Source organism: Phascolarctos cinereus, unplaced genomic scaffold (assembly GCF_003287225.1).
Source record: "Phascolarctos cinereus isolate Bilbo 61053 unplaced genomic scaffold, phaCin_HiC Scaffold_726;HRSCAF=1367, whole genome shotgun sequence".
Taxonomy (NCBI): domain Eukaryota; kingdom Metazoa; phylum Chordata; class Mammalia; order Diprotodontia; family Phascolarctidae; genus Phascolarctos; species Phascolarctos cinereus.
In genome coordinates, this window is record NW_027556098.1 from 417,523,516 (window position 1) to 417,659,535 (window position 136,020).

At 40.1% G+C, this 136,020-nt stretch overlaps 3 protein-coding genes and 2 pseudogenes across 3 annotated transcripts; 2 read left to right on the top strand and 3 right to left on the bottom strand.

The window, feature by feature from the left end:
- Positions 1-9,099: 9,099 nt before the first annotated feature.
- Positions 9,100-23,016, bottom strand: LOC110219753 (uncharacterized). The gene is made up of 4 exons (XM_021003386.2): positions 22,701-23,016; positions 18,335-18,461; positions 17,088-17,174; positions 9,100-14,508 (listed from the first exon to the last, which is right to left on the bottom strand). Exons 1-4 carry the CDS (start codon positions 22,746-22,748, stop codon positions 13,103-13,105), a joined length of 1,668 nt encoding a protein of 555 aa, XP_020859045.1. The 5' UTR covers positions 22,749-23,016; the 3' UTR covers positions 9,100-13,102.
- A 9,788-nt stretch (positions 23,017-32,804) lies between these two features.
- LOC110219886 (parafibromin pseudogene) lies at positions 32,805-34,270 on the top strand (annotated as a pseudogene).
- Positions 34,271-45,830: 11,560 nt separating this feature from the next.
- On the bottom strand, positions 45,831-58,920 carry LOC110219750 (uncharacterized). The gene is given in 7 exon segments (XM_021003380.2): positions 45,831-45,973; positions 45,975-47,734; positions 51,122-51,217; positions 51,944-52,070; positions 56,364-56,452; positions 57,274-57,517; positions 58,694-58,920. Coding segments are annotated over 6 exon segments (2,220 nt in total). The 5' UTR covers positions 57,290-57,517; positions 58,694-58,920; the 3' UTR covers positions 45,831-45,841.
- Positions 58,921-102,624: 43,704 nt separating this feature from the next.
- Positions 102,625-121,502, top strand: LOC110219751 (uncharacterized). Its single transcript, XM_078145950.1, is given in 6 exon segments — positions 102,625-102,948; positions 107,935-108,061; positions 108,608-108,649; positions 108,652-108,705; positions 116,484-116,534; positions 116,537-121,502. Coding segments are annotated over 6 exon segments (2,034 nt in total). The 5' UTR covers positions 102,625-102,744; the 3' UTR covers positions 118,093-121,502.
- Positions 121,503-127,244: 5,742 nt separating this feature from the next.
- Positions 127,245-128,768, bottom strand: LOC110219885 (cyclin-A2 pseudogene; annotated as a pseudogene).
- Between the last annotated feature and the right edge of the window lie 7,252 nt (positions 128,769-136,020).

Below are 136,020 nucleotides of genomic sequence, written 5' to 3' on the forward strand. Positions count from 1 at the left end.
CCTTTTCCTTTTTGATCATTTGGGTTTTATCTAGGTCAAAGGTCACAATAGCAGATAGAACACTTCCTGGAAATGGAGGTATGACTAAAAATCGGAGGAATTCGTTAAGAGCTCTGATTGTTCAGCCTGAAGTGTAGTACTCTGCTGAAGACAGCTTTGGGAGGTCAGTTTAAGAGGGCTTGATGTACCTGAGGGAAGCTGAGAGTACTGGGTAAAACTTGGGAACACATTTTCAGACAGCTCAATCTAAGTGCAGGAACACAGGTAAGTACAAGAGCAGAAGGGGGCCGGTAGGTGGCAAGGTAGATAGAGCACCCGTCCTGGAGTCAGGAGGACCTGAATTCAAATCAGGCCTCAGACACATAACACTTACTAGCTGTGTGACCCTGGGCAAGTCACTTAGCCCCATTGCCTAACAAAAACCAAAACCTAAAAAAGAGTAGAAGGCACTTCCAAGCAAGGAAGCAGCTTTTATATCTCAACCTTGATTTCTGTATGTTTTTTGTCTGTGTCTGTTGAAATCATTAAGATTATGGCCTGCATTTGCTAGATGGGGAAGGAATGGAAAAAGCAGGGTGAGATTCCCTCAGGCTATGTTTTAAAACATTAAAAAGGGTAATTTCAATTTTCAAGAATTTTCTCTCTGTCTTTTGATTGTTAGGAGACAGGCAGGGAAAGGAGAACTTTTCCCAATATATAAGAATTTGTCAGATTTGGAGGTGGCATCAGAGAAGGGATTTTTCTGGGAAATAAAAGCCTTGGTTTTCTTTGGCTGGTGCATTAGCCCTGGTTGTAAGCTGATAAAAATCTCATACCATGGCCTGGCTATAGCCTGAAAATGCTGATTCCTAAGAGTTAACTCAAGTGAGGTTAATTAATGAACCACTTAAGGCTACTTGTATTATGTTTAAAGTAAATCTAGGGAACTGTGTATTCATCCAATATATCTGACATCACAGCAATGTGTTTAAACTGCAAAAGTAAGTTTTTTGTCATTTAAGACACTTTGATCAAGGTTTTTCTATCATAGCCTTAAATGCAGCTAGTTTAGGATTTCAGCAATTAATTTTAAAGTGTATATTACCATTGTAAAACTTTTTATAAATAATTTTGGTGAAAAATGTAAGAGAAATACAGCTGTCTTGATTTGTAACTTGTGTTAACAATTCCCAGATTTTGAAAAGTGAAGAAAAGAAAGAAAGCAGGAAAGAAAGGAATACTATTGTGCTATAAGAAATGATGAACAGACCGACTTGAGTATGGCTTTTAGTTTGGAAAACCATTTTTTATGCAACATAACACATCTCTATTGTTAAGCAGGAAGTCAGGCCTTTTGTCAGCTGTTAACAGGCTTGGGAATAAAAATGGAGGACACGGGCAGTAGTAAAGCCATATTCTCCAAGTCCCTCTGGTCCCTGGACAGCTCCTCTGGGTGGCTATGTGACAGTTTCGGATGGTCTAAGCGTGTTGAGAAGGTGTAGGCAAGTTTGATTTTTCTGTAAGTAGATAGAGAATGAAAATTTTGTAATTTGATTTGAAAGCCAATACACACTGTTATAGGGAGGCAGGGAAATTTGATGAGCAGCATGTTCCTAAGTGTGATAATTAAAATTTCTTGTATACTGTTGCATTTAAAATCTTTGACAGTGGATCAACCAGAAACAGTGAATCCAATCACATGAAATGCTTGGAATTAACAGCCCCTGTGTAAAATACATTACTAATTGAAATTAGAAATTGAGGTTCTATATGATGTTATTTGGAAAATAGATCTAGGTATGATAGAATTTATTCTGCTGTCATTTTAAGTGAAATATTATTATTATTTATACTATATAGATCAGGAAACATGTCCTCTATGTGGTTTTAAGCCAAGTTACCTCAGTTACATGATTTGTAATGCGTTAAAAAAAGTGCTTAATATGAATTTGATAATTCATTGCTTTAAAAATAACGTTAAAAATGTTTCCTCTTTAATTTAAAACATTTTTTAAATTTATTGTTAGTTTTTAACATTCACTTTCATAAGATTTTGAGTTCCAAATTTTCTCCCCATCTCTCCCCTTCTCCTACTCCAAGGTGTGCAATTTGATATAAGCTCTACATATACATTCATATTAAACCTATATTCACATTAGTAGTCTTGTAAAGAAGACTTAGAACCAATAGGTGAAACCATGAGAAAGAAAAAGCAAACAAAAAAGAAAAAAATAGAGAAAGCAAATGTGATTTAATCTGCATTCAGACTGCATAGTTCTATTTCTGGATGTGGACAACATTTCCCATCATGAGTCCTTTGGAGTTGTCTTGGATCCTTACATTGCTAAGAAGAGATTAATCTATCAAAGTTAGTCATTACATATTGTGGCTGTTACTGTGTGCAATGTTCTCCTGGTTCTGCTCACTTCATTCAGCATCAGTTCATTCAAGTCTTTCCAAGTTTTTCTGAAGTTGGCCTGTTCATCATTTCTTATACCACAATAGTATTCCATTACATTCATATACCATAACTTGTTCAGCCATTCCCCAACTGAGGGGCATCCCCTCAATTTCCAATTCTTGGCCACCACAAAAAGAGCTGCTATAAATATTTTTGTACATGTGGGTCCTTTTCCCATTTTTATCATCTCTTTGGGATACAGCCCTAGAAGTGGTATTGCTGGGTAAATGGGTATGCATAGTTTTATAGCGCTTTGGGCATAGTTCCAAATTGCTCTCCAGAATGTTTGGATCAGTTCACAACTCCACCAACAATGCATTAGTGTTCCAATTTTCCTACATCTTCATCAGCATTTATAATTTTCCTGTTATGTCATGTTAGCCAATCCTATGGATGTGATGTGATACCTCAGAGTTATTTTGATTTGCATTTCTCTAATCAATAGTGATTTAGAGCATTTTTTTCATATGACTATAGGTAGCTTTAATTTCTTCATCTGAGGGGGCAGCTAGGTGGCGCAGTGGATAGAGCACTGGTCCTGAAGTCAGGAGGACCTGAGTTCAAATCCGGCCTTAGACCAAACACTTGACACTTACTAGCTGTGTGACCCTGGGCAAATCACTTAACCCCAATTGCCTAAAAAAAAAATTCTTCATCTGAAAACTTCCTGTTCATATCCTTTGACCATTTATCAATTGGGGAATGACTTGTACTCTTATAAATTTGACTCAGTTATCTATATATTTTAGAAATGAGGCCTTTTTCAGAGAGATGTTGTAAAAATTCTTTCCCAGTTTTCTGCTTCTCTTCTAATCTTGGTTGCATTGCCCTTGTTTGTCCAAAAACTTTTCAATTTAATGTAATCAAAATTATCCATTTTGCATTTCATAATGTTCTATATCTCTTGTTTGGTTATAAATTCTTCCCTTCTCTATAGATCAGACAGGTAAACTATTCCTTGCTCTCCCAGTTTGCTTATAGTATCAGCCTTTATATCTAAATCCTCTACCTATTTCATCATTATTTTGGTATACAGTGTAAGATGTTGGTCTGGGAGCAGCAGGGTGGCGCAGTGGATAGAGCTCTGGCTTTGGAGTCAGGAGGACCTGAGTTCGAATCTGGTCTTGGACACTTGACACTTACAATCTGTGCGACCCTGGGTAAGTCACTTAACCCTGATTGCCTCACCAAAAAGAAAGAAAAAAAAGATGTTGGTCTATGCCTATTTTCTGCCATACTATTTTTTTTTTAGCTTTCCCAGCAGTTTTTATCAAACAGTGAGTTCTTATCACAGAAGGGGTCTTTGGGTTTATCAAACAGTAGATTATTATAGTCATTGACTACCATGTCTTGTGTACCTAACCTATTCCACTGATCCACCACTCTATTTCTTAGCCAGTACCAAGTAGTTTTGATAATTGCTGCTTTATAATATAAGATCTGGTGTGGCTAGGCCACCTTCTCTAGAATTCCCTTGATAGTCTGGTATTTCTGATTCTGATATTCTTATGTTTTTCCACATGAATTTTGTTATTATTTTTTCTAACTCGTATATCATCATCTGCAAAGAGTGATAGCTTTGTTTCTTCTTTGCCTATTCTAATTCCTTCCATTATTTTTCTTCTTTTATTGCTAAAGCTAAATTTTCTAGTACTATATTGAATAACAGCAGTGATAGTGGATATCCTTATTTTACCCGTGATTTTATTGGAAATGCTTCTAGCTTATCCCCATTACATATAATGCTTGCTGATGGTTTTAGGTAGATGCTACTTATCATTTTAAGGAAAACTCTATTTATTCCTATGCTCTCTGGTGTTTTTAATAGGAATAGGTGTTGTATTTTGTCAAAAGCTTTTTCTGCATCATTGAGATAATCATATGGTTTCTGTTAATTTTGTTGTTGATATGGTCAATTATGCTGACAGTTTTCCTACTATTGAACCAACCCTGCATTCCTTGTATAAATCCTACCTGGTCATACTGTATTATTCGCATGATAAATTGCTGTAATCTTTTTGCTAATATTTTATTTAAAATTTTTGCATCTATATTCATTAGGGAAATTGGTCTATAATTTTCTTTCTGTTTTGACTCTTCCTGGTTTATGTATCAGCACCATATTTGTATTACAAAAAGAATTTGGTAAGACTCCTTTGCCTGTTTTCCCCAAAAGTCTATATAGTATTGGAATTAATTGTTCTTTAAGTTTTTGATAGGATTCACTTGTAAATTCATCTGGCCCTGGAGATTTTTTCCTAGGGAGTTCATCAATGGTGTCTTCAATTTCTTTTCCTGACACAGGGTTATTTTCATCTTGAAGAACAAAAGATCAAGAATATCAAGGGAATTAATGGGGAAAAATATGTGAAGGAAGGTAGCCTAGCCATACAAGGTCTCAAACTGTATTTCAAAGTGGTAATCATCAAAACAATCTGGTACTGGCTAACAAATAAAGTGGTGGATCAGTGGAATAATTTAGGTACACAATACACAGTAGTAAATGACCATAGTAATCTTGTGTTTGATAAACAGAAAGATCCATATTTTGGGGATAAGAACTCATTATTTAACAAAAATTGCTGGGAAAACTGGAAAGCAGTTTGACAAAAACTAGGTAAGGACCAACACCTCACACAATTATGCTGAGATCAGGTCAAAATGGAAACATGATTTACATGTTTGTGATACATGTAGTATCACAAGGGTGATACTACAAACAAATTAGGGGAGTTTAGAATAGTTATCTGTCAGATCTATTGATAAAGGAAAAATTTATTACCAAACAAGAGATAGATTGTATTACAGGACATAAAATGGGCAATTTTGATTACATTAAATTAACAAGATTTTGCACAAACAAAATCAATGAAACCAGAAGGAAAGTAGAAAATAGGGTGCAAGAGGGGAAGATTTTTATAATAAGCTTATCTGATAAAGGCTTCATTTCTCAAATATATAGAGAACTGAGTCATATTTATAATAATACAAGTTAGTTCCCAATTCAAAAATGGTCAAAGGATATGAATAGGCAATTTTCAAATGAAGAAATCAAAGCTATCTATAGTCATATAAAAATGCTCTAAATCCCTATCAATTGGAGAAATACAAATTAAAACAATCCTGAGGTACCACTATCAGATTGGTCAATATGACAAAAAGGGAAATGACAAATATTGGAGGGGATGTGAAAATATAGGAACACTAATGCAGTGTTGATGGAGTTGTAAATGGATTCAACCTCTCTGCAATTTGGAACTATGCCCAAAGGGCTATAAAACTGTGCATACCCTTTAACCCAACAATACCACTACTAAGTCTGTGATCCAAAGAGATTTTTTTAAAAGGACCTATATGCATAAAAATATTTATAGCAGCTCTTTTTTGTGGTGTCAAAGAATTGGAAATTGAGAGGATGTGCATCAATTGGGGAATGGCTGAACAAGTTGTGGCATATGATTGAGATGGAATACTACTGTATTACTGTTCAATTGTTCAATGATCAACTGTGAATGACTTAGCTATTCTTTGCAATACAAAGATCTAAGACAATTCTGAAGGACTTGTGATGAAAAATACTATCCACCTCTAGAGAAAGAACTGATATAATATGAATGCAGATGAATGAATACTGTTTTTTTTTTAAACTTTATTTTTCTTGGGGGTTTTGTCTGTTTTCTTTCACAATATGACTAATATGGAAATGTTTTGTATGAGTACATATGTATAACTTTTATCAAATTGCTTGCCTTCTCAGTGATGGGAGAAGGGAGAGAGGAAAGGATAGAATTTTAAACTGAAACTTGTAAAAAAAAAGGTTAAATTAATAATTGAAATAATTAATAAAAATTAATAATTGAAAAAAAATTTAAAAGAGAAAATAAGACAGCCTAAGTTGCACTTCCTCCAAGAGGCCTTTCCCAGTCTCCTTCAATGCTTGCATTTTCCCTCTGAGATTACTTCTCATTTATAATGCCTATACATCACATATATAGAGAGAGAGTCATTTGCATCTTGCCTCCTCATTAGAATGTGAGCCCTTTGAGGATAGGGACTGTTTTTTACCTTCTTTGTGTCCCCAAACATTTGTCACAGTGCCTGATCATAGTAAAATGCATAATGAATGGATGTTGACAGATTGAAAGGCCATTCTACTTGGCTAGGAAAACAGAATTGCCTCCATCCAATACACTGTATTCTGTAGCTATTGTCCCCCCAAATCTTTGTGAGGAGGATGGTGTATCATTTTACTGTCCCTTCTCCTAGACAAGGGTTTGTCAATAGGATTACACTGAATTTGGCTATTGTTTAGCACTGATTTAATTACTTTGCTCTCTTTTTTATGTGGCATGATAAAAGATGAAAATGGTAGGGAGTTAACAGAAGTAGAAGAGATTAAGAGGTGGCAAGAATACACAAAAGAACTATACAAGACAGATCTTAACATCAAGATGGCGTAGTTACTGATTAAGAGCCAGACATCCTGGAGAATGAAGTTGAGTGAGCCATAGAAAGTATTGCTATTGAGGCCTTGGCCCCTCCATCCCAAGCACATCTTGGTGTTAATTGTTCAAATAAATATTCCCAGTGACAAAAATAGTATTGCTAACAATAAGGCTAGTGGAGGAGATGCAGCTGAGCTATTTAAAATCCTAAAAGATGATGCTGTGAAAATGTTGCATTCAATATGCCAGCAAACTTTGAAAACTCAACATTGTCCACTGGATGGGAAAAGATCAATTTATGTCCCCATCCTTAAGGAGGGCAATGTCAAAGAATGTTCAAATTACTAAACAATTGTGCTCATTTCTTATGTCAACAAGGTTATGTTTAAAATTCTGCAAACTAGGCTTCAACAATATGTGAACCAAGAATTACCAGAAAAACAGTATCATTTTCAAAGAGGCAGAAGAAACTAGAGATCTGATTGCCAACAGTGCATGGAGAAAGCAAGGGAGTTCTAGAAAAACATCTGCTTCTGCTTCATTGGCTACACTAAAGACTTTGTGCGTATCACAACGAAATGTGGCAAGTCCTCAAAGAGATGAGAGTACCAGATTATCTTGTTATCTGAAGAACCTGTATGCAGGCCAAGAAACAAAAGTTAGAATGGAACAACTGATTGATTTAAGATTGGAAAAGGACTACAACAAGGTTGTATATTGACAACTCATTTATTTAATTTATATGCAGAGCACATCATGTGAAATGCCAGACTGGCTGAACCAAAAGCTGGAATTAAGGTTGCTGGGAGAAATATCAATAATCTCAGATATGTGGACAATACCACTCTGTTGGCAGAAAGTGAAGAGGAATTAAGAAACCTCTTGATGAGGGTGAAAAAGAAGAGCGTAAAAGCTGGCTTGAAACTTAACATTAAAACAAAACAAAACAAAACAAAGCTCTTGGCAACTGGTGCCATCACTTCCTGGCAAAAAGAGGGAGAAGAAATGGAAGGAGTGTCAGATTTTATATTCTTAGGTTCAAAGATCACTGCAGATAGTAACTGCAGCCATGAAATTAAAAGATGCTTGTTCCTTGGAAGGAAAGTGATAGCAAATCTGGACGGCATATTAAAACACAGATGACCTTACTGACAACAGTTTGTATGGTCAAAACTTTGATTTTCTGTTAGCAAAGTATGGCTGTGAGAGTTAGATTATTAGGAAAGCTGAGCACTGGAGAATCAATGCTTTAGAACTGTGGTGCTGGGAAAGACTTTTGGGAGTCCCTTGGACAGCAAGGAAATCAAATGAGTCAATACTTAAAGAAATGAATTCTGACTATTAATTGAAAGGTCAAATACTGAAGCTGAAATACTTTGGCCATGCAGTGAGAAGACGGGACTCATTGGAAAAGAGTCTGATGTTGGGAAAGATTGAAGACAAAGGATAAAGTGATGGCAGAAGATCAGATGGATAGTGTCATGGGAACAATGAACTTGAACTTGGACAGACTTTGAGAGATCAGTGGAGCACAGAAGGGCTTGGTGTGCTATGGTCCATGGGATAAAGAAGAGTTGGACACAACTGAAGTATGTGTGTTGTTCTGCTGTCTTTGCTTACTTTGTCAAATCCAGACAAATCTCCTGTTTCTTTGAATTTTTACTACTTGTCATTTCTTATGACATGATAGTGTACATTCATGTGCATAATTTATATAGGCATTTTCCAATTAATGTTAATCCAGTTTCATTTTTCTGCTACAAAAGTGCTGTTGTAAATATACATGTGTATATGTACGTTTGAGGCAGCTAGGTGGTGCAGTGGATAGAGCATTCATTGGGCCTGGAGGCAGGAAGATCTGGATTCGAATGCAGGATCAGACACTAGCCATGTGACCCTGGGCAAGTTCCTCATCTGTAAAATTGAGGTTGTGGTTGTGATTTGTTCTTCATCCTCGAAGAGGACCATGGCATCAGGGAGATGATGACATGCCTTGCAATTGGGTTTGATTTGAGTGAGGGAGGGCTGTGCAAAGTCACCAGCCTCACCTTCTTCCTTATCTGTAAAATGGAGACACACTGGAGAAGGAAATGGTAAAGCACTGCAGAATCTTTGCCAAGAAAATCCCATAGATGTAGTCTATGGGGTCACAGAGTAGGATACAACTGAACAACCGAACAATATGTATGAATGCAGATATGTACACAACACATATTTGTGTTTATCACCTTTCCTTGTTTATTACATACTTAGGGCACATGTTGAGCAGCAGGATTGCTGGGACAAAAGGTATAAGCCACTGAACCATATTGTGACTTTTCTCACATAATTCCAAATTATTTTCCAGAATAATTGGAAGACTTCTGAGCTCCTGAGTATCTATCTTCTCACAACTCCTCTAAAAATGGAAAATTTCCTTTTTATCACTTTTTGATAGGCCAAAGATAAAATCTTAAAATTGTTTTAATTTGAAGTTCTTATTCTGACTTTTTCATAAGGTTGTTGATATTTGAATTCTTTTGAAAACTATTTGTGTCCTTTGACCCTACTGAAGAATGACTCTCAATTTTGTCAGTTTGGTACATATCTTTATCAGGCTTTTATCTGAGATATTTTTTTTTGCCCATTCTGGCTTATTATTCCAACTGCATTTGTTTTTCTTCAGGAAAAATGTTCATGTCTTATGTGAATGAACTTTAACTTTTTCATTACTGATATATGAATTTCCTTTGTCTACAAAGATTCCCAAAGATTCTGATTTAGTAGCTATGACCTAGCAAATAAAAATAATAATAAAACCAACAAACATGAGGCTACGTAACTTTCCCAGAGTCATACATCATTCACTGTGAGGTAGAGTATGAATCCAGTCTTCCTGACCAGCCCATTTCTATCTACTCTGCCTTGCTACTTCTACTTGCTTGTATTTTACAATCTTTTCTATCCCATTTAGCTGAGTTCTCCTATCCATAGTTGTGAAATGTAACACCTGTTCTTTAAATTTTTAATGATAGACTCTTTTATGTTTAGGTTGCATATCTATTTAGAGTTCATTGTGGCATGTGGTTTAAGACACGGATCCGAAGGTAATGTTCAGTCAAATTGCTTTCCAGTTTTTTCTGGCAATTCTTGTCAAATAAAGTAGTGCTCTTCAAGAAGCAGAGAAATGTCATTCATCGACACTGATGGTAGCACAGGACCTGATGCATAGTAGACACTTCAAAACTGCATGTTGACGGACAGTAAAATTTTAATAAAATGTTACCAAACAATATAGCAATACATTTTTTAAAAATATGGACTATGACAAAATTGAACTCATATCACTGACGGTTCAAGATTAGAAAAACAACATAATTTATCAAATAAAGAGAAAAAAACCTGTTGATATTAATAGACACATAAAAGGCTTTAACAAAATATGGTTACATATTTATATTAAAAACACAGATAAGGGCCCTTCTTAAATGTGATTGATAGTATTTATTTAAAACCAAGAGCTAGCTTTGTTTGCAATGGAAAATACTGGACAATTTTTGAGTAATAACCATGATAAAGCAAGGGTGAACACTTTCCTTAATTTTATCTGATTATGCTGAAAATGCTAGTTATTGAAATAAGACAAGAGAAATAAGTAAAGAGGAGTCAAAACCATCACTGTTTACATGCATGATGGTTTATTTAGAAAACCAGACATGATTAATAAGGAAACTGAGACTAAATAGTTAGATATAAAATAAATCCAGAAAATTATCAGCATTTCTATATAGTATTAACAACAACAAAAAAGGAAATGATAGAAAAAATGAATTCCATTAAATATATCTACAAAATGCAGAAAACATCTAGGTTTTAACCTACCAAGACAGGCTTGGCTTAATTTATAGATTTAGTGCTAAAACAATTAAATGTTCAAAAGCGGGCTGCACATATAATAAAAATAATGGCACTAATCAAATTAGTCTATAAATTTGATGCTATACCAATCAAATTACTATATAGACAATATAGAACTTTATTATACAAAATAAAGTTCACATGGCAGAAAAAGTTTTTAAAAACCAAAGGAAATTATTTATCAAGCACCCATCGGTGCAAGGCACTGTGCCAAGTGCTGGGAATACTAAAACAAAAGTCTCTACCCTCATAGAGCTTACATTCTACCAAGAGACAAAATGTACAGAGATAAATAAATACGATTGGAGGGAGAACATACTAACAGCCAGGAGGTTCAGGAAAGGCTTGCCCTAGGAGGTAGTACCTGAGCTGATCTTTGAAGCAAAGTAAGGATTTCTAGAGTCAGAGGAGGAGAATATTCATTCCAGGCATGGGGGACAGTCTGTGCAACTCTGAGCTATCATCTCATGTACATCATATTGGCAGGGGGCAAAGAGTGAAAAAATTCAATTTTTTATTGTTGATTCTACTTACTTATTTCCTGCTGGTGTAGCTGTGAATAGGTACTATTCTGAGAAACAATTTGAAATTACACAAGAAGTTATTACTTTTTCCTAATCCTTAATCCAGCAATATTTTTTTGGAGGCAGTTGGGGTTGTGATTTGCCCAGGTTCACACAGTAGTGTCTGAGGGTGAATTTGAACTCACATCCTCCTGACTCCAGGGCGATGCTCTACCCACTGTGCCACCCAGCTGCCATCAATCTTTTTACTGCATTTACGCCCCACAGGTCAACAGCAGTAAGAAAGGACACATATGTACAAAAAATGTTCTTAGCAGTACTACTGTAACAGCAAAAATTGGGGGGAAAATGAAATGTAGTTAGTGCCCAATGATTGGGAAATGGTTAAAGAAATGATGTTATCCAAATGTAATATAATAGCATGAATATAAGTTCAGAGGAACATGGGAAGACTTATAGGAAATGATGCAGACAGGAAGGCACAGCCTAAAGAATAAAATACATACTGACTGCAATTTGAATGAAGACAATATTAAATGGCAACATAACTCTGGTCATGTACACAAAATGTTGGTACTAAATTATAAAAGTTAAAGCACAACTCATTTATGTTAATCAATGAGAGGAAAAGTTAACAAAAAGAGGAAAGTGGCATGTACTATCAGTAAAGATTTCTATCAGTTGAATTTGCTTAACTGTTTGGGGGACTGAATTTTGTCAATGAGAGTGTTTATTAGGAAATGTTTGCTTTGTCAAAATAAAATGAAACAGTAGGAAAAAGAGAAATCAATGAAAAATAGCTCCCCCAAGTGATTTTGAAAAGGAAAGATAAAAAAGAGTCAAGGTTCGGTTAATGGGCACCACATTGGATTAAGATCTTCAGCTACTCTGAGAGACAGTTTTAAGGAACAAAGGGGTGATAGTCTTGTACTCTGCCCTGGTCAACTGACATCTGGAATACTGTGTTCCATTCTGAGCATTAAATTTTAGGAAGGAAATGGAGAGAGAAGGGCAATGAAGATAGTGAAAAAGGCCAAGTTCATGCCATATGCAACCAGATTAAGGAACTGGGTGATGTTTATGAAAAAGAAAATTCGGGGGAACATGGTGGCTTCCTAATAATTAGAGCTCTCCCATTGTCAAATGAGCTGCCTTACAAGATAGTGGGATTTGACCTTAATGGAGATCTTCAAGTAAAAGCTGAATGGTTATTTGTGGGGTGTGCTGTTTTGGGACATGCTTTGTCCAGTATGGGTTGGATTAAATGGTTCTGAGTCCCTTGTGATTCTGAGATTCTGTGATTTTTGCGAAAATCAGTGACATGTTTATAAGGCTTCTGTCAAATGTGAATTCAGTGGTGCTCGGCAGGTTCACAATTAAAATTAATTCTGTGCTACAGTTCTTACATTTATAGTTGCCCCGTTAACATGAAATTCTAAAATTATTGAAAGAGCATTTTCCAGCTAAAGGTTCTCTCACATTCACTTCATTAATGTGGTTTATCTCCAGAATTCTGATAATTAGGCAGAGACATTTTATGGCTGATGGCCCCTCCTATAAAGAAGTTCTCTCCAATAGGAATCGTTTGATATTCAACAATACAATATGAATGATGTGGTTCTGTCTAAAGACCTTTTTACCATAGTTTGTTTTTGTTACAATACTGATTCTTCAATGTTATGTTTTGAGTCTCAGCTAAAAGCCTTTCAAAAGACTACAGGTTTCTCTCCAGTATGATTTTTTTTTGTTGACATTTAAGGTGTGTTTCATCCTAGGGCTTGACCACAGTCATTATACTAATAAGGTTTTTCTCCAGTATGACTCCTCTTATGGTAAATTAGGGATGAGTTGTGCCTGAAAACTTTCCCACATTCGTTACATAGATAAGGTTTTTCTCCAGTATGAATTCTCTGATGGTAAGTAAGTTGTGTGCTCTGAATAAAGGCCTTCCCACATTCATTACATTCATAAGGTTTCTCTCCAGTGTGAATTCGCTGGTGGAAAGTAAGCTGTGTGCTCTGGTTAAAGGCTTTCCCACATTCATTACACTCATAAGGTCTCTCTCCAGTGTGAATTCTCTGATGGGAAATAAGCTGTGTATTTGACCTGAAGGCCTGTCCACATTCATGACATTCATAAGGTTTCTCTCCGGTATGAATTCTCTGATGGGAAGTAAGGTGTGAATTTGACCTGAAGGCTTGCCCACATTCATGACATTCAAAAGGCTTTTCTCCAGTATGAATTCTCTGATGGTAAGTAAGGGATGAACTAGAGCTAAAAGCTTTCCCACATTCATTACATTCATAAGGTTTTTCTCCAGTATGGATCCTCTGGTGGTAAGTAAGATGTGTGCTCTGAATAAAGGCCTTGCCACATTCATTACATTCATAAGGTTTCTCGCCAGTGTGAATTCTCTGGTGGAAAGTAAGCTGTGTGCTCTGGATGAAAGTCTTCCCACATTCATTACACTGATAAGGTTTTTCTCCAGTGTGAATTCTCTGATGAGAATTAAGTTGTGTATTTGACCTGAAGGCCTGACCACATTCGTTACATTCAAAAGGTTTTTCTCCAGTATGAATTCTCTGATGATAAGTAAGGGACGAGCTATATCTAAAAGCCTTCCCACATTCATTACATTCATATGGCTTTCCTCCAGTATGAATTCTCTGATGGGACGTGAGCTGTGTTCTCTGGATAAAAGTCTTCCCACATTCATTACACTGATAAGGTTTTTCTCCAGTGTGAATTCTCTGGTGGTAAGTAAGTTGTGAGCTCCATCTAAAGGCCTCTCCACATTCGTTACATTCATGAGGTTTCTCCCCAGTATGAATTCTTTGGTGGAAAGTAAGGGATGAGCTATAGCTAAAAGCTTTCCCACACTCATTACATTTATGAAGTTTCTCTAGTGTATGAACTCTCTGGTGCTCATTAAGATGTTTTCCCTGGAGGAATGCTTTCTCACATTCACTGTATCCACAAGTTCTCTCTTCAAAATCTATTCTATGATGCTGAATGTTTGAATCACAGCTGAAAAGTTCCTCACATTCATTATCCTGGGAAAGTGTCTCAACATCACAATTCCAGGCTTCTTTCAATATGGAATCCTGATAACCATCACTTGGATTTCTTTCCTGGACTGATTTATCCACAGTAAAGCCCAGTTCTGAAGCTGATTCATCTGTTTTGGACCTGGTCTTCCAATCTGTAACAAGCAAATAAACACATTACTAGTATGTCTTTTCTCCATCTGAAGAAAGAGAACTTCAATGTATTTACTCTTGTACTATCTTCCCTTCTACTGCTAACTCCACCAGGGCCTTCAAGAAGGATATAACAACAACAACAACAAAATAACACCACCTTATATGTGTTGAATGATTCTAGTCTATAAAGAAATTTTGTACATTTATGGGAAATCATGGAGAACAAGAAGTGCTAGAAAAGTGGTGAAAGTTAGATGTCTAAAAGCTCCAGAAGGAAGAAAAGGTGGATTCTGCATACTATACTTAAACTACACTTAACCGAATTGGCAGTCAGTGTTGACATGGAAGAGTAGTGCTACATATGGGGCTAGAAGAGACATAGGTTCAAAACAAGTCTGTGAAACTTAGGAGTGATGGTCCACCATCGGCAAGACTCACTTAAGAGTTTTATCATCCATAAAATGGGGATATTAATAAATAGAGCTCACAGGGTTGCTTTTAGGATCAAGAAAGATAATGTATTATTCATTATTGTTATTATTATATTCAAAGGAATCTGTGATTAGAAGACACTGGACCATTAGAAGGCACCTAATAACATCACAAAAAACCAAAACTGATTACCTTGTAAAGGTCAAGAAATGTCTTACTGCCAATGCTGAAGCCATTCCTGAAGTGGGGGTCGGGGATCGGAGGGGATAGATGGCTAAGCGCTGTGCTATGTGCTTTACAAGTATTATCTTATTTGATCCTCACAACAACCCTTCGAGGTAGGATCAGCTGCTTATGTACTCAGACCACCAGTTATTAAGAGCATGACTCCAGCCTGGTCAATCGCAACAAGTTATTTATGATGAAAAATAAGATCGAGATGAAAGAAATGATAAGACCAAACTATAACAATATCACACGAAAGTTTAACTAGCAGAAACCAAATGCCATAAGAAGGCAAACAAGAGTACAAAGTGATTCAGCAAATATCTGACATCCTTTGTAGTATCACTTAGGGCTGTCTGGTACAGAGTGTAAGCACTTATGAAAATACTTTGTTGACCGACTGAGTTCCTTACACGCAGATGGACGACAGCCAAGAGTAATGTTAAAATATAAATTCCTTCGAAAAGTATTACAGAGAAGGCGAGTGGGAGGTTACGACCAGTATCATCTCACAAAAGAGACATAAGCAGTGAGCTAAAACTAGTTTAAAGAAATCTCAGTAAGACTCAATTAAGTGAAGCCATTTAAAGATGAAAATGGATGGACAACAAACAAAAGAAAAATTGAAAAAACCTACAGAGATTTTTATAACAAACTTTTTCACCATCAAGGGCAAAGGACTTCATAGTCACCGTTATTAAATATCACCTAAGTAGGTGTGATCTATCACTCTGGCCTGCAGAGACTTAGATCTTTTCATGTCCTCATCTTATAAGGAGAAGTTGGCTATCTTTTCAAGGTTTGTGTCATGCAATAATTTGGTAAGAGCATTTGTGCTTCTACCCAAGTCAAAGATGGAAAGGAGAAAGACCAGCACAGAAAATATGAATCCATCTAGGACCGAGAAGGAAGGTTACTAAATTAAAACAGATGAAGAAAAAAGAAAAAAAATAAGAATAAAGAAAAAACTAGTCAGAGATAATTGGTGGAAATAGCCTAAGGTCAAAATCTAAACTCTCTGAGAAATAACTGAAATAAATAGGCTCCTAACGCCTATCTCTCCCTCCTGTTTCTCCCCATTCCAATTCATTCTTCTCCCAGTTTTCATATTAACCTTACTGTATCCATCACCTGATTCCAACACTATCTCAGTGCCTCCCTAGCTTACTTACAGGATCGGGGAAACACATCTTAACGAGGCATTCAGAGACCTCCAAAAGCGTCTCCCAGTTCAGCCACCTAGCCTTCTGTTCCACCCCCCTCCAACAAGTACCTGATGCTCCAGAAAGACTCTCATTGTCCCATCATTCTGAACTCTATCCCCTTTCTCACGTTGGTTCCTCTTGTTAGGGAGCTTATTCAAAGGCCAAAAGTACTTTGTTCATTTTCTATTTTACCTATCTAGCCTTGCAACATCTTCCCTCTGTAGTAATTACTCGCTTCTCTCGAGGCCCTAGATTGAGCAGCTCTCCAATTCATTTTGACCAAATGACAGGAAGCCCCTGTTATGTGCCCTTTCCCAGATCAAGCACTAGATAGCGCCTCTTTCTCTCATGACGCCTAGGACAGCCTCCTGCTCCATCCCTCACAGGCATCCAAACAGATGAGTGTAAGGAACGGTCAGTGCAGACAAGGGAAAGGCTGCTTCAGGAAGCTGACCTGGAGGAAATGGGAGACAGAAAGCTCTGTGTCCTGCTGGGGCTACGCTTCCCTTCTCTGACAATTGAGGCAAATGTGAGAGAAAAGATGTAGGAAAGTGATTTGTTCAGAACAGCTCGAGGCAGCTTCTGCAGGAAGCTCCATTGCTGGTGTCCCTCTCCCCTGGGTGGAGAGCGGAGGACAGTTTCCCATGCAAACTTTCAAAGGCCTCCTCCATCCCTGACTAAAGAGTACTCAAGTACCCAAATATTCGCTCACTTACCTCTTAACTCTTCGCTCTCCATGATCCACGGTCTTTCCCCTTGCTCCAACTGGGAGATCACTTCTGGTTTGGAAACAGGAAGCCCTACTTGGGGAAAATGAACAGTCCTGAGGATAGAGAGCCACCTTCAGATTCAACGACACCCATTCATCTCCAGGGACGAGTAAGCTCCCCAGAATAACCAAAGGGCAAGACAAAGAACCTCTGAAAGATGTTTGATACAGAGTTCCTGGGAAGCAGGGACTTTTTTTTCTTTTGAGGGGAATGAGAGTACATAGTTCAAAGACAGGGGGTTGGAAAAAGAAAGAAAATCAGACCATTTGTTCTCCTCATGGGATCACCGATTTAGAGCTGGAAGTGGCCTTATAAGCCATGGAGCCCAATCGTCTCATTTTGCAGATGAGGAAATCGGGCACAGAGAGGTTGTGACTTGCCTAGAGTCACATAGTGAGTAAGGCAGTATGTGAACCTGAATCTTCCTGACTCCCGCTGTACCACTCAGCCACCTACTAGAAAGCTGAGATTCTTTCTCGTCTTCAGTTATTTGTACAAGGGGAAAGTATCTTTGACTTGAGGCAACAGAAGATGCAGAAGGTATGGCCTCAGTGGCAGCCAAGTGAAGACGTCCCTTCCCAGTTTTACTGAGTAAAGGCAGCTAAATGGCACAGTGGATAATAGGAAGATCTGAATTCAGATCCAGTCTCAGATATTTACTAGCTGTGTGACCCTGGGCAAATCACTAAACCTCTGGCTGACTCAGTTTCCTCATCTATGAAACAGCAATGATAACAGCACCTACCTCCCAGGGCTCTTGTGAGGCTCAGATGAGTTAACAATCACAAAGCACTTAGCACATAAAGGCTGGGATATGGCAGGCGCTACATAAATGCTTATTCTATTCTCTTCCCTACAAAGTGTAAAAGTACCCTGACTCACAGAAACAGAGGGATTAGGAGCCGCAGGCCTCTCCAAAACCAAAAACACTGCTAGGAAAACAGTCCACAGCATTTATCAGGTGCAGAAACACAGGGGCAGCTAGATGGCGCAGTGGATAGAGTGCCGGCCCTGGAGTCAGGAGGACTTGAGTTCAAATCCAGCCTCAGACACACAACGCTTACTAGCAATGTGACCTTGGGCAAGTCCCTTAACCCCACTGACTGGCAAAAAAAATAACAACAGAAAAAAACCCAGAAACATATCAGCAGACTCCCAGGCACAAAGCGTAAGCCACAGGAAGTCTCTCTTACCCAGAGAGACCAGGTTCCTATAGTTCTCCAGCATCACATCTCTGTACAGCTCTTTCTGAGAAGGATCCAAATGTCTCCACTCAGCTTGGGTGAAGTCCACGGCCACGTCATTAAATGTCACTGCCTCCTGAAACACAACACGCATTCTTGCTTATTCAAAGACTGCCCCTCATCTGGAACTCAAGCAGAGAGGAGGTGGCTGGGAAGTTGAGGGCACGATTACAGGAGTTAAGCGACTGTAAGGGGTTTGAACTCAGGTTTTCAGATTCCCAGTTTACTGTTATTTTCCTACACAATGACAAGGAGTGTTCTGTGGCTCCTTCTAACTTGTGTGTGCCCCCTCTCCCACAGTGCCAAAAATGGAGCACTTCACTCTTAAAGCCTCTGACAGTTGATAAAATCCACAGGTCCCTTATAATTAGGTACATAGCACTAACACTGTCAACCTGGGGGGAAAAAACCTCAAACTGAGACCAACTAGGTGATCAATAAATAAAATGAGGCATTGATTCAGGGTCGAGAAATTGTAATTTGGGGCAGCATGCTGCCTTATTCAGATAGGGCTGTCCATGGAGGAAGGGGGGAAGGGGATTCTTATAGGGCATGGTTGTGGGAACCAGCAAGAGAGCGTATGGTCCAGATACACAGAGCAGCTTAACTGCTGGAAGGAAGTGTTGAAGGTGTTGTGGGATTACAAGAGCAAGGCTGCAGAAATGTCCTTGGAACTCTCTCTGTCCAGGAACAGGGACAGTTAGAAACCGCTCGGTTATGCAGGGGTCTTCTTAGGGGCAGTTTCTCACGGGTCAGAGAAGGGTAGGGGTCCAGATTTTCCCAGGGGTCGACAACACCGTTAAACATTCTCCAGAAAGTTTCCATTAATAATCAAGTACCATTTCTATCAGATAAGAGACACTGCCCCTAGCAATTTCCTCCTGATTACACAACTTCCCACTGATGAATTAAAACTTGTTTACAAGAGAGAGCAGGCCCTCCTTGGCACCAGCCACTTTATGGAAACAGCCTTACCTCATATATTCCTACTAGGAATGCTACTCCCCATTACAGTCTTCTTCCACCCAGCTGTCAAAGTAAAATTCCTTAAGTGAAGGTCTGACCATGTCATCCAACTGTTCAATAAACTCTACTCACTCCCTATTACCTGCAGGATCAAATATAAAATCCTGACTTTTAACCTCTCATAACCTCGCCCCTTCCTACCTTTTAAGTCTTTTTGCACTCTACCCGCCTCTACACATGATTCAGAGGCACTGGCCGCCTTGCTCTTCCTCAGACATGGCCCTCCATCTCCTGACTCTGTGAATTTTCCCTGGCGGTCCCCTGACCCGATCTCTTTCCTTATCTCTATATCCTGGCTTCCTTCAAGTCTCAGCTAAAAATATCACCTTCTGCAAAAAGCCTTTCCCGGTCCCCCAGTGCTAACGGTACTGCTTTTCTTCTACCCTGTAAACATCTTCTGTGTGTCTGTCTATTTATCTGTTATCCATCTGCGCGTTATCTATCTATTGGCATGTTGTCTATCGCCATATTATCTCTGTGTGTCAGCTACATATCTATCTCGTGTGATCTGCTTATCTCTGTGTTAACTCTCTCACAAGAACATGAGGTCCTTTAGGATAGAGACTGGTTTTGTATCCCCCAAAGCTTAGCATAGTCCCTGGGATATAATAAATGCATATTGAATGACTGGAAAAAAATAGCAAACTCTTGTAACTAATACACTCAGTCAAGCAAAACAACTTCTTACACTGGCCAGGTCTGAAAATCTGTACCTCCTTCAGAAATGAGTCCATCACCTTTCTTTCGGGAAGTGGGTAACATGGCTCATCATTGGTCCTCTGGAATGGTGGTTGATCATTGCTTTGATTAGGGGAGGGGGAGGGAAGATAATCGTTAATAATTAGTTATTACTACGGGAATTTATTAAGCAACTACTGTGTACCAGGCATCATGCTAAGCTGTTTACCAATATTGTTTGATCCTCACAACAGCCCCGTGAGGTAAGTGCTCTTATTATCTCCTTTTTCAGTTGAGAAATTGACACAAGAGATTAAATGACTTGCCCAGATTCACAGAGCTCATCAGTGTCTGAGGAAGGACTGGCTTTTCTGACTCCAGACCAAGCCACCTAGTGGCAGTGACAAGAATCTTTAAGTCTTTCAAAGTTTTTTGTCTTTATAAACAACTTTTGTTGTCATTATTGTAAAAATTCTTCTCCTGGTTCTGTTTACTTCACAGTCTGAACCAGTTCGTACTTATTTTCTCAGGTTTCTCTCAAACTATCCCTTTTGTCCCTTCCTAAAGCACAACCGTAATCCATTAGGTTAATATTCCATGATTTGTCCAGCCATTGTTCAATTGATGGTCACCCCTTTAATTTCTAGTTTGTTGTTGTTTTGGTTTTTTTGTTTTTGTTTTTGGTTTTTTTTTGGTCACCACATGGGTCCTTTTCCTCTTTTGTTGATCTCTTTGGAATATAAGCCTAGTACAGTTAAGTCACCTTTTCAGTGTAGTTCCAAATTGCTTTCCAGAATGGGCCAACCAGTTCAAAGCTCCACCATCAGAGCAATACTGTTGATACTGGCATGGCATACCCTCATCAGAGAAGGTGCTGTGCTTTACGAGTAAAACCAGAACTGAAGTAGCCCAAGAGAAACTCTAGAACCTCAAATGTAGAGAACCCACACCAAATATTCACGTCGACTATTTGTGCCTGACCAACTCCAAGCTCCTGCTGGTCTGATCAGCCAGTCAGACACACTGAACTTGAATCTAGCATAGTGACATCATTTCGGAGCTCTTTGAAACCGAAGAATAACAACCAGTCCTCAGCGAAACAAACCAACAAAGCTGACAGAAGAGGAAAATGGCTGGTTGGAGGGGCTATGGGAAAACAGGTACATTCAGGTGTTAGTGGCAAAACCGTGAACTGGTCCTGCTCTTGTGAAAAGCAACCTGGAACTATGTCCCAAAGCTATTAAATTGTGCATACCCTTTGATAATAATGATACCACTACGAGGTCAAAACCCCCAAAGAAATTACAAAAGAAGGGGAAGGATCCATAAGTACCAAAATATTTACTGTAGCTCCTTTTGCAGTGGCAGAAAATTGGAAACTGAGGTGAGGTCCATCAATTAGGGAAGGACTGAACAAGTTATGATATATGAATGTGGTAGGATACTATTGTCCAGTAAGTGACATAAGAAATGACAAAGGTTTTAGAGGAAAATGTATGAACTGACACAGAATAAAGAGAATAATTTTATAATAACAACAACATTGTAAAAACAAAGACAAAGACATAGGAGTTCTGATTACTGCAATGACCAATCATGACTCCAGAGGACTAACACTGTGCTGTTGATCTCTTGATAGAGAAGTGATGGCCTCAGAGTACAGTCAGATACTTCTTTTTGGACACGGATAATCCAGTAATTCGTTTTGTGTGATTACACACGTTTGTAAGAGTTTTTGTTTTGCTTGCTTTTTCAACGGGGTGGGCAGGGAGTTGGGAAGTAGAGAAGGCAGATTTTTGTGCAGATTTTGTCCCTTCCAACTCTAAATCTTTGATCTTAAAAAATTTTCTTCTGATGACCTGATATACTACTTAATGCTCTTCCCTCTCGTTTTGCTTCTTATAAACCAAAACAAGTGCATGATTATTAATAGGAGAGTCTAGGTGGGTGTCTGGACGACGATACTAAAACTTTCAAGACCTCTCTCATTCATCTTTTGTGTTCTTATCTCCTAGCTCAGGACTGAGCAATCAGTATACCTGAATGCCTTGATAAATGAATAACAACTTCGGGGAAGGAAAAAGGCATTAAGGTGGGCAGGGGGCAGATCTTTTATAGAGCACATCCCAGGCCTTTTGGGTTCCAGCACATAGGTAAATATTTTGCGCATACTCCAGAATCTTGGGTGCCACCGAGGAAAATCCAATAGAGGCTGCGAAGCAGGAAGGGTCAGGCCACAAGCCAGCCCCGAGACGCCTTGGGTCATCACGAATGCTACCTGCAGACGTGAGGTTGGACGACGCTCTGCGTACATCATCCCTGACACCCCCCTAAGGTTTCAGCAGCGAGTCAGGAACGTGCCCACCCCGGGGCAGGAGTCAGAGTCCGGCTCGTCCCCCACCTACCCCCCATGACTGCGGGTGATCCCTACGCGGAGGCCGGAGGGAGGTGCGCAGAGCGCTTGGCAGACCCCAGGCGGGGGCTCCCCGGCTCCAGCACCTAGCCCGGGAGGCATCTACACTCGGGGTCACTCCAGCGGATGGGGAAGAGGAGGCTCTACACCGCAGGCCGCTCCTGCCCGTTTCTCCCCCTCCCTCCCCAGGCAGCTCACCTGTGGGGCCCGCGCCGCCCCGCACACCCGGATCTGCCCTGGCTCCATCCCTCCCTCCCTGGCTCCTCCTCAGCGGGCAGGCCCGGGGGCAGGCAGGGCCCGCGAGCGGCCCGGCCCGGAGGTGGGACGGCACATCCCGCGCCGGGCCGGGCCGGGCCGGGGCTGAGGCTCAGGGTGCTTCTGGAGGGGGCCGCTCGGCCTGGGATCGGAGCCCCGCCATCCCCAGCCTTAGCCCAGAGCACTCTCAGGCCCGGAGCCAGCCAGGAGCTCCCGCATCTGAATGCAACCTGAAAGCTAGGGGGCGGGGCGGAAAGGGACGCCGGGAGACGCTGCTGATTGGCTGGAGAGCCGCATCACGTGATCGCGGAGAAGCCCAGGGAGATCCACGGGGCGGAGCCGAAGAACAAAGAGGAAACGGCCGCGGAAGTTGACTTCCAAGACCCTCGGGACTTGGGGAACAGGAAACTACCTTGTCCGCAAGGAATTTTGGGAATCGTAGTCTGGCGGCTAGAGGAATCTGTTCTGCGCATGCGCAAGAAAGGTTGCCGCTTCTTTTCTTCCAACTTTGGTCCAGTGCTCCAAGAGCAAGACGCTAGCAAGAGGCACCGTGAAGAGAAGAACCTGCGATGGTGGGAAAGAAAAGGAAAAGGAGGGACAGGACGTCGGGGGAATGGGTCTGAAGGCTGCATGGGGAAGCACCCTGGAGAGGCTACTGTGAAGGGCTGCGTGTCCCCTTCTAACCAGAGTTCCCGGAGTCTCTAGGCATGGACCCATTTGGCCATAAGGTTTTGGACAACCAATGGGCCACTGAAATAAAAACCTTTACGTTTGTTTTCTTTTAATATGATAATTTCTGTGCGCCTTATCTTCCTCCCTCCCCGTTCCTTCTTTCCTTCCTTCCTTTCTTCCTTCCTCATATAACACTTATCGCTGGGACCTCTTGACCAAACATGCAAAGTAACTCACAGGTTGAGACTCCAAAAGGACACCTGACTTCTCTTTCAGTGGTCTTGGGGTAATCAGGAATCGGGTTTCTCATTGCTGCTCAGGAGCCCTCACCAGTGTGCTTCCCATTGTTAATTAGCCATAACTAGATGCTTTTTTTTTTTTAAACTACTGAGATGGCATAGTAAGAACATTCCTTCAAACGAAGCAAGAATCATCCCCTGCACTCTCAAGATCTTTGGGAAGAGTGAGCTCAAATTTAAATTACAAAGGCAGTGAGTTAGTTGTCTTCCATTTGTTTTCTCAGAGAGGACCGAAATAGCATCACTATGTTGGAGTCAAGTTACAGTGTGTTCAACTGTGGCTGAGCAGACCAATACAGCTTGGAATGCTCTACTACACATTGGGCACAAATAGTCCATGTGAACGTTTGGGGTGGATTGTCTAAATTTGTGCATCTCGTGTTTCTTTTCAGCTACTTCAATTCTGGTTTGCTTAAAGAACACAGCACCTTCTTTGATGAGAGTAGGCTGGGCGCTGGTACTTTGCCAGTATCTCTCTTGTCACATATAAATTTCAGAGTTCTTCAGAGAGACCTTGAGAGTATCCTTGCACCACTTCTTCTGACCACCATGTGAGTGCTTGCCTTGTGTCTCCATACAATAGTTTCTTAGGCAAGCATATTTTTGGCATTCTAACAATGTGGCAAGCCCATCAGAATTGTGTTCTCTGCAATAGAGTTTGAATGTGTGGCAGTTCAGCTTGAGAAAGGACCTCAGTGTCCAGTACCTTATCTTGCTAGGTGAACTTCAGAATCTTCCTAAGACAATTCAAATGGAAGCAATTCAGTTTTCTGGCATGGCACTGATATACTGTCCACGTTTCACAGACATACAACAATGAAGTCAGCACAACAGCTCTGTAGACCTTCAGTATGGTATTCAATCTTGCCTCCCACACTTTCCTTTGGAGCCTCCCAAACACTGAGCTAGCTCTAGCAATGCCTGTCAACTTCATTATCAATGTATACATCCCTGGAAAATATGATGCCAAGGTAAATGAACTTACCCACAGTATTCAAAACTTCTCCAATGGTTTCCACATATGGATGGTGTGGTGCTGGCTGCTGGAGCACCTGTGTTTTCTTGGTGGTGTTAGGCCAAAATTAGCCCACGCAGCAGGGAATCAATCCATACTTTGGTACATCTCACCTTCAGAGTTACTTATCTTCAGTATGCCATAGTTTCTTCAACTGTAAAATGAAGATTGTAATAGCACCTACCTCCCAAGGTTGTTGTGAGGATCAAATGAGAACTGTAAAGCACCTTAGCATAGTGCCTGGCACCTGTCCTCTTCCCCCCCAGAAGTAGTTGCCTGTTGACTGGGAAATGTCAAAACAAATTGTGGCAAATTAATTTAATAGAATATTACTGTGCTATAAGAAATGGTGTATATGATAAATACAAAGATGCATGGAAAGAAATACATGAGACGATAAAGAGTGAAGTAGACCCCACCCCCAAAAAATACACAATGACTACAACAATGCAAATGAAAAGGAGAACCACACACACACAAATCAAAAGTGAATGTAACAAAATTACGAAGTGCATGAATGACTAACAAAGATATGAGAAGATATATCCAACTCACTCCTTCACAGAGCAGGAGGCCCACAGGCTTAGCACATTGCACACATCTTTGAACTTTTTCAATACTGATTAGTTTGCTGATCTTTCCTCTTTTTCTTTAAAATATACTATTTGTTATGTGGGATGGCTCTCTAGGAGTGGGAGTGGAAGGAATAATAGGGGAAACTATGATGATGTACAAAATAGGAAACTCAATAAAAATTTTTGTAAAAAATGTAAGTTGTGTGATCTGGATAAAAATCTTTCTGCATTCAGTATATATATATCTTGGTTACTAAGCCCATATCAAAGAAATTTGATACAATGATTATTTCCCATTTGACCACTTCCCTTCTCCTAGGGTCCATTAATTTGTCTTTGCAGAAGCTTTTCAATCAATTGACATTTATTAAGCAACTACCATGTTCCAGGAGTTATCTATTTTATCTTTTGTAATTCCCTCTAGCTTGTTTGGTTAAGAACACATCTCCTAGGACCTGAGTTCAAATATGACCTCAGACACTTAACACTTACTAGCTGTGTGACCTTGGGCAAGTCACTTAACCCCATTGCCTAGCCAAAAAAACAAAAAAAATAAGAATACATCTCCTACCCATAACTGTGAGAAGTATATAATCTATTTTTGTTTGAAAAAAAATTTTAAAGTATGATCTTTAATATTAAGTCATGTATCCATTTAGAATACATTGTAAAATATGATATAAAATGTTGGCCTAAACCTAATTCTGCCAGATTGCTTTCCATTTTTCCCATAAGTTTTTATAAGTTTTTTCCCCCCTAGGTAAACACACAGCTTACTTTCTGTGAGAATTCACACTAGAGAAAAACCTTATAAATGTTCAGAGACTTTTATCCAGATCACATATCTTATTTCCACCAGAGAATTCACACTGAAGAGAAAGCTTATGGATACAATAAATGTGGAAAAGCTTTTAGCTCCACTTTATCTCTTACTTGCACCACAGAATTAATACTGGAGAGAATCATGTCAGTATACTGAATGTGGGCAGACCTTCAGATCAAACATACAGCTTATTTCCCATTAAAGAATTTATATAGAGTATTATAAATGTAATGAACCTGACTTTCATCCCAATTATACATCTTACTTCCACCAAAGAATTAATTCTAGAGAGAAGCTAATTTTTCAGTGTCACCAGGCAATTCTTTTAATCCATATTACATATGAATTGCCCATCTGAATTTGGTGGAGGGTATTTCTTACACTAAGAGTTCCCTAAGCCAGTCTGCGCAGATCTATACAAGTACGTGAATGTGTTTTCCATGCGGAGGTTGCATGGCATAGAGCAGAGCTAATTTCACAGACTGAAACACCAGGGTTCAGATCCCATCTTTGACACATCCTGGCCTCATGAACCTGGGAAAGTCACTTCACTTCTTAGTGGCAGAGTTAACTCTAAGATTTTGATTTACAGAGAAGGTGCTGATAGGCACAGGAAGTTCCTGACCATGAGCTCCCTTTTTGTTATTGTTAAGTTGTTTCAATCATATCTGACTCTTCGTGACTCCGTTTGGGCTTTACTCTGATGGAATTACAGGTGTAGTGAAAAAAAAAAGCCAAGTTGTATAGGTCACAACTTATTTAAACATTCCTTGATGTTTAGACACTCTGCTTATTTCTAACTTTTACTATTACAATTTTTTTTTGTACACATGGATTTTTTCTTGGCTTTTATGGGGTATAAACTCAATAGTGAGTAATGCTGGATCAAATTAATAACACAAAATTCCAATTTTTTTTTCCAGAATAGTTAGACTAATTCACAGCTCCACCAGCAGTGAATTAGCATGCTTATTTTCCCACAGACATTTCAATGCTGAATTATTCCAATTTTGCCATCTTTATCAGTTTGATGGTAAAAGACACTATCTTAGAGTTATTTTAAGTTTCATTGTTTTGATTAATAATTTAATTTTGAATGTTTTTCAAGTATATGAATTTATTATTTTGAGCACTTCATAATCTTTGGTGTTTATTGAGGAATGAGTTTTAATCACACTGATTCCCTTGGTGATTATGAATGTCCTATTTTTAGCAATGATTTTTTTATGCCAAGATATAACCCAATCCACATCTTTTCTTTTTCCAGCTGCAATGATTTTGTGTCAAAGATTTTTTGAGATTTCTATCACAATTCTGTCTCTTATAAAAGACTGCTACAATTAGTTTATCACATTTGTGAAAGCTATAATATACCATTCTCTAACAATTTTATACCACGACTTTAGATTAACATTTGAAATGTATTATTGTATATACTGTAATTAACTAGTTTAAAACAATTTCTCAATAAACTGCTATCCAATTGCCCCTAGCAGTTCTTGTTGAATAAAGAATTTTTTCCATTGTATATTATGTTCTTACATTTATTAAAAATTAACCTGTCATATGTTTCCTTCTAAGCTTTACTTATCTGATGCAGACCACTAATCACCTTTCCTATTTTTAACCATTGTGGTATATGCATGTAATGGAATACTATTATTCTATAAGAAATGATAAGCAGGCAGATTTCAAAAAAACCTGAAATGACTGAAATGAACTGATGCTGAGTGAAGGAGAAGAAATCAGGAGAACAGCAACATTGTGCAATGATCAACATTGATAGACTTAGCTCTTCTCAGCAATGCAATGATCTAAGACAATTCCAAAAGACTCATGATGGAAAATGCTATCCACATCCAGAGAAAGAACTATGGAATCTCAATGCAGACTGAAGAATACTATTTGCTCTTTTTTGTTTCTTATGTTTTTTCCCTTTTGTTCTGATTCTTCTTTCACGATATGGCTAATGTGGAAATACATTTACTATGATTGTACATGTGTAGCTTATATCAGATGGCATGCCATCTTGGGGAGGGGGAAAAAAATTTGGAACTCAAAATCTTATAAAAGTGAATGTTGTAAACTATCTTTACATGTAATTGGAAAAAATAAAATACTGTTAAGTGGAAAATTTGAAGACAAAGAATTCCTCAGATTTTTTAAGGCACACCTCCATTCATCTTAAGGTGTTTTAATCTCTACTGTGATCTTTGGCATAGATTACACCCAAAGGACCAAAAGGGAAAGGAAAAACATAGAAAATTCTTGGTCTCAGGGTTCTTCTAGTTTTTCTTCCAGGACCATTAAGTTGAGGCTGATTCAAATGGTCCAAATGTTGTGATTGCCAAAGATACCAAATTAATTGGATTTTATTACAATTTTTTGGTACCTTGTTTTGAAAATTTTCACATCATTCAATTGAGACTGGGGGACCTAAAAAGTACCATTTTGAAAACAGAGTCCAAAAACTTAGAGAAATCCATTTCCTTGTAAAATATTAGTTTAGCTCCCTAAGAAATGTACATGAAACAATTTATTGATTGAGGAAAATAAATAAAATTTGTTCATTTAAACCCAGAATTCAAGGCATCAGTTTAGTGGATCAACAAAAAGAGTGAGAAAAGCTGAGGATCCTCAAGAATCTGGTGCTTTGAGCACTTTGATGTCTAGACACAGAGATACCAGAAGAATACCAAGCAATTCCTCAGATGTTTTAAGTCACACCTAGATTGATCTTAAGATATTCTAACCTGGGGGGGGGCGGTGGAGCCAAGATGGCGGAGTGAAAGCAGTGACTTGCTTGAGCTCTCCCCCCAAACCCCTCCAAATACTCATAAAAAATGGCTCTAAACAAATTCTGAAGCAGCAGAACCCACAAAAAGATGGAGTGAAACAAATTTCCAGCCCAAGACAACCTGGATGATTGATCAGAAAGGTGTATCGTGCCGGGCTGGGAGCGCAGCACAGCGTGTGGCGGCATGGGCGGGCAGGCCACAGTGAACCTGGAGCAGGCCTCAGAGGACTGAATCTCAGGCAGCTGTGGCAATTTCCAGACTCCTCAATCCACGAATGCCAAAGACAACTTAGAAGGTCAGTGGGAAAAGTCTGTTTCTGTCGGTGCTGAGACAGGAAGGTGGGGTTTCAGCTCCATTCCCCAAGAGCATGGCCGGGGGCGGGGGCAGCTGCTTCCCAAGCTTCCGGCCCACAGACTGAGGGGGAATCCAGTGGCTGATCAGAGTGGGATTTCAGGGATCTCTTTGCCAGTGCAGAGGCAGGAATCTCTTGCTTTGTCCGTATTTGGATCTGGGCCACAGTTTTGGGCAGCGGTGTTGGGGTGAGGAGGAGCTCTGGTGTGGTGAAGCTTATAGTGGCTGTGCAGAGAAAGCCCTCCTCACAGTTACAGGACAGAAAGAAGTACTTGTGGTCACAGGCCAGGAAAGGAGTAAACACTTCACCCCCTTATCATACCACCTTGGAAGAAGTGAAAATTTACAGGTCCCTACAAGTATCTCTGAAAACAGCTATCACAAACCCCTGAAGCTTGCAGTAATACTCTCCACATTGGAAGCAGACTCTTACCTTAACAAAGAGTTTAAAACTCAAGTAATTGGCCGGGATCATGAGCAAGCAGTGCAAAAAGAGTCAGACTATATCATCTTACTTTGGTGAAAAATAAGATCAAAACATACAACCAGAAGAAGACAACAAAGTCAAAGCTCCTACATCCAAAGCCTCCAAGAAAAATATGAATCAGTCCCAGGCCTTGGAAGAGCTCAAAAGGGATTTTGAGAAGCAAGTAAGGGAAGTAGAGGAAAAACTGAGAGTGATGCAAGAAAATCACGAAAAACAAGTCAACAGCTTGCTAAAGGAGACCCAAAAAAATACTGAAGAAAATAACACCTTAAAAAATAGCCTAACCCAAATGGCAAAAGAGGTCCAAAAAGCCAATGAGGAGAAGAATGCCCTAAAAAGAAAAATTGGCCAAATGGAAAAGGAAGTCCAAAAGCTTACTGAAGAAAATACTTCCTTAAAAATTAGAATAGAGCAATTGGAAGACTAGTGACTTTATGAGAAATCAGACACAGTAAACAAATCCAAAAGAATGAAAAATTAGAAAACAATGTGAAATATCTCATTGGAAAAACAACTGACCTGGAAAATAGATCCAGGAGAGAGAATTTAAAAATTATTGGACTATCTGAAAGCCATGATCAAAAAAAGAGCCTAGACATCATCTTTCAAGAAATTATCAAGGAAAACTGCCCTGATATATTAGAACCAGAGGCAAAATAGAAATTGAAAGAATCCACAGATCTCCTCCTGAAAGAGATCCCCAAAGGAAAACTCCTAGGAATATTGTAGCCAAATTCCAGAGTTCCCAGGTCAAGGAGAAAATATTACAAGCTGCCAGAAGGAAACATTCAAGTACTGTGGAAACACAATCAGGATAACACAAGATTTAGCAGCTTCTACATTAAAGGACCAGGGCATGGAATATAATATTCGGAGGGCAAAGGAGATAGGATTACAACCTAGAATCACCTACCCAGCAAAACTGAGTATAATCCTTCAGGGGAAAAAATGGTCATTCAGTGAAATAGAGGACTTTCAAGCATTCTTGATGAAAAGACCAGAGCTGAATAGAAAATTTGACTTTCAAATACAGGACTCAAGTGGAACATGAAGAGGTAAACAGGAAAGAGAAATCATAAGAGACTTATTAAGATTGAACTGTTTACATTCCTGCATGGAAAGATGATATTTATAACTCATGAGACCTTTGTCAGTATCAGGGTAGTCAGAGGAAAAAAATTATATGTATGTATATGTAGATAGAAAGATAGAGGACACCGGGTGAGTTGAAAATTAAGGGGTCATATCTGGAGAATAAAATTAAGGGATGAGAGAGGATTATACTCAGAGAAGGAGAAAAGGAGAGGTAGAACGGGGTAAATTATCTCACACACAAAAAAAAGAAAACCAGAAAAGAAAAGTCTCTTACAGTGGAGGGGAAACAGGGGAAGGTGAGAGGGAATAAGTGAATCTTATTCTCATAGGATTTGGCTTAAGGAGGGAATAACATACACATTCAATTGGGTATGGAAATCTGTCTTACCCTACAGGAAAACAGGGGGAGAAGGGGACAACAGATCAGGGGGATGATAGAGAGGAGGGCAGATTGGGAAAGGGGGTAATCAGAAGTAAATACTTCTGAGGAGGGACAGGGTCAAAAGAAAGAATAGAATAAATGGGAGGGCAGGATAGGATTAAGGGAAATAGAGTTAGTTTTTCACATGTCTACTATGGGCGTGTTTTGCATAACTGCACACGTACAACCTATATTGAGTTGCTTGTCTTTTCAATGAGTGTGGGTGGGGAGGGAGGAAGAGAGAAAATTTGAAACCTAAAGTTTTAAAAACATATGTTTAAAAAAATGTTTTCACATGCTACTGGAAATAAGAAATACAGGAAATGGGTACAAAGTGTATCCTGCCTACAGGAAAATAGAAGGGAAGATAAAGAAGGTAGAGAGATAGAAGAGAGACAGACTAGGAAGGGATATTCAGAATGCATGCCATCTTGGGTGGGGGGGGGAGATGGGTAAAATTTGGAATTCAAAAACTTGTGGGAGTGAATGTTGAGAAGTAAAAATAAATAAATTTATATTAAGATGTTCTAACCTCTACTGTGACCTTTGGCATAGATTAAACCCAAAGGGCCACAAGTAAAAGGAAAACATGGAAAATTCTTGGTCTCAGCGTTTTTACAATATTTCTTCAAGGAACATTGAAGTTGAGTCTGGTGAAAATGATCCAGATTTTTTTAATTGCTAAAGATACCCAAGAAATTAAATGTTTTTGAAATTTTGCTCTGCCTTGTTTTGAAATTTTTCCCCACTATTCAAATGGGGCTCAGTTCTGGAAAGCATCACGCAGATAAACGTTTTACTAAAAATTAGACAAATCCATTTTCTTGTCCCACTAAAGGATTTTTTTTTCATTGAAAAAATACATGAATATTTATAGAGCTATTAAAACATAATGCTAAATTTGTTCATTTAAACCCAGAATTGAAAGCACCAGCCCCATCTCAGGGCCCATGGGTTTAGGGTCACTGGGACAGCCAAGGCTTTAGGTGTGAACCTGACCACAGAGCGTAGTCAATCAGTTCCCAACCCAGAAGGAACGTGTTCTGTTTAAAAGGGCAAGTCAGGGTGGTGAACACAGTCTGTCCTATGCTATAGGAGAAGCTGCTTCACTCCTTCCAACCCTCATTTCTTCTCTATCTCTCTGTCTCCTTGTCTCTCTCACTGACTGGCTTGCTTCCTTGTTTCCTGACTGCCTCCTGAACTCCTAACACTCCCTTGATGGTCCTCAGTCTCCCTTCCAGGTGGAAGCCAGAGGATTGCATTGCCTTGGAACTCTGTGTCCCAGAGGCTCTAAAGCAACCTGCTTAGCTTAGCTTTCTCTTCCTACCTGCTGGCAAGTCAGCAAGTTTTCAGTTTTGTTCTCTGCTGCATAGGTGTCTACAGACATCCTCATCATCTTCACCACTTTCTTCGAGCATCAGTATTAGTGCAGCTCCCACTGGTGCATGGTGGTGGTGGCTGCTGGCCAGAAGGAGCAGAGACTGGAGCAAAGAGGCAATGGTGGTGGCAAGATGGCGGATGTGCTGAACGTCCTTCCCCAGCATAGCATCGAGAAGGAGATTGTGGTAAAGGGAGACAAGGTCACCTTTGGTGACTTCTCCTGGCCCAAGAACATCAAAACCAACTATTTAATTTGAGGCACAAACAAGGGAGGCCAACCGAGAGGCCAACTACACTGTGGATTCCATCTGGTTCCTGCTTAATTATGGACATCTTTCTCATGCTCAATTTGTCTGGTGTGCAGCAAGTGAAAACATTCCTGTAGTTCAAAGACAGAAAAGATTTGCTTGCATGCCTAAATGGTGAAAAGTCCACATCTACAAGGACTGACAGAAATGAACCTCTTAAAATAGGTCTTCAATGACCTGCACAAATAAAAAGAACAGCAGGCCAAATATTAGCAGAGGCAAAGAAACCACAGATCAAGGAAGAAGACCGTGGACATCTTGGTAAGGAGTCACTGGCTGCTGTCTTGGAAGGTCCCAAAGAATGAAGTGTACAGACAGATAAGATTAGATCATTATCAGAAGCTATGACTGTGGAGAAAATTGTTGCAATCAAAGCTAAAATTATGGCCAAGAGAAGGGCTACTACCAAAACTGATCTGGAGAATGACGTATCTGCACTTAGACAAATAACATTTGTTGATGCAGATTTCTTAATGACTAGAGATGTGGTGAGTTGGGAAAGGATTTTGCTGTGCATATTTTTGCAATTCTCCAATCTGTAAAAGCCAGAGAGGAAGGATGTGCACCACAGCAGAGGTCTGCACTTAATATGACACCTCTGGATCCCACACTACAGAATAAGTCACCACCTCCTCTGGCTGCCTACAACAAATACAATCAGGAAAGATTCAAAGAAAAAGAAGAAATGGAAGGCTTCAAAACTGATGCAATAGGCATCTACCCTGGAATGACTGTGAAGTCTGTCATGGAGGCTGCACCAGCCCATAAGACTCAAACTCCAGCTGCACAGCCAATACCAAGACCACTTTCCCAAGCAAAACCTTCTCCAGGCCAGAAAAAAGGATCTCGATCACCCATTAACATTCCAGCAGCAAACACCTCTTTAATAAATATGCTTAATGCAAAGTACCTTCTCCAGGATTTAAAATTTGTCTCTTTGGGCAAGAAGGGAAAATAAGGTTGCCAAGGAGAGCATGAAATGATCATCTTGAGGCAAAAAGGTCAGATGCAACCAGGAGGCACTGCCATAAGTGTAACAGTACCCTATTAAGTAGTAGATCAGCCCCTCAAACTTATGTCTCGACTAGGATTGTGTTGTGGCAGTTTTTGTACAGGGTCTCACATGACAATTCAAACGTTGGCCAGGCCTATTACCTGAAGGATCACCACTTGAACTATTTGCTACAATTAAAGCCTTTCATCTAAAGTATGATGAACTATGCCTAGATCCAAATGTAGCATAGTGGGATATAACAGTATTAAAATTAGCTATTACAAGTGTCATGTAGACAGACTAAGTGTTTTTATGTTTTGGGGGAACACTGGACAGTGTTTTGTTTCTTTGTTTTTGTTTTTTATTAATTTATTTTTAATGTTCAATATTCACTTCCACAAGATTTTGAGTTCCAAATTTTCTCCCCATCTTGTCCCTCCCCTCACCCCAAGATGGCATGCATTCTGACTATCCCTTCCCCTAATCTGCCCTCCCTTCTATCTCCCCCCCCTTCTTTTATCTCTTTCCCCTTCAGTTTTCCTGTAGGGCAGGATGGATTTCTATACCCTATTGCCTGTATTTCTTATTTCCCAGTTGCATGTGAAAACAATTTTTTAACATGTGTTTTTAAAACTTTGGGTTCCAAATTTCCTCCCTCCCTCCCTCCTCACCCATCCTCATTGAGAAGGCAAGAAACTTGATACAGGTTATATATGTGTAGTCATGCAAAACATTTCCATAGTAGTCATGTTGTGAAAAACTAAGTATATTTCCCTTAATCCTATCCCCCCCATTTATTCTATTTTCTTTTGACCCTGTCCCTCCTTAGAAGTGTTTGCTTCTGATTATCCCCTCCCCCAATCTGCCCTCCCCTCTATCATCCCCCTGCTCTCTTGTCCCCTTCTCCCATTTTCCTGTAGGGTAAGATAGATTTCCATACCCAATTGAGGGTGTATGTTATTCCCTCCTTAAACCAAATCTGATGAGAATAAGCTAATGCTACCCATTTGGGCTGGTGGAAACTTAATGAAGATGGGGCTAAGTGTTCTTAGCCCCTCTTGAATACTTTATTGTCAAGATGTGGGAGAGGTCGGATGAGGAAGAGTTACCTGAGGAATGAGGCTTGCTCATGACTTTTGAGCATCCTCTAGCAATCTGGGTACCCCCATCAGGTTTTCTCTTGCTTTATTTCTCCTTTGTGAGCCAGACCACCCCAAACTCTAATAAAGTGAACAAGGACACAAACTCATTCCCCTTGTAGGAAGGGATCTAATGCAAACGGTCCAGTTTGCAGAGTAAAAAGAATTCAGATTCCCAGTTGAATGGGGCCTAGCCCAACCTAGTTAAGGAGCAGATGCCTTGAGAAAACACATAATGCACTGATATTTCTTAGACAGAATGGATCAGGGGAGGGGCTTCTCTTGAAGCTAGTGTTAAGAGATGGCCTTTTGACAAGAGAAAGGAATATGACAAATTGATATCAAGTGACACAGCATAAAAATGAGTTTTGCTCAGCCACCAACCACTACTCAAGAGGCTCATTTCTCGGAGCAGGAGCCTGAGCCTGAGCCTGGCCATAAAGGATGAGAGCCTGATAAAGTATATGATCTGTCTGTCTAGTTCTCTTTCACAGGACTGGTAGGAAGCAGCCTTCAAAAATTGTGCTCCTTGGGGCTGCTAGGTGGCACAGTGGATAGAGCACCGGCCCTGAATTCCGAAGGACTTGAGTTCAAATCCGGCCTCAGACACATAACACTTGCTAGCTGTGTGACCCTGGGCAAGTCACTTATAACCCCATTGCCTAGCCAAAAAAACAAGAGAAAACAAAAAAAACCCAACAAAAATTGTGATCCATTTTTATCAAGACTTGCAATATTTGTTGACACTTGATTACTACAAAGGTAGAAATTACAAAAGATGGGAAGTCCTCTACTCATGTGTTACATGCTAAATATGCATTTATTTCTATATTGTGTTTCCCCAAAATGGTTTTTTTTTCTTTTTTGGAAACTGGAACTGTGCAGTGTTTTCAACTGTTAAGATTCTTAATATAGAAAGCCACCATCTTTGATTATTTTGCTACATACATAAGATTTTGGGAAGCAAATCAGTTCCCCTTGCTTATCCTCATTTTGTTAAAGCAATGATTTCTGTTTTATATTGACTTAAATTTTCCCTAATGTGAACAAGACATATTTTACTACTGCAGAAGAATTTCATTTTATTTCACATCCTGAGGATATATCTGGTATGATGTTCCAAATATATGTGAAAATGCATGATATGGAAAAAGTTTTTTGTTCCTACAAGAATGTAAAGCTGAATGTAATGTATCTTTAAAAGATTTGAATGCTATGAATGAAAAAAATACACTTTAATTTTGACATCAGAATGTGTGCAGTCTTAATGCTCCATCAAAACAAGAGGATAGGAGAATCGAGGATCTTGGCACTGTAGTAGAAAGTCTTCCAAATATAGGCTCTAACTGCAGAAAGCAAATCCACCAAGCTTCGAAGAGATATCGTTTTCAGCTTTGAGGATACAGCCTTGTGATAGGGTGTTTTCAGTAGATTGGGGTAATCATTATTATGAGCATTTTCTTAGTTCCCCCTTATCTAAAAGTCTGTTTCCTTCATTAGGATCTATATTGAAGATAGAGGCAATAGTAAACATTCAGGGTTCCTAGGTGTCACAATATTGGCCATCCCTTTACTGTTTATAAAACTTTAGTTACACAATATTATCTGTGACAAAATGACCAAATTTCTGTGAGAGAAAAATAACATTTGCTGAGAATTAAGTGGGAATTATGAATGCTACTCTGCTTACCCCAAAACTTTGACCCACTAAAACATATTTAGAATCAGTTCCCCTTGCTTATCTTCATTTGGTTAAAGCAATGATTTTTGTGCTCTGGTTTTTAAAATCAAATTTAAAAGCTGAATCAAATTTGTAAATTTAAGAAAAATGTCCATTTTAATGGATAAGCCAACTATTGGTTGGCTTGCCAAAAGTGACAGGATCTGGGATTTAGAATAAAATTATTTCTGAAGAGGTTGCTTACAACATAGATCATAATTTGATGATTTGTCCCCTAGAAATCTGACCACCACCACTCTGGCCAATTCAAACAATGTTCTTTTGTGGCGAACTGGGTTTCCTTTTCTCCCTCTTCCTTCCTCTCACTCCCTTCCTCTAGTCCCCACTCCCATGGCAACCATGATATATCTGATTTTCAGCAGAATTTAAGACAAAAATTCTGATACATAATCACTGGGTTATATCTACTATTAAGAATTTGAAATTTACGTGCTGAAATGTGAGAATAGTGTATTGTATAAATTACCACACACAGAGCTATCAGAATATTAATTGAAAATCTTGTAGCTTCTCAAGGGAATATAAGTATTGCATTGTCCTGTGTTATTAAAAAAGCACAATCCCTAGCTGTGTGACCCTGGAAAGTCATTTAACCCCATTGCCTAGCCAACCCCCCCCCCCAAAACAAAGCACAATCCATGAAATAAAACCATGACTTCTCACTGATGAAGTAAACTTCCTGAGATACAGTGGTAGGTGGTAACTTGTAAATTTTATTTGTTTAATAAACTACCGTGAACTTTAAAGAAACACATGAGGCCCACAATAATAAGATGTAATAATATGTTGAATGTCCAAAAACCTCTCAATTTGTGGGTTTGGGAAGTTGTCTATCTTTTTAAAGAAACACTGCTCAGTTCAATTACACATGGCATGATATAATGATATAGAGAACGTGTTCCCTTAATGAAGCTGTTTCTCTGTCTCTGATCTAGAACAATACGTAATTTTAAAAAGGATACTAAGAAGGAAAAAAAATAAACACATTAGGAAGATACTGAAAGTCTCTTTATGCTACTATATGAGAAATAACCAATCATGCTTTTGCGGATGTGACAAACATCCTGTCCTTTTTAAACAATAAAAACCACAAGAGATGGGGATAAAAGACAAAGCACAGAATGGAAGAGAAGATGAGTTTCCTGGAGTCCTAAGGACATTTGCAGTATCAGAAATATGTGACATTCATTTAGATACCCTAAGTCAAGGGATCTTTAATGGCACCAAGGAATTTTTTTTAAAAATACATATTTTGGTAACTAAACCAGGTTGAGGGTAACTGAGGGGTCTCAAATGCATCAGTAAATGAGGGAGGTTTCTCCCCCAAGCACGTGAAGGCTTCCCCTGGTGGAATGGATGAATGAGAACAATTTGTTCCAAAGGCCATGAAGGGAGCTAATGCAGCTGCTGTGACGTGCTTAGTGCTTGGTTAGACATCAAAGATGCCAAGGCCATCTGCTGCATCTCAGGACATCACCAGTCACCTTGACTCTGTCCTGCCACTGGACAGTGATGACTCTGGAAGAGAGAGGCTGATGACTACATGCAACTCTGCCTCACTTAAATCCAATTAGCACATGAATCAAAAGACTTTACCCACACCATCTTACCATTTTTACCTATTTCAAAGTCCTGTGGCAATAGGCGAACATCAAAGCAACAAGTGCGGATACACTGAGAGCTATAGTCACAACCCTGCACACAGGCCGCCCAGGCCATAAGGTCATCTTCTCACTTGAAGCAGCAGTGGGATTCAGCAGCCCCCTAGGTATCTGAGCAGCCTTTTAAGGACCACACTGCTCACCTCCTGGTGTGAGGAAGGAGCTAGAAAAGGTGCCCTAAAATTATCTGCTTCCCCACCCCCGGCCTGATTCCTGCAGCAGGTGGGGATCCCACCCTGCAGTCAAAACACATTAAAAAAAATGTACAAAAGCTTCTGCAAAGATGATTCCATTCACAATCAACATGGAATGTGTACATACTTACAGACAACACAAAATCCAGTAGAACTGAAATAAATAACAGCTCTTGTTGCAAGACAATTCAGCACATGTCCATCCAAATAGCAGCCCTGAATGAAATAAGGCTGGTAAATGAAGGCCAGGTTACTGAAGTTGGAGCTGGATACACATTTTTTTAAAGTGGCCACAGTGAAGGGAATGCCATGAAGTTGGTGTAGGGTTTGCAATAAAAAGCAATCTAGTCAAACAAGCTTGTATGCTTACCAAAAGGACTGAATGACATTCTTGTGACAATGTAATTGCCACTTATAGGAAAATGCATGACACCATCATCAGTGCCTATGTTCCTATCACGACAAGCCCTAATGAGGTCAAAGAAAAATTTTATGAATACCTGGAGACCCTTATCATCAATATGCCAAAAGAGGATAAGTTTGCAATTTTGGGAGACTTTAATGCTAGAGTAGGATCAGACTACCAGACTTGGCAGGGAGTTCTAGGAAGGAATAGAGTTGGAAACAGCAACAGCAACAGTCACTTACTACTGAAGACTTGTACATCTCATGACCTTCTCATCATCAATACTGTCTTCTGTTTACCTAAATGCAATAAAACTTCATGGATGCACCCTCACAGAAAACATTGGCATTTAATAGACTATATGAGTATAAGGAGAAGAGACGGACAGGATGTGAGAGTAACAAAGACAATGTGAGTGCAGAATGCTGGACTAATCATAGACATCCTCTCCAAGCTGAATACTCACATTCAACAAAAGCAGCAGCTCCAAGGCAAAATGACTACCAGAAGAATTAATGTCAACAGATTACAGCATTTCTCTGAGTGGGAACAGTTCATTGCTAACTTGGAAGGAAAGTTGAGCCAACACTCAGTTGGCAAGAGTGGAGCAGAAAAGTGGGCAGCTTTTAGAAATTTGATGTGCAGCACTGCATTTGCTCATTTGGGTCAGAACACTTGGAAACATTAAAGCTGGTTTGACAAAAATGATGGGGAAATTCAGAAGCTGCTAAATGAAAAATGAGACCTCCACAGGGTTTACCAGCAGGGTGGTTCATCCATCTTTAAGAAGGCAGTATTTAATTTTATCAAAAGTAAAGAACAAGTGAAGCTTAGAGAGATGCAGGATTCTTGGCTCAGTAAGAAGGCAGATGAAATTCAGTTTTATGCTGATAGTAAGAACCCAAAGCACTTTTATGATGGCCCTGAAGGCTATTTATGGGCCAAAGACCTATGGTACATCTCAACTGCTCAGTGCTGATGGAGCCACATTGATTAGTGATAAGGACACGATCCTAGAGAAATGGTCTGAACACTTCCAGTGTTCTCAACAGACCATCAGCAATCAATGCTGAAGTTACTGACCATTTATCTCAGGGTGAAGTCAATCCCTCCCTGGCTGAAGTTCCAACTGAAGAAGAGGTTTTGAATGTCATTAGGCTCCTTTCATGTGGCAAAGCATCTGGTTCTGATTCTATTCCATTTGAGATTTATGAGTGTGGGGGTCAGGTCCACTGTTCATACAAAAGCTGACTAAAATTTTCCAGGTTATGTGACCAGAGGTTGTTCCCTAGGGGTTCAAAGACGCCTCCGTTGTCAAACTCTATAAAGGTAAAGGAAATAGATTGTCCTGTGACAATCACATGGAGGTCTCTCTCTTAGTCATTGTTAGCAAGATTCTTGCCACAGGCTTCCTTAATAGGCTGATCCTTCACCTGGAAGATGGTCGAGGAGTGGTCGATACGGTATTTGCTTCCTGACAACTCAAAGAGAAATGCCAGGAGCAGAAATGTATACACATTTGTAGATCTGACCACGGTCTTTAAAATGTCAGTTGCAAGGGCTTATCAAAAATTTAGGTCCAAATTTGGTTGCCCAGAGAAGTCCATCAGTATTAGAAGTCAATTTTGCAAAGGCATGCTTGCCTGGGTTCTGGATAACGAATGCGCTCATACTTTCCCAGTCACTAATGGAGTGAAACAAGGCTGTGTGCTTGCTCCCATGCTTTTTACTATGTTTTCAGCTGTGGCGTCAAATGCCTTCAATGAGGACAAACACAGCAACAGGGTATGACACTGATGGCAAATTCTTCAACTTGAAAAGGCTACAAGCCAAGTATAAAGTGGAGGGGGTATTGGTGCATTTTTTGTTTGCAGATTGTGCACTCAACACAGTCTCTGAAATTGAGATCATTTATCTGCTGCTTGTGCTAATTTTGACCTAACAATTAACACCATGAAAACACAGGTGGTCCATCAGCCAGCACTACACCATTCATATGTGGAACCATCAGAAGTTTTGAATACTGTGGATAAGTTCACTTACCTTGGCAGTAAACTTTCCAGGGATGTACACACTGATAATGAGGTTGACACAGATACTGCCAGAGCTAGCTCAGTGTTTGGGAGGCTCCAAAGGAAAATGTGGGAGAGAAGAGAGATATTAGACTGACTACAAAACTGAAGGTCTACTTCGGAGCTGCTGTGCTGACCTCATTGCTGTATGCCTGTGAAACCTGGACCAGCACCAAGCCAGGAAACTGAGTTGCTTCCATTTGAATAGTCTTAGGAAGCTTCTGAAGATCACCTGGCAGGATTAAATACCAGACACTGAGGTCTCCTCTCAAACTAAACTGCCAAGCATTCAAACTCTACTGCAGAGAGTGCAACACTTATGGGCTGGCTACATTGTTTGAACGTCAAAAACACACTTGCCTAAAAGACAATCTTATGGAGAACTCACACAAGGCAAGTGCTCACATGGTTGTCAGAAGGAGCAATACAAGGACACTCTCAAGGTCTTTCTGAAGAACTCTGGAATTTATTGTGTGACAGAGACGCTGGCACAGGACCACCCAGCACAGCATGCCCCCATCAGAGAAGGCGCTGTGCTTTATGAGCAAACCAGAATTGAAGCAGCGCAAAAGAAACACGAGATACTCAGATTTGGAGAATCCACCCCAAACGTTCACATGGACTATTTGTGCCCAACCTGCAGTGCAGCATTCCAAGCTCATATGGGTCTGCTCAGCCACAGCTGAACACACTGTGACTTGACACTAATATAGCGTTCTCTTCAAGAATGAAGAAAAACCAACCAACACTGCCCTTTTGTTGGTGATACTGATAAAAAATATTTTCCAACTCTAGAGTTTCTCGCCTTATTCTTTAACGATTTAATTTGCCTTTATCCAAAGTCACAAAATTCAATGAACAAATCTAACAAATATTTATTAGGTATCCTGTGTAAGGCACTGAATTAGATACTAGAGACACAAAGAGAAAAATGAGTCTTTGCCCTCAGGTTGCTTCTATCCCACTGGAATAAAATCCTATTTCTTCATACTTTTTGAACAGTGTGAAGAAAAGTAGCCTTCAAGAAAGACTGGAGATGTCTATGTTCACACTTACTACTACAAAGAACTAAGAAATGTATTATTATCCTCAAATCCCAGAAAAGCAGCCTTTTTCTTTTTTTTTTTAATTTTTAGGTAGTTGGGGTTAAGTGACTTGCCCAGGATCACATAGTTAAGTGTCAAGTGTTTGGTCTGAGGTCACATTTGAACTCAGTTCCTCCTGACTTCAGGGCCGGTGCTCTATCCATTGTGCCACCTAACTGCCCCAATTTTTTTTTATTTTAGGCCTAACTTTTTCAAATGTATTTTGAAAGTTTAAGTAAATTCTGGGAGAATAAATGATACTATAGCAAACTGAATGGCAAAGGGAGACATTTTCCATGGACTTTATGGACCATAATAGAACCTTTAATAGACTACATGGTCCAACGACCAAAACATGTCTGAACGAAGAGAATGAATGAGTAAAAAGCACTTATGTGTAAAGACCTGTGCTACGTGCTAGGGATACAAACAGAGAAGTGCGAAGAGCCTCTGATCTCAGAAATTTACATTCTAATGGGGAAGACAATATATCAGAGATTTTAGCAGCAAGTCATATAGAAACATCCCATGTATGGTACAGCACCAAAAAAGATGGTAATGCATCTTCTTTAATGTCATTCCCACTGATAAAACCATATTCATTTCTGATCTTAAACCACCTGACAGTGCCAAGGGCTTTGGTGGTGGGAACCTGTTTTTCTGAGGGCTTCAGTAGCTGTAGTCACAGTTGCAATGCCAGGTAGCATCTCCACAAAGATTGCTATCCTGCATAATACCTACAATGGCTGGGCTAAAAACATGGCTGGTGGACTGGGTGGCACTGCTATTCCCAGGGCTCTTGGGCTCAGTATTCTGAGTGACCTCCACTGAGGTCTGAGTGAAGGTGAGGGTGGTGGTGGTGGTCTGACTCACCTGGCACGTGTTATTACCTGACTCTCCATCAAGGTGCTTTGCTGCTTTAGCTGAGTTGGCTTACCTGCCCTATAGGCAGCAGTTGGTGGAGATCACTGGCCCCTTTTCCACAGGTGCTGTTATAATGGACAATGGTTGTAAGGACTGGTCTAGAAGCAGGGCCAGGGTCTGCAGCATGCTGCTATTCCTAGGCCTCTTGAGCTTACCCACCTGAGAGTGGCAACTGGTCACTAGTTTGTGCTACTGTTGAAAAATATATCAGGCCCCTTCTCCAAAGAAGTTGCTCCCCTCTAGAGTGACTAAGGAGTTTAAGGAACTGAGTCTCTATGCTGCCAATTTTTCTCCTTCCCCCTCATTCTCATTTTGTGATTAATTTCACCATGAAAAGAATAAACAATTAGAAACAACTTTCAGTAATTCACTCTACAATCTATACTCTACAATCCTAACATTGTTTCCAGATTCATGGTTTTGTGTGTGTTGTTGTTGTTAATGCTACATATAAGACTTCTAAAAACAACTTTGTATAGTTTTCCTTTTCCTGAGGACATATTTTAGTAACAGAATTATTACCTAGTCAGACCATGACCACTTTTACAATCCTTGTCTATTGCCAGATTGCACAAATTCTATGAACAGCAGAAACCTTTTTTCACCCGGCCTGCCAATATTTGAATTGTTTTAAAGTAACTTTTGTCAACTGTTTGTGACTGTGGAGACAAACAGCTTGTATATTTTAGCATGGCAGACACCAAGTTAAGTTCTTATAGATTCCACTCTCTGGAGCTTATTTCAAAGTTTCCTAGGTCAAGGTCTTCCTTTATTTCCATTGGCAGCCTCAATTCAGAGGCAATTTTTATGCTTAAGTTGGAACAAACTGATTACTAGATTCACACCCATGCCTTTCAGTACTTAATACATGTTACACTCTTCATTAGTTCTGGTGTACAATCAGATGATTTTTGGATTCTTCAGTAAGTCAATCCTGTTTCATTTTTTGCTGTTTCAAGAACTTTAACTCTAAGCTTTAGGAGTTAGAAAATTATACGCCTCTGACTTTGTGCTTTATGACTTTCATACAGGTTATTCTGCGGCTTCTTTCTGTTTAAAGATTTAAACCTTTTCTTGTCAGCTATGGAGAATTTTCAACATAATCTTCAGATTGCATTCCTTCTGAAATGCCTATTTTTGGTAGGTTGGAAAACCCCAATTCATTTTCAAGATTGGTTACATTTATTTCCAACACTATCTTTTTTCACTTAAAAATTCTAGTGTTTTCATTTTGTCATCACAGTTGCTAACTCCCTATTCTTTGCTGCCTTCAGTGATGTTTTTAGTTCACCCATTGTATGTGCTAATTACATGACTTATCTCTTCTTGCTCCCTTTTTGTGGAGCATGTGACTTAATTCCTTTTCTTCCTATGGTAGATATTTATTCTTATTTTTCCCTCAGTCTATCTCATTTACTCCCTCCCCCCCCCCACTTCACTTTATTTACTATGGAACATCTTTTGTGGTCTTGTTTTGCGGTTACAACTTTTTGGCAGCACCAAACACTATCTTAGTTTTTGCTAAGTTCATTTTCAGGTTTAATTTAATTTTGTTGTTATTCATTGGAGTTTTCCAGCCTTTCTCTGAGGATGTTTCTGGAATGGGCACCCAATGATGCCATTCCTACTATAAATACCACCCCCCTCCACACATACCCCATCTCCAACACTTCCTAGAAATTTCCTTGACAATTAGAGACGTGGACAAAGAAGGAGTACGATGTAATTTTGCAGCAGAGTAACACTGAAGTCTTAGCAGGTCCCCCTATCAAAACTATTATCATCTCCAGACAAGTCAGTTTCTCTAGTTCCAAAATTACTTTCCACATTACTCAAATCTTGCCTACTCTGAGAGAACCATATTTGACTCCTTTTATTGCCATGCTTTGTCAGATCCATTATACCTTCTCCAGGTCACAACGAAAGCACATTTTATGTAGAGGGTCCCAGAAGAACCAGCTTATGCACATTAAACAGAATGTGTGTGCAGGAGTGTTCTGCCTTACCTTAGGGGAAACTATCTTTAATATTTCATCTGAACTTTTTATTTCTTCACTTTAAAATCACTTCTAAATTTAATGGTTCCAACACAAAAGTTCTACTGAGAACTTATTCTTTCAGATGCCACACCTGAACCTCATATAAAACTAGCTCTACTAATGGGAGTTTATGTGAACAGCAAAGAGGAGAAAAATAAACAGGAAATATTTTTCTTCTCTCAAGCTAAGTGACAAGTTGGCTTGAAGCTTTCTGTATATCATCTATACCCAGAATCATTCTCTCAAGTAAAATCACTGATGTATAAGGAACTAAATTTGAACTTTTTGGAGGCTTATTCCATTTACGATGTTTTTCTCCATTATGATTTTCCTGATACAGAATGAGATGCTGAAGGCCTCCCTACTTCCACTACATTTCTATTGTCTGTTCAGAATTAATAATCTGATAACAATGGGATGATTTTGCCTGAAAGTGTTCCTAGCATCCCTACATTAGTAGGATTTCTTTACACTATGAACTCTCTGATGCTCACTAAGCTGTTGCTTTTCGCTAAAGACTTTGACATATTCATTATATGTATGTGTTCGAGGCATTTCCCCAGTATAGATCTGAGTAGAACCATAGACTGCTACTTTAATTACACTTAAGGTTTATTTTGACTATGAATTCTTTGATGATGAGAAAGGGAAGAACTGTTTGTGAAGTTTTTTCCACATTCATTACATTTATAATGTTTCTGTCCACTATAACAAGGGACTCTTCTAATGCTGAGAGAATAAATCATCACTGAAGGATTTTCCACAATCAGTAAATTTATAGGACTTTTGTCCTGTATGAATTCTCTGATGCTTTGTAAGGGAAGAGCTGCTACTAAAAGCTTTGTCACATCCACTACATTGATAGGGTTTCTCACCTGTATGAATTCTCTGGTGTAGAACTAAAAATGCATTCTGCCTGAAGGCTTTGTCACATTCATTACACTTAAAGGGTTTCTCTCCAGTATGAATTCTCCGATGATGAGAAAGAGAAGAACTGTCACTAAAATATTTTCCACAATCATTACATCTGTAAGGTTTTTCTCCAGTATGAATTCTCTGATGTCGAGTAAAAGATGAACTGTCACTGAAAGATTTTCTACAGTCGCTACATTTATAGGGCTTCTCTCCTGTATGAATCCTCTGATGCTTAGTAAAAGAAGAGCCATCACTAAAAGCTTTGCCACATTCACTGCACTCATACGGCTTCTCACCAGTATGCATTCTCTGATGTAGAACCAGAAATGCATTCTGCCGGAAGGCCTTGCCACATTCATTACATTTAAAGGGTTTCTCTCCAGTATGAATTCTCTGATGGTGAGAAAGGGATGAACTGTGTGTGAAGGCTGCACCACAATCATTACATTTATAGGGTTTCTCTCCAGTATGAATTCTCTGATGTTGAGCAAGAGACGAACTGTCACTGAAAGATCTTCCACAGTCACCACATTTATAGGGCTTTTCACCAGTATGAATTCTCTGATGCTTAGTAAAAGAAGAGCTGTCACCAAAGGCTTTACCACATTCACTGCATTCATATGGTTTCTCACCAGTATGCATCCTCTGATGTACAGCCAGAAATGTATTCTGCCTGAAGGTTTTGCCACATTCGTTACATCTAAAGGGTTTCTCTCCAGTATGAGTTCTCTGGTGTTGACAAAGAGATGAACTCCGTATGAAGGCTGCACCACATTCATGACATTTATATGGTTTCTCTCCAGTGTGAATTCTCTGATGTTGAGCAAGAGATGAACTGTCACTGAAAGATCTTCCACAGTCACCACATTTATAGGGTTTCTCTCCTGTATGGATTCTCTGATGTTTAGTAAGGGAAGAGCCATGACTGAAAGCTTTGCCACATTCATTACATGCATAAGGTTTCTCTCCAGTATGAACTCTCTGATGCAGAGTAAGAGATGAACTTCTAGTAAAATCTTTCCCACATTCATTGCATTTATAGCGTTTCTCTCCAGTATAAATTTCTTGATAATTTATGAATTTCTTTTGTCTGAATGCTACCCCAAATTTATTATATTTGTATGTTTTCTCTCCAGTAGTTATTTTATTACATATAGTTGAGGGACACTGAAATTCTTTCTTGCGAACATTATGCTTACAAAGTTTCTTTCCTGAGAAGACTCTATTATTTTTACTTGCTTCTGAATACTGTTTGAAGGTATTTCCATGTGCATCATATTTATGGGGGCTCTCTCCTGGAGAAATGTTTCTCTCTGTAACAATACTTGACTTAAGTTGAAAACTTCTCTCAAATATATCACATTCATGGATTCTTATTTCATTAGACATGTTCTTTTGAGTTATTTGCGCCAAACTTCTTTCTTGGCTCCCCTGTTGCCTCTGGAATCTGCCATCACATTCCCAGGGCTGTCCCAAATTTGAGTCCCATAAGCCACAACCTGCAAGCCTTTCCTGGGATGATTCTTTCACCGAAGTACCTTGCTTTGCAACTGAGTTCTTGGTCTCAGGCCTAGTTTCCCAATCTGGGAGGAAAAATTAAAATAGAAATGTTCCCTGTTCTCTTTGGTAGGAGAAAGGCAACTGCTACATAAGTAAATCATTACCACCATTAATATATTTCTAAGGATTATGAGGTTATCCGTAGGGTAAAAGCCCAACTTCATTTTTTTTTGAGATATCTTCTCACTCAAATTGAAAATAACATTAATTCCTATTTATAGTGATATATTAATTGTACAAAGTGCTTTCCTCACAAAAACCTAGTGAGATAGGTGAATCAAGTATCATCCACATTTACAAGAATACTGTTTGATATATGAAAGACATCGAAAAGGTTAGCTTAGGCGAGAGAGGGAGTGCGTTTTCAAAAATAAAAAGTTTGCAGGGGTGTATATATATAATGGCAAATTATATTTGAACTTTAAATCCAGACAAGAGATTAGAAAACATCATACCTAGGGAACTGCAAAGTGGTATCTCTCTCTTTTTTTTTAAAGGTAATTGGGGTTAAGTGACTTGCCCAGGGTCACACAGCTAGTATGTGTCAAGTGTTTGGTCTGAGGCCACATTTAAACTCAGGTTCTCCTGACTTCAGGGCCGGTGCTCTATCCACTGCGCCACCTAGCTGCCCCAAGGTGGTATCTCTTAACATCATTTGAAATTCCTCCATTTCTGCCAAGTAAACTATGAGCTTCCTTTTCTTGACCACAGCCTCTGGACCCTTCCCTCCCTCCTCAGCTTATTCTTTGCCTCCATTCTCACCTCCACTGCCTGGATCTTTCCCCTAGTCTTGAGGTCCATCATTCTTGTTCTGGCTTAACTTCCCTCCTGGAAGTCTTGACCCTATGATCAGTTGTTGCAAAAACGCATTCTTTTCTCCCTTGAATCCCTTAACTTTGCCCCATGCCAACTATGCCGATCGCTAAAGCTGCAAAACCCCTATTAGTTGCCTTTGCCACTTCTGCTCTGAAGCCACAGAACCCTGAAGGTCATGAAAATACCAGGCAGAATGACTCAACTACAAATGTATATTCTCTTACCTCTCCAGCCCTTCACTGTCTTTGCAGGAGTCTATCAGAGGATGTCTTAATGGCTTCCTAATCAGTCCTCATATTAACTGTTCAAAAACTTTCTTCTCTAACCTTAAACCTCCAACCACACCCCCACACCCTCTCATTGTGAGAAATAATTCATTCGGACACCTACTCTATTCCAATCAACACCAATCAATTTGATATGATTCCACAGGGGAAGTGATTATAAGTTCTGCATATCAGGCCCCAGAACTGTGAGTTGCAGATTGTAAGATCACTTGCTAGGAAGCTAACTAGATCACTTCACTGGTCATATTCACTGAGGAGGCAAATACAGAGTGGCTTCGTATCTTTCCTCGCCTGGTATGAATGTTCATATTTAAACTAACTTCTATTTGAACAATATGACCATTTTCTTTAAATAAGACAGGAATAAAGAAGTCCAAATAGACATAATATATTGTTTTCTTGACTGTCGATACCTTGTTAAAATACTGTATTAAAATATTCATTGAAATATACATATTTGCATATATGTGTACAGGTCAAATCTTTTTTCAACATAATTCAAATGAATGTCCAAACCGATCATTTTATTAGAATTGAATATTGTTCAAAATGTGAAGGCTACTGCCTTGGGCTTAGAATTTTTTTCTGCATACAGCATATAAAATATCCCTATATGGGGAAAAAAAACAAACTAACCCCTAATTCAGTGTAAAATTGGTGGTCACAGCCAGCCCTCCTGCTGCCTTCATGTTCATGCTTCTTTAATTGTTTTCTCTTCCTCAGTTCCCATGCTTCTGTTGTTGTTGCTCAGTTGTGTCCAATTCTTCATGACCCCATTTGGGGTTTTCTTGGCAAAGATGTTTATTTTTATTTATTTCGCTTTATTTATCTTATCTATATCACAAACTTTTAAGGTGGGGTCATTTTACCATGATACATATCAGCCTCTCCTGTATCTTTAACATGCCCTTTGCTACTGAATCTCATCTGTGTCTACAAAACTGCAAATTTCTCCCATTCAAAAATCCTTTGAAAATGCTACCGTCTTGAGCTATTGCCTTCTTTATTTCCTCCCTAACTGGTGTGGAAAGAGCCTTCTGCCGTCACATCTTCATCACCAAATCACTACTCAAGCGCTGCCATCGGGATTCTGACCCCACCAGGGAGACTGAAGTCATCTCTCCCAAGTCAGCAGATGTGGCCTCGTTGTCATCCTCAAGTGTTTGCTCCTTGACTCCTGCAAAATCAGTCCTAACTAGTCCCTCCTTCCTAAAGCTGGATAAAAGTGTATGTGTTTGGGGGGGGGGGGAAGAGGATGGACATGATGCCATGTAAGGGGAGAAGAATAGGACCCAAATGGTCAGGTTAAAAGATGTGGGTACAGTCAGAGCTCACCAAATCAAACTAGTAGATAAACCACTTGACAATGGGTTTCTTGAACTTTGCCTAACCACAGACCATACTTGTTTGCTTTTACTCGTGGGATCCCAATGTGATTCCATTATCATCTTGGACTTCAGGACCCTGGACATGACTCTGGTCTACTTCTTACCACTTGATTTCTGATCCCATCCTCTGAACTGGCCCACTGCCTGCTCCTCCACCTCACTCACAGAACCTGGCCAGCCCAGGCACTACAGCTGGATTACTCCCCACGGACCTTCAGTCACAGACCCAGCCAGCTTTGCCTTCCCCATTTCCTCAAACAATACTCCTTTTCCATAGGCCATGTTCTGGTCAAAATAGTTTGTCGATTCCTGCTTTTGTTCTGTCCTCTTTCACCTCTGTGCCTCTCTAGATGCTCTTCTCTATGCCTCGAAAGGCTTCCTCTCACCTACTGAAATCCCTGCCTTTCTCCAAGGCCCAGCTCAGGTACTACTTCCTTCATGAAGGCTATCTTGATCTACCCAACCTCCACTCTTTCAGGGCATTTATCTGGACTTCTTTTTGCTCATTATATACTAGTTTGTATTATTTATATATGTATTTCAAGACATTAGACTCCATTTAGAATAACAGAATTAGGAGAAATCAGAAGGCAGCAAAAGGGTAGCTGCTGCATGTTGGTAACAACATGCAGCAGCTAATACATATCTGTAAGTAGAAGGAAATGAAGATGCTAGAGAAGGCGGAAATAATCATGGGAATAATGTCCCAAGGGAATGAAAAAGGATGAGATCTGGAATACAGGTAGAAAGGTGTGTGTTTGAGAGAAAAACCTACGTCTTTCTCTCAGACTCAAAGTCTGAAGTCCTCTCTCCAGGTCTGGATGACTGAGTAAAACTCCTTGCCTAACATTTCACAGATCTGGGATCAGAGCTGCTGCCTGCAAGTGATTTCCACCTACCTGTGTTCTCATTTGCTTACCTGAATACGTGCTTCTCGGTACTTCTTCCTCTGCTAACCATGGTACCTCTCCTTGCTCCAACTGGGAAATCACCTCTGGCTTGGACACAGGAAGCCCTGCTCGTGGGTTTTTTTAAAAATGAAGAAGAGGTTGGGAAAAAGTATCCACCTTACACTTTAGTCTAAGCTGTTCCTTATTAGGAGAAAGGAGGCATGCTAGGGAAGCTCAAAGAGTGACACAGAGATCCTTAAGGAAGCTGTGTGCTCTAGGACCAGAAGCCTCTTTGGCAGTCAGAGAAGAAGGGCAGGCATAGACCTCATTTAGAGAGTTCTAGAAAAATTAGTCCATTTGACTCCACATCCTGCTAAGAAGATGGGAATCTTCACTGTCTTCAGGTCTCTGCACTGGAGCTTTGGGGGAGAATTCCTAACCCTGGGGATCAGAGGATGACAAAGGTACAGCCTCTGAAGCAGCTCCTTAAAGCTGCCAATTTCCATTGACTACAAAAAAACAACTTTCTCCTCAGTATAAGGAGCAGAAACACTTTGCATATAACAGTTTAAGAAGCTATAAATCCCTCAGATCAAGCCAAAATTCAGTTAGATACGTCAGCGGGGGTTTTTAACCTAGGTTCAGGAAATTGGTTTTTTAACTATTTCAATAATTAATTTCCTCTTAATCCCCTGTACTTTTTTGCATTTGAAAACATAATTCTGAGAAGGGGTTTATAAGCTCCTCAGCAGACTGCCAAAGAGGGCCACGACACAAAAAGTAAGAACCCCTGCCTCAGAGCCACTTCCAAGCAATGAACAAATCCTGAGTGGCGAAGGGAATGTTCTCACCCAGAGACACCAGGTTCCTATAGTTCTCCAGCATCACATCCCTGTAGAGGTACCTCTGCGCAGGCGTCAACTGCTCCCATTCCTTCCTGGTGAAGTCCACGGCCACATCCTTGAATGTCACAGATTCCTGAAACAGCAAACACATTCATGTGCCTCTGAAGACCAAGCCTCTCGTGGACCTGGGAGAAGGTGGAAGAAGTTGGCAGGGCTTAAAGAGACTGGTTAAAGGTGGTCAAGATTCTGAGCATTCCATTTAAATACCTGAATACCCACTGTGTTAAAGCCACCTTGTTCTACAGCAGGGGTGAGGAACCTAAGGCCTCCAGGCCACATGTGGCTTTCTAGAAACTCGGCCTTTTGACTGAGTCCAAGTTTTACAGAACTTCATTGTTGCTCTTTTTCCCCCCTACTTTTTCCATGGTTATCACAACTTTCCCCCACCTTCATCTCTCTCACCCCCCATTTTTTTTAGCTGCCTCTTGTAAGAAATTACAATGGTCTCACAAAATCAGTTCCTATTTTGGCCATTTAAAAACGTGTGTTTCATTCAGCTCCTCTTGTCCCTCACCTCTCAGAAAGGATTTGGGCAGCACACTGGTTATCACACTTATGTCTTTCAAAGCTATTTTTCTTAACGGTATTATGGTCACCACATGCTTATTCTCCCAGGTCTGCTTACCTCAAGAACTCATCCTCTTTCCATCCCCAAGCCCTCCCTTCTTCTTAACCTCCTTATTGCTACAAAGAGCACCAGCATCCTTCTAGTCACTCAGGTTCTCAAAATTAGTCACAGGATCATTCATCTAGAAGCTGGAAAGAATCTCAGAGGCCCTCTGATCCAGCTTCATCATTCCACAGATGAGGAAAACAAAGCCCAAGAGATGTTAAGCAACTTGCCCAAGGTCACACAAGTAACAAATATAAGATTTACACCTGGTCTCCTGACTCCCTAGTGGTACTCTTTCCACTCAAGTGGAAGCCACCCTCGCTCAACACTTTCCTGCCATTAATCCTTCCCTTCCAATCACCTGTCAAGTCTGGCCAATTCTACATTCACAACATATCTTACACTCATTCCCTTCTATCTGCTCTCCCAGGCATCTCCCTTGTTCCAGCTCTGAAAACTTCTCACCTCATTTACTGCAATAGCCTCCTAATTGGAGGCTACACCTCTGGTAATCCATCAATCTATTCTCCACTCAACTTCAATTCATGTGTATATGCATACATGTATACATACATTCTTTGTGTGCATACGCATTTACATAAACACATTTCTATGTGTATACAGATGTGTCTATGTATGTACATGTGTCTGTGTTTGCATATGTGTATGTGCACATACAAAATAATTTACCTATATAGTATGATATATATACACATATATATATATTATATATGTGTATACACACACACACATAACTACATCCTCAAGTGTTCAAAGAACTGGAAGATGTAATTGCTGAGCCACTGTCAATGACATATGTAGGTATATACATATGTAAATATGTAGGTGTCTAAATAAAAGTTTTTATTTTTTTAAACTATATTGGAAGAAAAAGGAAGCTCGAAGAAAGGATAGGATGTTTCTGTTTTGTCTACAAAGAAAAATGAGCTTTACATTGCAAATGCCAGAATCAAAATGACTACCAGGGAGTTAATATCTAAGTACAGAAACAGTATGAGTGATCTTAGCCACCGACTGTCAGTCAGTCAATAAACATTTATTAAGCATGTATGATGTGTCAGGCACCGTGCTAAGCTCTGGGGATACAAATATGAAAAAGAGAGGCAGTCCCTGCCCTCCAGAAACTGACAACGTTATAGGGGGAAGACAAAACCCCAAAGGAAGCTAAAAAGATTTGGGGAGCATTCAGCATGGGGCTTGATGGAGAAGTCCAAAAGCAGCGTAGCTGGTGGGAAATGAGGAGATGGCTGTCCTGGGCAAGCTCATGGCTCTGCCCTCCAATCAGAGGATACTGGGGAGATGGGAGTGGCAGGGTGGCTTAGTTCTTACAGAACGGTAAGATTTCCCAGCGATGAGGTTCCTGAGGGCACAAAGGAGTCCAAAAGCAGCGTAGCTCGTAGGAACTGAGGAGAAACTGAATTCACATCACCTGATTCAGATGAACTACATGCTCAGGTGTTTAAAGAACAGGGGATTGCTGAGCCACTGTCAATGATATAGGCAGGTGTACAAATATATATGTTTATAGTGTACACGTGAGTATATACATGGATGTACGTGTAGATATAGATCTAGTTCGAGATGTTATATACTTACTTCTTGACTACGGATCTGTCCTGTCAATACCACTTGAATTATCACAGAAAACTGGAAAGAAACCACAAGTTTAGAGAATGACAAATATCCTGATTTTCACATCAGGGAAGAGAACAGTGTGTAAACTATTAACTAACAAACGACTTCGATTCCTGGGAAAATTCTAGAATATATCATTAAAGAAATGGTTGGTGAACATTTGGGAAGGAAGTAGTGATTACAATGAGCCAGCTCGGCTTCAAGAACAGATTCTGACTAAACTCATCTCCTTTTTGGATAGGATTACTAAACCAAGATAAGAGGAATGCTATGGATACAGTTTGCCTAGATTTTAAAGGACACAGGGAAAATGATACAGTGCGAATTGCATGTTATGTAAAAAGAAAATTATCAATAAAATCTTTCTTTTTAATAAAGGGAAAAATTAGTCGGTTGGAAAAAAATCTTTGAATCTGATATCCAAGATACATAGGGAACTTATGATATCATAATAATAACATTTATGTAGCGCTTTTAGCTTTGCAAAATGCTTTACAAAATTTTGGGAGGTAAGTGGAAACATTCCCACTTTACAGATGAGGAAACTGAGGAAGACAGAGGTTAAGTGACTTGCTACATCCCACAGCTAGGAAGTATCTGAGACCAGATTAGAATTCAGTTCTTCCTGACTCCAGGCCTGGCCTTCTATCTTCTTCTATCTAACTATCTCATGAACCATTTCAAAAGAATTGCAAACTGTTAGCAACCATGAGCTGGTTTCACAATAGCTAAGAGAGAAAGGCAGGCCAAAACCACCCTGAATTGTCACCTCATACCTAGCAACCATGCAAAGATGACAAAAGATGGGAAGAGTGATGTGGAAGAGATTGTGGAAAGCCAGGACCGCTGATGCACTATCCATGGAGCTATGAACTTGCCCAACTTTCTGAGAGGGCATTCTGGATTATTCAAAGAAATAAGACTAAAATGTTCCCCACCCCCTTGACCCAGAGATTTCACTACTAAAAGATGAAGGCTCCATATGCACCAAAGCATTAGTAAAAGTATTTTCTGCAGCAGCAAAGACCTAGGAACAAAGTACATTCCCATCCACTAGGGGCGTGACTCCACAAATTGTGGCATACCAACGGAATGGAATATTCCTGCACTACAGGACACTATGACTGAAGATTAAGCATAGAACTTTTTATAAACCGGTACAAAGTGAAGCAAGTGACTACTACAATGAAACCATGACCAAGTTGGTCTCCAAGGGACATGAGAAGGTAGGAAACTCGTTATGGAAGCTGGTGGGTTGCCTGGGGTCCTGAGAGCTGCTGAAGTGACCTGCCTAGAGTCACATGACAAATACATACCAAAGGGACCTGGGTCGTGCATTTTGAGAATTATCACCCCTTCTCTTTCCACTAGCAGGGGAAATTCCAACAACAGACGTGACACAGCTTCATTTCCCTTTCCCTTACAGGCATCTTCTGCATTATGGGCAGCTCCAGTACCATGGGAACAGGATATCAAAATCTCCTGCTTTCAGTACCAGGTGCTAACTCTGTATATCTACGTCTAACTCTGTAGCCTCTGGCATCCAATCCTTCCCACCACGTTGACACAGGCAGCTGTTACAGATCCTGGCAACATGGTCTACCTCTGGGCTTTTGCAATCCTCCTCAATGAAAATCCCTTTTGCCTTCTTCTCAATTAATCGACTCAATTTTGCCTTCTTTGTGAATCCTTCCCCATCTACATGAATGTCTCTGAAATCCTAAGCACAGGTTGTTTGCATTTAATTTCAAAGAAACTGCAACCTTCTGGATAGCACAGACTCTTCAGACAGTATAAATCTCAAACCATCCAGCACAGCACTGATCATGGATCGGGCCAACAAAGTCACTGAATAAGTGAATGACGAGTGGAGAGCAGAGTGATGTGAAGGGATGACATGAGGCCAATAAGAAGCATTCCCCATGTAGTAGTAAATATGAACCAAGATACGCCCCAATTAATTAAGTCAGAGTTGTCTGGATTGGAGCACAAGAAGGGAGCTGTAATGGAGAGAAAAAATATCTCAGATGAGAGAAAGGAATGTAACTACTAAGAAATGAGATAGCATTTGGGAAAAGAAGGGTAACTCCAACTCACCTGGGTCCTAGTTGTGAGGAGGTAAGGAGCCAATCCTTTATCTCCTTTGATCCTATTTTGGAAAAGGGCAGAATCCTGAGAAAGTAGAGCTTAAGAGAGAAAAGAAAGTATAATTCAGGTCAACAAGCATTTATGAAGAATTTGCTATGGGCCAGAGCCAGGGGTGGGGAACCTGGGGCCTTCTAGATCCTTAAGTTCGGCCTTTTGACAGGTTCCCTACCACTGGGCCAGACACTTTGCTGAGCAGTGGGAGTTGAAGAAAGGGGGGAAAAGGTCCTGGTTTTCAAGGAACTCATAATCTAATAGGAGTGACAATGTATAAACCAGTACGTACAAATAAGATCAATATGGTACACCGTTATTGCCAAGACCACTGCATACTCATGTTTTCCATCTGAGATTATCTCCATTTAACCTCGTATCTGTCTTGTATGACTTTGTACATCATAGAAAAAGCTTAAAAGACCCAAGTTCTCTTCCTAGTGTGGCCATTATCAATCTGTGAGACTTTGGGAAAGTAACTTGCTCCTCTAGTTCCCAGAGTCAGTGACTTAGAGGAGGGATGGCATAAATCTCTGGCCAGGTGAGGAAGTCCCCTGAGTGTTTACATGTAAGTGTAAGTAAGTATATGCACCTCTCCCTATCCCTCCCTGCATAGGAGCAACCAATAGAAAACGTCTTCATATTTTACCACTGTTATCCATGGGACAGTATAATAAAGGATATTACTTTGGATGCTGGATGCTAGGACGGTGCAGGCTTATGTTAACACCCCAACAAAGTGGTCTGTCATACACTGGGCAAGACCTGACCTCCAACTCATTTATTCTGCAAGGGTCCTTCCCTTTAGGTGGTTATTTCTGTATCTCTTCTTCCCTTCCCTCTTCCCCCATCCCTTTGCAATTCTTACCTCCCTTTTCATACATTTGGGCTGAATGTTCCACCAGGATCACAACTCCCTCAAAGTTTTCCCATTGGGGGACCTGATTTCCCTGGGCAAGCTGTTCAGGAATTGCTTTAGTCCATCAGCCACTGAAGACAGAGCTCCTGCACTCAATTCAATGCTTCGCTGGGCTCAGCCATTGAGTGAGTCCTCAAACCTGAAGACCCAGACAGAAGAGTCTCTTCCCACGGCAGTTATATGGAGTTATGACCTGTGGGTTTGGAGAAAAGTGCCTCATATCTGCAGTTGGGACCTTCACTTTGGGAAGCCTGTCTCATTCAGACTCAGGCAGAAGATTGAAATCGGCAGAAACAACCCAGCAGCCTCGATCTCCCAGTCTCTACACCAGGAGCCCAGGAGAGAGTAGGGTCAAGCCTCCATGGCCCTCTCCCTCTTTCCCTTCCCATTTCTTCTCCCTCTTCACAGACCTTGCAGTCACATACAATGCAAAATGTGAATGCAAAGCAAAAGTGTTCTTCAATCAGCATAAACAGACTTCTACAAGCTGACCTCACAGACAAGACAAGAAAATAACGACACAAAATACAGATTTAGGGCCAGTCACCCATCAACTAGCATTTAAGAGCTTAGTATGTGCCAAGCAACGAGGATGCAATGCAACGGAAGATTCAGGGATTCAGTCTGGGAAAGGAGATGTGAGGAAAAGGACAATGATGAGAGATGACGACGTATTCAGAGTCCGAATCCAGAAGAAGGAACTAATAGAAATAAAGAATAAGATTCTCTGACCTTAAAGTTTAAAACAAAAATTTAATGGTGCCATGCAAGACAGTTGAGTGTGTTACCTTAACCTGTAATAGATCTCAATGACAAGATAAATAAGATGAGTATATATATATATAATGAGAAAGATGTAAGGAAAATATAAGATAAGGAGAAAAACGTCTCCTTTCACTGTCCGGAGCTGCCCTCGGCGTTGCCAATGACTGGCTACATTGGGAGGGCAGTCTCGCAAGCTTGCAACTGATATTGCCGCGGGTTCCCCGTTCCCTCTCAGCCCCCTTCACTCAGCCGCCCAGTCTCGGGGCTCCTGCCTCGACACCTGCCGAGTACACCACCCGCTGCCCAATCACACAGCTACCGGCCAGGTTAATCTGAGGAGGTCCTGACCGCTTTCTTCGCCTCAAATCCGTCCCTGCTCCAGGTGACTCAGACTCTGCGCCTCATTGTGTTTTAGTCTACATTTAGGTCTGACCATGTGACTTCCTCAATGCATCCCAACGGCCTCCTACGGCCTCTGGGATAAAACATAACCCGCTACCTGGGCAGCCTCAGCGGACTCTGTGCTCCTCTCTCCCCTCTTCTCCCCCCACCGCTAACTGCCTCCCTCCCAAACCACCTGGCATCTAAGCGCTTTGCATTTTACCTGCGTCTATACTGCCCGATGTCCCCGCGAGCCCCCAGGCACTCGGGAAGCTTGCATCCATTTCCAGCGTCCCCACTAAGCGGGTCACTGAACGGGCCCGGGGCTCGGACCACAGCCGCGGCCGCCCCGTACCTGGTAATCCGTCCCGACCTGCGAGGCGCCTGCGCACTTCCCTGCGGCGGCGGTCCGGCGTTCATTCTGCCCTTCCCCCTCGCCATTTTGGGGCGCAGCGCGCCTGCGTGGAACGCTGCGCGGAACTACGACTCCCAGAGTTCTTCCTTTCTCCTCCCTTTTTCTAGTTTTTGGTTATTGGGTCTTCTATGGGTATTGTTTTTGCTTTTCCTCCACCGAATCTTCTGAAAATATTTTCCTGAAACATCTCTGAAAACAAAGATGGGATGGCATAAAAGGAATGGGAAACGGGAGGGCCACAGGGAGCCGAAGAAGTCTCCACCAATCGGGAGGGGCGCTCTCAGCGTCACCCCTCCCACCCCAGTCTACTGGCGTGCTTGTCTCCATGACAACCCTTTGAGCATGCGTGTCCTCGTCTTTCCTATCTCTTGTCCAGGAATCAAATACCGCCATCATTCAGCGTGGTCAATGACACACCAACCCCATTATTTTTTTTACACAATATTATATTACAAATTATAAGTAATTATGAAAAATACTTTTTTCCTCCTGATAGCGCCTATAAAGCGCTTTCAGATTTGCAAAATATTTAATAAATCTCATTCATGCAACAACCCTCTTGCCCTGTGGCAAAGCTATTACAATATACCAATTTTACAGATAAGCTGAACCAGGGTCACACAGCTACTAAGTTTAAGATCATCTAAGCTCCAATAAAGTGCCAAAGCGGGACCTACTCAACCCTAACAGGCACCCCAACATAATAGACATTCTTTCTTTGTTCTCTGAGTGAACTCACAACTACACAACTCCTATGTCAGCAACTACAAGACCAGGTGAAGCTGACCACCAAGACGCGTCAACCCAGATACCATATTGAACCATGGGACTTTTCTTATCTTCGTATTTTATGGACATATGATATGCTATGTCATATAAAGAAACACAGATATCCTGGATCTATAATTTCAATTGACACTTGTGACATTCCCATCTTATTGTCTCTCGTGCTCTGGTTGAACATATATGGTGACCATAAATCTGAGTAACACAGACATCCTGAGTCAGGGTTTATTTGTCCTCCTAAAATTGTTTGATTGGATCAGAGTTAAAGCTTTGACTCCATGTACATGTTGCTAACTTAAGGGAATAAAAATATGAATCACCTAGCTTGTTGCTTCTTTAGCCAACTTTCAGGTTGACATACATAAGCATAAGTGTTTAATTATAGCAAGTAAAGCCATTGAATAAATATTTCTCCACAATCACCACTGTATGTATATTTAAGTATGATCAGTTTTTTAAAAAAAACTTTATCCTTAAACAAATGTAATTTCATAAACTAGGAAGCTAGATTTGAGAAATTATTAGCAATATTTATTTTTTGGGATGAAAATATTTCAGTTAGTGGCTAAATATAGACATAAATACTATCTAAATAAATATGTACATAAATATATGTACAGGCATATCTAATACATATTTTTGCAATATGGATTTACATCTAATAATGATGTGGGAAAACCTCTTTGTTTAACTTGTAATGAAGTTTTTGGCTGCAGAGTGTGACAACAGCCAAATTAAAATAATATGTTCAAACCAAGAATGCAGCTTACTGCATTCAAACCAGAAGAATAATTTAATTTTTGGGACTGCTAGGCAATGCAGTTAAGTGACTTGCCCAGGGTCACACAGATGGTAAGTGTCAAATATCTGAGGCCAGATTTAAACTCAGGTCCCCTGAGTACAGGGCCAATGTTCTATCCACTATACCACCTAGCTGCCCCCCAAAGGAATATTTTCAAATAAGCATCCTCAAATGAGGAAAAATATTGTCTTGAGAAATTTCTTACTGCCAACAATTTGCCAGATATTTACTTGCATCTTATTAAACTTCTTATTTAATTGCAAAAACTAAAAAGCTGTATAGGGTAGATCTTGTTACCTGCAATTAAAGCGTCAGAAACAGTTCACAGCAGAAAGGTATGAAATTTAATAGGAATTAACACAATTCCTTTATCACATCATACTATTTACCAAGAGACACAAGTTTAAAACTTGAATTTCCTAAAATAGTGTTAAATAAATTTTGGCTTGAGATTAAGACAGAATTATCAACATTTGCTGAAACATGTTTCTTCCATTTTTGTTGTCAGGATGGAGAGATGGGCAGTAGCCCTGGGCAAAAAACGAGAACACTCAGGACTATTGACCTTGAAATAGCAATTGCCCTCTAGAATAAAGAATATTTTGTTGGGGTGTGGGAACCCTTGAAAATATCAGCGCATCTTGGTGTCATTGGAAAGAATTCTCAGACTCAATCCATCTTCAAGACAAGTGGCAAAACTTGTTCCTTCCCTAAGGAACCTCGTGTGCAGATGTCATACCTAAGGGGTAGCTTTGTGTTTTTAGGGTAGTGTTTTTAGATCTGCTATGTCAGTAAGTCAACTGTTGGGCATGGACAATGTTTGTAACCAATCTAAATGTAAAAGAGTTGATCTATATCTTGGCTTGTATGTATATCTTCTGGAGGGAGCCAGTACCTGATAGTTCTTGTAACGGGGGAGGTACATTAATTGACTGGACCCACTCATGGCTTACTGGTCTTTGGGCTGGAGTCCAATCACCCCATCATTTCACAGGGGCAGTAGAGGTAGTTAGATTATTTGGGATAATTGACATAGGATCAGAATATGCAAGAAACAAGACAAGTGCAATTTAAAAGGGCAGTGTGTGTGTGTGTGTGTGTGTGTGTGTGTGTGTGTGTGTGAGTGTGAGTGAGCAAAGACAAAAAGAAATAACGTTGGGGCCAGTGTATGTTTTAAGTGTCAGGATCTAATTGGGTCCATTTGAGAATGAAAAAGTTTGCAAATCTATGTATTGTTAACAAATGGGATCCTCAAAGTTTTCAGAAAGATTCTTGGGGTAGCTAGATGGCACAGCAGATAGAGTACCAGCACTGAAATCAGGAGGACCTGAGTTCAAATCTGGCCTCAGACCAAACACTTGACACTTACTAGCTGTTTGACCCTAGGCAACTCACTTAACCCCAATTGTCAAAAAAAAACCAATTGTCTTCTTTTACATTTCCTAACTGTAACCAGGTTCTAAAGTGTAGAGAATTGGGTGAGGGAGGAACAATCTTTTTCCTCAGACCTATATTGGGGATTGAATGGTTTGATAAATGGGATGCTAATAGATTATACTAGAAAATAATAACAGCATCTCATATACCCACACCCATAGAATGAGAGATTTATTGTTTTACAGCTAGGAGATCAAGGTCATCTGCTTATTTACTAACAGCAAATATTTCAAGGTGGTGCCAGCTAACCTTCAGAGGAAAGAAAGTTGACTTACCTGCCTACAGTATTATTAACTCTTCTGGTTCATAAGAGGCTGTGAAATTGGAAAGAAACCAAAAAATTGGTTTCAATTGTGAATGTGAGTAATTTGTGAAAGGGTGATGCTTCCTCAGATCAGTCCATCCTAACTAAGAAAACTTATCTTTCTCAAATACAAAATAAATACTCTGAGGAAGGATGTGCAAGAATAGGGTGTCTTCTGTAAATTACCGCTTGATAATAGCATATGGTTGACATATTTATGTGAAGAAGATTATCCTTTGGAAAACTAGAATCAGAAACTTCCCAAATCAGGAGAAAAGAAATCACATTCACTTCTGACCTGGCACACCCATAGTGGAAGAAATTGTACCTAAAAAATACGGAACCATCTGTCTGGTTCTTCCTCATACTGCTTCATTTTAATTGAGAGTATTATCTATCTAATATAGAATAGATGCTGTAAGTTAGGATGTGCCAGACTAGGTTGTCTTCTGGAAATCACTGCTTGACAGAATCAACAGGAGCTCACTTGCCATACTTATCTGTGAAGAGATCTTCTAAATCCTCAAGACTGTTGAATATGATGAGTTGATTAATCTTGATAGAATATCACATATCAACACAGCACTTACTACCCTTGGCTCCTTCACCACAAAATTCCCCACGTCTTAATGACTTGAGACTTGAATTTCATTCTCAAGCTAGACAATCGGGTAGGCATATTGTGGGGGAAGAAAAAAATATGGTATATAATTTGGTCCTCAGGCTGGCTCATCCTAAATGTGAGCACATTCATTCCCAATATGCAGTTAATGTCATCAGGTATGGAGGGAAAGTGAAAATTTCCCAGGGGAACATAGAGTCAGAAATTCTTGAATGAGAATATTTCTCTTACTGATTTTTGGCATGTCATGCCTTTTGAGGCAGTGAACCAACTTCTGAATGGATGTCTTGGTCCTCAGACTGGCTCATCCTAACTGAGAGCACTTATTTCTCTCCCATACAGAATAAATGCTGAGTTAGGATATGCCAGGCTAGGTTATCTTCCACAAGTCCTGCTTGGAGGAATCCACATGAGGCACTTGCTGTGTTCACTTGTGAAGAGGTCCTTGCATTTCGAGGTCTCTCTTGACAATGCAAAGCTTCTGCCATCAACTGTCACATACCAAGTGAGAGCCGGTATTGTTTGCAATTTCAAAGAAATTCTTCAAGTTAGGATTGGCCAATCTGGGTTTGCCTATTGCCAGAAAGACCAAGAACTTCACAAATCAAATAAAACACAGAAATCCTTCTGACCTAGGGTGCTCATTTTGGAAGAAACGCAATCTAAAGCATATGCAATCATCCACGTGGTGGATGTCTTGCTCTTCAGACTGGCTCATCCCAGAGAGTACTTATATCTCTCCAACACGGAATAAATGCTCTGAGTTAGGATGTGCCAAGCTAGGTGATCCTCTGCAAGTCCTGCTTGGAGGAATCAGCATGAGGGCACTTGCCATACTCATCTGTGAAGAGGTCCATTCCACTGTCCCTGTAGACATTGAGATGCTTCTGCCACCTACTGTCACATCCCAACTGAGAGCACTTGTTTCCAAGTTCAAAGAAATGCTCCCAGTTAGGAATTGCCAATACAGTTTTCTGATTAAAGTCATAAGCATATTGACATACAACTTCACAAATCACCAGAATACACACCACGGTTCAATGTGACATACATAACCACTGTGGAAGAAAGTGTAGCTCAAAATGTGCAGCTATCATTCTGTGGGATGGCTTGCTCCAAAGACTGACTCATCCTAACTAAGCACACTTATTGGTCTCAAATACAGAATAAGTGCCCTGAGTTAGGATATGCCAGTCTATTTTATTCTCTGCAAGTCTTGTTTGACTGAATCAGCATCAGGTCACTTGCTACACTTGGTAGTGTTAAGAGTTACTCTGCATTCCATTGTGCCTCTAGACATTGACATGCTTCTGCCATCTGTCACATCCCATCTGAGAGCACTTACTGTTTCCAAGTTCAAAGAAATGCTCCCAGTTAGGAATTGCCAGTTTAGGTTGGTCTAATAAACGTATACACAGAAAGACCTACAATTTTTTTTTCTTCTTTTGTTAGGCAATGAGGTTAAGTGACTTGCCAGGGTCACACAGCTAATTAAATGCCATGTGTCTGAAGGCAGCTTTGAACTCATGTCCTCCTGACTCTAGGGCTAGTGCTCTATCCACTGTGCCACCTAGCTGCCCTAGACCTACAATTTCTAATACAGAGAATACACATCATACTTCCTTGTGACATGGCACACACACTGTGGAAGAAATTGTACCTCAGAAATGTGCAAACATCACTCTGGTGGATGGCTTGCTCCTAGATTGGCTCACTCTAACTGAGAGCACTTATACCTCTCCAATACAGAAGAAATGCTCTGAGTTAGGATATACCAAGCTAGTTTATTCTCTGCAAGTCCTGTTTGACTGAATCAGCATCACGGCACTTGCCATACTCATCTCTGAAGAGTTCCTCTGCATTTCATTGTGCCTGTAGACATTGAGATGCTTTTGCCATCTGTCACATTTCCAAGTTCAATGAAATTCTCCCAGTTAGGAATTGCCAATCTCAGTTTGTGCTTAAAGTTATAAACATGTTGCTGTACAACTTCAGAAATGAGGATAATAGACATCACAGTTCCTTGTGACATACATAACCACTGTGGAAGAAATTATACCTCAAAAATGTGCAACCATCACTCTGGTGGATGGCTTTCTCCTAGATTGGCTCATCCTAACTGAGAGCACTTATCTCTCTCCAATACACAATAAGTACTCTGAGTTAGGATATGCCAGGCTAGTTTATTCTCTGCAAGTCCTGTTTGACTGAATCAGCATCACAGCACTTGCCATACTCATCTGTGAAGAGGTCCTCTGCATTCCATTGTGCCTCCAGTCAATGAGATGCTTCTACCACCTACTGTCACGTCCCAACTGAGAGCACTTATTGTTTCCAAGTTCAAAGAAATGCTCCCAGTTAGGAATTGCCAATACAGGCTTGTGATTAAAGTCATAAGCATATTGACGTACAACTTCACAAATCAGCAGCATTCACATCGCGGTTCAATAAATTCTACCTCAAAATGTGCAACCATCACTCTGGTGGATGGCTGGCTCCTACACTGGCTCATCCTAACTGAGAGCACTTATCTCTTCAATGCAGAATAAATGCTCTGGGTCAGGATATGCCAGACTAGTTTATTCACTGCAATTACTGCTTGACTGAATCAACATCAGGGCACTTGCCATACTCAGTTGTGAAGAGGTTCTCAGCATTCCACTTTGACTCCAGACAATGAGATGCTTCTACCTTCTATTGTCTCATCCCAACTGAGAGCACTTATTGCTTCCAAGTTCAAAGAAATGCTCCTAGTTAGAAATCGCCAATATAGGTTTCTGATTAAAGATATAAGCATATTGACATACAACTTCACAAATCAGAACACCTGATCACAGTTCCTTGTGACATACATAAGAACTGTGGAAGAACTTGTACCTCCAAATATGCAACCATCATTCTGTGGCATGGCTTGCTCCAAAGACTGTCTCATCCTAAATAAGCTCACTTATCAGTCTCAAATACAGAGTAAATGCTCAGAGTTAGGATGTGTAGGATAGGTTACCTTTTGCAAGTCCTGCTTGGAGTAATCCACATGAGGCAGTTGCCACGCTCACTTGTGAAGAGGTCCTTGCACGTCGAGGTCTCTCTTGAAAATATGATGCCTGTGCCATCTACTGTCAAATTCGAAGTTCAAGCATTTACCGTTTGCAATTTCAAGGAAATTCTTCAGGTTAGGATTGGCCAATCTGGGTTTGCCTATTAACCTGAAAGTCAGAAAGAGCAACAACTTCTCAAATGAAACACAGATATCCTTCTGACCTCGGATGCTCATTGTGGAGGAAATGGAATCTAAAGCATGTGCAATCATCTATGTGGTGGATGTCTTGTTCTTCAGACTGGCTCATCCCAACAGTAAGCACATGTACCTCTCCAATACACATAAGTGCTGAGTTAGGATATGCCAGGCCAGGTTACCTTCTGCAAGTCCTGCTTGGAGGAATCCGCATGCAGCACTTGCTGTGTTCACTTGTAAAGAGGTCCTTGCACTTTGAGGTCTCTCTTGATAATGCAAAGCACCCACTGTCACATCCCAAGTGAGAGTACATATTGTCCTATTAACTGAAAGTCAGAAAAACCAACAACTTCACAAATCAAATAAAACACAGAAATCCTTCTGACCTAGGGTGCTCATTTTTGGAAGAAATGGAATCTAAAGCACGTGCAATCATCTATGTGGTGGATGTCTTGCTCTTCAGACTGGCTCATCCCAGAGAGCACTTATATCTCTCCAATACGGAATAAATGCTCTGAGTTAGGATGTTCCAGGCTAGGTGATCCTCTGCAAGTCCTGCTTGGAGGAATCTGCATGAGGGCACTTGCCATACTCATCTGTGGAGAGGTCTTCTGCATTCCATTGTGCCTCTAGACAATGAGATGCTTCTACTACCTACTGTCACATCCCAACTGAGAGCACTTATTGTTTCCAAGTTCAAAGAAATGCTCCCAGTTAGGAATGCCAATACAGGTTTGTGACTAAAGTCATGAGCATATTGACGTACAACTTCACAAATCAGCAGAATACACATCACGGTTCAATGTGACATACATAACCACTGTGGAAGAAATTGTACCTCAAAATGTGCAACCATCATTCTGTGGGATGGCTTGCTCCAATGACTGGCTCATCCTAACTAAGCACACTTATTGGTCTCAAATACAGAATAAGTGCCCTGAGTTAGGAAGTCTTGTTTGACTGAATCAGCATCAGGTCACTCACTTGCCACACTCATCTCTGAAGAGATACTCTGCATTCCATTGTGCCTCTAGATATCGAGGTGCTTCTACCATCTACTGTCTCATCCCAACTGAGAGCATTTATTGTTTCCAAGTTCAAAGAAATGCTCCCAGTTAGGAATTGCCAATCTCAGTTTGTGCTTAAAGTTATAAACATGTTGCTGTACAACTTCAGAAATCAGGAGAATACACATCACAGTTCCTTGAGACATATGTAACCACTGTGGAAGAACTTGTACCTCAAAAATGTGCAACCATCATTCTGGTGGATGGCTTTCTCCTAGATTGGCTCATCCTAACTGAGAGCACTTATCTCTCTCCAATACACAATAAGTACTCTGAGTTAGGATATGCCAGGCTAGTTTATTCTCTGCAAGACCTGTTTGACTGAATCAGCATCACAGCACTTGCCATACTCATCTCTGAAGAGGTCCTCTGCATTCCATTGTGCCTGTAGACATTGAGATGCTTCTGCCATCTGTCACATGCCATCTGAGAGCACCTAGTGTTTCCAAGTTCAATGAAATTCTCCCAGTTAAGAAACCCAATCTCTGTTTGTCTAATAAACTTAGAGCAGAAAGAAGTACAATTTCTATTATAAGGAGAATATACAACATACTTCCGTGTGACATAGCACACTTAGTGTGGAAGAAATTTTACCTCAAAAATGTGTAACCCATCATTCTGGCAGATGGCTTGCTCCTAGACTGCCTTATCCTAACTGAAAGCACTTATTTGTCTCCAATACAGAATAAGTGCAAGCATGTGCAAGACTACGCTGCCTCTGGAAATGACTGCTTGGCAGGATCAACCGAACCTCACTTGCTATGCTTATTTGTGAAGAAGTTTGCTTCTGATCAACTAATTACTCTTGAGAGTGTCACATACCAACAGACAGCACTTATTGCCCTTGGCACCTTCACCACAAAATTACCCACTCTTAATGACTTGAGACTTGAGTTTCATTCTCAAGCTAGACAACCGGGTAGGCATACTGTGGGGGAAGAAAAAAATATGGTATATAATTTGGTCCTCAGGCTGGCTCATCCTAAATGTGAGCACATTCATTCCCGATATCCAGTTAATGTCATCAGGTGTAGAGGGAAAATGAAAATTTCCCAGGGGAACATAGAGTCAGAAATTGCTAAATGAGGAGAATATTTCTCTTACTGATTTTTGGCATGTCATTCCCTGTGAGGCAGTGAACCAACTTCTGAATGGTTGGCTTAGTCCTCAGACTGGCTCATCCTAACTGAGAGCACTTATCTCTCTCCGATACAGAATAAATGCTCAGAGTTAGAATATGCCAGGCCAGGTTACCTTCTGCAAGTCCTGCTTGGAGGAATCTGCATGTGGCACTTGCCGTGTTCACTTGTAAAGAGGTCCTTGCACTTCGAGGTCTCTCTTGATAATGCAAAGCTTCTGGCACCCACTGTCACATCCCAAGTGAGAGTATGTATTGTTTCCAATTTCAAAGAAATTCTCTGACTAGGATTGGCCAATCTGGGTTTGCCTATTAACTGAAAGCCAGAGAGACCAACAACTTCACAAATCAAATAAAACACAGAAATCCTTCTGACCTAGGGTGCTCATTTTTGGAAGAAATGGAATCTAAAGCACGTGCAATCATCTATGTGGTGGATGTCTTGCTCTTCAGACTGGCTCATCCCAGAGAGCACTTATATCTCTCCAATACGGAATAAATGCTCTGAGTTAGGATGTTCCAAGCTAGGTGATCCTCTGCAAGTCCTGCTTGGAGGAATCTGCATGAGGGCACTTGCCATACTCATCTGTGGAGAGGTCCTCTGCATTCCGTTGTGCCTCTAGACAATGAGATGCTTCTACTACCTATTGTCACATCCCAACTGAGAGCACTTATTGTTTCCAAGTTCAAAGAAATGCTCCCAGTTAGGAATTGCCAATACAGGCTTGTGACGTACAACTTCACAAATCAGCAGAATACACATCGCGGTTCAAGGCATATATAACCACTGTGGAAGAACTTGTACCTCAACATGTGCAATCATCATTCTGTGGGAAGGCTTTCTCCTAGATTGGCTCATCCTAACTGAGAGCACTTATCTCTCTCCAATACACAATAAGTACTCTGAGTTAGGATATGCCAGGCTAGTTTATTCTCTGCAAGTCCTGTTTGACTGAATCAGCATCACAGCACTTGCCATACTCATCTGAAGAGGTCCTCTGCATTCCATTGCGCCTGTAGACATTGAGATGCTTCTTTCTGCCATCTGTCACATGCCATCTGAGAGCACCTAGTGTTTCCAAGTTCAGTGAAATTCTCCCAGTTAGGAATCCCAATCTAGGTTTCTGCTTAAAGTTATAAACCTATCACTGCACAACTTCACAAATCAGGAGAATGACATCACAGTTCCTTGTGACATACATAACCACTGTGGAAGAAATTGTACCTCAAAAATGTGCAACCAAGGGGCAGGTAGGTGACACAGTGGATAGAGCACTGGCCCTGAAGTCAGGAGGAACTGAGTTCAAATACAGCCTCAGACCAAACACTTGACATCTAGCTGTGTGACCCTGGGCAAGTCACTTAACCCAAATTGCCTAAAAGCAAAAAAAAAAAAACCCTGCAACCATCATTCTGGTGGAAGGCTTTCTCCTGGATTGGCTCATCCTAACTGAGAGCACTTATCTCTCTCCAATACACAATAAATGCTCTGAGTTAGGATGTGCCAGGCTAGGTGAACCTCTGTGAGTCCTGCTGGACAGAATCAGCACTTGCCATACTCATCTCTGAAGAGGTCCTCTGCATTCCATTGCGCCTGTAGACATTGAGATGCTTCTGCCATCTGTCACATGCCATCTGAGAGCACCTAGTGTTTCCAAGTTCAATGAAATTCTCCCAGTTAAGAAACCCAATCTCTGTTTGTCTAATAAACTTAGAGCAGAAAGAAGTACAATTTCTATTATAAGGAGAATACACAACATACTTCCGTGTGACATAGCACACTTAGTGTGGAAGAAATTTTACCTCAAAAATGTGTAACCCATCATTCTGGCAGATGGCTTGCTCCTAGACTGCCTTATCCTAACTGAAAGCACTTATTTGTCTCCAATACAGAATAAGTGCAAGCATGTGCAAGACTACGCTGCCTCTGGAAATGACTGCTTGGCAGGATCAACCGAACCTCACTTGCTATGCTTATTTGTGAAGAAGTTTGCTTCTGATCAACTAATTACTCTTGAGAGTGTCACATACCAACAGACAGCACTTATTGCCCTTGGCACCTTCACCACAAAATTACCCACTCTTAATGACTTGAGACTTGAGTTTCATTCTCAAGCTAGACAACCGGGTAGGCATACTGTGGGGGAAGAAAAAAATATGGTATATAATTTGGTCCTCAGGCTGGCTCATCCTAAATGTGAGCACATTCATTCCCGATATCCAGTTAATGTCATCAGGTGTAGAGGGAAAGTGAAAATTTCCCAGGGGAACATAGAGTCAGAAATTGCTAAATGAGGAGAATATTTCTCTTACTGATTTTTGGCATGTCATTCCCTGTGAGGCAGTGAACCAACTTCTGAATGGTTGGCTTAGTCCTCAGACTGGCTCATTCTAACTGAGAGCACTTATCTCTCTCCGATACAGAATAAATGCTCAGAGTTAGAATATGCCAGGCCAGGTTACCTTCTGCAAGTCCTGCTTGGAGGAATCTGCATGTGGCACTTGCCGTGTTCACTTGTAAAGAGGTCTTTGCACTTCAAGGTCTCGCTTGATAATGCAAAGCTTCTGGCACCCACTGTCACATCCCAAGTGAGAGTATGTATTGTTTCCAATTTCAAAGAAATTCTCTGACTAGGATTGGCCAGTCTGGATTTGCCTATTAACTGAAAGCCAGAAAGACTAACAACTTCACAAATCACAGAAATCCTTCTGACCTAGGGTGCTCATTTTTGGAAGAAATGGAATCTAAAGCACGTGCAATCATCTATGTGGTGGATGTCTTGCTCTTCAGACTGGCTCATCCCAGAGAGCACTTATATCTCTCCAATACAGAAGAAATGCTCTGAGTTAGGATGTTCCAAGCTAGGTGATCCTCTGCAAGTCCTGCTTGGAGGAATCCGCATGAGGGCATTTGCCATACTCATCTGTGAGAGGTCTTCTGCATTCCGTTGTGCCTCTAGACAATGAGATGCTTCTACTACCTACTGTCACATCCCAACTGAGAGCACTTATTGTTTCCAAGTTCAAAGAAATGCTCCCAGTTAGGAATTGCCAATCTCAGTTTGTGCTTAAAGTTATAAACATGTTGCTGTACAACTTCAGAAATCAGGAGAATACACATCACAGTTCCTTGAGACATATGTAACCACTGTGGAAGAACTTGTACCTCAAAAATGTGCAACCATCATTCTGGTGGATGGCTTTCTCCTAGATTGGCTCATCCTAACTGAGAGCACTTATCTCTCTCCAATACACAATAAGTACTCTGAGTTAGGATATGCCAGGCTAGTTTATTCTCTGCAAGTCCTGTTTGACTGAATCAGCATCACAGCACTTGCCATACTCATCTCTGAAGAGGTCCTCTGCATTCCATTGCGCTGTAGACATTGAGATGCTTCTGCCATCTGTCACATCCTATCTGAGAGCACCTAGTGTCTCCAAGTTCAATGAAATTCTCCCAGTTAGGAATCCCAATCTAGGTTTCTGCTTAAAGTTATAAACATATTTCTGTACAACTTCACAAATCAGGAGAATAGACATCACAGTTCCTTGTGACATACATAACCACTGTGGAAAAAATTGTACCTCAAAACTGTGCAACCAAGGGGCAGGTAGGTGACATAGTGGATAGAGCACCGGCCCTGAAGTCAGGAGGAACTGAGTTCAAATACGGCCTCAGACCAAACACTTGACATCTAGCTGTGTGACCCTGGGCAAGTCACTTAACCCAAATTGCCTAAAAGCAAAAAAAAAAAACCCCTGCAACCATCATTCTGGTGGATGGCTTTCTCCTGGATTGGCTCATCTTAACTGAGAGCACTTATCTCTCTCCAATACACAATAAATGCTCTGAGTTAGGATGTGCCAGGCTAGGTGAACCTCTGTGAGTCCTGCTGGACAGAATCAGCATGAGGGCACTTGCCATACTCATCTCTGAAGAGGTCCTCTGCATTCCATTGCGCCTGTAGACATTGAGATGCTTCTGCCATCTGTCACATGCCATCTGAGAGCACCTAGTGTTTCCAAGTTCAAAGAAATGCTCCCAGTTAGGAATTCCCAATCTAAGTTTTCCTTTTAAAATGAAAAGGGGAAAGACCAAGAAATTCACAAATCAAGATATTACACAGAATTCTTTCTCATTGTGAAAGATATTGCATTTCCAGGTGTCTCTTGACAGCCACCTACCTGTCACATCCCAACTGAAGGTAGTTATTTTTCCCAATTTTAAAGGTATGCTCCCAGTGAGGAATTGACAATCTAGGTTTTATATTAAAATTATAGGCAGGAAGGCCTACAACTTTACATATGAGAAGACACATCCTCATTCCTTGTGACATAGCATAAGCACTGTGGAAGAAATGGTACCTCAAAAATATGCAGCCATCATTCTGTGGGATGACTTGCTCCAAAGACTGGCTCATCCCTATGAAAGCTCTTATTTCTCTCCAATACAGATAAAATGCTGAGTTAGGATGTGCAAGACCAGGTTGTCCTCTGGAAAAGAGTGTCTGCCAATATTAGCATGAGGTCACATGACATACTCATCTGTTTATTGGTTTTCTGATCCTTTGCAAAATATTGAACATTAAAGGGTCCATTCATTTTGACATTGTCTCATACCAACTGACTATCCCCAATAGGGAGCATACTTCCCACTATATCATATAATTGATAAAACCAGGTTTTATCCTTTTCCTCCAGCTAAAGCTATGATCACTGTTCTGATCTCTGTAGACCTATCATTCTAGACTTCTTATCTTTCTTTCCCCTATGGTTAATAGAAACTGACATTCTCACTGTTCCTCATGAAACCTCATCTTCCAACTCTCCCTAGTGGCTGGAAGACTTCCCCTCTTTACTTCTGCCTGAAAGAAAGAAGTCTACTTACTTCAAAGCTGAGCCCTGAACTTGTCACGTGGAATTTCCTGAGCATGTACAGCTTTTGTCTGTTCCAAGCTACTACTGTCTTTCTTGCTAATTATTTAAGTTCTGATCCTGTACCAGGCACTCAGCAAATTCCTTACTGTTTTTTTGGTGCAAGTGGCTAAGAAATGTACTCCAGATCCCTCCCTGATGAAGAGTAAGCTTCTTTAAGCAAAAGTAATGCCCACGCCTTATAGGCGGCCCTTCAAAACCCCTCCTATGCAGCCAGTCATATCAGCCAAGTACTCCCCTTTCATTAAAACAAGAGCTCATTCTCAGGCAAGGATGCCAGTGTCCCAAGGCATGGGACTTGCCCCAAAGCCAGTCATTTCTATCCTGGGAGGTCCTGGCTAAATCCACAATTACGGGAGCTGAATATCCTTTCCCTTTGTTTTGAGCCCTCCCTTTTCCCCACTATTTGCACTATTACAGCTATGTTATAAAATTATAAAATATGTATCATAATAAAATTTAGTTTCATCGTATGTGACGCACAACAACCCTTTGTACTTCAGTTTCCTCATTTGCAAAAAAGGGAGTATCATAACAACATGGCCTCTAATATATATCCTTTCCAACTTTATGATCCTCCAATTCCTTGGATGTAAGCAGGCTCACATTAAAATTTCAAGACAAATACTTTCAGTACTAACTATTGTGTAATAAGGTGCTAAGGTTTGGAGGTTAGGTGTCTGGGAAGTTTTTTACCTCAATTATCCTTTCCACACCTGTCACATTGGCAAAATGTGACATTTTGAAGTGAAATAGCTTGACAAAGGTCACTGAATTGGCTTTATTAGGAATCCAACTGTTTAGATTTCCTTTTTCCCCTGGATTCAGATCCCTGAAACTGATCTCTACTGCCAACCCCCAGAAGATTCTGGACTGGAGGCAGGGGAGGATGTGTTAAAGGAGAATGTTAGTGACCCTGGGATCACAGAACTGGAGTAGAAAGAGAACTTAAGCCTCAGAATTAATGAAGATGCTTCCTAGCTGTGATTCTAAGTCACTTCACCTACGTCTCACTTTTTTCAACTTTAAAATGGGAATAAAAGCACCAACCTGGCTTTGTAAGGATCCAAATGAATGTAAGAGTTGTAAGCGTCAAATGAAATCATTGCTTTTAACAACATATCTGTCACATTAGTAGGTACTATCTTAACTATTACTAATATTAGTTCTATTATTACTCAAAAGTAGCAAGGAGATTTGAACTGATTTCTTCCCAATATAGTCTATGTGGCATAGTTGAAAACCATTTAGGCAAAGTCTCTGGGAGGGATCTTGCCAAGTCATTTCTGTCTCATGCATTCTAGGGAGCTTTGTGCAGGGTGGAATTAGGGGACACAAGAGGATGGAAGGGATTAATATTAAACATTGAAAGCTGGAATACACCAATTTGAGAAGGGTCCCTTGAGCAGAAAAGGGAAAGGAGAGATGAATATTATTAATCAGTACCAGAAAGGACTTATGATAAAAAGCATAAGTACGGAGTAAGAAGTAAAGAGGGTCCATCCAAGACTTACCTAGGTCTAGTCTGGGATAGCTCCCATTCTCTTCAAATGCCACAGAGATGATGTCCTGAATGTTCCTGTTCCAAGAGCCTGCTAGGGGAGATCTGTAGTCAGAAACCAAGAATTCATCTTATATGGCTGCCTTCCACTGCATCTAGCCCAGCCCTCCTCAGCCCCCACCCATCTCCTACCCCACCCATCTCCTACCCCACCCATCTCCCCACCCCACAGAAACAGTTTCAACTGCTAGGACCCTGGCTTCAGTCATTTAATGTTCCCCTCCCCCATATTTCAGAGCTTCTTTTTATAACTAGCATTCATATAGGCTTTAAGGTTTGCAAAGCATTTTACATATACTATCTCCTTTGTGAAATAGCTTCTATGGATATTCCCATTTTAGAGAAGAGAAAATCCAGGGTCAAAAAAGCTGATAAGTATCAGAGGCCGGATCTGAGAGTCCCAAGTCCAGGCTTCCATCCTTGGGTCCATGTGGGGACTCCTATGCAATGTGCCCTTGGGCCAAGACCTTCTGGGTACTTCAGAGTACAGGGCTCTCAAGGGGCTCCATGCACACCCCACAGCTGAAAGGAATCCTTCCCGACCCCACACCCGGAGACTGCTGGGAATCCCCAAAGCTAGGCCAAATTTTACAATTACCATTTGCTCAGGACTCCCAAAGGTTGGGGGGAAGGATGAGGAAGAGATACCTGAGGGAAGGAAGGAGATGGGGAAGAAGGCATATTCAATAACATGGTAAAGGGCAGCTATAAGTAGATCTTTTCTTTCCAGTCAGCATTCTTAGAGCTCTTTAAAACTGAACTAAAAGCTTTACAAAGAGTTTCACATTTGATTCTTTCAACAACCCTGGGAAAGTGGTGCTATTATTAACCCCATTTTACAGTTGAGGAAATCGAGGTACATGGGGATGGGGGAGTGACTTGCCCGGGGTCACACAACTAGGAAGTGTCTGTGGCAGGATTTGAACTCAGGCCTTCCTGACTCTAGTTCCAGTAAGCCTGAACATTCTGGTCTGGGTACTCAAAAACCTCAGTGACCTTAGCCAGAAAATTGGCCTGCTGAGGGACCTACAGAGTCATTTGAAAATTAATAGACTGATGAGTAAGAAAAAGAATGTGCTTAGAAAAGGGAAAGTGAAAGAAGACCAGAGGGAGGGTTGGGCAAAAAAGAGAAAAGTGTGAGGTGTCAGAGGGCTGGGCATAAATTTTCTTTCCCCCCTTACCCCGCAGCAATTCCAAAACACCTTTGGCACTCACTAACCCTAACCCAGGCTCTCCTTGGGAGGGTAAATGAGATTATCCTGGTTCTAGATCAATCACCAATTAGCATTGATGGCCATTACTAGGTACTCTGCACTACATTAAATACTGGAGATATTAGGAAAAACAAAGCAAAGCTGGGATTTACTTCTAATGGATGATACAAGAATCATATTAGTCTAATTGGTACATACAAGGTGTGTACAGAGGAGGCAGAACTCAACCTGTCAGGGAAAGGCACTCCATTTAGGGGGCTTGGGATATCTCTTCACCTAAGCCAACTACCTAGGGTGTAAAGCCCATGCCTGGGGGTGGGAATTTAAAGTTGCTGCTCTCCCACAATCAGGAGACCAGGAGGACTTCCAGACCTCCTCCCTAATCTGAGATTTACATATTTATTGTACATATTATTATTGTACATACTTATCTACCTCAGGTAGAAGGTTAACACTGGGAGGTCAGTTTTTTCCATTTTGTTTTGATATAGGGCCTGGCTGCCAGCAAATCCAATTCCCTAGTTTTGTGGATGAGTAAATTGAGGCAGAGTATGATTAAATGACTTATCCCCGGGGCCGGGAGGTACATGCCTTTAGTCACTTCTGTTGGAGTGGCTGGCTGAGTAGCAGTCAGGCTAAAATGAGTCAGGTGCCACCCCAAATCTGAGGTGATCCAGTGAGTCACTGGGGAGTGGAGGGCCACCTGGCTACCTAATTAAGGGCGAATCAGCCCAGGTTGGAAAAATGGAGAAGGAAATGGCAAACCACTCCAGTATCTTTGCCAAGAAAACCCCATATAGGATCACAAAGAGTCAGACACAGCTGAAAGGACTGAACAAAAACAACAAAGCTTCTACACGCATTGGTATTGGAGTCAGGCCTGTGACTTGCCGCTTTACTTCTAACCTGGAGGAGATAAGGAAACTGAGTTTCAAAATTACTTATACAGGACTTGCCTAGTCACATAGCTGATAAATGCCTGAGGTCCTCTTGTCCAGTTCCCTATCTCTACTGCTCTGTCCTGATTCTCAAAGACTGCAGCCTCAGATAGCAGTCATTCAACAAGTATTCATTAAGCTTCTCTGGCTTCCTTCAAGTTCCAGCTCAGATCCTACCTTCTAGAGGGACACTTACCGAATTTGTCTTAATTCTACTGTCTTCCCTCTATTATTTCCTATTTATCTTGTATATAGCTTCTCTATCTGTCTCTGTCTCTGTGTGTTTCTGTCTCTCTGTCTTTCTGTGTCTCTCTCTGTCTCTGCCTCTGTCTTTCTGTCTCTGTCTCTCTGTTTTTCTCTCTGTCTCTCTATATATGTATATGTATATGTATATGTATATGTATATGTATATGTATATGTATATGTATATGTATATGTATATGTATATGTATATGTATATGTATATGTATATGTATATGTATATGTATATGTATATCTATGCAATATATATTTCTTTGTTTTCTCCCATTAGATTGTAAGTAAGTTATTTGAGGGCAGGGACTCTCTCTCTCTCTCTCTCTCTCTCTCTCTCTCTCTCTCTCTATATATATATATATATATATATATATATGTGTGTGTGTGTGTGTGTGTGTGTGTGTATGTATTTCTCTCTATATATATATACAATGTGTGTGTATATGTATATATACACACACACATATATATTTCTTTGTTGTCTCCCATTAGATCGTAAGTTACTTGAGGGCAGGGACTCTCTTTTGCCTTTTTTTGCATCCACAACACTTAGGAAATGGCTGGCACACAGAAATGTCAAGAGCATTGGGGTTGGAGAGGTGAGGAAGGGTACACCAGGTTTAAGGTGTATGCAAACTGGAGAGGTGGGGAGGCAGATTATGAAGGGCTTGGAATGACAAACTGAGGATTTTATATTTGATTCTGGAGGTAGTAGGGAGCCACCTGAGTTTATTGAGTAGAGGAGGTGACATGATCAACCCTGTGCTTTAAGAAAACCACTTGGGTGACTTTGGTGGAGGACAGACTGCAGTGAGAGGAGATTTGTGGCAGGCAGAACAACTAGTAGGCTCTTTCAGTGGTCAAAGAGTGAGGAGAAGGGAGCCATGCATTAGGGTGGTAGCAGTATGGGGAAGAGGAGGTGAAGTCAACAAGCCTTGGCAACAGATTGGCTAAGGGCATGAGTGATATGGAGGAGTGGAGGGCTGACATCTAGGTTGCCCTCTGCAGTAATAGGAAGGGTAAGAGAGCGTGAGGGTATGGGAAGAAAGATACTGAGTTCAGTTTTGAACACATAGAATTTAAGATGTTTAAGATAGACTTCTGGTTCAAGATGTCTGAGAGGAAGTTGGAAATGGAGAGTGGAGATTAGCAGAGAAGTTAAATAGGATAAGTAGATTAAGTAGGATAAACAAATAGAGATAAATAGATTTGTGAACCATTAGCATAGAGATAATAATTAAATCCCTGGGAGCTGATGAGATCACCTAGCGAAGCAACCTCGAGGGAGAAGAGAAGCCCCAGGACAGATCCCTATGGTTACTGGTGATGACCTAGATGAATATCAAATGAATGAGATTAAGGCAGAGAACCTGGAGAGAGTGGTGGCCCAAAAACCGAGAGAGAAGAGAATATTAAGAAGTCTACAGAATTCAAGGTTGGGGAGAGGTCTAGAGGACCCCAAAGCCCTGGAGCCTCAGGGAAGACATAATGCTAATTAAGTTAAGCCTCAGTGACCCAGCTAATTCAGAGTCAAATACAAATACTTGGAATGTCTTCTGCATGTGACATTCCCTGTCACAAAGCTACAGAGCTGACACTATGAATCAGTTTAGTCCTGTCCTACCTGGACAATTGATCTTCAGGAATTTACTGACCCAAATCCCCAATACCAAACTTCCCAGTGCCTCCAACCCGTGCTCAACAATGTTGCTTCAATAGCATCTTCATCATCTCAGGATCCTGGAGGAAGGTGACCCCAGTCAGCTAGTATGTATCACTAGTCTTATGGCTAGTAAATCAGTACCTCCTCTTCTAATGCTTGTGACTGTATCATCATTCATATCCTGCCAATTTACTTAGGGTATTTTCAGTGCTCATTCCCAGTCCCTTTTTATTCATGCAGTCATTAAACAAGCCTTTATTAAGCAATCCCCTATGTACTAGACACTATGCTAGGTGCTAGGTGCTGGGAATGACAAGACAAAAATAAAACATTCCTCGTCTCAGACACATGATACTCACTAGCTATGTGACCCTGGGCAAGTCACTTAACCCTGATTGCCTAAAAAGAAAGAAAGAAAGAAAGAAAGAAAGAAAGAAAGAAAGAAAGGAAGGAAGGAAGGAAGGAAGGAAGGAAGGAAGGAAGAAAGAAAGAAAGAAAGAAAGAAAGAAAGAAAGAAAGAAAGAAGAAAGAAAGAAAGAAAGAAAGAAAGAAAGAAAGAAAGAAAGAAAGAAAAGGAAAGGAAAGAAAACATTTCCTGCTTTCAAGTTTATATTTTATTGGTAGAAAACAAATATGCAGAAAAATATATACACACTGTGTGAATGTGTGTGTGAGTGTATATCCGTATGTGTATGCGTACACGTGAAGAACATACAAAGCAATTGTATGAGGATGTATGAGCCAGGTAAAATTGGTTTGATTGATGTAGCTCTAGTTCCCTCTATAAGGAAGAAACAAGGGATTGCCTGCTCTTAACCATCTCCAAACACTCTAGCTACTTAGTCCTCAGGAATTGTGGCTGGGAATAGTGCTAGGCTCCAAGAATTGTAAATTCCTTCAGGGCAGGGACTGTCTATCCTTTTCTCACTATTTGCCCTAGCTAGGCACTATGCTAAGTGCTGGAGATATGAAAAGAGGCAAAAGACAGTGTCTGCCCTCAAGAAACTCACAATCTACTGGGGAAACCTTAAGAAAGCAAATATGTACAGATAAGCTATATACAAGATAAAAAGAGGGAAAGGCTTAAATGAATTAAGGAGGACTGGGAAGACAGAATTTTAGTTGAGACTTCAATTTTGGCTGTGTTGAGTTAGAAACACCATGGGGGCACACAATGGGACTTTAAGCATTTGGTGGTACCTTCACTCTCTTCACTCTATTCCTTCTCTCACACCAGTTCAAAAGTCCCATCTATGTAAATGACTCACACATCTCTATGTCCAGCCGTAACCTTTCTCCTGAACTCCAGCCCTGCATCTTAGCCTCCCTGTCAGACACAGGATGTTTCCAAGCTGTATAAATAAGTGTATCTTTAAAAATGGAATAAATTATTCCCCCCCAACTATCTCTCCTCTGATATTCTCTATTTCAATCAATAAGCATTTATTAAGTACCTACCATGTGCTAGGCACTGTGCTAAATTCTGAGGATACAAAAAGAGGCAAAAGACAGTCCCTGCCCTCAAGGGGCTTATAATTAAATGGGGAGATTAACAAGCAAACAAATATATACTATATGCATACATACATGTGTATACAGGATAAAGAGGAAATAATTATCACAGAAAAGGTGCTAGAATTAAGAGGATTTAACCCATCATTCTCCCAGTTACTCAGATTAACAGTCTCAAAGTTAGGCTTTTCGGTTCCTCATACATGACTCTCTATCACTCAGGCTGTTCCCACATTCCTCTAATACATTCCTCCCTCGCCTCTGTGTTCAACATTTACAGTTTTATTCAAGGCTCAGATCAAATGTGACTTTCTACACGAAGCCTTTCCTGATTCCTCCAGCTGCTACCACATTTGCCCTCCCCCAACAAAGTCCCTTATATCTATTTTGTGTATATCTGCATATGTATATTTTCCTTCCCTCATTAGAGTGTGATCTCGAGCTAAGGTCTGCACTTTTTTCTTTGTATCCCCAGAAACTATTATGGTGCCAGGCAGATTTGTCATGGTCGTTTAGTTGTGTTAGACTCTTTGTAACCCATGGACAAGTACGTAGTGTTTTCTTGACGAAGATATTGTGATTTCCTTCTGCAGTGTGTCCCCCTTTTAGAGATGAGGAACTGAGGCAAATAGGGGTTAAGCGATTTGCCCAGAGTCACGGAGCTGATAAGTGTCTGAGGCAGGATCTAAACTCAGATCTTCCTGACTCCAAGCCCAGTGTTCTATCCACAGCGCCACCTAACTACCCAGCCAGGCAGTGTATTAATTCATTAATCCTTCTTGCTTTACCCTAATTTCCCAAATCCGATTACTTGCCACATCCTGATTAACGTATCAGAACAAAGGGCCAGGGAGTGATTCTGTTATGTATTGATCTTTTTAAAAAAGAAGAATGGAAAGGGAGGGGATGAGAAGTATACTGGGTGGGACTAGAGAGGATAATTAAGGAAAAGTCATCCTACAAATTTAGGTGGGAGGATTCGGTGATACTGGAGCCCATCCCACTCCCCCAATCTGAACTGGTCAAAGGAGGGAGGAATACACATGCACACTCACACAAAGCTGGCTACAGAAATACATTTCACTCAACAGGGAAATGGGAGGGAAAAGGAAGAAGGGGCAATTAGAGAGAGGGTTGTTAAAGAAGGTATTAGTGCTATGCAAAACAAACTCTAAGAATGTACAAAAATGTTTATAGGGGTTTTTTTTGTTTTTTCTGGTGAGGCAATACGGCTTAAGTGACTTACCCAGGGTCACATAGCTAGTAAGTGTCAGGTATCTGAGGCCAGATTTGAACTCAGGTTCTCCTGATTCCAGGGCCAGTGCTCTATCCACTGCACCACCTAGCTGCCCCTATAGGTCTCCTTGCAGTGGCAAAGAATTGGAAACTCTGTGGGTGCCTACCAATTGGGGAATGGCTAAACGTGTTATGATCTGTAATTGGGATGGAATACAGTTTTGTTCTAGGAAACAATGAAAGGAATGGTTTCAGACCAACTTGGGAAGACTTGTATGAACTGATATAAAGAGAAATGACTAGAACCAGGAGAACAATGTATACAATAGTGACAATATTGTAAAGACCAACAAATTTGAAAGACTTAGGAACTCTGATCAACACAATGACTCCAGGATTCCAGAGGACTGATAATGAAATATGCTGCCCACTTTATGGAAGAGAGGTGAAAGATGCAGTGTAGAATGAGACTTTTTATTTTGGACTTGGCCAATGCAGAAATTTATTTTGCTTGACTTTACAAGTGTGTAATAGGAGTTTTGTTTTTCTTTCTTTCTCAATGTGAAGTAGGGAGATGGGAAGAGAAAAGGTAGATTTTTTTTTAATGAAATAAAATAAATTCTAAAAAATCTATTACATCTTTACGTGAATGTGATAGATTATTGCACAATAAGAAATGATGAGAAGCAGGAGACACTGTTTGATAGAAAGCTAGCCTTCCAGTGAAGAAAATGAGGGTCCTACCCTGGCATATTCAAGCTGTTTGACCTTAGGAATGTCACTTAACCTTTCAGGGATCAAAAGCAGCTCTCCTGTAAGCTCCTAACTTGTAGATGAGTTGTTGATCTACACGGGTGAAAGGAGTTCACACACCTGGAATTGCCAGTAAAATCACAGGTCTGAACCAAAAAGGAAAAGAAGGGGGGTCTATTTTCTAAGTCAGTTTTTTCTCCAATGAGGAATTTTACATTTTCTTCTATTTTTTCATTTTTTAAATGTCTCATAGAGTCATTAGCTTCCATTTGCCCGATTCTAATTTTTAATGAACTGTTTTCTTCAGTTAGCTTTTATACGTCCTTTTCCATTTGGCCCATTTTACTTTTTAGGGAGTTGTTTTCTTCAGTGTACTTTTTTCCATTTTTTAAAAATGAATTGTTCAATTTTTCTTCTACCTCCCTTATTTGACTTTTACAATCCTTCTTGAGCTCTTCCAAGAAGGCTTTTTGAGCTTGAGACCAGTTCATATTCCCCTCTGAGTTTTCAAATGTGGGTATGTTGACAATGTTATCCTCCCCTGGATTTGTGTTTTGATCTTCCCTGTCACCAGGATACTTTTCTTTTCTTTGGCTGGACAATGGGGTTAAGTGCCCCAGGGTCACACAGCTAGTAAGTGTTATGTGTCTGAGGCTGGATTTGAACTCAGGTCCTCCTGACTCCAAGGCTTGGAGCTCTATCCACTGCACCACCTAGCTGCCCCTACCAGGATACTTTTCTACGGTTATTGTTTTTCTATATTGCTTCTTGCTCATCTTGTTGGCTTTTTTTCCCTGGTTTTTAAAGTAGATCTCTGCTTTTGGGGGACAGAAGGCACTGTCCCAGGCTTCTTGTGTTGGTGGCTAGGGGCCTGGTTACTGGTGTGCTGAGGTGGGGCTTGCCACTGGTTGCCTCCCTTCCTGTATTGGTCCCTTTCAGCCACTGCAAGATGGATCTTTCCTGTTAATCCCCCTAGCCTCAGGAACTAAAAGACTGCTGTATCTAGTATTTCTGCTGACTCTACTCCTGGGGCAATATTCTCTGGGTTTTTCAAGGTCAATAAGGAAGGGTGAGAGTGACTTACTGCTTACTCTGCCATCTTGGCTCCAGGAAGTTGAAAGAAGTGACTTTCAAACCTTCAGTCTGTGGGCTAATAGCTCCAGAAGTTGACACTGCCCTGCTACTATTCTGATTCAGTCGCTCCTGAGGCCTGCTCCTGGTTTGCTGAGGCCCAGGGCTGTATTGACACACCCCACAGCCCTGTGCTGGACCCTGTTTCTCACTCAGTTCCGACAGACCCCCATCCTGCTGACCTTCTAAGTATTCTGTGGCTGAGAAGACTTGAACATGCTACCGCTGCTGGTGATTCCATCCCCTAAAGCCTGCTCAGGCTTTGCTTAGACCAGATCTGTGCTGCACCCTGCATGCTGGACACTCCTCTCTCAGGCTGGTGCAACAAACCTTTCCTATCCACCTTCCAGGTTGTCTTGGGCTGGAAAACTGCCTTGCTCTGTCTCTTCGTGCGTTCTGCCACTATATAATTTGTTCAGAGCCACTTTTTTAGAGGTTTGTTAAAAGATTTGGGGGAGAGCTCAGGTGAGTCACTGCTTTCATTCTGCCATCTTGGCTCTGCCTCTTGAATAACACATCTTAAAAACAAAAAAGATCTCTCATGTCTACAGTCTTCTTACCTTAGTTCTGGCCTCTCAACAGAAGCAAGCAGAAGAAAGAGCACTGAACCTAGAGTCCAAAAGACCTGGGTGTAAATTTGACCTTGACCACTTACTAGCTGTGTAACCCTGGGCAAGTCACTTAACCTCCTACATAAAATGGGGATAATATTATAATAGCACCTACATTCTAGGGTTGTTAGTGAAGACCAAAGGAGATAATCTTCTCAAATTTGGAAGCCTAATACCTCATCAGTACCTGAATACTCTTAAAGAGCTATAGCAATGCTAGTTCTTATCAATATTGCTCACTTGAATAATTTCAATAGTTTCCAAATTAATACAATAATCATTGTCATTGTCTGTTCAGTCATCTGCAATACTTCATGATCCTATTCAGGATTTTCTCGGTAAAGATACTGGTTTGCCATTTCTTTCTCCAGCTAATTGTACAGAGGAGGAAACTGAGGCAAACAGAGTTAAGTTATGTCCCCAGGGTCATACAGCTAATAAGTGTCTGAGGCCAGATTTGAATTTAGGAAGAGGAGTCTTCCTGATTCTAGACTGGTACTCTATCTACTATACCACTTAATTACCATAATAATAATAACAAGAATAATGATAACTAATATTTATGTGGTGCTTACTATGTGCCAGGTAACTGTGGGAAGTGCTTTACAATGATAATCTCTACATCCATTCTCCAGCTCAACCTTCATACAGCTCTCACAATAAATTCTCTAAGGGACAGGTCACTCCTTGTCCTCATGTCACACCTTTCTCAAACATCCTCAGGACTGTGGACTGACACTGGGTCATTACTTGATCTAGTCCTGTTTCTGGTTACAGTCCTGTTCAGGGCCAAAACCATCCAATGCATTCACTGTTGCATGTTATTCATGCTGCCTACGGGGTTTTCTTGGCAAAGAAACTGGAGTGCTTTATCATTTTCTTCTCCAGTGGATTAAGGTGAACAGAGGTTAAACAGAAGGTCAGATTTGAACTCAGATCTTCCTGACTCTGGGCCCAGCAACTCTATCCACTGGGCCACCTAGCTGCCTCCTAGACAAACTGGGTTAAGTGACTTGCCCAAGGTCACACAGTTTGTAAATATCTGAGGCCATTTGAATTGAGGTCTTCCTGACTTTAGGCCCAGCACTCTATTCACTGAGCCATCTAGCTGCACTCCACTGCTTAATGTAGTCAATGCCTATTGCTGTCTTCACATGGGAATCCTGTGATGACAGGAAAGACCCACTCATGATCAAGAGCATGGTTCTCAAACCAGACCTCTTCCATATCCCTGGGATTGCTACCATTAGTATGAAGGACAAAACTGCTACCCTGAAGATAGTACAAATTTGGTTTTCAGCTCTCAAGCAGGTACCTACTGAATGCCCAAGACTGACTTTGCTGTAACTCCAGAGATGCTGCCAGCTTGGCTCAGCCATGGCACCTGCTAGGTCCAGATTAATCTAAATAGCAGAAGTATGTATATGTGCCTGGGATTTATCAAGATCACAGTCTGTTTTGAGAGGAAGGGACCGTGGACCTGCCTGCCATGAGTGACCAACGCAGCTGATCTTCCAACCACTCTCAAAGGCATCCTTTTCCAAGGCCCTCTCTTAACGCCCCATCCTCTCCCTCCTTCCTTCCTGGAGCGTGGCTCCCCCCATTCAGCCCCAAATACTCCGACCTGAGCCAGGGACCCTGCTTAAAAGCCAAACTCCAACTCCAGCCCCGGAGTGAAGCCTCTCAACACTCTTCATTCCCAGGACATGCTCAGCTGTGGTCCTTTGTCTCCTCAAAAAGGTTTTGTTGCTGCACCCTGAGGTCCATAGAGGTCTTTGCATCTGACCCCCAAATGAAAGGTCCTTTATTTGTTGTCTTAGAATATAAGCTCCTTGGAATTTGTATACAATAGCAGCCACGCTATGCGACTAAGAATGTTAAACTGAACCCTTTTCAGCATTACAAGGATCTAAGACATCTCCAGAGGCCTTGGGATGGAAAATGCTGTCCACATCCAAAGAAAGAATTATGGAAGTCGAATCGCTGTCACTCATTTTTACCTTCAGTTGAGTTTTGTTTCGTCTTTCTGATGGTTCCTCCTATTGGTTTTAATTTTTACTTACAACTTCACTAATGTGAAAATATGTTTAATGGGTATGTAAATGTAAAGCCTATGTCAGATTGTGCGCCCTCTTGGGAAGGGGGGGGAGAAAAAGGGAGAAAAAATTTTCAACTCAAAAACATATGGAAAAAAAATAATTTAAAAAAAAAAGAAAAAAAAAGAATATAAGCTCCTTGAAGACAGCCTTACTTTTCTAAATGCATTCCCAGTTCTTTTCATAAACCCCTAATAAATGCTTTCCCATTCATTCCTTTGTTCCTCATTCATACAAAGAACAACACATACTATGACTACAATAGTGTCAAGAAAAAGAAGATGCTATCTTAGGGAACTGAGGAAAAAGGAAGCAGAGTTTGAATAATAGTGAGTAATCTTTGTCCAAGAAGACAGATAATCAAAAATGTGTCCCTCCTCCCTGGTTGTAGCTGTCGTAGTCACTCAAACATGTCTTGAAATGCTCCCAGGCCCAAATGCAATAAAAACCAGACCCTAAGTAACCTGTAAACTCCATGCTGTGGTTAAGGTGCAAACCATAAATTGCCCCTGAGTGAGCGGGAATAATGTCAGAAGGATTCAGAACTGGTTGGATGGTAGGACTGAAAGATTTGTGAATGATTCAGTGTCAACACAGCAAGAGGTCTGAAGTGGTATGCTCCAGAAATGTGTGCTTGGAACTGTGCTGTTTAACGCCATTATGACATCATCAGTGACTCTGATAAATACTTCGATGGCTTCTGCAGCAAATTTGTCAATACCACCAAGGTGGAGGGATAATATAGTCAATGACAAAGTCAGGATCCAAAAGAACCTCAATGGGCTGGATGTAATAGGGTTGAATTTAATATTGAAAACCGTAAAATTTTATAATTGAGTACAAACATTCAGCTTTACAAGTAGAAAGGGAAGGAGGCTGGTTTTGGGACGGCAATTGTTCTCGGAAACATCTGGCAGTTTTAGTGGCCTCTAAGCTCTATAACGGGAGGTGGTGTGATAATGATCTCTTGGCTGCCAAATGCAAAGGCTTTTCTCGATCCCTATTCTCCTGGACCTCTATGCAGCCTTGGACCCTGCTGATCACTCTCTCCTCCTTGATTTATTTCTTCTCTCTAGGTTTTTGGGATCGCTCTCTCCTGCTTTTCCTCTTACCTATCTGACCATTCCTCAATCCAGATCATGCCCTCTAACCCCGGGTGTCCCTCAGGGTTCTGTCCTGGGTCCTCTTCTCTTCTCCTTCTCCACCACTTCAGTTCGTGATCTCATCACCTCCAGAGCAGATTTAATTAATTTAGAGATTAATTTATTTCTATGCCGATGATTCTCCAATTTACCTTTCCTGCCCCAATCTCTTTGCTGAGATCAAGTCTCACATTTCAGGCATCTCCAACTGCAAGATGTCCAAAGCAGAGCTCATCATCTTTCCCCCCACATTCCTACCTTTTCTATTACCATAGAGGGTAACATCATCCTCCCATTCCCTTAGACTCACACCCTAGGAGTAAGCCTGGATTCCTTACTGTCTCTCACCACTGGCCCCTTCTCCCCCATATCCAAGCTGTTGCCAAGGCCCACTGATTTCACCTTTGCAACATCTCTAGAATATGCCCTCTTCTCCCCCTCCCCTGCAGGCTTTCATCACCTTACGCCTAGATTATTGCAATAGCTGCCTGCCTCTTTCCGGGACAATTTACTCTCCATTTTACTCTAGAGTTGCTAATTATGGATATGGTTATGGACCTGAAGTCTAGGGCACCCCACCTGAGGGAGATCAAAGAAGTAGCTAATGTACAAATATAAATCAGGTATGGAACAGGTGGTTTATTCCCAGGAAGAAAAGAGTATGCTGAGCCAAAAGAATCATAGAATGACTAGAACAGAATCTTCAGCCAATAGTGGAGTTAATATGCAAACCTTGTTGGAATAACAGTACCTACAGGATTATAAACTGCTCCAGTTATCGACATTCCTCAAGTAGAAAAATGGGTTCAAGGATAGGCTGACTTGTTCTTAAAACAGGTTTCCATCTGAAAAGCTTTCCCCACCCCTTCTTGAAATTCACCTGGTGTTAAAGCTGACCTTTATTTTGATTGATTTAAGTATTCTTACTAGCTGCAACAAAATGCTGTCTAAGAGAGATGTATATATATATATATTTTTAAAGTTTCTAACCTATACTCCTGGTGGATGCTTGTACTAGAGTATTTACCCTCTAGCCTAATAAAGACTTTTTCGCTTTACCTCCAGACTCTTGCTTGGTCGTTAAACCAGCTTCACAATGACTCCTTAGGATCAATTTTAAATATTATTCCGCCACACCCACCACTCTGTTCATCCAGACTAAGATTCCAAGGAGGAAATGGGCTCTGAGGGGTGTGTTATCTATGTAATACATCCAGGGAGTTTCAGCCCATTAAGACTTTTTGTCATCTGACAAAATCTGAGTACATCATCTGAGTACAAAGACCTGAGTCATCCCTGCCTACAGTAATCAGTCACAAGGTATCTATACCTGCTCTGAAGGGAACTGCGGGAGGGTGTGTGTGTGTGTGAAGATATCCCTGTATCTGATGGGAATGCCAATTTATCACTCTTTGAATGGGGGGATGGGGCAGATGGGCACCAAAGATGTTACTCCTGATTTTCTCGCTATATGTCTACTTGTTATTCAGTCATGTGGGACTCTTCGTGACCTCATTTGGGATTTTCTTAGAAAAGTTACTGGAGCAGTTTGTCACTTCCTTCTCCAGCTCATTTTGCAGATGAGGAAACTGAGGCAAACAGGGTTAAGTGATTTGCCCAGGGTCACACAGCTAGTAAGTATCTGAGAACGAATTTGAAGTTTGGTGTTCCTGACTGCAGGCCCAGCGCCCTATCCACTGCATCATCTAGCAGCCCCTACATGTCCCAGACTCCATCACAAAATTGGAAACAGATCTGACCACTTAGAAGCAAAACATTTTGTATGTTTTTTTCTCAATAGTAAATTACTTGTTGAGTAACAACAACAGGATGTTGACTGGCCACAAGATCGTTTATATCTGAACTCCATTCAAAAAGACGTGAATGAATGGAGTATGGGTTTCCAGAGGGCAGGAGAAGGGGCCTGCAGGGTCACAGGACAGAGCCAGCAGCTCCTGGGGTCTCTTCTCCCCTCCCTGGGCCAGGGAAGCTTTCCCAGGCCTCATCCCCTTCACTCTTCTCCCTGTGGACATTTGCCCACCCTCTTCTTCTTCTTTGGCTCAGAGGATGCAGCAAGACTCCCTAACCCAAGAGCCGAGTGTCACCCTGGGCATGTGCAGAAAATGCCCCTGGCCCCCAAGTCATGTTTCCCACAAGGCCCAGAGCCCGGCTCTGGAGGAATGAGAAGGGACACATCCGAAGCATATTTCATGGCTGTTGTTGAGTGGGAGAAAGAAGTGAGGAGGTTGTAGTTGGGAATTGGGGTTACCAGTTTGAGGATTTAGAGGTGGTCAAGCACTTCCTTGTGGTCATGCTATTGAATGACAGATTGTGGAGTAAAAGTCAGGGATGTTGAGGATTTTGTATACATGGTAAAATGAGCAATGTTGAAAAATAAGAAAATTGCGAAGCAGATACTGAAGTCACTTTGGAAGGGAGAGGTGGCTGGGCATGTAGTGGACAACGGCAAAGATTTGGGAGTGAGCAGGAATTAGGAGTACTGAGTGCTCTTTTCCTCCTCAGCTTTCCTCATTCTGCACTTATTTTAGTGCATGTTGTAACCCTCCAGGAGGTCAGCTCCTTCCATGTTTGCAAGAGGGAATTTCAACTTTATCCTCGTTTCTGCCACACAAGTATGGTACTTTCCATGTGGCAGGCACTTAAATCATTGAATAGAGTTGTGGTTTATCTTGGATGACTTGTGCGTTGACTGATAGTGAAAGGAAACTTATTCCAGTTTAATTTTGGTGTAAGAGGATATTGAGGATGGCACAGGGTTGAGTAAGGTTTGTGGATCTATGATCTGAAAATGGTAATGAGTAGAAAGGAGTAGGCTTATGGGGCGGGGGTGGGGTGGAAAGAAAAGGTTAAAGACCCCTCCCCCAGCAAGGGAATGTGAGGTTGTCTGAATCCCTGCAAGTTGTGGTCAGATAAGAGGAGACAAATTAGCATTCCTTTATCAGGGAGGTTATCCCAGGCAGATAGGGTTAAGGAAGATAGTGGCATGAGGGTTAGAGCCTTTACAGGGTAACAGATAAATTGTGAACCAGGATCCATCACCTTCCCTTATGAGACATAGTTCTTTTACTTGTAAAATGGGGCTTGAGAGTTTTGCCTTGCCAACATAACTTTATGGCCTTTGTAAGCTGTATAGCCTATAGAAGGTACCTTGGGAACCTCCTTCTGCTCAGCCTCACCTTAAATAGTCAGTCCCTCCTACTGAGCATGCCTCGAGGGCCATTTAATTTTCAAAGGATTGCCTATTCAGAGTGAGGCTGAGCAAAAGTCGGCTAAATTTGCTAGATTTTCAAGGCCTAAAAAGTCCCTGTCTAACTTCTGCTGGAGTAGTCTTTGGTAGGGGTCTGTCCTAGCTGCTGAAGACTGGAATTGTCAGCAAAGCTTCCTAGATTCTTTTGTAACTGCCTTGTCTCCTCTTCCTCTGACCCTTCATTCCTGATCTGTCACCTTACCTGTCACTGACAACATTATTCTTTGGCCAACAATAGTGGGTGTACCAGGGCAATTAACTTAATATATTTTTCTCACTAATCTCATGTTTTTCTTTAAAGTTTTATTGATGCTCTTTTTTTAGTACATTATTTTTATTTTTCCCCAGTTACGTGTAAAAACAATTTTTAATGTTCATTTTAAAAATGTTGAGCTCTAGATTCTCTCCCTTTCTCCCTCTCCACACCCCACCCCCCCATTGACAAGACAAGCAATTCTGTATAGGTTATACATGTGTAATCATGCAAAACTTTTCCGTAATAATCATGTTGTAGAAAAAAAAACAGACAAAAAAACCTCAAGAAAAGTAAAGAAAGTTAAAAAATAAAAAAGCATGCTTCAATCTGTATTCAGACACCATCAGTTCTTTCTCTGAGGACTGTTAGCATTCAGAGTTGTCTTGGATCATTGTATTGCTGAGAATAGCTGTCATTCACAGCTTATCATCTCACAACATTGCTGTTACTTTGTACCCAGTACATTTCACTTTGTATCAGCCCGTGCAAGTCTTTCCAGGTTTCTCTGAGAGCATCCTGCTCATCATTTCTCATAGCACAATAATATTCCACCATAATTGCATACCACAACTAATTTAGCCATTCCTGAATTGGTGGGATGCTCTTTTCGTAACATCGCTGTCACCCCTCACTGACTACCTTCCTCACTAAAGCTCTCCCTCATTAAAAAACAAAACAAAACAAAAACAACACACACACACACACACACACACACACACACACACACAGAGTCAAGCAAAACAATTCACACTTGGGCCCTGTGTCATATTTCCTCCCCAGATTCAACAGCCATTTTTCCTTTCCTCCCAGGTGTGATTTCTTTTTTTAAACATATATTTTGTGTTGGAATAACTGGTATGTTTTTGTTGTTGTTTTTTACCTAAGTACATATCTTCCCTCCCCCACTCCCACTGACAGAACAGAACAGGGGTGGGGACACATCTGTGGCCTTGAGGCTGCAGGTTCCCCAGCCCAGGAATAGGAGTTCTCTGAGGAGAGGGACTGCTTCAATTTTTTCTTTGTATCCCATTATGTAGCTCTGTTTTTTATATAAACTAGGTCCTCATTAAATGCTGGTTGAATTGCGTTCTTGGAATCATAGTTTTATAGCTGGAAAGGATGTCAGGATTCATAAAGTCCAACTGCTCTATCTTAGAAATTGACTTAGAGAAACGTTTAGTGACTTGTCTGCAGTGAAAAGCAGGAAAGCCATTTCTTTGGACTCAACTTGGGGAGATGCCGTACGGCATCCATACAGTCTACATAGTCTCCTTGGAGAAGAGGCTGTGTGAAACGTAAACTGATAATCCTGATTCATAACATTTGTTATGTGCTTCTGGTCACATGCCCAGGATCACATTTGAATTTGAAATGTCTTGAATGCAATAGGAACCAAACCCTAAATAACCTGCAAATTTCATGTTGGAGTCAAGGAAGGTGGGGGGTGGGGGAGGGAGAAAGAATAAGCTTTTATTTAGTGTTTTCTATGTGTTAGGCACTGTGCTGAGCACTTTATAAATATCATTTCATTTGATTCTCACAACAACCCTATGGGAAAAGTGCTATTATTATTTTTATTTTGGAGCTGAAGAAATTGATTAAAAAAAACCCCCATGACTTGCCTATGTCATGTATTTAGTAAGTGTTGGAGACTGGATTTGAATTCAGGTCTTCCTGACTCTAGTCCCAGCTCTCTACTCAATGGACCATTTAGCTGTCTGGTCAAGGTCCAAATCACAAATTATCCCTGAGTGGGCAGGAATAGATTTGATATTTCAACAATCCATGACATTTGAAGATGTCGCTGTGGATTTCCCCAAGGAAAGAGGGGAACATCTGGGACCTGCTCAGAGGGGACCTGGACAGGGATGTAATGCTGGAGGACTGTAAGAATTTGTGACTGTGGGTAAGGACAGCTCTTCGTTGTGATCCTGTCCATGTGGGAGTCTTTGAAGACAAATCAGAGCTTTCAGATAAGGAAAATAAGGAAACTTACCTGGAGTTTAATTTTGGTATAAAGTGATATTGAAGATCCCCTGTAAGATGGAGCTATTCCTAATACTTTTTTTGTTTAAAAGACAGTTTCATTTCCTACATGGTGCTTCTCCTAAAACTGCCCCTTCCTCTGTTCCCTCACTCAGATATTCTCCCCTTAAAGCACAAGTCCAACACCTGTCATGGAATGGGCCAAGTAAAGCAATTTTCTTTCTGAGCCAAAATAGCTCCCTGTTTTTATTTCATATTTTCTGTGATCCCAATACAGAGAATCCTTCAGAGGCAACTTGTAACCACCCCAGGGCCTTCATAGGGTTCCCTCCTTTCCCTGAAGATAAAAGGGGATAGGATTAGATTCTGAGCTCTGTCTGGAGCTTTCTTTTTTCTTTTCTCATAAGCAGGGTTTCCAATTTCCACACCAGTACTGATCTCCCAGCTAGAAAGGGAAGATATAGCATGGATGCTGGGGAAGGAAGTTCCAAGAAGCATCTCTACAGGTGAGTAAGTAGATATAACGGAAAGATGAATTGTTTAAAGCTGTAGCTGAGCTTTAAAGGGCAAGACATGTAAACTGTTGAACAAATTGTGTCCATGACGGCTTCAGTTCTTTTGAGATGAGAGGAGGCAGTGAAGTATGAGTTCTCTCTTAATTGCTCACCTTCACTTGAAAAAAAAAACCCTTGGTTCATCTCCAGTACTCAGCCTGTCAGCATCAACATGTTACTACCTTGTTTCAATAAACTTTAATGAAGAAAGAAAGAAAGAAAGAAAGAAAGAAAGAAAGAAAGAAAGAAAGAAAGAAAGCCTTTTTTATTTGATATTAGGACTGGAAGGGTAATTAGAGATCACTTAAGTCAACCTCTCCACCTTAGAGTTGCAGACACCAAAAAAGAGATGCAATCGCTTGGGCAGGGTTATATGATGGAGGTTGGGGTAAAGGAATAAGCTTCTGTGTGCCCGGCACTGTGCTAAGTGCTTTACAAATATTATTTCTTTTGTTCCTCACAACAACCCTAAGAGGTAGATACTGTTATTATCTCCATTTTACAGTTGAGGAAAATGAGGCAAACAGGTTAAATTACTTGCGTGGGGACCCATATCTACTGTTCAAGACAGGATTTGAACTCAGGTTTTCCAGATTCCAGGCCCAGCTCTCTACTCACCGCACCACCTTACAACCATACCATGATTGTTAAGTAGCAGGGATGTGCTTCAAACCCAGACTGCCTGATCCTTATATCCAATATCTAAATCTTGTTTAAATTTTTTTTCAAAATATCACAGATGACCATCACAAGTAAGAACTTTTCCAAACCGTTAAGAGGAAAAAGTAAAGTTTAAATGTTTGGATTTGCTTTCCAAAATCAGTGTTGGAGATCAGATTCATGGTGGAAAGAATATCAATCCAAGGAATCAGGAGACTTTGCTTGGCCCCTAGTGTCTTCACTTCATTGTTGGTACCGTTTTTTCAGCTTCATTGTTATCACCTGCAAAATGAAGAGACGTTCCAAAGGTTATCCCCTAACTGATTACAAGCCATCTTTACCTCTAGCTTGTACAGGACTTACCTTCTCTAAGTCTCAAGTAAAGGATCACCTCATTGGTGAAGCCTTTTCTCATCCTTTCCTCCATCTGTGTCCTTCAAAAGGTACTTGAGTATGCCTTCAAACCCAGATCATTCTGGCTTTCACTGATTGGTCAATAATAGGCCCCAGGCCAGACCTCACTTGCTCATGGTTTGGGTTTTGATGGCTCAGAGTGAGTGTAAATAGCAACTGTTTCTGTTCTGGCCAGAAACTCTGAGGGTTTTCCTCTCCTAGACTGACTCTTTATGCAAGCAAACCTGGCTGTCTTTTGCCTCAATTACTGAATGGGCCTTGCTTTAGGCAAACTGAGATTTGGGAAAGACCTTAGCTTAAAAAGGCCAAGGTCTCCCACTGCACCTAAGGCCATTATCTTGACCTATGCCTTGCCACTGGACTCTGACAACTCTGAAGGGTTAGAGAGAGTAAGGCTGGTGACTTTGCACAGCTCTGCCTCACTTAAATCCAATTCACTTGGAAGTCAAGACATCGCCCTCCTGGTGTCATTGGTCCTTTTCAGGAATGAAGGAAGAACAAGAGAATTGACTATGATGATAAAGTCATCTCTTTATAATATTAATTCAAATGTCTATATTACTATTATTATTTTGAAAAATCTAAATTTCTAAGGTGTCAAGTACTGTATCTTGTTAGAGGGAGAATATGTTTAAAGATTTTCATTCAGATGGTCCTGACAGTGACTTATCCAAGATCATTTCCTAAATCATAAAGGGTATTTGTCATGATTTTTTGTAAAAAGTGGGGGGCATTTCTGATATCCTTTAAAAATAGAATATTTTTAAAAAATAAAATAATCAAATTTCATAAAGTCTTATCTTTTGTGATAGCGATAGTGGAGGGTATTAGCAAAAGTGTGGTTGGAGGAAATTAAATCAGAAATTGTGGAGGAGGGGGATGGCAGGTGGGGAAGGGATGAAGTTGGTGGTAGAAATCAGGTTGCCATGTAGATAGAATTACAGGTGGTTTAAAACCAATGGTTTTAACCACTAAAAACAAAACAAAACTCATCTCTGAGAATCTACAACTTCAAAGTTGAGCCTCTCGGAACTATGAGAAGATTTATAGTAGAAAAAGCATGAGTCTCAGTTCTAAGCCCTATATGTTCTAAGATCTCAGTTGTTATGATGGCATATGTTTGTAAGCCCTGCTACTAAAGGAGATGGAGATTGATTTGATGGATCACTTGAGCTCAAGAGTACTGAGCTGCAATAGGTCTAAAGCCTATGTGTCTGTACTGAGTCTAGCACAGACGTGTTGGGGAGAGAATCAGGCTGCTTAGGGAGGCAAAGGGAGCAGGTCTTAGACTGAGGGGGCGAATAGAGCATAGGACCAAGCCAAATTCACAATGGGCAATGTTGAGATGGGCAAGGAAATTTTTATTCAGAAGAAAAGAGGGATAAGTATAACACTGAACCTTATCTGAACGTACTCTTCAGTCAGTAGGTCAGTAAACATTTATTAAGCGCCTTCTATATGCCAGGTGCTGTGCTAAATTCTGGGAACATAAAAAGAGGCAAAAGATAGTCCCTGCCCTCAAGGAGCTCACAAGGGGGATAAAGCAGATAAATTTGTGCAAACTATATACAGGATAGATAAGAAATGAATAAGAGAGGGAAGGCACTAAAAATTAAGAGGAGTTGGGAAAGGATTCCTGTAGAAGATGGGATTTTGATTGGGACTTAAAGGAAGCCAGGAAGGCAGTATAGGCAAAGACAGATGAGGGAACAGAGCATTCCAAGCATGGGGATAGGCAGAGAAAATGTCCAGAGCCAAGAGATAGAGTGTCTTGTTCACAGAATAGCAAGGAAATCAACATCACTGGACTGAAAGGGGGGAAAGGGAAAGGAAATTAAAGGAAAATTATTTCACAGGCAGATTATCTCACATAATCAGTAGTGTGCAAGCAAATTCTACAAACAAAGCAGTTTGGGAGGAGCAGCTGATACTTCAAACTCTCTCAAATGAACTGGTCAGTGAAGGGAAGAATACACACACAGAGTGGTATAGAGAAATACCTGTCACTCAACAGGGAAAAAGCAAAAGGGGACAAAGGGGGAATTGAAGGGAGTGTAGATTAAGGGAAGGATTATTTCTCAAGTACAAGAAACTAAGGCTATAGACAAATAGAGCTTTTTTCTTTTGAGGTGGCAAAGAATGGGAATCTGAGTGGCTACTTAACTGGGAAATGGCTAGACAAGTTATAGCATATAGATGTTAAGGAATACTGTTGTACTGTAATAAATGATTAGGAGAATGGTTTCAGAAAACCTGTGACTAGCTTTTAAAAAAATATCTTATTTTTAGTTTTCAACATTCACTTCCATAAGATTCTGAGTTTTAAATTTTCTCCCCTTGCCTCTCCTTCCCCCTCCCAAAGATGGTGTGCAATCTGATATAGGTTCTATTTATGCATTCATATTAAACATATTTTCACATTAGTCATGATGTAAAGAAGAATTAGAACTAATGGGAGGGGGAAGCTAGGTGATGCAGTGGATAAAGCTATAATGGGTAGATATGATATGCTAGAAAGGAGTATACCTATTTTTCTGCTGTGCATGGTATTTTCACAAAAACTGATCATGAATTAGAGTATAAAAACCTCACAAACAAATGTAGAAACACAGTTCTATTAAATGCATTTTTTCTGAGTATAATGCAATAAAAATTACATTCAGTAAAGGACTTTGGAAGCACGGATTAAAAATTAATTTGAAGCCATGTAACCTACTCCTAAAGAATAAGTTGGTCAAAGAACAAATTTACACTTTGCAATTATTTCATTGGTCCTCAAACAACCAAAGAGGAAGGGCTATTAGAATCTCCATTTTATAGATGAGGAAACCAAAGTAAACGAAGGTAAAAATAAATGATTTAAAGAAGAAAGAAGAAAACAAAATTACCAGTGTCAAAAATGAAAAGGGTGAATTCACAACCAGTTAAGATGAAACAAAAGCAATTATTAGGAGCTATTTGGCTCAAATGTATGCCAATAAAATGGACAATCTAAATGAAATGGATGACTATTTACAAAAATATAAATTGCCCAGATTAACAGAAGAAGAAATAAAACCATTAAATAAATTTAACAAGCCATAAATAAGATCCATAAGGGGGAAAAAAACAGTATGAGATGGATTTACAAGTGAATTCTACCATACATTTAAAGAACATTTATTTTCAATGGATATTATTTGAAAAAAATGATAAAGAAGTCCTACCAAATCTCTTCTATGACATAAATATAGTTTTGATCCTAAACCACAGAGAGCAACAAAAAAAACTATAGACCAATTTCCCTATTGAATATTAATGCAAAAATTTAAAATATTAGCAAGGAGAGTTCAACAATATATTGCAAAGATGATACACTTTGACAAAGCTGGATTATATTAGGTATATAAAGCTTTTTCAATATTAGAAAAATTATAAGCATAATTAACCATATCAATAACAAAAACAACAAAAAGTACGTAATTATTCCAACAGATGAAGAACAAGTTTTGACAAAATATAACACCCATTCTGGTTAAAAACACTAGAAAGCATGGGAATAAATGGAACTTTTCTTTTTTAATTTTCTTTTCCTTTTTAGGCAATTGGGTTTAAGGGACTTGCCCAGGGTCACACAGCTACTGTTAGGTTTCTAAGATCACAGTTGAACTCAGGTCCTCCTGAACCCAGGGCCAGTGCTCTATCTACTGCACCACCTAGCTGCCCCTGGAACTTTTCTTAAAATGATAAGCAGTACCTAAAAGAAAGAGCAAGCATTATCTTCAGTGGAGATAAGCTAGAAGCCTTTCCAATAAGATCAGGGTGAAGCAAAGATATCCATTATCACCACCATTTTTGAATATTATACTAGAAATGCTAGCTATAGCAATAAGACAAGAAAAAGAAATTGATGGAATAAGCACAGACAATGAGAAAATTTGAGAGAGATATGATGGCTTAATTAGAGAACTCTAGAGAGTTAACTAAAAAACCTAGCTGAAATAATGAACAATTTCAGCAAAGTTGCAGGATATAAAATAAACCCACATAAATCATTAGCATTTCTGTATATTACGAATAAAAATTCAGCAAGAAGAAAGAGATACATTTCATATAAAATGGCAATAGACTGTATATTTGGGAGTCTACCTGCCAAGAAGCACACAGGAATTATTTGAACACAATCACAAAATTGTTCTCATACAAATAAAGACAAATCTTAAAAACCTGCAGAAATATTAATTGCTCATGGGTAGGCCAAGACAACATAATACAAATGACAATACTACCTAAATAAATATATTTATTCAGTGCCATATCAATCAAAGTACCAATGAATTATTTTATAGCTGTAGGAAAAAATTCATTTGGAGGAATAAAAGGTCAAGAATATCAAGGGAATCAATGAAAAAAATGCAAAGAAAGGGGTCTAGCAAGACCAGATATCAAACTATACTACAAAGCTGTAATCATAACAACAATTTGGTACTGGATAAGAAGTGGTTGATCAATGGAAGAGATTAGGTACATAATTTACAGAAGCAAATGTGCACAGCAAGTTAGTGTTTGATAAATGCAAGGATCTCAGCTACTGGGGCAAGTATTCCCTATTTGACAAAAACTATTAGGAAAGCTGGAAAGAAGTCTAGCAGAAACTAGGCATAGACCAGCTTCTCCTACCACATACAAAGATAAGCTCAAAATGAGTACATGATTTAGACAAAAAGGGTGATTTCATAAGCAAATTAATGGAGAATGGTAGAAATTATCTGTCAGACCTATGGAGAGGGGAAGAGTTCATGACTGAACAAGAGAAAGAGAAGGTCATGGGAAGTAAAATGGATAATTTTTATTATATTAAATTCAAAAGATTTTGTTAATGCAGTTAACATTAGAAGAAAAGCAAGAAACTTTGCAGCAAAAGTCTCTGTGATAAAGGTCTCATTTTTCAAGTGTACAGGAAACTGAGCCACATTTCTAAGAAGAGGAGCCATCCTCTAATTGACAGGTGAACAGGCAGTTTTCAGAGGAAGAAATCAAAGTTACCAATACTTACATTTTTAAAAAATGCTCTCTTGAATTACTATTAGAGAAATGTAAATTAAAACATCCCTGAGGTACCATCTCACATGTATCAAATTGTCTAACATGACAGAAAAGGAAAATGACAAATGCTGGAGGAGATGTGGGAAAATAGGCATACTATGCACTGTTGGTAGAGATGTGAACTAGGTCAACCATTCTAGAGAACAATTTGGAAAAATGCTTAAAAGCTAGTAAACAATGCATACCCTTTAACTCACCAATACCACTACTAAGTTTATACCCCCCAAAAGGTCAAAGAAAAGAAGAAAAGGAGGGGCAGCTAGGTGGTGCAGTGGATAGAGCACTGGCCTTGGGGTCAGGAGGACCTAAGTTCAAATCTGGCCTCAGACACATGAGATTCACTAGCTGTGTGATCCTGGGCAAGTCATTTCACCTTGATTGCTTCAACAAAAGAAAAGAGGGAAAGGACATATTATATATATAAAAAATATATTTATAGCATCTCTTTTGTTAGGGCAAAGAATGGAAAGCAGAGGGGATGCCTATTAACTAGGGAATAGCTAAGCAAGTTAGGGTATATGAACGTGATAGAACACTATTATGTTGTAAGATATGTTTCCAGAAAACCTGGCAAGACTTATATGACCTGATGCAAAGTGAGGTGAGTAGAATGAGAACAATTTACACAGTGAGAACAATGTTGTAAATATTTTTGTTGTTTGTCCTTCATTTTTTGAAGAAGACAATGACATCAAAGGTTCATGTCATGACTTGATTGTGAATTGATTTAAGTGAGGCAGAATTGTGCAAAGTCCTCAGCCTCACTCTCTCTTCCGGAGATAGCCAAACCCAGTGGCAGGACAGAATCAAGATGACTGGTGATGGCCCAGGATGTGGTGGATGACCTTGGTGTCTTTGATGTCTGACCAAGCTCTACGTGCTCCACAGCACCTGCTTCAGTCATCTTCATGGCCATTGAATCTGCCCATCCCCAGGGAAGTCTTCACATTCTTGGGGTAGACAGTCCCTAACTCACTGACAGTTTGAGGCCTGTCAGTTACTCTCAACCTGATTTAGCCAGTCTGGGAGGTGGTTTTGCCAACGTGTGGCTGCTGGGCACGCTGCAGCTTCTGGAAGCCATGAGTGACAGCCACTCACCTACGGCATTGTAAATATAACTATGAAAGACAGTAACTCTGATGAACACAGTGACCTACCACAATTCCAAAGGACTTATGATGAAAAATAGTATTTACCTCCAAGTAGAGAACAGATGGACTCAGAGGTTAGATTGAAGAATATTATTTTCTTATTCTTTATCTTCTGTAATGTGGAAATTTGTTTTGCATGGCTTCATGTTTGTAATAAGTTTTATATTTTTTTGTCTTTTTCACTGGCTGGGGGAATGGGTGGGAGGCAGGAAAGAATTTGGAACTGAATATAAAATAGAATTTAAATATATTTATGTATAATTTTATGTATCATATATTCAAGTTCAATTTTATTTTTGATTTTTTAAAATTTAATCATTTTTTATAAAAAGAAAGTATATTCATATAAAGAAATCTAGGAACCAAAGCAGTAGAAGAGCAGGGGAAAGTATTTGGGAGAAAGTCAATAGAAGGAAAAACAAAAGTGATTTTATTATTATGGGATCTAGTCTGACATGTCTTCTAGATTACGGGAAAGTAGATTTCAAAGGATTCAGAGGAAACATAGGATAGGTAGGATGCCATGGAGAAAAACCTTTTAGGGGAATTCTGCTCAGGAGGGATTGGAGATGCTTAAGAAGGAAATTCTGAAGACAAAAGGAAACAATGCCAATGAGAGGAAAATCAGATTTGTTTGAAGAGAGCGACGTGGATGCACTGGGAACTCAGCATCCAATCTTGGCTTAATAAAGAAATGAACAGAAAATGGAAAGAAGGCTAGGTAATGAGAAGGAATTCGAGTGGTCTTGTGAAAATGTCAAAGCTATCATGATGATCAGCTTGACACAGGTGAAAGCTTAGTCAGTGGTGCTTTTCAGTGTTCTGATATGACAAGAATGCAGGAAACTCCAGTAATAAATTGGTAATATCGTATTAGTAATTAGTAATGTAATTACTATAATTACTGTAATTATAATAGTAATCATATTAGTAATGCTACTAGTAATATTTCCGTACAGATAGCCAATTGACTGAAAATGTCATACAAATCTACATGATATGGATTGAAATCATGAATTATTTTGGTATTTACCAAATAATCTTGGAACAAAATCTATTATATTATTATGTTACATATTATAAGTGATAATAGGTAAGGGTTTTGCATTGACCCTTTGTCTCCAGTCCAGTAAAGAAGCATCTACTGAGCTTGGAAGGCTGATGCAAGCAGAAGACATCGCTAGCCCTCAAGGTGCTTAGGGAAACATAAAAGGAAGCTAAACGGGGTGGGAGAGTGATACCAACTAGGGGCACGGTAGAGAAAATACAGGGAGCACAGCTCTGAACGGGCACGAAGATGTTTGTCCTGGCCAACCTCCTTCAATCGGAGGTCCTGGAAGGGACCAGCCAATCCGAGGAAGGGCCCAGGGACCCAGGCTCCTTGCACTGTTGACAGGCACAGAAGGGAGGCGGGGCTGGTTTTCGCCGCATGGCAGGCAATGATTCATTTCCAGGCCAGCAGAGGAAGGGCTTCTCCCAGCCCAGAGGCGGTGGCTCTGCATCGGCAGGACCAGTTCGGCTTCCCCAGCTTTGGGTCAAGAAGTCACAGAATGGGGGCAGCCCAACCTCCCCGGAGCCTGCTTTATAAACCAGTGTGGGAGGGAGGGACGGTGCCCAGGAGAGGGTCACCTCCACAGCATTGGGTGAAGCTCTGCGGAGCACCACCGGCCATAAAGGGCCAGGGTATGGCTGACCTATTAGCCTGGCCAAGGCCGAAGCTCTCATCTCCTTGGGGCATTTGCCCCACCCTCCTCTTGCTTTTCTTCCTTCACTTTCTACCCAGTTTAAGGGTCTGCTCCAATGCATATGCCTGAAATAAGTTTGGGCATGCGTAGAGCGCGTCCCCGTTTCCCGGACTACATTTCCCAGAAGGCCGCGGGGTTTACCGCCGTAAGACTTACTGAGCATGTGCGGTCGGAAGTGGCCCTGCGGAGGCCGGAAGCTGCGGGGTTTCTCGGGCTCCCTGCGGTTTGGGCTGCCCGAGCTCCGTCCTCTCTGTGAGAGGCCCCGGCCCCGCCCCGCCGCCCTCCGGGCCCTCCTGCTCGGGATGGCGGCGCAGCCCTGTGCGCGGCCAGCCTCGGAGCCCCGGGGGGCAAGCGCGGGGACAGGGGGGGCCGGGGCGGAGGGTCCCTCAGGGCTGGGGGCGGCGGAGGGGCCGGGGCCGCTCGGGGCGCGGGCCCCGGCTGAGGGCGAGGTGCAGGTGGCCTCGAGGAGCCTCCCCGGGGGGGCCCGGCCACCCCCGGCCTGCCAGGTGAGGGGATACCTGGGAGGGTGGGCTGCTCGGAGGATGAGGCGCCTCCCCCGCACTCGCTCCCTCCTTCCCTCGTTCGTTCGTCCGTCCATCCATCCCCTCAGGGGTTCACTGCTTCATTTATTCCTTACGCCCTTCATTCACTCACCCCCCACATTCACTCGTTCGGGCCCTGGGGCATCAGCTTCGCGCGGGGCTCAGCGTGGAGGCAGGAGTCCTGAAGCCGCACGAAATGTCAGAGAAGCCATTCAGTCCAGAGGCTTTCAGTGGCCTTGGAAGGACAAGACCGAGCCAACTTTAATGTGTTAAACATCCGTTTTGTTTTATCGCCTTTTTAAAAAAAATAAATAAATCTCGATCTCTTTTGCATTTACATCATCTCCTCCCCTCCATAACCATATCTGAAAACAGTGTAAGAGAGAAGACTGCAGTTGGACAAAGCCAACTAAGGCATTGTTTGATTATTTCTGCCTTTGTGTCTTGTTAGTGATTTGGTCATTCATAGTTTGCTGTTCTTCTTTTGAGAATGCTCATATACTTTGACCTTTTATATACTAGAAATACCTTTTGAGCTTATATTTCCATTACTTATATTAGATCATTATTAGATTTTTTTGTTTTTGGCTAGGTAATGGGGTTAAGTGACTTGTCTGGGATCACACAGCTATTAAATGTCAAGTGTCTGAGGCCATATTTGAACTCAGGTCCTCCTGACTCCGGGGCCTGTGCTCTATCCACTGGGCCACCTCGCTGCCCCATATTAGAAATATTTGATCTGCATTTTCCCCCATGTGATGAGTCTCCTTAATTTTGTTAGTTGAAAAATTTTTGTCGAGCAGTTGAAATTAAACTATTTTAAAAAAACCCATATTTTATCTTTTGTAATCGTCTCTCTCTTATTTAGTTAAGAATTCACCCCTTAACCAAACCTGTGAAAGGAACTTCATCAGATTTTCTCCCTTTTTTTCGTTTTGATCATGTGTCCGTTTCACAATGTTATATGAAGTAAGATGCTGATCTAAATTACTGACAGACTGCTTTAGTTTTCCTAGCAGTTCTTGTCAAATAGGTACTTTTGTTTTATGGTTTCTTGAACACTGTGGTCTTTAGGTCACTTATTTCTCATTATACTGAACCAATTTTTAACCAATACCAAATAATTTTAATGATTACTGCTGTTTAATATAGTTTGAACTCTAAAAGTTCTAGTTCTCCATTCCTAGTACTTTTTTTTCATAACTTCCTTTGGTATTTTAGATGTTTTGTTTGTCCAAATGAATTTTTTAATTTTATCTAGCTCTGTGAAACTCGCCCTGATGAGGGAGTGAGTGAGTGAGAAGAGAACAAGCATTTATTAAGCACCTACTATGTGCTAGGGGCACTGTGCTAAGCATTTTACAAATATCTCATTCATTCTTTACAATAACCCAGAGAGATAGGTGCTTTTATTATCCCCATGTTACAGTTGATGGAGCTGAAGCAGAATTTTTAAAAATTCTATATTCAGTTCATTAAATATCACTTTTTAAATTTTGTTAATGTATATTCTCAGAGATAGAATCTTTCCTCTGAGAACAGCCTTAGCTGTATCCCATTTGGTAAATTCCCTTATTATCATTTTCTTTTTCGGTTTTTTTGTTACTGTTCAGTCATTTCAGTGGTGTCCAACTCTTCATGAGCCCATTGAGGTTTTCTTGGCAGAGATGTTGGAGTGGTTTGCTGTTTCCTCTTCTAGCTCATTTTACAGATGAGGAACTGAGGCAAACAGGAGTTAGTGATTTGCCCAGGGTCATGCAGCTAGTAAGTTGGTGAGGTCAAATTTGAATTCAAGAAAATGAGTCTTCCTGATTTCAGGCCCCACTCTATCCACTATGCCACCTAGCTGCCTTGTCTTTCACGTAGTTATGGCTTCTTTGATTTGTTTTGTGACCTGCTTATTGCGCAGAGTGTCGTTATCAATTCTCAGTTTAGTTCTGTGTCTTTTCTTCTGCACTCAGTGTTATGTTATGTAGGGAATAGTTGCTTCAAGTATAAATGGCGCTTCTCTGTAATATCTCTATGCCCTAGTACATAGTCTGTTTCTTTGTGATGCTGAGAAAAATGTATATTCTGAAATATTCTCATTCAGTAATTGTCAAGTCTTTCAACTCTCCACCACTCAGCTCAGTTTTGTATTTTCCTCTTTTTATTAGGTTTGCCCACCTTTAAGAGAAAAGCATGAGAGTAATTTACTTTTATGTGTTACTGTCTGTATCTTTTGCAGTTTATCTAACTTTTCCTTTATGAATTTAGATCCTATTTGATTTGGTGCATATATGTTTGGTACTGACATATTGGTTCATTTTCTGTGGTTCCTTTAAGCATAATATAATTTCCTTGTTTATCTCTTGACAGCATTAACCATGTATTTCTTTGTTTTGCTTTCTGAATATAAGATGAGTTGGTAGAGGCATACAGGATTATATTTCTTCTAAGAAATTAGATTGTGATGAGTTAGAATAAAAAATGAATTCATGGAGTTTGGGTTTTAGTTGTCACTTAAGTGCTATATTCTAGGAAAATTTTGGTGTGGGCTAAAATGACTGGGGAAAATTTCACATTGTGGGTGCAATTTTAGTTGGTTCTGAAGAGTGGGTAGGATTTGGTTGGTTCTGTAGGTGGGAGAAATAGATTTAAGGTAGGAACTTTATGTGTAAGGACTTTGTTCAGAGGAAGTGTGATGTGGTGGGAAAAAACACTGGGTTTTGAGTCAGAGGACCTTGGTCAGAATCCCAGTTTCTTTGTTTAATTTCTGTGTGACCGGTCATAAATCATTTAGCCTCACCGTGTCTCATTTCCCTAGTTTGACTTATGTATGAGTGTATACATTGGGTAAGCAGGGGATGAGAGCCAGAAGGGAAGTTGAATATCCTTCTCTTCAGTCTTTCATGACATATCTGGGAACTGGCATGGAGGCTGAGCTGGCTGTAGAAAGCAGCTATTTCTTAGCCAGTAACCGGACATATGTTGGGATTACTCTGGATTATAAAGAGTTATGAATAATAAGAAACTTTTCATTTCTGAGTCTGCAAAGTTAGAAACATTTCACCTGGGAATGGTAAGCAAAAAATGACTTGTCTGAAAGGAAATTTCTTGTTCAGTCATTTTTTAAGTCATGTCTGATCCTTTGTGTCCCCATTTGGGGTTAATACTGGAGTGGTTTGCCATTTCCTTCTCCAGCTCATTTTACAGATGAGAAAACTGAGGCAAATAGGGTAAAGTGATTTGCCCAGGGTCATACAGCTAGTAAGTATCTGAGGCCAGATTTGAATTCAGGAAGCTGAATCTTCCAGACTCCAGGCCCAGCACTCTATCCACTGTACCACTTAGCTGCCTATCCCACACTACCCCAATCTGGTTTACAGCCTTGTTTTTCTGGGCATCCCCTACCCTTTCTCCTTCATCCTTCTTTACCTGCTCCCACCTGGTTAAATTCTTACTACCTGTTGCGGCAGGCCCTAGCTAGAGACCACAGAAGCATGTTTATATAGAACAAATACAAAGTAAATACTAGTTATTTCTTGGAAGGAGGATAGTAACAGTCAGGGGGATCAGTAATAGCTTCGTGTAAAAGATTGTGCTTGAAGAAGAAATTCAGAAGGGGACACAGACAAGCAGAGCAGTGTTAAATGTATCGTGAAATATATTTTAAAAAACCCAACCTGTATATAGTAGAGATTCATGGTTTCACATGTATAGTCTTTTTCTATTCTTTTTATCAAGAAGTGTTCCTTTGTTGATGTTTGTTGAGTTCACAGTGATAAAAAGAATCATTTAAAGGCAATGCTTGAGCTGAGTAGGAGCAAAGGAAACTGGTACTATTGGTCCAGTTGGCAGAAAGAGAACTGTAACAGGTATGTTATGTGAGCCTGGGGAAGCATAACTATCCAGAAGATAAGCCTGTCAGGAGTGCCAAACGAGGCAGAAAAGTTGAAAACAGTGAGGACAGGGGCAGCTAGGTGGTGCAGTGGATACAGCACCGGCCCTGGAGTCAGGAGGACCTGAGTACAAATCCAGCCTTGGACACCCGACACTTACTAGCTGTGTGACTCTGGGCAAGTCACTTAACCCCAACTGCCTCACTGGAAAAAAAAAAAAACAACAGCGAGGACAGAGGAGAAGCCAACAGATTCAGCCACACACGGAGAGTACTGGTAACAGTGTGGAGGGCAATTTCAGAAGTGTAGGATGGAAACCAGATGCATGCTGAAGAGTGGAGACAATGAATATCGACAACTTTTTCTAGGAGTCACCGGGAGGGCCAAGCCACAAATTTTGTTGAGATAGGAGATATGCAGACATGTTTGCAGGCTAGAAGGAAAGAGAAAGCATCCTCAACACCTGCCAGCACCTGCCGCATACAACATACAAGCCTGGCAAGGCAGCTTTATGGAAGTCTCTCCCCTGAGAGAGAGAGGGGGCAGCACATGCCAGGCAAGCCAACCCCCTGTTTTTGTTCCATACTTCTTGTGACCTAACACAGTCATGCAACAGATTGAAGATTTGACCCCCATCTTTTCTTATCATGCTGTTACTTTTTGTAGAGATTGTGTCATGAAGAGAAAGAAAGTAACAAGTTAGGTGCTTACTAGAAAGAATAGCTTAGCATGGAGAATGAATGCTACACTATATATTGAGGCTATAGAGTGTGATTGCTGCTAGGAGTTCTGTGAGTTCTAAGAGCTGTTTGTTAAGTTGTGTGGTTTGAAAGTTGAAGTGTAACACGTACCATGTGCTTGAACTCCCTTTGGAAGCTGTTGTCTGAAGAGCGGGGCAAAGCTACAGATATACTAGTCCTTTATATAACAGGCCCTCGATTGTCTTGGAATGCCAAAATTCTGAGTGCTGTGAGAAACACTCCTCAAGCTACCTGCAGACTCCATGTCTCGCTCCAGGGCTGTGCAAGGAATCACCCTTGGGTGAGCAGAAATGTGTTTGATATTTCAGCAGTTAATGACCTTCAAAGATGTCACTGTGGACTTCACCCAGGAGGAGTGGGATCACCTGGGCCCTGCTCAGAGGGACCTGTACAAGGATGTGATGCTGGAGAACTATCAGAACTTCATCTTTCTGGGTAAGGACTGTTTTCCCTCCATGGTTCCGAATCCACCTGAGGACAGAAACAGTGAAGGGTTTTTGCACGTGCTTCACAGCTGGCAAGATTGAAGAAACTCACCGAGATTATTCTTGGTAGGCCAGAATGTTCAAGAATACTTTGAAAGTGGAGCTGTTCCTAATCCCTTTTTGGTTAAGAGGCACAGCGCAGCGTTTCTGTTCCTAGATGAAAGGGCTTTCTTTGTGCAGTGGAAATTCATAGCATCATTATCCTGCTCCTGAGGGGGTCTCTTCCCCTCAGGCAGATATTCTCCCCTAAAGCCCAAAGTCCGATACTAGTCATGGAATGAGTCAAGTAAAATAATTTTCTTTCTGAGCCATGATAACGCCTTGATTTCATTCCATACTTCCTGTGACCCCATGTAGAGGGGTCCTTCAGAGATACTCGGCTGTCACCCCTAGGCCTTTCTAGGGTTCTCTCTTTCTCAGAAGATAAAGGGATTAAGATTGCATTCTGAATTGAGCCTTTGTACCTAGCACTTTCCATTTCTTTTCCCTTGATCAGGGTTTCCAGTTTCCAAACCAGACGTGATTTCCCAGCTAGAAATAGTGAAGCACGATGGTTGATGTTGCTGAAAGAAGTTCCACGAAGCTTCTCTCCAGGTGAGTAAGTGGACATCAGGAAGACAAAAATGTTGCAAGCTATAGCTAAGTATTCGGGGGGACAGAATATCTGAATGATTAAACAATTGTTGTTAATCACTTTCATTTTTTTTCCAATGGGATGTCTGTGACATGAACTCCCTTAGTCACTTATCCAATTTTAAAATCATTTTCCATTTAATATTAGAGCTTCAAAAAGACCTCAAGATGATCTTTTCTAAGCCCTTATTTTAGAGATCCAAACTGAAAAGGTAGTAAGATGGCTTGGTCATGATGGGGTTGGGATCTGGACCCCAGAAAGGAAAAACCCTGGACTTTCCCACATGGCCAAATCTCTGGTGTTCCCCTGAGGCTATAATCCCATCAACTGGCCTTTCATTGTGGCTACACCCAATCTCCCAATTCTCAGTTACCCTTAACCTAGCCTGGCCCTCCATTGTCTTACCTCCCTATGGCCCCTGGCCACTTCCCACCCTTAATCCTAGCTAAACTCCGTTCTTCCTTGGCTATGTGGTCCAGATCCCTGGCATTCTATTACCTCACAGCTGCGTCCCCCTCCCCTCCCAGACTAGTTGGCTACTCCTAGATCTCTCACACAGTCTTTATGTATATAAGGTCCATCTTGTCTCTATTAAGGTGCTCAGATTATTAGAATCTAGCCGATAGCACACAGGTGCTCAGATTCCTGAAGAGTCTGGCTAATATGACGGATCTTTAGTAAACCTTGTCTTTGGCTGAAAGAAGGCTTGGGTCAAATTCTTTTAGGCAAGACCCACGTGTTGTGATTTTGGGGTTCCAGTACCCCTAAACCTGTAGACCTCATCAGTCTTGGTCTCATAATTAGAGCAGAACTGGATCCCAGGTTATCTGACCCCCAGATCTAACGTAAGCATTTGGAGCACACACCATGGACCTCCCTCTGCTCTCTGTGGCTGTAGTATTCCATATTTCTTTGTCATATAGCAACATTGGTAGAATGTTAAAAAGACACCTTTACTTTCATGGGAGGTATGTAGCTTTGCCATTTCCCAGAGGCAGCCCAGCTTGCTCTGCTTTTGTTGAGTCCTAGGCCCAGTTTGTTCTTCTGTACTGCATGTCCCAAATATATATTCTGATGAACAAGATCTAAAAACTGCCTATCCGTGTGATATGGGTGCATTCTTCCTCAAAACTTGAGAAGAGGAAGATGAGTGTTCCTGACTTCAGGCCCTGCTCTTGTGTGCTATGGCGCCACCTAGTGGCCTTCCTTCAAGTCTTGGCTCAATATTGCACCATAATTGTTTGTGCCCTCCAAAAGTGATTTTGTTTTTATTATGTATACATTGGTTATTGATTTGTTTTTATGCCTATTGTTCCTACCCCTAGAATGTTTGTTTGTTGTTGTTGTTTTTTGCGAGGCAATTGGGTTAAGTGACTTACCCAGAGTCACACAGCTAGGAAGTGTTATGTGTCTGAGGCCAGATTTGAACTCAGGTCCTCCGGACTCCAGGGCCAGTGCTTTGCCCTAGAATGTTTCTTAATGCTTGCTAGGTTTATAGCATTCAGACTGTTTTGGAATAAAGTGTTCATGATATGCAGGTCAGTGACTTCTGATTAATTTACTAGCCTTTCACTTTTCGCTTCTTGATACCCTCATCTCTATGTTCCAACTTTTTTGCCATCCTTCCCTGTGTCCCTCTTTAATGAGCTAGTTGCATTGATGTCTGGTGTTTCACCAGAGTTTTGCTTTACCTTGTTGTGTCATGGCAGTGGGTCTGAATTCTAGACAGCTGTTAACAGAAGAGCACTTAGTGCCTGTTCATGGATTGATATTGGGCCCAGTATTTCTTTGATAGAGACTTTAGGCATTGATTGATCCTAGTTTTGCTTTATAGGACTAACAATAAGTCTGTATGTCTCTTCTAACAAGTTTGCTCTTCAAGTAGATGAAAATAATATATTCTCAAAGCTAGCTCTTCCCAGTTTTTTTTTCATTCATTCCTCATAAATATGTTTCTATCTCAAGGAGGCCAACAAATAGAATAAAGGTCAAGCACATCTGCAAAAAGAGAAGTTTCTAGATTATTCCATATTCTACTAGCATTCCTATGGACACGCTTCAGTTTGCCAATGCCATACTTAAAAGGCATATGGTATACAGAACTGCACATAAATTCCAAGCATGGTCTGACTAGTACAGGCTGTGGTTAATCAGCTGTTTCCTGTGATCTGGTCACTCACTATACACCCATTTCAAGCTAAGATTCAGTGAGCCTGAAAGGTGGAGATTGAGAAAGATTGAGCAGTGTGCTGTACGTGATGAGGAGCTGGTCTCAGAACCAAGATGAAGACTCTGGGCCTGTCTCTGACACCTCCAGCCTTTGTACCCTTGGACCAGTCATTTAACCTCCTGGTGCTCAAGGCAGCTCTGAAGACTGTAAACTTTATTGAAGACTCAGATCTTCATTAGTAGAGGAAGGTCCTGGAGGGGAGCAGTCTGTACCAATAAAATCTCAAGGCCAGTCCCTATCCCTAAAATTGATTTGGATTTTTTCATGGCTACCACGAATTGTTGAACTTGTGATGAACTAAAACAGATTTTGAACATGATCTGTTCTCAAACCAGGACTTCTTATCTGTTGATGATGCAATTCATATTTTAAACCTAAATCCAGAACATTATATTAATTTTCATTAAATTTTACTCTTTTATTTACACAATTTTCACCTTGCTGAGTTCATTGAAAATTTTTATGAATATATATATATATATATATATATATATATATATATATATATTTTAATTAATTTATTTTGAATTATCAACAATCACTTCCATAAGCTTTTGAGTTTAAATTTTTTCTCCCTCTCCCTCCCCAGGATGGCACACAATCTGATATAGGCTATACATATACATTCCTATTAAAGATATTTTCACATTAGTGATATTGTAAGAATTAGAACCAATAGGAGGAACCATAAGAAAGAGGAAACAAAGCACAACAGAAGAAAAAAATAGCAAATAGTCTGCTTCCATCTGCATTCAAACTCCATAGTTCTTTCTTTGAATGTGGATAGCATTTTCCATCATGAGACTTTTGGAGATGTCTTAGATCCTTGGATTGCTGAGAAAGGTTAAGTCTATCAATATTAGTCATCGCACAACATATCTGTAACTCTGTACAGTGTTCTCCTGGTTCTGCTCACGTCACTCAGCATCAGACCATACAAGTCCTTCCAGGTTTTTCTGAAGTCAGCCTGTTCATCATTTCTTATAGCACAATAGTATTCCATTACATTCATATACCACAACTTGTTCAGCCATTCCCCAGTTGATGGGCATCCTCTCCATTTCCAATTCTTTGCCACCACAAAAAGCTGCTATAAATATTTTTGTACGTGTGGGTCCCATTTGTAAGATCTCTTTGAGATATAGCCCTAGAAGTGCTATTGCTGGGTCAAAGGGTATGCACATTTTTATAGCCTTTTGGGCATAGTATGAATATATTTTTACTTTTACAATTAGTCTATATTTTCCAGTATATTGCCTTATTCCTCTCCTAGAGAGCCATCTTATAATAGAAAGAGAGAGAGAAAACAGTCAATTCAGCAAAACTAACCATCATATTAGAGTTGCTGAATGAAGCTGGAGGAGGTCTCATCATCATGCTGACTGGTAACATTACAAATTCCTATTATCCAACCTCAACTGGACCCCCTTTGCAGCAGGGCAATCCTTTCATTCCTCTGTATTTGATTCCCTGTCTGATTCTCCACAGAAGCTATTCTAAATTTTCTTTTCCCTCCTTAACCTCTACATACCTCCTCATTTCTTTTTCTCAGCTGAGGACCTTGCCTCTAACTTTACTGAAAAAATTTAGTTCATTTGATGTGAGCTTCCTATTCTCCAGATCTCTTCATCTCAAAACCAATTGAAAACATCTCTCACCTTCTTCCTTTTCCCCATTCTTTGACAGAGAAATGGCCCTTTTGCCAATTTGAGGCCCTCTACATATGCACTTGAAAAAACTTTTCTACTGTCCTCTTAAGTGACTGTCCTCCATCTTTCCTTCTTTTCTCACCCAAAGCCCTTGGAAAAGTTGTTTCTAGTTACTACCTCCGTGTCCCTCTTACTGCTCAACCCTTTGTAGTTCAGCCTCTGACCACATCACTCACGTGAAACTGCCCTCTCCAAGGTTATCAATAATCTCTTAATTGCCAGATCCGATGGTCTTTCCTCAATCCTAATCATTCTTGACGTATCTGTTGTATTTGATACTGTTGTACATGTCCTCTAGAATTCTGTCTCCTCTCTGGGATTTGGTGGCAGTATTCTCCCCTGGTCTGCGTCCTACCTGTCTGATTGCTTCTTTTCAGTTTCCTTTGCTGTCTAATCCACTAGCTAAATGTCCTAGAGGCATCTTAAGCCTTTAAAACCTAACTTATTGTCTTTTCCACAAAATATTCTCCTCTTCCAGAATTTGACTTTGTTGAGCTTTATTGAACTTTGAGATGTTGAACTAATCTTCCCTCTTCCAAAGTTTTTTTTTTCTGATTTATTAAAGGAACCACCATCCATCTACAACTTCAGGTTCATAATCCTAGCAATATCATAGACTCTGCTTTACCCCACATATCTAAACAGTTGCTAGAACTTGCTCTTTCTGGCTTCATAACATGTCTTGTATCTGACACCCTCTTTCCATTCATAGAATGAGTGGAAACCTTAGCCTAGGCCCTAATCACCTTTGGCATAGGGTATTATAGTACCCTCTTAACTAATTAGTCTACCTGCTTCAAGCACTTCACCACTCCAGTCCATCCTACAAATAGCTGCCCAAAGGATTTTCTTTAAGTTCCTTGTGACTCCCCTACCCAAATCAGTCCAGTGATTTCCTAATAACTTCCAGTGCCTCTAGGAGAAAATATAAGCTCCTTTGTATAGGTGTAGCCCTACACAACCTGGACCCAACCTGTCTTTCTAGCCTCGTTGGATGTTATCCCTCTTCTAGCATTCTTGCAATCCAGTGAAACTGGTCTTCTCCTTGTTACATACACAGGACACCCTGTCTTCTGTCTTCGTGCCTTTGCACCGGCCATCCTAATATCTGGAGTGTACTCTTTTCCTCAAAGACACAGCTCAGGTACCATCTTCTGCGACAAGTATCTCCTTACCACAACAGGTCTTTCTCTCTCAAACTTGTATACTTTTAGATTTATGTTACATAGATTCATGTACTTATCTCTCCGTTTAGAATGTAAGATTTTTAAAAGTATGGATTATTTCTTTCCTTTTACTTGTATCTACACACCTAGCATAGTGCCTGCCACATAGCAGGTGCTTAATAAGTTCTCGTTGATTGAACGAAGTCCAACATTATATGTAGAGTTATACACCCATAGTCCTACACCTGTAGAAAAATGAGAGACAAATGCATTCTCTTATCTCTTCTTTGGTGCCAAGCTTGACCATTATATTTTTTTGGTTCTTTCTATTTACATTGATATAGTTATTGTATATGTTGCTTTCCTGAGTTTTAATATGTTTCTCTTTATTCTTTATACTCACTGTTTATGACAGCACATTAATAGTAATAATAGCTAGTATTTATATAATGCTCTGATGTTTTTGAAGAATGTTACATATATTATCCCATTTGATCTTCACAACAACCTTTTGAGTTAGTTAATAATATCCCCATTTTAAAGATTAGGGAATTGAAACTAAGAGGGGCTAAGTGATTTACCCAGAGTTACACAGTAAGTATCTGAAGTGAGATTTGAACTCAGATCTTTCTAACTCCAAGTCCAGTGTACTGTACAACCATTTCATTGTACAATATACATAAAATATTCAATTAAATTCCTATATATTATTATAAAAATAATATGTTATCATATTATAATAATTATAATATAATATATTAATTATATTCCACAGGTTGTTTAAGCCATTTCCCAATCAATGGGCATATTTTTTTTTCCAGGTCTTTGGTACTATAAAAAGTACAGCTGTAAAATTTGGAGCTTTAGAGTTATTCTAAGAAAGTGACTAAAGTATCCATAGTTTTTGAGCTGTGACATCCCAATGCTATGCATATACTGCAGCAAGGTCAAGAATTTTAAAAAAGCAATGTCCCATATCAACCAAAACATTTATAACATAACTTTTTATGGTAGTAAAGAACTAGAAACAAAACAGATGCCCTTAGATGGCCTCTTTGTGTTTAGGTTGTATTTTCATTTGGAACTTCTTATATGTTGTGAAATATATACCTTTGACCTAAACATCTTTTCCATTTTTCTCAGGAGTTTTCATTTAGGGCTGTTTTTTACAGGTATTTGGAGGGGTTTGAGGGAGAGCTCAAGCAAGTCACTGCTTTTACTTTGCCATCCTGGCTCTGCCCCCCAGGGACTCAGGAGTTTTCCTTTAATAGCAATCAGTCAGTCAGTAAGCACTTATGTACAAGTTTATGTTTTTTGGTTTATTATATAATGAATAATGATAATGAATGAAAATAGTTTCATCTGGGACAGAGATTCTTAATTCATTTTGTGCCATGGACCATTTAACAGTCTGGGGAAGACTATGAACTGCTTCCCAAAATGTTTGTTTCTTATATTCATAATAAAAGAAAATGCTAAATTTCAGTTAGAAATTAGAGTAATTTTTTCACATAGAAATTCACAGACCCTCTGTGAACAGCAGAGAATGGGGAGAGTGGGTCTGGCAATTGACAGATTCCTTGGGGATCAGTAGAAGGCAGATTAAGAACCTATGATGTAGGGTTTTGACAAAAATGTGGGGAATAAGGTCTGGACAATTATAGAGAATCTCATTTAGGTTTTCAGTACCCCATTAATAAAGAACTCTTTGAATAAAATTATTCAGAGAGCCTAAATCCTCCTAGCTCTTCTGTCATCCCACCTATAGTTTTCTAAAGAGTGACATCCAATACCTTGCTGAAATTTAAATATCAAATGTTTATAGTATCTTTTCACTAATGAGGTCAAATAAGAAATGAGGTGAGTTTAAAATTATTTCTTCATTTTCAAAATGTGCTGGGCTTTCCTCAGTGCTTTCATTTCTGAGCATTCACAAACCATCCAGTTGAAAGTAATATCATAAATCTAGATGAGACCTCAAAGGCCATCTACTCCAAACCCTTCATTTTATAGATGAGTAAACCGTGACCCTGTGAGGTTAAGTAATTTGCTCAAATTCATACAAGTAATAAAGTTCAGAGGTAGGATTTGAATCCATGTCCTCTGATTTCAGGGCCATTGCACTGTACTATTGCTCTTCAGGCTGTTTGGCTTTGTTTTCAGGCAGAGATAAGACTTAGGTTAGGATTAGAAAACTTTCATTGAGTCAGGAGGATCTGAGTTCAAATCCAGCCTCAGACACTTAACACTAGCTGTGTGACCCTGGGCAAGTCACTTAACCCTGATTGCCTCACCAAAGAGCAAAAAAAAAAAAAGAAAGAAAAGAAAACTTTCATTGCCAGAACCACTTGTTTTAGCTTTCTTAAAATTTAGAAGTTTTTCCTAAGTTTACTAATAGTTATTCTGTTATGATATTTGCAGATGCTAAGATATAGATGGGAATTCCTTTTGTATTGGTCACCTAGTTATCCTAATCACTTTAGTTCTTTAGTTTCCAGTTATTACTGATAGTTCTACTCTTTTACTGGTTGAGTATCATTTTAATTAATGAAATTTGTCATTTAGATAACAGTAATTTCCTTTCTTTCAGAACAAAGAGAAGGGAATTATTGACATCATCATATTTCTTTCAGGTCCCCTTTGTTGGGAGAGTACATGTGAAACCAAGGACTCAACTCTAGAGGAGGTGATTATTTGGGAGAAACATCCATGAGAAGATTCACAGTGAATACTAATGAATGTGGTGAAACCTTCAGACAGATGGAACACCTTATTATACATCAGAGAATTCAGACTGGAGAGAAATCCTATCAATGTAATGAATGTGAAAAAGCCTTCAGCTGTAACTCAGGTCTTAATGTACATCAGAGAAATCAGACTGGAGAGAAATCCTATCAGTGTAACCAATGTGGGAAAACTTTCAATTATAACTCATACCTTACTGTACATGAAAGAATTCATACAGGATTAAAACCATATAAATGTACTGAATGTGGAAAAGCATTCAGAGAGAGGAGATACCTTACAATACATCTTAAAATTCATACTGGAGAGAAATCCTATAAATGTAATGAATGTGGGAAAGCCTTCAGCCAGAGGGGAAGCCTTAATTTACATCAGAAAATTCATACTGGAGAAAAATCCTATAAATGCATGGAATGTGGGAAAGCATTCATCTCCTACTCAGTCCTTACTATACACCAGAGAATTCATACTGGAGAAAAACCCTATAAATGTAATAATTGTGAGAAAGCCTTTAGACAAAGAGGACACCTTACTGATCATCAGAAAATGCATACTGGAGAGAAATCCTATAAATGTAATGAATGTGGGAAAGCCTTCAGAGATAGGGGATACCTTATGATACATCAAAAAATCCATACTGGAGAGAAATCCTATATATGTAATGTATGTGGGAAAGCCTTCAGAGAGAGAGGACACCTTACTATACATCAGAAAATCCATACTGGAGAGAAATCCTATAAATGTAATGAATGTGGGAAAGCCTTTAGGCAGAAGGGAAATCTTGCTGTACATCAGAAAATTCATACTGGAGAAAAACCATTTAAATGTAACATATGTGGGAAAGCCTTCAGGGATAAGGGATATCTTATTGTACATCAGAGAATTCATACTGGAGAAAAACCATTTAAGTGTAATGTGTGTGAAAAAGCTTTTACAGACAAAGGATACCTTACAATCCATCAGAAAATTCATACGGGAGAGAAATCCTACAAATGTAATGTGTGTGGGAAAGCCTTCAGAGATAAGGGATACCTTGCTGTACATCATAGAATTCATACTGGAGAAAAACCATTTATATGTAATATATGCGGGAAAGCTTTCACGGACAAGGGTTACCTTACTATACACATGAAAGTTCACACTGGAGAGAAGTCCTATAAATGTAACGAATGTGGCAAAGCATTTAGCTCCAACTCAGGCCTTACCATGCATCATAGAATTCATACTGGAGAGAAACCCTATATATGTAATGAATGTGGAAAAGCCTTTAGACAGAGGGGAACCCTTAATGATCATCAGAGAGTTCATACTGGAGAGAAATCCTATAAATGCAATGAATGTGGTAAAGCCTTCAAAGAAAAGAGATACCTTACTATACATCACAGAATCCATACTGGAGAGAAGTCTTATAAATGTTGTGAGTGTGGGAAAGCATTTAGGCAAAAGGGAAACCTTGCTGTACACCAGAGAATTCATATTGGAAAGGAACCTTTTTAATTCAAAGAATATGAAAAAGATCTAGGCAAAAGACATCCTTTATCATAAGATAATTTATACTAGGGAGAAAGTCATTCAGTTAGTGTACACTCCCACTCAGTGTGCAAAATCATTCACCTAGAAAAGGAAAATAACCACTAAATTATAGAATTATTGTATGTGACATTTGAAATCTATTCCGATCCCTTCTTAATTTTACAGATGGCAGAGCTGATGACTAGGAAAGTTAATTGAGTTGATCATTATTATGCAGATAGTAAGTGGCAGACCTAGGAGTGGAACTGATGTCTTAGCTAAATACAGGTCTGTCCCCTCCCCCCCACGCAATGTTGTGCTATCCATATAATCCACAACCTATATATTCAAAGAATGTGAGCAAGTCTTTATCAGCATGCCATATTCTACAGAAATAGCATACACTACTCTAGGAATTTCAGAAATTGGAAAGGATTTAAGAAACTAATTCATCCAACCCATATATGGAAGAAATCTTATTACATCATATACAAGAGATCCCCCCAGACTTAAAGATGTCCAGTGAGGGGTAAAATACTACCTCCAAGGGAGCCCACTCTTCAGGGTAAGCTTGAGAGTGGGAAGAGTATGAATGTGTGTGTGTGTGTGTGTGTGTGTGTGTGTGTGTAAACTGAAATGAATGTGATGTAAGACAAATGGCATTAATTACATGTGTGAGTTGAAGAGCAACTCTTGTGTTGATAAAGGGAGTTTTCTCACTGGGAATTTCCTACATCAGTGAAATCACTGATCTGTTGCAAAAAACAATAGCAAACATGTCTTTACATTAAATGAGATGACATGTAAAGTGCTTTGCAAACCTTAAAAGTGCTATATAAATGCTTGCTATTATATACGTGAACATATATGTGTATGTATTATATAACATAACCCAGAACTAAACACAGTACTAAAGATGTGGCCTTGCCATTACACAATTAAGCATCATCCCATCCTTACTCTTAGAAGTTATTTTGGGGGGAAGCTAGGTGGCGCAGTGGCTAGAGCACCGGCCCTGAAGTGGGGAGGACTTGAGTTCAAATCTGGCCTCAGACTAAACACTTGACACTTACTAGCTGTGTGACCCTGGGCAAGTCACTTAACCCCAGTTGCCGAAAAAAAAAGTTATTTTGTCAGTGCAGCACAGGTTAGCATTAGAATTTTTGGCTGTCTGACTAAATGGGTGGCTAATTCCTACACAGTATTATTTAACCATATCTCCTTTTGAATTGTGAAGTTGGCTTTTTGATCCAAGCATAGAAAATTCTATGTGCCCCTTATTAAAGTTAATTTTCTTAACTTGAGCATAGTGACCTATCAAGATCTTTTTGAATCCTGGCAAAGTTATCCTATGTCTTAGCTATCATTACTAACATTGTATCATCAGGTTTGGTAAGGATGTCATCCATGCCAGTAGAGGCAAATTTAAGAGCAGGGAATATATTTATATGTAATTTTTATATGGCCAGTGCGTATCAGGTCAGTCTACCGACAAATATTCCTTAAGCTTTTACACTGGGGTCTGGCAGGCATTGTGCCAGGTGGTGGGACACAAATACAAAAAATGAGATCATCTCTGTTTTCAAACTTAGATTCTGAGGGAGACAGGCCTTGGAGGTGTGCATTTCAGGAGAGGGGGATGGGCACTGTAAAAGCTTAGAAAAAGCAGATGCTGTACCATGTAAGAGGAACAGAAAAGGCCAGTGTGGCAGGGTGGAGAATAATGTGGAGTGAGGCTTGTTAAAGGTTTATAATAAATTCTTATTGATTTGTTCATTAACTAGGACAGATCCTGGTCACAGCAGCTATAGCACATCTAGATTCTGGGACTACTCCCAGCCATCAGAGCTTGGGTGCTATGTATTATAACCCAGATGGGTATTTTCTGTGGTGGTACAGTTGATTCAAAACATCCCATCCCTAAAAGTCTGTGACAGTCCCTTAAGTACATACAGTCTAGGGGAGTGTGGACTCATTTTAGAGCACAGTGTTTCCCTTAATTAAAGCTAGGAAAGCCAGCAAGCAAAGATAAGGGAGAAAATTCCTGGTATGGGGGACCACCATTGAAAATGCACAGAGTTGGGAGATAAGAGTGTCTTGTTCAAAGAAACAAATGTTGCTGGAGTGTAGAGTGAGATCCTACTGGGCTAGAGAGTGGCGGCATGAAAGAAGACTGGCCAAGTGACCCCCCCCAAGTGATTCCTTCTTGGGGTTTAACTGGAGACACTGACACTTTCACCACTCTGAAAGCTGCTAGATGTTTAAATACCTGTTACTCTAATTTTCTGGTTTTGTACAAGCCGCACAGAATATGGACAAATTCTCCAGCTAATCCAAACAGACTTCCTCAAAAAGGTTACTACAGTTCACTGAGTGCCTTTCAAAAAGAGGTAAATTGACTGGATTTTTTTGCACTTAGTCTAAAGCCTATTAACTGAGGAATAATCTCACATTCTCTAAGTGGGATAAGATACTTATCTAGGCTGGGGACCTTGGGGACTGTTAGCTTGTTTTAAAAAAGTTTTTATAACTTCATTTAAAAATAAATGTTTTCCTTTTTATTTCTGTGTATTGAGGCCACTAGGTTGTGTAGAAGATAAGAGCATCTGGAAGACTTGAGTTGGAATCCAGCGTCATACACTTAGTAGCTCTCTGACCCTGGGAATATCAACTTAATCTCTATCTCAGTTTCCTCACTTGTAAAATGGGGAGAGTAATAGCATCTGCCTCCCAAGATTGTTGTGATGATGAAATGAAGAATATTTGTAAGGTATTTTACAAACCTTAAAAGTACTACATACATGCTAGCTTATCACCACTGTTTTATTTTGTGAATTTAAAAACATTATGAGAAGAGGTCTTTGAGCCTTACCATATTGCCAAAGGGGTGCGACAGAGAATATGGTTAAGAGGTCTTGGATTTGGCTGGCTCTGTGCCACCCCTTCCCCCACATGTGCACCTTTACATTTACATAGATAGTTATCCCTTCCACTTCATGACTCAGTATATCATGGATTGGGATAAGAAATTAAATGAAAAGTTTTTGGGAATTTGGCAGAAGCTGCAGGTAACACAAAGTTTAGAAACTCAGAAATGCCTTAAATATATGTATGGTACTGTGTAATAACATTTTACCTTTTAATACTATAACAATTCAGACTTCTAATACAAAGGGAGGACCAAAAATTTTTATGCAGATTTTCCAGATTGTCGGGGTAGGTGGTGGGGAGAGGGGGGGAAGGGATGGCACATGCCCCTAACAGTACTTAAGTACTTTTTGAATGAGTGAATGTCAAACAAGAGGAGACAAAAGCACTTACTCCTGATGCGTCCTTTGAAGACTTCCTGTCAAGGTGACATTGAACAATTAATGTAATACAGTAACTAAAACATGTGTGGCCTGCCATGACTTTGTGATGAAGCCATCCTGGCTTTTGACTGCTCTCTGTGTTCATCTAGATGTTCCTAACCAGTGGACAGTAATGTGAGCATAAGATATGGGGTCTCGGATGTGGGCTCTGGTAATACGTTCAAGAATTTGGTCAGGCTGTTGGCTGCTAATTTTTGGACAGTGTTCTGTTTTCATTGTCAGATGTTTGCCCTCCAGCCCTGTGATTCTTCTCAAGCTACCTAGAAACAGGTACATGGTGCAGGGGATGGAGCTCTAGGCCTGGAGTTATGAGGACCTGAGTTCAGATGTGCGCTCAGACACTTAGTTGTGTGACCCTGAGCAAATCACACTATCTATCTGCCTTGGTGTCCTCAGATGTAAAATGGAGGTAATAACACCTGCCTCGCAACATGTTTGAGGAGTAGATAGGAGAGTGTTTGTAAAGCACTTAGCACATACCTGTGTGAGTACTTACCTTCCTTTCACCCCCCCCCACTCAGCCTTGTCCACAGTATTTCCGATGTTAACAGTGGGTCAGTAACACCTGGTGAATGAATGAATGAAAGAGTATTTATTAAGCACCAAGTGCTCTGGTATCAGGCACTGTGCTAGGTTCTGGGAACTCATTAGAACCCCAGGGCATGGGGCAGCTAGGTGGTGCTGATGAGGTTTAGAGGTTTAGAGGTTTAGCGGTGCTGGGACCCCGAGATCACAACATTTGGGTCCTGCCCTAAAGAATTCTACCCAAGCCTTCTTTTAGCCAAAGACAAGGTTTATTAAAATCTGCAAAATTAACCAGGCTTTTAAGGAATCTGAGCACCTGTGAACTACTGGCTAGATTTAAGAATCTGAGCACCTTAATGGAGACAAGATGGACCTTATATACAGAAAGAATGTGGGAGAGATTTAGGAGTGACCAAGTAGTGTGTGTGTGTGTGTGTGTGTGTGTGTGTGTGTGTGTTTATGGATGGACAGTGAGGTAATAGAATGCCAGGGACCTGGACCACATGGCCAAGGGAGAATGGGGCCTAGCTAGGATTAAGGGTGGGAAGTGGTCAGGGGTGGTAGGGAGGTAAGACAATGGAGGACTAGGCTAGGTTATAGGTAACAGAGAATTGGGAGATTGGGTGTAGCCACAATGAAAGGCCAGTTGATGGGATTATAGCCTCAGGGGAACACTAGAGATTTGGCCATGTGGGAAAGTCCAGGGTTTTTCCTTTCTGGGGTCCAGATCCCAACCCCATCAGCAGATAGAGCCCTGGAGTCAAAAGGACCTGAGTTCAAATGTGACCTCAGACACATAACACTCACTAGCCCTAATTGCCATGGGGGTGGGGAGTGGGGATGAGCCTCAGGAGAAAGTGAAAATAGAATTTACTAATCAACCCTCAAAAGAAATCCAAATTGAATACATCCAAGAATATAGTGGCCAAAATCTTAGCTTCCAAGTCAAATAAGAAACTTGCAAGAATCCAAAAAGCTCAAGTACCAATCAGAAGAATATGCTGTAAACTGCCTGATAGGAAATTCTGAAATTCAACATTCTAAAAGGTTTACACACACGAACTACATCCTTCAAAACTAATAATTCTATGGTTGGGGGAAGGAAAGGGGAAGAATGGATCTTTCCTACCATGGAAGACTCAAATTTTCCTGATTAAAAGAAGGGGATGGGTAAATCTTTTAAACATCAGAGACAAGAGAAACCTAAAAAGGTAACTACATGTGAGCAATCTGAAAGGACTAAGTAAGTAATGATTGTGGCACTACTTTTTATTGGGGGAGGGCGCAGAGAAGAGAACTCTTTTTTTAAAATTTTTTTTTATTTTTTCCATATGCTTTTGAGTTGAAAATTTTTCTCCCTTTTCCTCCCCCCCACCCTCCCCAAGACGCGCACAATCTGATATAGGCTTTACATTTACATACCCATTAAACATATTTTCACATTAGTGAAATTGTAAGTAAAAATTAAAACCAATGTGAGGAACCATCGGAAAGATGCAACAAAACTCAACAGAAAGTAAAAATAAGTGATAGCGATTCGACTTCCATAGTTCTTTCTTTGAATGTGAACAGCATTATCCATCCCGAGGCCTCTGGAAATGTCTTAGATCCTCATAATGCTGAGAAACGTTCAGTTTAACAATCTTAGTCATTGCATAACGAGGCTGTTATTGTGTACAAAGTCCTCTTGGTTTTGCTCACTTCACTCAGCATCAGACCATATAAGTCTTTCCAGGTTTTTCTGAAGTCAGCCTGTTCATCATTTCTTACAGCACAATAGTATTCCATTACATTCATCTACCACAACTTGCTCAGCCACCAATTGATGGGCATCCTCTCAATTTCCAATTCTTTGCCACCACAAAAAGAGCTGCTATGTATATTTTTGTACATATGGGTCCTTTTCCCATTTGTTTGATCTCTTTGGGATACAGCCCTAGAAGTGCTATTGCTGGATCAAAGGGTATGCACCTTTTTGTAGCCCTTTGGGCATAGTTCCAAATTGTTCTCCAAAATGGTTGGATCATTTCACAACTCCACCAACAATGTATTAGTGTTCCAATTTTCCCACATCATCTCCAACATTTATCATTTTCCTGTTTTGTCATGTTGGCCAATCTGATAGGTGTGATGTGGTACCTCAGAGTTGTTTTGATTTGCATTTCTCTAATCAATAATGATTTAGAGCATTTTTTCATATGACTATAGATGGCTTTAATTTCTTCATCTGAGAACTGTCTGTTCATGTCCTTTGACCATTTATCAATTAGGGAATGGCTTGTGTTCTTATAAATTTGTCTTAATTCTCTATATATTTTAGAAATGAGGCTTTTATCAGAGAGACTGGTTGTAAAAATCCTTTCCCAATTTTCTACCTTCCTTCTAATCTTAGTTGCATTGGCTTTGTGCAAAAACTTTTCAATTTAATGTAATCAAAATTATCCATTTTGCTTTTCATAATGCTCAGAGCAGAGAACTCTTGAGAATTCTTTAGAATCCAGCTATCTTCAAGACTCACTGAGAGGTTAAAAAAAAAAGAATGCTTGTGTGGTTTTGTTGATTTTTTTTAAAGAAAAAAGGGGGGAAAGGGCATGGGAATTACTAGGGAATAAATGAGGAAGAAGATGGATGAATTTACTACTCATAATTGGGGCATGCCAGAAGCAATATACAGACATGGAGGTAGAACCTCTTCTCAGAACCAGGCCAAAAAAGTTTAAACACTCTCAAGAATGTGTAGAGATATGTTAGATTCAACAGGGAAATAGGCAGCAGCAGAAGAAAAGCCTAAAAGAGAGTGTAAAGTTGAGAATATTCATGGGAGACAGTTAACACAAATTTCAACAATGGAGGGATAATCAGAGGATTAAAAAAAGTGTTAGAACTTCTGGGATGAGTGAAGAGGAAAGACAGAGAAGCTGGATAAAGCCACTTTAATCACAAGACTAGTGCCAATTTTATCTACCCCCCCATTTCCCTTTTTCTTTTTTTGTAAAGGGGCCAGAGGATACAAATAAAACAAGATTATGGTGGAGGGAAGAACATAATCATAGTTGTGAATTAGATGAACTTACCTAGAAAACAAGAGGGTAGCAATGTGAATTAGAAATCAGATAATGTTAGATTTGCTAGAATTAGGAATCTAAGAAGTTGTTTACAAGAAATATTTAAAACTATTCACTTAAAATGAGCTGGAGGAGAATTTGATGGACTGATGAATCTAAAAGAATGATATTCATGATCTCAGACTGAAAAACAAGAAGTAAACCAGGTTGTAAGAGATAAGGAAATGTATTAATTTGTTATTTATTTGTTTGTTTTTGCTAATGGGGTTAAATGACTTGCCCAGAGTCACACAGCTAGTGAGTGTTATGTGTCTGAGGCTGGATCTGAATTCAGATCCTGACTCCAGGGCTGGTGCTATATCCACTGCACCAGCAAGCTGCCCCTATTAATTCATTGTTAAAGAAAACTCAGATTGAGACCTCTGCAAATTAGAGAATTGCTTACAGCCCCTGGGAAATTAACTTTTTTGCCCAGTTAGTATGCCACAGTCAAGACTTGGATGCAGCTCTTCCTGGCTTTAAGGACAACTTTCTCTCCATTATACAGTGCTGTGTGACAAGTAGTATAATGTTTAAATAGTTAAAGGATAAGCATATTGAACCACTCAGAGAAATAAACTGCCACATTATGATAGTGTGGGACCTCAATGTTTACCTTTCAGATCTAGACAAATCCAAGAAAAATATAAGAAGTTATGGACCTAAATAGAATTTTATAAAAGATAGGCCTCTGGTGATTACTGAATGAATGCAGGAAAAAGTCATGACCTTTTTTTTTTTTTTTGCATGACACCATTACAAAGATTGATTATGTGCTAGGGCATAAAGAACTTTCTTTTTTATTTAATCTTTTGTTTTTTGCATTTTGGTGAGGCAATCGGAGTTAAGTGACTTGCTCAGAGTCACACAGCTAGTATCAGGTATCTGAGGCCAGATTTGAACTCAGGTCCTCCTGATTCCAAGGCTGAAGCTCTAGTCACTGCACCACCTAGCTGCTCCTCAGAAAGAACTCCTCAATGGAAAAAGAAATAATAAACATCCTTATTATAGCACAAAAATTATAACCAAAGAGTGTCTGAAAAATATTCCATTAAATGGAGACTAGATAAAATGGTGATGTAATGGATACAGCACTGGATCTGGATTCAAGACTTGAGTTCAAGTATGGCCTCAGCTTTCTGACTCTAGGTAAGTCACAACCTCTGTTTGCCTCAGTTTCCTTGTAATATGGAGGATAACACATCTCCCTGGGCTGTGAGGATGAAAATGAGGTAGTGTATGTAAAGGCAGGCATTCTGAATATAATGGAAAAATACTAAAATCCTTTCCAGTAGGATCAGATTAGCCTTTGCCACCTGTAGTCCTCTAAACAAAAAGATAGTATTCTCAAGGAAATTAACCAACAAAAGAGAGGGAAGATATAGGAGATAGCTAATGGGGATGGTCTCATAAAGTGAATTCTTATTTGTTTTTTTGGGTGGGGGAGACTAGGGCATATCTGTAGGTAGTAAGAGAGTAGCCAATGGGGACATTTAGTGGGAGAGCAGGGATAACAGAGGGGACAATCTATTGGAGAAGATAGGAATGGGATCACTTGTGCATGTAGAGGGTTTGTCTTGGCAAGGAAAATGGCCACTTCATGAAGGAGGGGATGGTGATAGAAGGTATCTTAGTGATGTGAGAAGCAGAGGAGAGAAGAGGGAGTTCTTTGAGGAGGAGGGGGGATTGAACTTTATGCACATATATATACATATGTTTTTGTGATTATACATCTGTGGGGACAGCTAGGTAGCACAGTAGATAGAGCGCTAGGCTTGCATCAGGAAGACCTGAGTTCAAATCCAGCCTCCGATACATACTAGCTGTGTGACCCGGCAAATCACTTAACTTTGCCTCAGTTTCCTCACCTATAAAATGAACTGGAGAGAAATGGCATGTGTGTGTCTGAGACAGGTGATTTCACCAAATTAATTCTTATCTTAAGGTATGGGGTTAATATTCACCATGTATGAATAAAACCACTTACACCTACAGCTAAAAACACAAGACAATTGCATGTGCAAGAGATTTACATTTAAAATAAAAATTAAAAAGATATTTCATAATCTGTAATTGATCACTTGTAATTTTTTGTGAATAAACACAGGACTAAGATTGAAAAAACAATAACAACTATACAGTGCCGGTTCTGTTGGAGTTACAACCAGCGTCTGTCGCTCACTAAAAGTTTAGTGTCTCTGGAGGGGGGTGAGGGATGTTTCATGGTGTTTTGCTATCTTGTATTTTTCTCATGTAGTCTGTTACGCGTGCTGTGCTTCTCTGACGTAGGTCTGGTGGAGATCCAGAAAACATGGCTGAAGACTTTCCAAAGTGAATCCTGTTTTTTGGATGAATGATTCAGGCCAGCTTTTCCCAGTGGTTGTGTAGAGTGAAAGGCAGCACCCTAATAACTGGGATTTCAGGTATGGGTCGGCATCAGTTGAACTCAAGTCTCCCAGAAACATCGCCAAACTCTCCGCTTTAGAATTGGCCTGCTGCAGATGTAGGAAACACTGAGTGAGAAACTGGCTGATTATCGGTGCTGCCAGGTCAAAGTCAAGCACTTCCAAGATCAGGTGCTTCATTCTCAAGACCTGCTTTTTAGTGTGTGTCATCTGTGACGTGCACAAACTCAGCCACTTCTGATGGGTAGATTTCGCCAAACTTCGAGGCTGAAAGCATGGCAGCAGTCCCCAACCAGCTAAAGCTTCCCCCACAATATTAACATCAAGGAGAGAAATCTATGTAGTAAGGTGGCTAGGTGATGCAGTGGATAGAACACCAGGCCTGGAGTCAGAAAGACCTGAGTTCAAATCTGGCCTCAGAGACTTACTAGCTGTGTGACCCTGTGCAAGTCACTTAACCCCTATTTCCTCAGTTCCTCATTTGCAAAAGAAGCTGGAGAAGGAAATGGAAAACAACTCTAAAATCTTTGCCAAGAAAACCCCAATAGGGGTTATGAAGAATTGGACACAATTGAAAACAGCTAAATAATAACAAAAGTTCCTGGCCAAGCATAGAGTCTCATTCTGGAGTTTCTATTCTTCCCCTACCGCAACTGGCTGGTCCACCAACATAACCCTCATGCTGTTACTTATGTCCGGCTGCTTCTACTTATAGCCCACTCTAGGCTTACACTTAACTTCTGTTTGCCTAGGGTACAGATAACTGTCTTCATTATAGTCAGGGGCTTTATTGACATTTAGTGGTTTTTCTTCTGGGTCCAGTCCCAAAGACATATCCACGGTAAAGGGGTGGGGATTCAAAACTACCATCTATTGGATAATCAAAGGACACCAAACGTTTTCTCGTTCATGGTAGCAAAACAGTTGAATTGAAACCCAGCACATCATCCTCAGACGAACATTTTAGGGACCGAAAGTTTCTTTTCATTCTCTCCACCTGGTTCATCCACGTGAATTGTCAAAGTAGCCCGCTTACTGGTGGCATTCCAGGGTGGGACAATACCCTTCTCATCATTAACTAACATCATTAACATTTTCATCATGTCACTAAGAGGAGCAAGAACCTGCCAGTTCTTGGGCTTCCCCAGCAGCAGTGCCATGGGCCAGGGGGCCAGGCAGGGCTTGTGATGAGGCCGGGCTGAATGTTGGCCCACAACATGCTCAGCATACACACACACACACACACACACACACACACACCACACACACACACACACACACACACACACACACACACACACACACACACACACTATGGAAAGTTGGGATCCTGGCAATGACTGCATTATTCAAACTAAAACTCTGGCAAAGCAATGGCAATAGCATGAGAAAACTCACAGTTGTAGGACACAATCAGGTGGAATAAAGCCATGTACATTGACCTCATCAGGTGTATGAGATACTATGAAGAATAAATGCAAATGAAGGATGATAAATCTGTTCTACTCTTTTAACTGGCTATAATTTTGTTCACTTTTAGTCAGGAATGTGACTTTCTTTTCGAGGAACATTATTATTTTAGAGGAACATTTCTTTTAGGAACATAATAAGTAATGCTCTTATGTCATCAATATTTCCTTTTATGTGTATATAGATTCTAAATTTATGTTATTTATCATTACTGTTCCTCATATTTATTTAGAAGGAAGTTTCTGATTAGAATCATGATGAGTGGTTGGTTGGGTATGTTTTTAAAACAGAAATTGAATAATTGACATTTATATACCATTTTAAGCTTTACAAATTGCTTTTCAGACATGATCTACTTTGACTCTCACTGTTTCCCTGTGAAGCAAGTGCTTATGAGCATTATTATCCCCATTTGGAAGATGGGGAAGGTGAGGCTCTAAGAGAATGGGGTCAAAAGTCAAAGTCTAAGATTCTGGACCCACTATTTTGTTGTACTTCTAGAAACTGAGTATTCTGCAAAGGGCTCTGGATAGCTTATGCATTGAAATCAGAGAACTCTAGGGAACTAGGTTTGTGTATCTTGTAGTTGTTGCTAATCCATTATTTTATCTTTGTCTGAATAGACCAGAGCTTTCAACAGTTTGCTATGCCTCAGCACTTTTCCTTTATATAGGCGAATTCCTTTGGTAAATAATTCTATTGGACTCATTGATTTATGCTTTACCTCCCTGTACCGAATCTTCCATCATTTGATTCTTTTTAAAATTTAATTTAAATTTTAATTCATGGAATAAAACAAGGATTTCCACAACACAGTACAGTAAAAAGAGATGATTGTACATGAAACGGCAAATCTACTATGCATAACCTGCTATTCCTTTCAAACATGCAACAGAATTATCATGCAAATTTTTTTTCTTCCCCAGCCCCAGGGATGGCTACCATTAGACAAATATATATGTAAAATTATTCTATACATACTTCTATTTATCAGTTCTTTCTCTGGATGCAGATAGTGTCTTACTTCATATGTCCTTTATAGTTAATTTGGGTATTTATAATAGATAAAATAACTTATTTGCTCAGAGTTGTTCTTAATATTGCTCTTACTGTATACAATATTCTCTCTCTCTCTCTCTCTCTCTCTCTCTCTCTCTCTCTCTTTTTGGTGAGGCAGTCAGGGTTAAGTGACTTGCTCAGGGTTATACAGCTAGTAAGTGTAATGTGTCTGAGGCCAGATTTGAACTCAGGTGCTCCTGACTCCAAGGCTGGAGCTTTATCCACTGCACCACCTAGCTGCCCCTACAATAGTCTCTTGATTCACTCATTTTGCTCTTCATTATTTCATGCAAGTCTTTCCATGTTTTTCTAAAATCATTGAGCTCATCATTTCTTATAGCACAGTAGTATTCCATCACAATCATCTACCACAACTTGTTCAACCATTCCCTAATTAATGGGCATCCCTGCAACTTTCAGTTCTTTGCCACCAGAAAGAGCTACTATAAACATTCTAGAACATATAGGTTCTTTCCTTTTTCCCTTAATCATCTTTGAAAATTGACCAAGTAATGGTTTTGCTGGGTTAAAGGGTATAGGTAGTTTAATAACTCTTTGGGCTCTCCAAAATGGTTGGATTATTTCACAATTCCACCAACAATGAATTAGTGTTCCAATTTTTCCATATCCCCTCCAACATATAAGTAATTTGTTCCATGTTCTTCTAATTTTCTGGTAAAATCTCTCTATAGTCATGTATCCATTTTGACCTTATCTTGGCAAATGGTGTGAGACATTGGCCCATTTCCAGTTTCTGCCATACTTTTTTCCAGCTTTCCCAACAATTTTTTTCTTACCAAATAATGAATTCTTATCCCAAAATCTTAAGTCTTCACACTTATCAAAGATAAAGTTATTATGTTTATTTGCTTCTATAAATTGTATGTCTACTCTATTCCATTGATCCATTTTTAGCCAGTACCGGATATTTTTTATAATACAGTTTAAGATCTGGTTTGGCTAAATCTACTTCCTTTACAATTTTTTCCCCCATTATTTACTTTGATATTCTTGTCTTTTTATTTTTCCAAATGAATTTTGTTATTTTTTCTAATTCAGTAAAATAATTTTTTGGTAATTTAATTGATATGTTCTTCTGTTGCTCCCGTCCCTTGATTCTGTTTCCCTTACATTACAGTTTTGCTTTGTTCCAATGTTTTAAAAGAGTCTTGCTGTCTTGGAACCAATGCAATGAGTTTCTCCCATATGGCTATATGTATCAAGAAAATAAAGATGCCTTAGTCTTACAGTAAGCAAAGTATTCTTGGCTTTTTTTTTTTTAACAAGAAGTTAAATGCTTTGCCTACATAGTAAGCATCAGAGGCAGGGTTTAGTCTTCCTTTTAAAAAATCTTTTTTTTTTTTAAGTTATGAACTTGACAATTGCAAATATTTCAATATACAAAGAATAAAAGGTTGTATATGAAATTATGAGTGTTAAGTAGCTTATTATTAAAAGTCTACAGTAATTTAAGGTAACATTATGGTTTGTGTCCCCTTCAAAACTTTTGTTTGTTTTAGATGCATTTTTTTTTTGCATCAGCCTCTATGCACCCTGTCTTCAAGATCCGTATGTTTTGCTTGCATAGAGCATATTTTTTTTTAATGTTCTTGGTTTTTTTGCTTCTCTTCTTCTAGATTGTCTTTCACTTCTGTGTATTTGTCTTCCCAATCTCTTGTTCTGTCTCATTTCTTTGGTGAGGCTTGCTGTGGCAGATTCATTTTTCTATTCTGCTCATTATTTTTTTGCTGTGCAGGACATAAATTCTGCTCTCATAATTCTCATTTCTGTTTTAAACCACTCAGGAACAGTGTATTGTGGTTCTGTTTTCCCCTGTCTCACAAGTATTAGGTAATTTTCCTTTGCTTTGCAGTATTTATTTGTTGTTGTTTCTCCTTCATTCTGACTTTTGGGTTATCAGAATTGGCCCTAGCTGAATGCCATGCTTCTTCTTCAGGCTTAGCAGAATGTTGCATAGCTCCCCTGGTGACATGACACTCCTTCTGTTCCTTAGTTCTTTGGACTGGCACCAGCACTTCTGAGCCTGCTTTCTGTAGGTCTGACAGTTCAGAGCTTTCCAGCATTGGTGCTTTTAGGTTGCAGCCCCCAGCAGGCTTTTGTTCCTAAAGACCTGTGGCCAAATTGGCTGTAGAGGCCCAAGAAAACTTCCATAGCCTGGGGCTGTGGGATGTATATAACACTGGAAAGAGGGAAAGTGGACCAAGGTGTAGGGCAGATGTTGGTGTAAGTCTGTGTTATGTCCTTGGATCTGTGTGTGTGGCTTTGCTGCTGATAGTGTGTGAAGTGGGGGAGGGGTGCTGAGTGAGGTCAGGGTCAGTGAGCGTTAGTTCCTGGGAATTTTAGATTTTATGTTTTAGATTCTTGTCTTAACCATGGAAACAGGTGCAATGAATTTATCTTTGGCACATAATATCTATTTTGGGGAGGTCTGAGAAGTAGGGATTGGGGGAAATGTCTAGCCTGCTACTTTGTTGCTCATGTGACACAGACGTCCTCAACAAGTCTTTTGAAGTGATTATTGGTTATGCTAATAATGACTTCTAAAGTCTTTCAAAGTTGGGTTCCTTTATGTTACTGTATGTTCTGACTCTGCTCATTTCACTCTGTATCATTTGACACAAATTTTGTCAAGTTTCTCTGAATTTTTTTTTTCATTTCTTCTGGCACAAACACTCCACTACATTTATATACAATTTATCCAGCTCTTTCCCACTTGAGGGGCACCATTTTGATTCTACTTTGTTGTTACACCAAAGTACTCCATAAACATTTTTTGGTACATGTATATTTCCTCTCTTTGATACCTTTGGGGTATACCTCATAATGGCATCACTGGGTCGAAGGATTTGTATAGTTTAATGACTTTTTTTTTTATCATATTTCCAATTTGCTTTCAAATATGGTCAGACTAATTTACAATTCTACCAAAAATGTAGTAGTATGGGCTTAACAATTCGTTGACGTGATGTAGATGAAGAATTAGCAAAGGAGTCTGAAGAAAAGTTAGACAAATGGGAGAACCAAGAGAGAACATCACGAAAAACTAGAGAGGAGAGAGTATCTAAGAGGAGTAGATGATGAAAATCATCAAATGAAGCAGAGAGGTCAAGAAGGATGAAGAGTGAGCAAACCCCATTAGAGATCACTGGACAGAGCAGTTTCAGTCAAATGACAAAAGTTGAAAGCTAGATTATAAAGAGTTTGGAAGTGAGATGAGAGGGGAGTGAAAGTACTGTATTTTGAAGGCTTATTAAGCACTAGATTGCAAAAGGGAGAATATAGGCTAGTGGGAATAGGGTCAAGTAAGGATTAAGGATGAAGACAACATAAGTGTGTTTGTAGGGAGCAGAGAGAGCTAATATATAAGGAGATGGAGGATAAAAGAGTAGGAATGATAGTAGGAGCAATCTGCTGGAGAAGATGGGTACACATAGAGGGGCGAGCCTTGACAAGAAGGGCCTCCTCAGTGCAAGGTCTCATGCACTTTTTTCCCTCCCATCAGTCTTGAGATTCTTGGCTTTTATTTCCATTTGATAAATTAGTATTTTGTCTAGTTGTAGAAAGCAGTTCCTTGGTAGTTCATTATAGCCCGAAACCTGTAAATGAATTTAGGTAGTTTTTGTCATTTTTACTATGTTGGTATAGTTCAACCACAAATTATTAATATTTTCCCAATTATTTGTCTATTTCTGTATAGGGTCTCTTACAGCTGTAGTTACATATGCATCCTGAATGTCTGAGTAGGTTGACTCAGGTATTCTGAGTGTCTTGGTAGATTGATTCATATATTTTATACACATTGTAGTTACGTAGAATGAAATTGCTTTCTCTGTCCTCCCCCTTGGTTTTCCTAGTGATATACAGAAAGGTTAATATCATGAGTTCATTTCATATCCTGTCATTTCACTAGTTTGAATTAATTTTTTGGTTTCATTTCTAAGGATCTCTTAAGTAAACCATCATGTGATCTCAAAATAGCAATATTCTTACTTTTTGCTAAACAGTGACAATTGACATTCCTGTTTTATTCTTGATTTCATTGGAAAGGCCTCTAGTGTTTTTCCATTACAGATGATGACAGTTCTTGGTTTTAGGTAGTTTACCATATTAAGAAAATGATACTTTGTGATCTCATTTTTTAGTATTTTAACATGTATTTTACAAAGTAAAAAAATATATATAATCAAGGGATTTTTGACTGTTGGTTATTAACACAGCCCATTATTAAATCAACCCTGAATTCTTGTATAAATACAATTTGGTCAGAGTGATTAAGGTCACTCTGTATGTATAAATCCAATCTGGTCTTTTGAATATATTGTTGAATTCTTTGCTAATATTCCATCCAATATTCATTATAGATATTGGTCTATAGCTTTCTTTCTCTGCTTAGTTTCCAATTGGTTTGTGCATCTGGGCCATATTTCTCTCATTAGTTTGGTAAAATTAATGGACTTTTTCCCCCAACTTTTTCAAGTAAATTATTTAATATTATTCATTGGTTTTTGAGTATTTGATAGAATATGCACACAAATCCATCCAGGGTAGGGTTTTTTCCTTTGGGATTTATGACACGTTCAAGTTTGTTAACCCTAAGTTGCACAATTCTGTAAACACTCATAGTATAGTAGATTCAGAGTTGGAAGGGATCTTAGAGTCACCGAGGCCAACCACCTCAATTTACAGATGAGATAACTTAGGGGCAGGGAATGAGTTACTTAGGATCATACTGCTAGTGTGTTGGAGGCAGGATTCAAACTGAAGTATTCCTGACTTTAAGTCCAGCGCTCTCTTATGGAACAGCCATGTTTGGCTGTTCCATTTTCATCCATTTATCAGCTCTGTTGGCATATAATAGGACAAAGGTTTCTAATGAATTTTTTTTTTCATCTGTTGTGAATTTTTAAAACATACTTTGGCTTTCTTATTTTATTAAATTAGCTAATGGCTTATGTATTTTATTAGTCTTTAAAAATAATTCCTAGCTTTATTATCTCATGTAAAAAATTGTTTATCTTTCTCTGGTTTTCAGAATTGCTATTTTGGTATTTGTAGAATTTTGGGGGGGGAGGGGAAGGGGCTTCTACCTTTTAAAGTTTCATCAATTTCTTCTTTTATTGATAAACATACTTAAGAGATGGGGCAACTACGTGGCACAGTGGATAAAGTGCTGGGCCTAAAATAGGAAAACTAATCTTTGCCACAGTTCCTTATCAATGAACTGGAGAAGGAAGTGGAAAACCACTATAGTATCTTTGCCAAGAAAATGCCAAATGGGGTCACAAAGAATCAGACATGATTGAATGACTTTACCACATACTTCAAGATATAAATTTTTCCTAAAGGACTGTTTTAGATAACTCCTGAAAACTTTGAAACATTGTCTGTATAACTGGCTTTTTGACCCACTCAGTTCTTTAAGATGATATTATTCAGCTTCCACTTAGGTTTGATTTTTTCCCAAATTCCTCTAGTTGACTATAATTTAATTATATCAATAAAGAATATTTCCTTTTTTGCATTATGAATTTTTTATACTCTTGCATAGTCAAATTTTGCAAAGGTGGCAAAGCTAGGAAATTTTTATTCATTAAATGCCTCCATTATGTCCAACTTCTCTATAACTGTCCACGCAAAATTTTTCTTTTTATTATTAAACTAGTTCTGAAAGGCATACATCAAAATCCTGAACAATTACTGTTTTACTGTATTTCTCTTCTTGTGGTTTCACTTTTTCACTTTAAGTACTTGGATACTTAGCCATTTGATACAGATTGTTATATTCAGTATCGACACTGACTTTAAGAAGAGTACTCTTTTTGTTTCTTTTTTAACTATACCGTTTTTACTGCTGCCATGTCTGAGGTTATGATTTCCACCTGTTTTTTTTTTTAATTTACCTAAAGCATAGTAGATTCTACACCATCCTGTCACTTTTAACTCTATATAAATCTTTAG

Excerpts from the sequence above, each read along its gene's own strand:
- LOC110219753 (XM_021003386.2), bottom strand. The coding sequence starts at position 22,748 with ATGGAGCCAGGGCAGATCCGGGTGTGCGGGGCGGCGCGGGCCCCACAG. Across the intron at positions 18,462-22,700 it reads GGGCGGCGCGGGCCCCACAG|GAGGCAGTGACATTTAATGA; the intron begins GTGAGCTGCCTG and ends GTTGTGTTTCAG. Across the intron at positions 14,509-17,087 it reads GGAGAGCGAAGAGTTAAGAG|ATTGGAAGACCAGGTCCAAA; the intron begins GTAAGTGAGCGA and ends TGCTTGTTACAG.